Source organism: Passer domesticus, chromosome 13 (genome assembly GCF_036417665.1).
Source record: "Passer domesticus isolate bPasDom1 chromosome 13, bPasDom1.hap1, whole genome shotgun sequence".
Classification (NCBI taxonomy): Eukaryota; Metazoa; Chordata; class Aves; order Passeriformes; family Passeridae; genus Passer; species Passer domesticus.
Genome location: NC_087486.1, coordinates 5,291,876 through 5,432,902, shown reverse-complemented (window position 1 = coordinate 5,432,902; position 141,027 = coordinate 5,291,876). Strand labels below are relative to the sequence as shown.

The window sequence follows — 141,027 nt, the reverse complement described above, 5'->3', positions numbered from 1 at the left end:
GCTGCAGCAAAGGAGCTCTGGGAGAGGAGAGGAGAGGAGAGGAGAGGAGAGGAGAGGAGAGGAGAGGAGAGGAGAGGAGAGGAGAGGAGAGGAGAGGAGAGGAGAGGAGAGGAGAGGAGAGGAGAGGAGAGGAGAGGAGAGGAGAGGAGAGGAGAGGAGAGGAGAGGAGAGGAGAGGAGAGGAGAGGAGAGGAGAGGAGAGGAGAGGAGAGGAGAGGAGAGGAGAGGAGAGGAGAGGAGAGGAGAGGAGAGGAGAGGAACCTCATCAGGTTGCAATTCTAACACATCCACTGACTTACCTGCTCCTGACAGAGCATAACATGCTCAACACAGCTGATCACTATAGTGGATTCATAGGTGGAACACAGCCCTTTGTTCATGCACTCCCGAGCTACCTGGGAGCCAGGGAGGAGAAGGGCATATCAGTTGTTTATGTTTTTGAAGATTTTAGGGTTAACAACCGGGATTTATCCTGAGTCACAGGTGCTCTGCAGGGTCCTCTTGATACTCAACAGCCTTTGCTGCCTCACTGAACATGCAGGCAGCAAAGGGGACAGGGGAAGGCTCAGTGCTGGAGAAATAGTGCTTTGATTTCTTAAAAATGAGATGCTCAAGGGCTCAACTCACACTCGGGACTCTGGTACAAGAGCCTCACAGCAGGGGTGACAAGCACTTCTGCATGTACCAGGGAGCAAAGGGATGCCAAACACTGACAGGGACACCCAGTGAGATGAGGGGCTTGAGGTGAGCTGCCCAGAAAATACTGTGAGTTGCAATGTTGAGTGCACAAACCCATTGGTTGGAAAAGGGTTTCCTTCTGTCAGAGGAGCTGATGTGCCTCCAGATGACCTGCCTGAGGCATGAGAGAGAACGAGGGGCTGGCTCTGCTCCCTTTGGGACAATCACCCCTGTAATGCTGCTCCTGGCAGAGTTCACACCCAGCTCTGTGGCTGTTCCATCACCAGGAAAAACTGCTCTTGCCTCGAGCAGCTGCTCAGCTCTGGATACTGAACAAATACTCCAAGAAAGTAGAAATCTCTGTTGTGGGACACATGCTGATCAAGGGCTGCATGCACAGCCTCCTGTAGGTAATATTAATAATTTTTGCTGTAAGTAATTTTCATGAGCTGCAGACTCAGAAATGCCAGCCTCTTGCCTTTGTCAGGAACCAGAGCAGCTCTGCACATGCATTAAAACCCAGCACACGCCGTTTATCTTCAACCACCTGAACTTCTTGTTCTAGTGCAGTGTCTGCCAGCATCCATCCGCCCTGGGAGGTGTTACACAGCATTTCTCTGCTCAGAGCCCTGGTCCCTCAGGGCCTCAGTGGTTTAGATCATAATTCCTCAATAAGACACAAGCAGTTGGAAAAAAAAGAGTAAAGACACCACAGAAATGACAGGCAGCCTGTGAGCACATATGGAGGAAAGGCAAAGCAGGTTCTGGGTTTCCCACCCCTGCTCTTGAGTGTCAAGTTCAATTCCCAAACCCACTGCAGGCAAAGCCATCCAAAGCCCAGATGTTTTGCAGACGTTCAGTGGGAATTGTTCTTGTCCCCATGCTCCCATCACATCATTTTCATCTTTAGAGGCTCTTAATTAGCCACTCCATCTTTTGCCAAACCCTCCTCTGTTTCACAGCCTGCATGTTGGGATGGGGCCACCCTGGCTGCAGAATCCCAGCAGCCCTGTTCCCACAGGACCATTCCACTCCCCCTCTAACCTCTATGGAAATACACAGCAGCACATCCCCCAGCACCCCAATATGTTTTCCAAGTCAGTTATTTACAAGAGACTTAGCAGCAGGCTTAAAACTTTCCTTTTTGACTCCATAACTCCAAATGCTATAAAAAAATTGCAAAACTTCAAACTTCTGGGCCAGGCTGCTCCCCAGGGCTGAGGTGCTGCTCCCCCAAAAGAGACACCTGCAGAGCTCTGGAGGGCTCAGAAGGGTTTGCACAGCCTCTCTCAGCCCGTGCAAGAGAGGGGATGGGGATGTTCCCCTCCCACCAACGTCCAGCCAAGGAGGAAAGCGCAGGGATGAAGCAGGACCTGAAGCTTCACTGGGCTCCTAAGTGACTCAGAGGAGGAGCAGCCAAACAGAGCTTCCTTTATTGATTTATTTATAGAGAATGAGATATTAATGCAAGACCTGTTGTTTGAACAGGTTTCTCCTGGCTGTGCTGGGAGAGAAGCCCTGCAGTGAGGGGGGTGTGGGGAGGCGTGTGTGGAGTGCTAATCCCTGCCCGGTCCCCTGTCCCCTCCTCACTCCATCTGTTCCTTCAGATGATTCACTGTGACTTCTCAACTTCTTATTCCCCTTTCCCCACCCTGAGCAGGGAGTAGCTGGCAATTAAAATATTAGCAGGGGGGAAACGCTTCGTAATGCATATGATTATTTCTTAGTCTGAGGAATTTTAATTAGCTGAACACATGGAAGACCAGGCTAGGCCAGTCAGACCCCACAGCCTGATGCTGAAACCTCTGTGGCTGCCTTCTCCTGCCCACAACATGCCTGGATGCTCTGTTATTGCTGGGTCAGAGCTTGTGCCTCCAGATTTTCCTGCAGCTTTATTATTATTTTTATGTCTTGAGTTTTACAATACACAGGCTTTACTGCAGGGAACTTTTTGTGATGCTTTTTTACCTTGGCTTTGTTTTTTGCTCAGGAGCATAACAAGGTGATGGGATTTATGGGCAGCTCTGGGTTTTCTGTTACAGCATTTCTGAGCAAGATCATCACTTTTGCCACTATCCTTGCTGGCCTTTTCCTGTGGCTTTGGTCGTCCCCAAGAGTCACAGCCCACATTAATTTCCAGCTGTTGTTCAAGCAACCCAAGCAGAGATCACACAGGAGCTATTGCAACTAAATAAAAGTTTCAAGAGCAGCAGGGTTTTAAAAGTCTTCTGAGCTGTTTCTGCTGTCATCTGTTAACACCATTCTGAGCAAAGCCCTGCTTACTGGGGACAGTGGCAAAAAACATCCTTGGCTGGAGGGCTAAGGACTAATGCAGAGTCCTGGATGACCAGCTGGGGACTGAGAAAGCAGCCAAGAGCTGCACAAAGCCAGAAGCTATAAATTAGGGGGGGAAAACAAACATAAAAAGGACCAGGGTATTATTTCTTAATGATGCCAAACCCAGGATTCAGGTGGGGAAGGTGTGAGCCAGCTCCAGCCCAAGCTGCTCCAGGGGGAGCTGCCTCCTGGCAGGGGAAGCAAAGGCTCCCCCCAGACGTGGATTTGGGTCTGTGATTTTGGGGACAGCAGCCATGAAGGCTGAGGGATTCCCAGAGGCCACCAGGGATGAACCTTCCTGCAGTTTCCTTGTGAAGGGAAGCAAAGAGCATCCCTGAGCTGAGAGCAAGGTGAGAGTTTGGGGGTCCCTGCCAGGCAGCCAGCAGATCTGCAGGCTGAGTCTGATCCAGCCCCATCCCAAAACAGCCTCATCTGCATTTTACTGGAACTGGGCTAATGAGATTCACCCACCAGCCACAGCAGGAGGAAGAGGGCCCAGCAAAAATCTCTTCCTCCTCGGTTTTGTGGAGTTATCACTTGAGCTTTGTGGTTTTGTTTAGCTGGAGTCCCAGACTGGCACCCAAGAACAAAGGGATGCTGGCACTGCAGCCTTGCTCCTTCAGCATCCTCAGGAAGGACATGGGCCACAGCTCCCTCTGCACACCCTCATTTCCCACAAATGTGCTCATCTCCCTCGTTTCCCACAGCTTGCAGAGATGAGCACATTTCAGTGCTTTGCTGACACTTTGCAAATATTGCTCCACGTCTTTGACCAAATGCTGGACTTTTTCCCCTCAAGGGAATATCCCAGTTGCAATGTGCTCTGTGACAGCGCTGAGGCAGGGGCAGAGTCTGGGGGTGTCCCTTACAGGACTGCATTTCCTAGAGCTATTTTTTATTTTGTCAAGTGCAAGATCATTATCTTGCAAGTCCCTCCATGGAAAAGAGCAGGGAGGAGTGCCTGGGGGTTTTACAGGAGTGGCACAGCCACAGGCAGGGCTGACCCTGTTGGGATGGGGCAGCTTTGCTCAACCTCCTCATGGGCTTCCCCCAGCTCTGCTCCCCCCAGTGCCACTTGTCTCATCAACTACCCTCTCCTTACCACGAAATTATATATATATATATATAAAAATTAAAAAAAATTAAAAATAAAAAAATAAAAATAAAATATAAAATATAAAATATAATATATAAAATATAAAATATAAAATATAAAATATAACATAACATATAAAATAAAATAAAATAAAATAAAATAAAATAAAATAAAATAAAATAAAATAAAATAAAATAAAATAAAATAAAATAAAATAAAATAAAATAAAATAAAATAAAATAAAATAAAATAAAATAAAATAAAATAAAATAAAGAAAGGAGGAATATTTTAGATGATCCTATTGCAGAGGCATGGAAAGCCTTTCCCACAGCAGGAGCTCTCCTCCTCACAGCAGCCAGGGCATGGCAGGGCTGAGCCTGCCCTCTGGCAAGATGAGGAATTGTTCAGTGGGCAGTGTAAATATCTCAGCAGGGTTATCCCCGTGTCTAATGCCCTGCCCATTCCCTGCTAATTCCCAGGGGTCCTGTGCAGACGAAGGCTGCCAGGAGCCACTGCAGGGGCACAGCCCTGAGCGGGCTGGACACACATTCCCAGAGCCCCTCAGCCAGGACAAGGCTCACTTTGGGGCACAGGAGGTTTGGGGCAGATGCTGGGTGTTCATCCCAGCTCCAAGAGCAGGGCAAATGGGAGGGATTAAAAACAGGGGAGGCAGTATTGATCAGCACTGGCACTGGGAGAGCTGGCCCTGCCCCAGAGCTGAGGGGTGATCTCTGGAGTCCCTCCCTGAAATCTGCCTGTGGAAAATAAAAATAGTGACACCCACCTGAGATTCATGGCAGCACATAAACCTACTCCAGCAAGGTGTGACCACCACTCTGCAAAGCTTCCCTCCCCAGAACTGCAGCCAGCCAGGCCAGCAAGACATTACTCCTTTATAGATGGGAGCAAGATGAGAAATCTTGTATAGTTTCCCTGCAAAGAACAATGTAAGTAGGGCTGGTTTTTTGTTTGTTTTTTTTTTTGTTGTTGTTTTTTTTTTTTTTTCTGGCAGACCACAATAAATGGCAGAGGAGGAGGGGGCCAGCCTTTGCAGGCACTGGGCAATGTGAGGTGGAGCAAGGGATGCTGGTGGAGCTTGGCTGAGCCCAGCTCAGGTCTGCAGGGCTCAGCTGCTGCAGGACCAAAGCCAAGCTGGGCTGGTGCAGTGCCACTCAAAAATCATATCAGGAAAATGACAGCTCCAGCTTTAGCAGAGATTTCAAGGGAAATCTCAAAGGGGTGCTTGCTATCAACAATCAAATAAAAAAAAAGGGGAAGGATGTGGGATAGAAGCAGAGCTGTAGGTGCTCTGTAATTCCACTTGGTATTCTTCTTTCGGATGTGGGATAGAAGCAGAGCTGTAGGTGCTCTGTAATTCCACTTGGTATTCTTCTTTCCCAAACTGTTGGAGAACTCAGTCTGGGCTCAGCTGTCCTTCATCCCACAGGAGAGTCATAGCAGCCCCAGGAGGAACAGTGCCTCTACTCAGCAGCTTGTGGTCAAAGTAATAATTAAAAAAAAGAGGCAGAAAGCAATTGAAGCTCAGGTGAGTGAGGTGAATTTCATATCAGGTAGGAATTTCCCATGGTTACAGCTTGCTGGCTCTAATGCCACTCTCATAAAAATGAACATTTCTTCCTTGGGAATATTTCAAGATTGATGAAAAAATATGAGTTTCCTCTGGGAGAAAGGGTGGGAGAGCCAGAGACATTCACCTAGTCCCATTTCTGCCTTCAGGGAGAAAACAAAATTAATGGGCACCGGTTGAGCAGTCACATGTTGAGCTGAGAAACCCCACTGAGCTCTCCTAAAGCTGTGCTGAATATCTCCTCCCATGGAAAAAAAAGAAAAGAAAAGAAAAAAAAAAAAAGTGATATTGCATTTCACCCCACTTCAGGTACAAAAATCGCTTCAAAATCACATTCTTGAGTAGTGGGTGGGGTTTCATTTCCCAGCTGGCAGCAGATGCCTTCTGTCAGCAAGACCTCTGCTCTCTGCAGCGTGCCCTGCCCAGCCTGCCCCAGTGTCACCAGTTTAATTAGTTGCTGCTCCCAGTGCCTGTGGCTCAGCTTAACTCCATGTGAACAAACCCTGCTGTGCTCCACAAGCTGGACCCCTGCTTGCACCAGGGAGAAATCAGTGCCTTTGTCTCTGTTTTTTTTCCCTAGCCTGGCAGAAATTAAAACTCAGAAACTGGGCCCAGCTGGATTCATATGCTTGGTCACTCAATCCTGTCTTTTATCTAAGGAGGAAAATAGATAAAAAAGGGACCTCGGGGAAATGAATCCTCCACTGAACCTTGATGTGCAGCTTTCCAGATTGCTGGTGTGTGCCTGGGAGTGGGATTAATACCCATCAGAGGGAATGCACCCTCAGCAGATGCAGGAGGGGACAGAGAGGGTCCAGGAGGGCCACATGGAAGGAAAAACAGCTTCAGGCTCAGAAAGAGCAGGTTGCAATAAGGAGATAATGGGGAAAGTGGTGGCAAGAAAGGGAGGTGCCTGTTCTTCATCCTCTGCTGGGCAAGGAGGGATGGGCTGAAGCACAGCAAGGACATTGTGGGGTGGACATCAGGAAAACCCTCCCAGGACAGCAGTGAAAGCTGGGGCAGGCTGGCTGGGGAGAGCAGACACTGTCACTGTGGGCAGCAGCCCAGCTGCACTCTCTGCCTCCGGGCAGAGCAGAGGGAGCTGATCCTGCCTGGACACACAGCTCTGGACCGCACAAATTCCTGAGGTTTCAATGGCTCCATTTTCCACAGCCCAGGGCCAGCCCCTGCCCGACTCTCCTGGGGATGCATTTACAGCCACTTTTTGTCACTTGGCCACTTGATTTCCCAAGTAGCAGCAGCACCCACCCATGGCTGGGGCACCCAGTGGATTGGGCACCCAGGCACCCCTCCTGTGAAGGGAGCTGGATTTACCAGGCTGCAAGACAAACCTCTGCATCCCTGGCTGAGCCAAGGGGCTGCCAGTGTGCATGGCAGGGGGACAAGGACAACTGCCTGCAAATTTTTCATGGGCTCAGATAGATGAGGGGATGGGAAAAGTACCTCAGAAAGGTTTGCTGCAGTGGGATTGTTCTTGCTTGGCTCCATGAACTGGATCAGGAATCTCAGAGCATTAAAGTGATCTCTTTCCCTTTGGATACATGACCAGCGACTTCTCCAGAAAGGTAGAAGACAGGGGATATTCTTTTTCCAAAGAAGAAGTGCAGCACAAATGGGCTAGACTGCATCTCCCTGCCTGCCCCAGGCACGTCCTGCTCCTTCCCCAGGGCTCAGCCAGCAGCCAAACCTGCCCCAAGCAGAGCCAAGCCCCCTCCCCACGGCAATGAGCAGCAGTGACCTCAGGGACAGGGCTTCATCTCACTCTCAGGGTAGAGGAGGGGAGTGGCAGGGATGTGCAGGAGGGGGTAACCCTGCTGCTATGGAGTTTACCAGCTTTTTATGGTGTCTGATTTTTGTCATCTGCAAAGCTATCTGCTGAAAACGTCAAATTAGTGCTGTTAGTCCACTGCACAGCTCTTATCTGCGTCTCTCAGGATGGAAGACACTTCAAGATGATTATTGTTCCCCACTGCTCCTGAAATGAAATTGGCCCTCCCAGAGTGCTAAAAGGGAACCGAGAAATTGTTTGCCTGAATTTGCATGAAAAGCCCTGGAGACGTAATGAAAGCGGGTGACAAGCCCAGTGTCACCTTCTGCCAGCTAAATGACAGAGGGAAAACTTCCTTTGTGTTTCTGCTTCACTGCAGGGCCCTGATTCCCTCTCCTGCCCTTTCCCCTGGCCTGTCCCCGAGCCCCTGAGCCCCCTGCATTCTCCTGCCCCACGACTGACATGGGGCTGCCTGTTTTGGAGCCTGGAGGATATTCTGCCACCTGAGGAAGGCTGGTCTGTCCTGCAGGGAGATCTGGACCCTATTCCCAGCACAGCAGCAGTGTCTGTGTGCCCTGAGCACAGCTCTCCCACCTTCACCGCAGGCACAAAGCAGGTCCCCCCTGTCCTGGAGCATCCCATCCTGCTGGAGCTTTTCCCCACTTTAGGAAGTCCTTGCACACTGCAAAGAGGTGCAGTGACACAACTTTAAGTCCCAGCCATTGCAGCTTGATATTTTCCTTTTGATCCACCTATTTGGCAGTGAGTAAGCAAAGTGACATGGTCTCTCAGGACAGGCTGAGCGCTTCCAGAGCTCCTCCTGATTGCCACAGGACCATCAACCCAAACCTGCTGCACCCTGGATGGGGCAGGGGGGTAATGATGGGGCTTTGCTGGTAAAAAACCCACAGCATCAAGGAAGGTAGTGCTGGGGAGGGGCTCCTCGCTGGGCTCAGGGCAGTGTTTCAGCTGCCAGCTCCTGCAGTGCCCAGATGGAACTCCAGATCCAAGGTTGGCCCGAGCAAGCTGATATTTTGTGTGTGTGCTTGCCCAGGCTGGGCAGACAGCTGGCTCAGGGAGAGCTGCAGCCAGCTTCCAGCAGGGAATTTGCTCACAAGTCACAGTTTGTGAAATTGCTAATTCCCACCAGCCTTGTGGTGTCTGCTGCCTTCTCCCTCCAGGGCTGGTTGTTCCCTGCCTTGTGGCTTTCCTTTGTACCAGGAGCACCTTTTGAGATTTCATACTCCACGAGGAGGCCTGGAAATAATGATGCAAACAGGCATGAAAGCTCAGAAACCCAAAGGAGAATACTGAGATCACAGAAAATGTGAATAAATGTAGAAATTCACGGCGTGCTCAGTTTGGGTTTGCTTTGTCAGGGCAGGGCTGAGCCATCTCCACCCTGAGGACTGTGGAAGCTTTCTGCGAGTCCAGCTTCACTGGCTCCTCTGCTCCCAAATCTTCATCCCACATGGTTTCTCCTTCTTGTGCCTCCAGCCACAGGGCTGCTTGGGCACCAGCACAAGGATCTGTATGGGTGGAAATGCCTGGAGCTCCAGGGAAGAGCTGAGCTGCAGAGACCTTAATCCACTTTGTTTCTCGTTTTAATCCATACACAAGGAAATATCCTGGAGGCAGGACCAGCTTAGCTGGGACCTCCTCCTGAGTTTCTTTCCCTCCCATCAGCAGGGGAAGGCAGACAGAAGCCCCTGCTCGGCAGATGGGTGGAAACAACAGAGATGGAGAGTCCAGCAGTGACCCCCAAAACTGGTCCCAGGGCAAAGCTGGGACGGTCCCAGAGGATCTGACACAGGGCTGCCACCACGGGGACCGAGTGGGACATTGCCACATCCATCACTGTCACACAGCTGACACCACCAGCACCACCCCCTCTCCCAGGGGACACCTCCCAAGTGGAACTGCAGCAGACACCAAGTCCCACGGGGTGTTTCCTCCAGGGCTCTGTCTGCTCTGAGCCCTGCAGCAGCTTCTGCCTGTTTGTACATCCCTCCCTGCCCCAGGGCAAGGGCTGTGGGGCTCCTCACCCGGGGGAACACAGCCAGAACCACGGCGTGTCCTCCTGCTGTGCCTGCAGAAGCTGTGCCCGCACATTTTCCCTCTCCCCATCCTCCCACCTCCAGCCGTGGGAGTTTTCTCGCTGCCTCACCTCCCACAGCCCAGCGAAGGTGGATGTTGTGTAACAGGACTCCTCGGGAGGGGAAACTGAGTCACGGCAGGGCGGGCTGGGGGCGAGGGAGGGCGGTGAGCGAGCCCTGCTCTCCTGGGGGTGCGTGGCCAGAGGAGCCCCTCGGAATGGGGGCTCAGGCACAGCAGGAGCATCCCTGCTGCAGAACTCGTTGCCATGGCGGGGAATAAGCGTGCCCGGGGCGAGGCAGGAGGATCTGCAAACAGCCTGCACAGCCCTGGGAAGGCTCCTGTGCTCTGCCTGGCTGCGAGGGGAAATAATCACGCGGAAAAATACACAGCTGGGAATTAGGAGGGACCTTTCAGAGTCAACAAGGATGGTTACGGGGTCAGAGAAGGGAGCTTGTGGGTCAGTGGTGAAATGAAAGCAGCGATTGCAATGGGAAAATGTACGTATGTATATATGGCCATATGTATATCTTCCTTGTTATAGAAGATATGAGATGTTAAGAATTCAAAAAAAAATGAAAATGCCAAAGAAAAATCATACCCAGAAGGGCTGAGGGCAATAAGAACAGAGTTTTTAAAATTGTATTTGTATTGTTGCAGACAAATGCTTAATAGAGATGGCAAAATTGCTAATGATACATAACAGGCAGAAACAGGCAGCAAATATTTCTGTTTGGTACTTGGAAATGAGCAGGCAGCTATATTTGTCTCACGTCAAGCTGCTGAAGCACTTTCTAGTTCATTAATTATGTGGCCTTATTAAATATCATCTGCCAGGAATAAACACTGCAGAAGTGGCAGGCCAGGGTGCCTCAGCTCCATGCCCTGCCTGAGCCAGATCCTGGAGTGAAGCCCAGAGCCAGGGATGCTGCAGGAGGAAAGGTGAGTTGGCTCCTGGAGAGAAAACAGGGGATGACCCAGATCGGTGCTGCCTGCTCAGCCTGGCTTTAATCCTGTGCAAGTAAAAGACAAGCTGATGTAAGATTCAATTAATAAAGAATTAAAGGATAGAAATCTAATTAATGCCAGTCCACATGGTTTCTGGAAAACAATGTCTTGTCAAACAAAGCTGGCTCAATCTGTGGTGGGGTGATGTTGGGTGAACAGAGGTGACTGCAACGCTGCACCAACACACAATTCCTGGGGTCTGGCTCTCAGCTGGAGGTGCCTGGTCCCCAAAGCTGAGGCTGGCAGACTGTCAGGAAAGGGTGTGCAGTCGGGGTGAAATGTGGGGCTCACAGCTCGCAGCACTGCAGGAACACTCCCCTGCACAGGCTCACCCCAGCTCTGCTGGCAGACTGAGGCTGTGGGACAGGCACAGGGACCCTGCTGCCACCCCTCAGCAACTCATGGCTGGAGTTTCCCGTGTTAACTGGGGCAGAAGAAGGTCTTTGGTGGATGCCCCTCCTGCAGGAGGGACTCTGCCTGTCCCCCTTGACGATGTGTGAGGTGAAATGACCTCACCTCCACTCCTGCTCTTTGCACAGTCAGCCCACCAGCTAGTTTCACACTTCTTTTTTTTTTTTTTCAAGATTCCTTGTTGCTTTTGTGCTGATTTCTTTCTTCCCCTTTGTATAAGATTCTGGAGGCAAAATAGACCCACAAACAAGGCACAAGGAAGGGGACAGGCATCTGTGCCCTGCACATCTGCCACCCCCAGCACAGTGCCAAGGCACGCAGGGCTCTGATGGGCACTGGGCAGCATCCCCCACATGCTAGGACAGGGGTTTACCATTCATATTTCCCCCATGCTGCACAGAAGGAATTGTCCTCAGAAGAAATGCAAAGATGTCCTGCAAAGGCAGGTCCCCAAGTACCTGCCACATCACCTCGAGGTGCAGCACCAGAGGAGAGCTGCTTGCAGGGAGGGCTTGAAAATCTCTTTATCATTGGGAAGGAGATGGAAAGAACAGCTTCTGCTCCAGGCAGGTGAGCAGAGGGAAGAGGGAAACATCGTGGATATCCCAGCCACGAGCCTGGCTGGCCATGCTCCGCAGCGAGGCCACGTCCCCGTGCAGCTGTCCCCTTCCCGTGCAGCTGTCCCCTTCCCGTGCAGCTGTCCCCTCCCCGGGCTGTCCCCTCCCCGGGCACTGTCCCCTCCCCGGGCACTGTCCCCTCCCCGGGCACTGTCCCCTCCCCGGGCTGTCCCCTCCCCGGGCTGTCCCCTCCCCGGGCACTGTCCTCTCCCCGTGCAGCTGTCCCCTCCCCGGGCACTGTCCCCTCCCGAGCACTGTCCCCTCCCCGGGCACTGTCCCCTCCCCGGGCACTGTCCCCTCCCCGGGCACTGTCCCCAGGCAGGGAGCTCAGCGCTTCCCTTGCCCCGGTTTTTGTCAGCGCTCCGAGCTCAGCTCATTGCGATTCCGTGTCCTCGCGGCGTCTCCTGACACTGGATCATTTACAATGCCCAGGAGGCAAATACAATGACTCATTATTATTAGTTAATGAAGCATCCAAGCACTAAACCCACAGTCTGCCGAACGGATAAAGAGCTGCGGCTGGATCCCGTTTAGCACGCACCTCGGCGAGCCCCCGGCCCCTTCCCAGCCTGGATGTGGGCAGCAGGCAGAGCAGGGAGCAGGGAGCATCCATCCCCCTGCCAGAGGGGCTGATCCCGCTCTGAGGTCACCATAAAGGCACTGGGATCCTCCTCCTGCAGGGGAAAACCCCCGACACGGAGCTGGCTTCAAAGCCACCAGCCTCAGGGGACAAGGGACACCAGGGGACAGGGGATGGTGCCTGCATTTCCAGCCTGCACCGAGGGGTCAGGGTGAGGTGAGGGCAGGGGGAGGCATGAAGGACATGGCAGGTCCTTGGCTGGCAGCACAGATAATGCAGAATTTCTCAGGCTGCATCTCCCTTCCCAGAAGAATAAATATTTGATAACAAATTGCTTTGAAGATAATCCACTTAATCCTTTGCCATGTCTCCAGGTTTCAATATAATTAAAGTGTGATTAATGTTCTAAAGAAAAGCTAAAACCCCACGCCTCTTCTTGCCCCCTCTCCCCAGGCTGCAGGGGATGGGCTCAGCCCATGACAGGCATGATGGGGTCCTACCAAAATCACTGCTGGTGGCCAAGTAAAGTCCAAAACTGGACCTACACACATCCTGCATGGCTCAAAGCACCAGGCTTGGACAAGGACAGGCAAGCCAGATGTGCTTCTGGCTCTGGGAAGGGCTGACACGGGCATGCACTTCCCACTGCTCACACAGATGTATCCCTGGACTGGGAAGGGGCTTTCGACCCCATATCAGCTTCCTTCCAATTCTCCAGCAGCCTCTCACTTTCATTAGCCCTTGTTCCCCACTCAGGGCTGCTGATGTCCCTCTTTGGTATCCCAGTTTCAGGCTGTGGTCTGCAGAGCTGGTAGGATGTCCTTCTGTGTCTCCCAAGGGCTGATGCAGCTCCAAACCAGGACTTTCAGATCCTCAGCCCCTTAACCCCACCTCCATCGAGGCAAAAATGTATTATAGTGGTATCTTGGCAGGGATACACACGTGCCAGAGCAGAACTGTGTGGGCTGGGGAGCAGCACAGAGGGGAGATGTGTGGGCTGTGCCCTGATGATGGAGTGGGATCACCTTTCCACTACTCAAGCACTGAAACCAGGGTTGAGTCAGTTGATTAAAAATAGAGAGTGAGGGGAGGTGTGAAAGCCATGGGGAAAAAAAAGAAAACAGGAGAAAAATAAAGAAAAGCCAACCAACCTAAGACAATCTGCATTTGCCTCCCTGAAGGTCCTGGATCTGGGAGGTGGGGGCCTGGCACTAGGGTATTTCAGAGCTGAGATACCTCCAGGGAGCCGTGGTGACACCTCCGCAGGGCTCCCAGATGTGGCAGCACTGTCCCCACGGGGATGGTGGCAGCTCTGACTGGTCACACCTCACAGCACTCAGCCAGGGATCCGAGGGATGGGTGGGAGATACTGGCAGCAGGTGACACCACTGGAGCTGGAGGACAGGACCTTCCCTCTGCTCCTCACTTCCCAGCACAGCTATCAGGGACTCAGATATGCAGAAACACCACGAGGTGCATCCTTCGTTCCCAGCAGTGTCCCTTGTCCTGGAGCTGCTTGCAGCAAACCCAGGCTGGATTTTCTGCATTTTGCTGATCAGTGTTGAATGAAGCTCCCTACAGACCATCACCACAATGTGTCTGGGGCAGCACAGGCAGAGCTTGTCCCAGCCACGTGTGTGTCCCCTACCATCAGGGAGGAGCAGGAGAGGAGAGAGGCTGCTGACACTCATATATTCCACTTCCCTTGTGGCAAAGCAGCTCTCCCAGCCAGCACTGGGAGGATGGATGTTGCTGCATGCCGCTCTGCTCTTGGTCCTGCATGACTGGTGCCACCACCTTGTCATCCCCAGGGGACTCCCCAGTTCTGAGCCAGCTCCTTCCAAGGCTGGGTGCCCTGAGGAACTCCCAGCTCCAGCACAGGCTGAGGGCAGGCAGATGAGCAGCCACAGTGGTAGAGCTGGACTGGGCTCCTTGCAGGAGATGATCCTGCCTGTGGACATTGCAGCACATCACAGGCATGGAGCCTTGGTGCCAGGCAAGCTGAGCTGCCCGTGCCAGCCCAGGGAATGTCCCACTTTGCCTGCACCTAACGAGGATATGAGTCCTAAAATTAACACTGTGCTTTCACTGCTCCAGTCCTGGCAGGGCTTTCCTCATTGTGTGCCCTAGGATAGTTGTGTCTTCAGGTCAATCCTGTTAAGAGGAGCTTTGGAGCTCAGGACCATTCATCATGAAGTTAAAAAGCCCTTAGCTCAGGGAGCGTGGGAGAGCGGCACGGAGCTGCGCTTATCAGGCAGTTCAGCCCAATCAATGTGGGCTCTAAGGACACTGATAAAGCTGCAGGATTCAGAATATGAGGTCTAGCTATTGAATGTCAATAGCTGGCCAGTGCTTTTAAGCATCAAACACAGCAGGCATCTCGCTGCAAGTCAGGACGCTGCCCTGGAGCACGCGGGCAGGGACATGAAAATCTGCTGAAGAGAAGGAGCCAGTGGTCGAAGCCTGCCAAACTGTCAATGGAAAAAGAGTTACACTGCTGAAGGATCAGTTATTCAACAGAGATGGCAGTTTCATTGCTGGGATGAATCACGGAGCTGTGGCAGCCCTGGTGGGGGAACTCTGCCCGGCAGAGGCTGTGCAGCCATCAGGGTCCGTGCTGCTGGGAGCTCTCAGTGTGATGCTGGGCACCAAGAGCAGGGTGGGTTTCCAACACAATACCATCAGTTTTTGCATCACAAGCTGCAGGGTTGACATTAAATTATAATGACAATGATAAGGAATAAAACTCAGCATGTTCCAAGTTTTTCTCTCGCAGGTGCTCAGCAGAGTGCAGCCTGCAAGGCAAGAGAGCTCTGCTCCGTGTACTTTGCTTCTGCTGTACCCCGGGGTGGCCCTGAGGAAGGCAAGAAACAATTGCTTTCACAAGCCTTCCTCCCTGCCACTTTCCTCCTTCTATTTTCCTCATTGAATTCAGAATCCCAAACAAAACTAGGCAGAGGAACTCTCCTGGAGGTGTCTGACCGAGCTCTCTGCAGCAAGAAGAGGTATTTTAGGAGCATCCTGCTGGCCTTCCTCTCTCCCCTTACAGGACCTGGACAGCCATAGTGCTGAAGATCAGTGGTAAAGGGGTTGAAATCAGCCTCAAACAGCACCTCCAAAAAGCACTTGGCAGTGCAGGAACCCCAAAGTCCCTTCCCTGGCTGTCCCTTCCCACTGTCCCCTGAGCCCTGGGATGCTCCTGAGGGCTGTGCCTACACTGAGGCACGTAAGGGTTCACCTGGGGCAATGCCAGCAGGCAAGTTTTGTATTTATTTCCCTTGAAAATATGTCCTTAACAGGCAGTTAACATTATGCTTAAGTGACAAAGAATTACACATTTCATTTAAGAGCAGGCACAAGGAACAGTGTAATTCCCTATAGACTAATGGTGCATTTCTCCTCACAGACAGTCAATTAAATATTTAATCAGCACAATAGCCAGTTAAGTATTGTATATGGCCATAAATACAACCCAATACATTTCCATGCCACATTAAGCTGAAGCTTGTAGACACTTGTCTCCCCAGCATCAGGCACGACAGCTCGGTCAATGCATCCTTCGAAAGCAGATTCTATTTATTTTCTGTCATATTAAGCAGGCATCATTTCTGTCCTGTCCCAGCCAAATGTATTAACTCCTCAGCAGCACCATGTGAATAATCTGCATCAAATTGTGGACTAGGGGAAGACTCCTGCCTTCCTGCTCAGCAGTTGTTTGTGAGGTGACTGTAAATTTATTTGAATAATTTCTCTCCGGGTCACATCCTGGAGCTGCAGCAGTGGCTGGAGGGCCACTGCTCCCTGTGCTCTTCAGATGCTTTAGAAGAGATGAAAGATTCAGCAATTAAAAACACAAGCTACAAAAAGAAAGGGAAAGAAAAGAATTCTGCTTCTTCTCACTTAATAGAGAGGGCTGAGGTTGGAAAAGCATTAAAATTTAGGTTTGCAGACAGGGCACTGCCAGAAGGAGGGAGGGATGGGGCTGATGGAATCCTCCAGCAGAGCACTGGGTGTGGGCTCTTGGTGGCACAGCACAGGCTGTGGGCACAGTGTCCCCCATGGGAAGGGGAGCTGGCCCCAGAGGAGAGCAGTGCTGGATCTGGGCATGCAGGGCCATTCCAGGGCAGTGTCCAGAGAGAGAAACATTCATTCCTCTTTCCCACCATCTGGGAGATGTGTTCACTCCACCAGTGTCTTCTTTCAGGCTTGATTTCTGCTCTGCTTGCTTTCAGTCCCCACTTCCCAGGCTCTCATCGGCTCAATTATAACCGTAAGAATAAATCTATTTTTGGTGCCTTGTTGCAAAATGAATCAATACACCTGAAGCAAGCACAAGGCCAAATCCTCAACATCCTGAATGGTTTTGTGTCAGCTGCAGCAGGGGCTGCCTCCCACATCCCCCCTGAGTCTCTCAGGTGAGTGCTCTTTGCAAGCACGGGGGTCATTCCTAGGACAGAAATTTAAGCATATGGATTATTGACAGATGATTTTCTTTTCTGGCTTCTGAGCAACTTCAGATACAACTCAAAATCCTCTTTTTAGTTTTGGCAGCCACGGTGATCAGTGCTGATAACGCAACAAAAGGAATATGAACCTCCTCTTGTGCTTGGAAAAGGGGTCTTTGCCTGATTTCAAGATTTCAAGCACATATCAAGGGCACGACACCTGAATATGGCAGAGCTCCCAAAGATTTGGGACCATGTAACTGGAGGGCTGTACCACAGTAAATGCTACAAAATGCCACTGTAAAAGGCTTTTCAAGGGTTGTGAGCCACCCTTTGGTGGTGTGTAAGGAAAGGTCAAACTATGGGAGGGACACCAGATTTTGGTTCATTTTGCCTGTTTTAGAATAGTTTCTGGAGAAATCTGTCACATTACATAAAGCTTTGGGAAAGTAAAGACTGTGTAACTCACTGGAGGCCAATGCACAGACGAGGCACCCCAGGCTGAGGGGGTCACAGCTGTGGTGGCCAGCCAGGACTGTGACAAGTGACTTCATGACCTCCCAGAGCTCCATTCTGACACACAATTCCATCCTCAGACCAACTACCAGCATGCTTTTGCTGGCTGCATCCTCTTGGCTGAAGCACAGCAAGGCTTTAAGCCACACGAGTGCCCTCAGTTCTGTGCCCCTTGCCTTAATTACAGCCTGAATTTCATCAGAAGTCAGTTTGATCCTGGGCACGGGGAGAAATGGAGCTGGGAACCTGCCCACAGGTGCCCCCAGCCACCCCCACGGGCTTCCTCCTAATAAATCCCTTTCCATTAGGAAACAACAGGCGAGCACCAAGGGTGGTTTACACTCTTCTGTCTCTGTTGCTCTTTGTTCAACCTCTGCAACAGCTGCCAGGAGCCATAAATCACCCAGCACAGTCCTGGAGCTGGGGATCACTGTCTTGTAAAACAAACATCTTGCAGATTTTGTAGCACCTGACGCTGGTTACAAACTGTTGGTTGTCAAATTCTTCCTCTTCCATTTATTTCCCAGCCCCTCATCTCTGCTGCTCCTTGTCTGCTATATATCTTCTGTTTATTGTTATTTCTTTTCCCCCTTTGTTTTAATAACTCTTTTACTGTGGATTCTTGTAAAAACAGCTGCTCCAGCCAGTAAAAGAAAAAAAATAAAAAAGAATATCTGGAAACAGATGCCCTGGCATTGCTTCAGCTGTAATCTGTTAGATTTATAATTCCTCTTCAGTTCAATATTGATTCAGAATAAAGCAACTCAAAACACACTGGCAGCTCACATCTTTTTGTAGTCTTCTCCAGTCTTTCTTCTTCTCTGCCACAACATTTCTTTTCTTTTCATCCACACAACTAAAATATGTAGGGGAACAATCCAGTCCAAGCTGATGAGATATACCCAGGTGCCTGTAGAGCACAGGGTTTTTTTTTGTGGAAGCTCAGAGGAATGATGTCAGCTCATTTTTTATTGCTCACATTTCTTTCCTCTTGTCCAGCATCATCTGCCTCCTCCCAGCACCCTCTTTAAGTCAGTGCCCTGCATTTCAGGGACTCTGGCAGCCCCCAGAGCTCGCAGGGAGGCAGTGGCAGCCCTGAGCCAGAGCACAGCCCCTGCCAGAGGACACAGAGGGGCCATTCCCCTCGGGCTGTGGGTGCAGGAGCCCAGGGCACTGGGGCTCCTCTCTGCCTCTGAACAGCTCCACAGGGATTACTGAGTCCCCTGGCACCACATTGTGGAGGAAACCTAGAATTTCCCTTCCATAAACTGCCTTGAGAGCCCCCACAGGACAGGACAGGACAGGGCTGTTAGCAACATCTCAGGTCTGTGGAGAAAAAAAGCCCATTTAGGATGCATGTGTTGGAGATAAGGCAGCAGATGTCCCTGCAGCCTGGCTGAAAGTGGCTTGAGGGCCACCCACCCACCCACCAGCACACAGATGCCTTGTGGCTGACCCCACACCAGTGAGACTCTACCACAGTGCTGAGTGGAAGGGTTATCTGAAGCCTAAAAGAGGAATCTGCTCTTTTGAACATTTTCCCACACTTTAGACAAAGCCACCTGCCTCTTACAGCTCAGTTTCTCTCAGGACTATTTGCTTTGAGTGTTGGGACTATTTATAACTGGCCAAGTTCAGGGTTCCTGCTTCATTCCTGAGAAAGCTCTGCCAGCCCCATAGGCTGTGTCTTCCCAGTGGAGCTCTCATTTGGGTACTGTAAATGTTTTCATTTCTTCTTTAGGAGAGGTGGCCTGAGCTCTCATCAGATTGTAAAATCTCAGATGGTCTCCAGTCTCACATCGCACCCAGATATGGTACCACCCACATCCTCCAAGCCCAGCAGATCCCCTTGGGTTTCCCCTCAGATTCTCCCCCGTGTTCTCTTCTCCTCTGGCTTTTTTTTTTTTTCCTTTTCCCTCTGAGGAAATGGGCCCACCTCAAGGGCAACACACAAAGCTCAGCGTGCCTGTGCTTACCTAAAGCCAGGCTCTAAGAGGCAGAAATTTAGGCAGTATCAGTCCTATGATAAGGTGGAAAATGCCACTTCCAGCAAAGCCAAAGTGCTGCAGGGAATTTGGTTTGGGGGAACAACTCCCAGTCCTCCCAGCCCACAGCCAGGCTGTCTCAGCTGGGAAAGAAGTTCAGGGATTCCCCTGGCTGTGTCACAAGTCAGCCCAGAGCTGAGAAACCCTCCAGGAATCATTTGCATCCCTGTGCCAGGAATGGCAGAAACGCTTCTAGAAATGCTCCCAGAGGCTCTACATCAGCAGAAGAGCTGCTCTCCATGCTCTCTGTCTACAGCCTGGAGTGTCCTGCTCTCCCCAGCACGGAGCCTCATGTGGGGTGGGTGATTTCTCCAGGAGGGATGGGAAGGCACTTGTTTCCAGCAAGCTCAAAATCCACCTGCACCATATTGGCCCAACCTAAATGATGTGTAGCCAGGGAAAATGCCAGACAGGAGCAGCTTTCTGTGCTGAGAGTCCCTGTGGCCCCCAGCTGGATGTCAGGCACAGCCTGCTGTAACCAGACAATGTCCCCTGCACTCTGCCCCAGCAGGGCACACAGACAGTGCTGGAGAGTCACCAGGGAATGGCAACAGGGAAGTGACTGCATGCTTCCAGCACAACTTGGAATAATTGTGGGTGGTTGTGGGTCTGGGGGTGCACCAGAGTGTCAGCACATCTCGAGCAGGCTAGCAGGGTGACAGACACCAGGAACGCCTCCCTGCCTCTGTGTGCAGCTCTCAACAGCACTGGGGGGGTTGCAGCTCCAGTGTGTCACATTTTCTGTGCTGTCCCCTCCTTCCCATGGGAACAGCACCAGGACTGAGCCCTTATGTGAGCTCTCAGGTCTGTCAGCTGGAGAGCTGGGGCCTGTGACCTGTCTGAGGTTTGTCACAGCGTCCTTGAAGTCTGCTGGTGCAAAACAACTGGGATTTAACAAACTGGTAATCTCTGAGGGGGAAAAAGCCCTGTTCTGTTGAAGCATTTCCCAGCAGCTCTGTGGTCACTGTGTTTTTCTTTCAGGAACTGATGTGTTGGCAGAGATGCACCACCCACACAGTCCCCAGGGTGGCCTCTCCCTGCCTTGCACCTCCTGCCTCTCCAGCTCATTTCCAGCACATTCCCCACTGCTGTCCATCACCACTGGTAGTTCCTCTGCCACTCAGCATTCCCGGGAATGTGCAGGTGCACAGCCTTTCCCACTGGTGCCCAGGCAGGGACTGGTCCTGCCCTGTGCCAGGAGGGTCCCGTGGGCAGCAGGATGGTGTGGGGAGAGCTGGATTGCCCTGTGCCAGCAGCTGGCAGAGCCATGGCCAGCCAATCCAGGATTGTCCTAATTTGATTATTTGTTGGCTGCCTTCAGGGTGCTAGAGGACAATGCACACAGCCAGGACACGCCTGTGGGCTGGTGATGGAGATTCATTAGGCTTATTGCATACCCCATTACACAGTTATGAGACTCTCTGTGGCTCTGACGCAGCTCTCCAGAAGATTTGCAGTCACATTGCTCTTCCCTGGTCTGTCTGTATTTATTTCAGGGGAGAAAGGGGGAGCTAGGCATGGTGGTGGCTGGAGAAACAGTCCATGTGGAACTATTCCCATGGGAGAGTCCACACTTTTGCAATCTCTGTTCAAGGAGCAGGGAAATGTGATTTTCCAGATGAGAGCATCTCTTCTCCAGTGCTGGACACATTTACTGTGTTTTCCTTCCCTTCTCCCTTCCCAGCCAGCCCAGCAGCAGAGCAAGATGTTGCTCTCTCAACTCTGCTTCACCCGGTTCCTCCCTTGCTTGCTTTCCTGGGCAAATCTATGCGTCAGCTTCAGGCTGAAATCCAAGAGTCCCACAACTGACTTTCTCGCTCAGTTTCCAACAAATTAAGCAAGCAAACACCAGGACTGTACAGGAGTGTTCTGGGGCACAGAAGGACATGAATTCCTTCCCTTTGTCTCTGCCCTGGTAATAGGGGGATCCCCAATACCACCCCTATGACCTTCTGACCCCACAGCTCTGGCCAAGGCACTTTTCTGCCTGCTATTTCCCCTGTGTGATATGGTCAGGGTTCAGCCTGAGGTCTTCCTTGGGTGGATGAGTTTTCCTGTCTCCTCTGAAACTTTTTGATGTGTTTCGCAGGAGGGAAAGTCTGGGGGAATCCTGCGGGAAGTGCTTTGTCTTACAGTGCTGTGCCCTGCAAGCTGGTGGTTATTAGCACGCTCAAAGCAGCTGTCAGTTATCTTTCATCCTGCTGCATCCCCTGGGAATAAGGCAGAAAGCTCTGCACAGGGCTTTGCTCAGTAGGCTCAAGTCTTTAACAGAGGGCTGCTGAATTAACAACCCTCAGCAGCAGCGACAGCAATGGGATGTGACAGCCCCAGCCTGGGATGCCTCTGGTGCCTCCTGTGGGCCCTGCAGACTCACCTGCTAATATCACGGACGTGGGACGTGCAGGATTTTGCTTCCCAGGCTCCCTCCAAAGGCAGCAGCATCCCTCCTCTGCTGCTACCCCCAGCCCAGCTCCTCCCGTGGGGTTCTCCCTGCAGAAGGAGCCCGGGGAGCACTGAGAGCCTGTCACAGTGAGAGCTCCTGGTGGCCCCAGGTTAACCACTGCCTCTCACACACACAGACACCTGAGGCTGTTGTTTGCTGCCCCAGGAGACTCGTTGCTGGCTGCCTCACAGGGCAGGAGCAGAGGAAGGGAGGGATGAACTGCAGACTGCAGGGGGAGGAGAAGAAAGGACATTTGGGATTTTCAGGATGAAGGCAGCACTGAACTTCACCTCTCCAAGTGCAAACGTCTGGTCCAAGTAAGTCACTGTAGCATCTTCCCAGCCAAAGAAGGGGAAAATTCCTCCAAAGAAGAAGCTGCCTGTTAGAAATGCCTGTTGGGACAGGGCCTTCCAGGGAGAAAACTGCCTTTTCATTGACCTCCAGATAATCTCTGTGTACTTCTGTATATCAGAGTCAAAATGTAACAGAATTTTGGTTGAATTACAAGATTCAGCTGATGGGAGCTCTACAATTCCTTCCACAATGTCTTTGTGTGTCTCAGAGGCCAGAAGCTTTATCAGGCTCTGAAGAAACAGAAAGAACAAGAGCAACCCTGGGGATGTGAATAAGAAAACATGAGGTATCCAAACCTCTGATGCTAAGATACGAATTCATCTCTAAAAGATAAAAAACTGGCAAAATACACTGAGCAGCTGAGCAGCTCCATCCCTGGCTGATTTCTGGCTGCAGCCACAGGGCAGCCTGGAGCAGTGAGGCTCCCTGAAGGTGCAGAGGGCAGTGGCTTTGAGACACAGCTGAAGGTCTGAGCTGACCCAGTAGGGCCTGAGCAGAGAGCTCCTGGTGCCAGAGCTGCTGGCTCTCCCTGTTCATCACAAAAACCTTCCTAAACACCATAATTTTTTTTAAAATACATATTCCTAAATACAATCAAATTATAAACCCTTTCTACTTAATCACCCATAAAAAACCCACTTTCCACTAAAACCCTAAACAACAACAAACCTTTACCCAAATTAAACAAAAAAAAAAATCACTCACACAATAACCCTTAACCCAATCAAAACAAACCCAAATATAAAAATCCTACTCTACTCTACAACCAAAAACCATAATTTATCTTAAAACCTTTAACAAAAAATACCTTAAAAAACCTCAAAACCAACCACTAAAATTTTAAAATCAAAACTACAAAAAATATAAAACCAACTATACTCAAAAAAAAAAAAACCAAAAAACCAAAAGAAACAAACAAACAAAAAAAAACCCAAAAAACCCCAACCTATTAAAAAAAGGGATCAGCACCACGACTCCAAGGAGCACCTGACCTGCCAGTCTCATCCTCTCATCCCATCCCATCACCACGACTTCCTTCCTTCTCTGCTTCTCAAACTCAGCTTTTTCTGCCTTTCTTTGTAGAGACAGAATATGAAGGACAGAGGTCCTGGTTTCCTTCTAGCTCTTGAGCACAAGAGCCCTTGGAGAGGATCTATTTTAAGAGAGGAGAGCCTTCCCACTGCTGGCGAGGCGGCCCAGCAAGGGCAGGCTCAGTGCCGTGCCCTCGTCGGGCACTTGAGACACCTGCTAACAGCCACTCCAGCTGCCAGGGCTCCTCCAGCAGTGCCAGAAATCAGCGCCTCCACGGCAAGCCCTGGCAGGATCCAGGGGAAGAGTGGGAAGGCGAAGCCCCCACTGCACACCTTTTGCACTGGCTCATGGCACGGGTGCAGCAATGCCACCTTTGCCCTGGCGTGGGCAAAAGCACCTGCTGGGGGGCTCAGGACCCCTCCAAGGCTGAACATGTCATGCTTTTAATCCAGAGGGCTGGAGAATCACGAGACTCCCATGGGAAGAGCTGCTCAGGCTCCCCTTGGTGAGGGTAATCACTTTTTTCCTCAGTATGAAAAATCCTGAAGCTGATTTTATGTCAGATGCAGAAGGCAGGGCAAGATCCCACAGAAGCACATTTTGTTCTGTGCTTAGAATCATAGACTCATTTAGGTTGGAGGAGACCTTTAAGATGATGGAATCCAACTGTTAACCCAGCACTGCCAAGTCCACCACTAAAGCAGCCCCAGGCTTGTGCTCCAGGGTCACATCTCATCTTGGAAAGCCCCAGTGAGCCCACTCCAGCCTTGCCTGGTAGGTAATTCCCTGCTTTTTTGATTCTCCACTTGGGAAGGTTCTTCTTGACATCTGTTCTGAATTTGATTCTCCTCTATTTAGGTTTTATAGCCCTTTTCCCTCTCCCCTTGGTAATTCAGATGATATTATCTGTATCACTTAAGTTTTTAATCACTTCACCTAAATTTTCTTATAATCAGCTTTATTTTTCCCTTTCCATATTTTTTTTAGTGGTGGGTTAAGCACCTTTATCCTGATTTCCCCTTTCTACATGGTTATTTGTTAGTGGTGTAAACAGAGTTTATCACATTTAGCAAATAATCTGTTAAAAGAGAGCTTGAGCTTATAAGCATTCTGATCCACTGCAGACCCACCCTAAAGAAGACTTTGGACCCCAGTGATGTTCCTCTCACCAGAATGCATCCAGCAAGCTGGAAGAAGAGCAGACCTATCCTCCAGGCTCAGCTCAGTGATGTAGAAATGAATCCTGCTCACAGGAAAGCTGCAAACCTCCATTGAAACCAGCTCTTTGTTGCTCTCACATATGCATTGGAGAGCGTCTTTAAATTCCTCCTTGTCAAAACCATGCAAGCCCTTGGCGTGCCCATTTTAAGAGCTGGTACCTGTTCCAAGCACTAATGGCTGCTTCAGGGAACAGAAAAGCAAGGCTGAAGGCTACGACATTCAAAGCTGCCTTAATTATTAGAGCGTGAGCTTCCAAATCCCTTGAGAAGCACAGGGAGTGTTGGCCTCAAAATCCACAGCCTGCTCAGAGGAGCCAGGGATCCAGGGAGTTTTGGGGACATCTTGACTGCAGTCTGTCTGCCTGGCTCCACCGGCCTTGGAATGAGTCCGATTCATTGCAGCAGCTCTGAATTCAGAGCAGAGGGAGCAGACAAGGCTCATTGCCTATTCCAGCCAGAGAGACTGCAACAACATTTGTGGTTTGCGTTTTTTCTTTAAAATAAGGTTACTTGAGTAGACAGCCAGGAATAGACGCTCTGTCTCCTCGTTCCTATACTGAGCCCCACTGATAATTATGCACAAACTGTCAGGGCTGCTTTGGAAAAGCAGTTCTAGGACTGAAGCAGCCTGACATGCAAAGCTTTGCCTGGAGAAGTGGTGTCTTCAATGACCACCAAAGTCCAGCAGGGAGAGCTGGGACCATTCAGACCCTGCACAGTGCAGCAAGAACTTTTTCTCTTGGCCACTAATGTTCCTGAAGGTTGGGCAGCCTGGCCAAGAGGGGCGTGGAATTATGTTGCTCCCGAGGAAAAATATATTCCTGTGCAAAGGAAATCTCTGGATGTGTAGGTGCATCTGTTTGCAATGTGGAATGCGTGAGGCTCCCTCCTCGCTTCACACTCTGCTCTGGTATTTATCCTCCCAGCAAGCCATCACTGCCTCATCTTCCAGGACTGTGCTTCAACTTACACATCAGCAATTTCCCCTGCCACAGGCAATCAGTGAAATTACCTGATTTAAGGCCAGAGGAGTCAAAAATGTTACACTTTGGAAATTCTTTCCACAGCTCCATTGCTTTTGTACATCTCCAGGCTGCAGACGGACCCAGTCACTTCTTCCATTTTGCACCAGGCTGGAGGAGTGACCACTGGTGATGGCACCACTTTCCAAGCAGGACCCTGAGCATCCTCCACCAGCATCCAGATTCAGCCACCCTCTCCTGCCCTGCACTGCTGGGCTCTGTTTGTCCAAAGTAAATTCAGGCAGATTTCCCTGTTGACCATGGGGATTTTGCTTGCTCAAGTGGATCACCATTTTTATTTTATTTATTTTTCTGCTAAAAGTCTGTTCTATGTGGATAAAACCCCAGGTCAGTCACGCCACAGGTAACTCCCAGCCAGGGCACAAGGATTCATGGATGTTGGTGCTGCCTCTTCATTTCTTGGGAGGGATGGGGAGAGGGTTGGATGCTCTCCCGCAGTGACAAGGTTTGCAATTTCTTTTTAAAAGCCTGTAATCATCTCACTTCTGTGAGCTATTCAGGCATTTACATTGTTTTTCAGCATCTTGAGTGCTGGCTGGAAGCAGCTCCAGGGTTTGGGGGAGTGCAGCAGGATTGCTGTGGGGGGCTGTGCTGACAGGCACCCCCATACTGAGCAGAGGAGCGCTGTGCTCCTGCCCACAGGTGAGCAGGCTCCTCAGCATTGTCTTTTATCAGGAAAGAAAAAAGGGGGTAAAAAACCCCAACAAATCAATTCTGTTCACATGAAATATGAGCTGAACTTCAACTAATAAACACTGAAGGATAAAGAAATGCCACGAAAACAAAAGTCCTGTTGTGACACAGCCATGGCTGAGGTTCATTCATTTTTTAGAGATTGTTTTTCCTTTTCTCCTCCTGGCTAAAAATGAGATTTTCAGAAAAGAGAAAGCATCACCAGCATACAAACACATATCAAAAAAAGGAGCTGTTTTTCCCTGTGGGTGCAGCCATCTGACACAGGACACAGTGTGGACACAGAGACCTGGGTGGGAGCTCCCAGGCTCCAAACCCACAGTGGCAGCATCTGGGAACCAAGGGAAAAACCTAACAGGCTCTTGGGTGGTATTTCCCCCATTTTCCCCTGGCAGATATGCCATGCCTCTGGCAGTGTTTTCTCCCCCTAACCCATGCTGTGAGGCTGGCACAGCAGTGGGAGCATGGAAAGCCAGCTCTTGTCTCACTTATGACCACTCAGCAGCAGAGGGGGGATCCCATAACCATTCACCTCACTTAGAGGGATCCAAAGGAGTCTCTGCTTTCCTTTAGCCACCCCTGCAGAAGCTCCAAGGTCGGAATGCAGCCCTTCACAAGAGTCAGTCCCTGCCCTGAGGAGCTGCAGTTGGAGACAGAAGGCAGGAGAACACTGATTCCCTCAGCCTGTGCCATGTCGTCTCCATGCTGTCATGCCATCTGTGGGCTCTATCCCAGGAACTCCTGTCACATCCACTCCCATTTGCATTTTTCAGTGCTCTCCTGCCCTTTCCCAGCATCTGCTGACCAAGTCCCTCTGGTCAACCCTGCTCCTCATCCTTCATCAAGGCTTTTAATTTTGATGATGCTGTTACCCACTTTTGCTGCACTCTGCCCTGCAGCAGCTCAGCACACGAGCTGCAAACCAGGCAGCCCAGCTCGCTAGCAAAGAGAGCTTCCAGACAGGGATTGAGATGCTATTAATTTATCCTATATTTGTTTTGAAAAGATGCCTGGGGAAGGTACACCATTTCCCTTTCCAGTTAGAGGCTTAGCAGCCACAGGCTTTTTCCTTTCTCAGAAATGTAAATCCATGTTTATTTTGCATGTACTCGATCAATCCCCAAGGCATTGCATCCAACAGGCCAAAATCAGAGCTCTGACTCCACCAAAACACTTCAGGAGAAAGAGGGGAGGGAGACATGCTCTACCTTTACTAGAAGAAACATCTATTTATTTGGGACCAAGGCAGCTGCATGGAGTATAAATTACTTTAATCGGTAAGCCCAACAGGACTCACTCCCTCTTAAAGCAGAGAGAGAAGACCTGGAACAGCCATTTCCAGAGTGATCACTGAGAAGCAGCCAGACTTCAATTCCTACGAGGCTCTTCAGAGGGTTTGATCATTCAGGATGCTCTCACATATACAAAATACTAATCTACCTATAATACCTGCAGCACCAGCCATAATCTGCTCCCAGTTAGAACTTGTGCAACTCTGCTGAAGCCAATTTATGAAGCAAACATTTAATTTAGCGAGCAGGCTCACAATCCTAAATTCAAACATATGTCAAGCCAGCTAGTGGCTTTGTTTTAATTAACTCTCAAACTTTGTGGCTGTCATTTCTTTATAGAAATGAGGATGCTCTGCCAAGGGCAGCCCGTGTGCATCCCTAGGAAACCTCCTGCTATTTCACGGCCACTTTTCAGAGAGCTCTTGCCGAGGTAAGGGGATGTGGATGCTGTTATGAGGGTCCATATGGCAGTACACGGGCACTGCAGCATTAAATCAGGGGTATTGTAGCTCTCCAGCCCGGATTCTCACAGCGCCAGGTAATGCATACGTAGCTTTATTGTTGTACAATTTTAGCGGCCATGCATTATTCAGGAGCAGCCCGAGTCTCGGCGCTGCCGGAGGTGATTCAGCGATGATAAAGGGAATACGCTTTGCTCTAAAGGCAGGAGAAAAGGGATTTCACGGGTCGCTATCTTCTCCTCCCACGGAGAAACAATGGAAGCGTTAACACTTCTGCTAAAGAAATCAGCTGGCGACAAATTCTCATCGATAATTAAAATGAAAGCGCAAGCTGCCTTAACGTGTAGTTAGACTTAGGAACTCTAACCTGCGCTCTAAATTAAATGCTTTCCTTGATAATTTGCCTCTCGCAGCAGGCACTGAAATCTGCCAGAAGATGCCATCTAGTGGGTTATGGAAGTTTATTTAAGTTTAAATCCACTTGCTGATGTGGGGCGAGGGTGACAAGAGCCGCAATTGCTGGGGTGCATAATGGTTTCCCTAGATTTTTTTGTTCTTGCTCCAGGAAATCCGGTATTTCCCTGCGGGGTTTACATTGGAAGACAACTAATATTTATTTTACCAGTGCCCAGCAGGGCACCGGATTGTCACAGCCCTGCTGTTGACACAGCCGAGCCTCGCGGCTGCTGTGCTGGCAGAGCATCCTCCCGAGCGCCGGGAAACGGAGGAAACGGATCCGCTCCCTATTCCTGGGAAAGCTCTGCCGCCATTCCTTTTTTCCCTAAAAACACCCTTCAAACGCTATCCCCTGCCTCTGAATCATGTAGTTTCCATTATAGTTAAAGCCGCTTAATTGCCATCCGGCTAAACAGCGTTGTTCTTTAATGCGAACCAGGGATGGGGATGGATCTCCATCCCTGGACTGGCTTGTTGTCCCCCGGTTATTCCGAGCCCCTGGGGCGAACTCCAGCCCTTTGGGGAGCATTTGCAGCCCTCACCCTTCGGACCGCTCCGCTTCTCCCAGTCCCCGCTCCCACCTCAGGGCTCCCTCCCTAATTAAGGCGTTTTAAGCCAATTAACCACCGTGACTCCCCCCCCCACCGCCGGCCGGTTCGAATCCCGCTCCGCCCAGACACCCCGCCGTGCCGCCGCATCCTCGGAGCGCCGTTCTTAGAGAGTCATTAGCGGGGAGTCATTAGCGGAGGGTCATTAGCGCGGGGTAATGAGCGGGGAGCGGGGCGGGGCCTCCCGGGGCGGTGGGCGGGGTCTCGGTGGCCCCGCCCCCCGCGCGAGCGGAGCGGAAGTGCCGGAGTTGCCGCCCGGCGCCGCCGCCGAGCGCGGGCGAAAGTTGCGCTCCGGGAGCGCGGCGGGGGCGGCCGGACCGCGCTCCCTGCTCACCGCCTGGCTCCTCAGCCCCATCCCGCCGCTCGGCCCGCTCCCGCCAGCCGCTCCGATGCGGCGGAAGCAGAAGCGGCTGCTGCAGGCGGTGGGGCTGGCGCTGGCCGCCCTCGTCTTCTTGCCCAACGTGGGGCTCTGGTCCCTGTACCGCGAGCGGCAGCTGGAGGGCGGCGGCGCGGCCGGCGGGGACGGGGCGGCCGCCGCGGGGGCAGCGGCCGGCGAGGCGCCGGTGAGTGGCGGGGCTGGGGGGGCTGAGCGGCCCCGGGTGTGCCGGGGGTGGCGGTGAGAGCCACTGGGCGAGGTTCGGGGGGCTCCGGTGGGAGCCGCTGGGCGAGGATCGGGGGGGCTCCGGTGGGAGCCGCTGGGCGAGGATCGGGGGGGCTCCGGTGAGAACCGCTGGGCGAGGATCGGGGGGCTTCCTGTGAGAACCGCTGTGCGAGGGTCGGGAAGGTTCCTGTGGGAGCCGCTGGGTGAGGGTCGGGGGTTCCTGTGGGAGCCCCCGGGCGGGGGTCGGGGGCTCCCCAGGGGTCGGGGTCCCCGAGGGAGCCGCTGTTGGGCGGGGCTGGGCGCGACCCCTCCCAAGGCAGAGGGCAGCGAGGAGCGGCAGCCGCCCCCATACGAGGAGGGGGCAAGGGAGGGGAGCCGGGGTGGGCTGCTGTGCTCCCCGGGAAGGAGCTGGTTTATGTATCCTGTGTTGGAGGGGGAGCGCCAGTACTTTCTTGGCAATGTGCGCGGACGGGAGGGTCTCCTTGCCTTTGGCTGGCTGAGCGCGGTAAGGGAATAAAGCAAGGTCTCTGCTCCTTGCGCCAAGGAGCGAGGCAGGGGAGCTCGTCCCACCCGTGCACAGAAAAGAACGGCAGTCCCGTTTCCCAAGGGTGTGCCTCCGTGGCATTTCTGTTCCCCTGCCTCGGGAGGTGTGGGAAGCAAACATCACCTGTTACTCCGCGTCCCCGCAGAGCTCAGGGCGAGGGCTCGCCGAGAGTACCAGGTGGAGCTTGCGGATTATGTCAGTGCAGCGATGCTCCTTTGGGAAGAGAGAAGCGGATAACTCTTCCTGAGAGGCAGAGGATGCCCGCCGGATATGTGGCCTGAGGATGTTGCAACACATGGCTGCGTTCCTTTCTTGTCCCACTGGTGTAGTAGTACATTTAACAGCCAACCTGTCTGTGCAGGGTGTGAGTCAGGAAGGCTGGATCACCCAAATTAGACGTTTGGAAGCACAGTTTAGCTGCACGTACTTTCGGCTGTGTAATAGCTTTGTCCCCTTCTGGGTTTTAGCTTTGTGCCATTAAGAATGATTGGGACTTGAAAGCTTGAAATGTCATTGTGTAACTATCAGTTCAGCTGCCACTCTAAAAGGCTCCGCTTGTTCAAAACCACTTAAAACTCTTAGTCGTCTAAGTCTTTTCCTCCTTGGAGACTTCCTGCTGTAACGGCACCGTAAAGGTGGAGAAACCTGCTGTGACAATTTCTGCTCTGAGGGAGAGAAGGCTCTCAAAGAGCTGTACTCAAACTGGGACTGAGCTCTTCTTTCCCCCAAGAAATGCTTTTTCAAATTCAAGCTTTTCAGTGTAAGTCTGGATAAAACCATTCTTATGTCCCATGCTGTTGGGGAAAGGGATCAGCTGTTGCCTGTCGTAAAACATAAATTTGCAGCAGATCCTCAAATCTGCGCAGAAGTCCTTCTGACTTGATCACACAGTGATCATTACATGCCTGGAGTTCCTGATGTTGCTGCCTTATGCTTGTATTTCTGTGGGATGCAGGGAATCTATTTTGCATGACTGGTAAAAGCCAAGCCCTGCTCCACAGCTTCATGTGTTAGGGAGAAATGATCTTTGTAAAATCATGTGTCCTCCAGAGGTAACGAGGAGAAAGTTGGTAATTATTCTTAGGAGGCATCAAAGTGGCAAGTTGGCTTTTATGGTTTTAGTCTTCCAAAATTGTCCTTGTACTGTAGGTTTTGGGTAGATGCAAGCCAGGCAGCATCTCTGCTGATTTCTGTGTCCTTGCAGTGTTCTCGGCATTCAGCTCTCCTGAGCTGCCTGTGTTGTACACAATGCCTGCTCCATTTTTCTTTATGTCTCTGTAAAGTATGGCAGCTGTCAGTGATTTGAGATCTGCTTTTGTTTTGATGGTGTGTGGAGCTGGGCAGGAAACGCCTGTGCAGCTCGCAGGAAAATTCGCAGTAAAACCTCTCTGCACTTGTGTAAATCACAGTTGCTGGGTTTTAGGCTGAAGGCTTCATCTTCCACTCTAATTAACGTGGAGTTATGGGCTGCAGGGGGTCTGTGAGTGAAGATATGTTTGTGTTATGGGCTTATTTTTTGAATGATTTGGCTCTGCAATGATAGCTCCAGTTACACTGAGCAAGGGAAAACATAGCCTTAAGGACAACAGGCTGTCTTGGTAAAAATAATTTCAGATGAAGCAGAATAAAAACAACTCAAATGTGATTTTGTTCTTCTGTTTAGTTGTGTGGGTTTGTTTTACTGTTGTCATAGAGGTATCTGCTAGCTGACTGCAGAGAGTTTTTGGGCATCCTCACAATCAATGGTTTCAGCCTCCCTTCCTTGGTCCCGACAAGCATTCATGGGTTTTGTACTTAATAATCAACTTCCAGCTTGTAAATGAATATGCTGTTTGTCTGCTTGTTCTTGAAGCCTTTCGAAAGAGCTGACTTCTTAATACAAAAAACTCCAGATGATAGGAAGGAATATAATGAAAAAATATATTCAGAGCAGTCAGAAAAGATTTTCTTCTGTTTCTGGCTTTAATTTGCCTTTTTGTGCAGGCTAATCTTTGAATTGAGGACATTTCCTATGTACTTCAGAATTGAGCTTTTCAATGAAATCTCTGTCCAGGCTCATTCTTTCTCTTTAAATGGTGTCTGCTGTTTCAGTCAGTAGTTTTATCCCTCAGAGTAAAAGCAGAAGAGGGAAAAAGGTTTTAAGAAACAGCTGAATTAAAGCTATAAAGCAATTCCTAGAACCTTGTCGTATTGCTACAATTTTGAAGTTAGAAACCACCCAGGAGTTTTTGTTGTCTGTCTGTGCTGCATGTTACCTTCAGTAACATGGCAATATGCATCACTATAGGTGATTTGGCTTTATTTAATCTTTCTAGTGCCCAAAACAAATGTATCAGAAAATTAAGCAATCAGAAATGATGTAAATATATTCTAGGGAAGATTATTCTAAATGGTTTCTGCGGAAGTGCCTAGGCAGCTAATTGCTTCTGTATTTACATGTTCAGGGGAAACATTATGGTGGCTGAAAATAGTGTCTTGCTTTAATAAGGAGGGTGAGGTATCTGCTCTTTCCGCTGCCTTTGGGTTTGTTCTTTTGCAGCTCTGTGGGTGTTTCTCCCTCCACAGAGGGGAGATGGAGAGAAGTCATCAAGGTCTTGGCCTCAAGGTCGTGCTGCAGATCTCCTTAGAAGAGCTGAAGCTCTGAGTTAGTCCTCGCTTAACTGCTGTGTGCTCAGAAGTGGCCTCTGTCACTCTGTGCAGCGCTCAGCAGAGGAGATGATCTGGGAAGTCCTTTTTTCCTGGGCTGTGTAACAGGTCTGGCATTAAATGGGGCTGGTGGCATCGTGGTACTGAAGTGTTTCTGCTGACAGCTTAGAAGCTGCCTTGACTTCGTGACTGTGCTGTTTGCTCATCACTACGTGTGTCTCAGTGTGCTCACGGAATGCAGATTGACTTTTCTGTAGATTCATCTTTTTCTTTTTTTAACAACTATTCAATAAGTAAAAACATACGATCTGTGGGTGTGGGGGTAGGAAGAAGCAGAAGGAATGCACCTATTCCTTTTGTCTCTTGGATCTCTGCTGTCTGCCTCAGAGGCTGCTGAGCATCCTCAGCCCAAATGTTTAATTGATGTGGATGTAGCTTTGCAGTGTGTAAGCCCTGGATGAGTTAGGCTGTGGGCTGGTGGCTTATGTTTGGGCTAATGCAAGTGTTTATGTGGCTTTCAACGCTCTGCAGAGCTGCTGCTCTGCTCTTCTGTGGTTAGGCTGGAGATCTGCACTGTGTGAAACCTGCTGTTCTGGGAATGTGGCTTTTGAGCTCAGAGAGATACTAAGCTGGAAGGTTTTTCTTTGAATTGCTGGCTGAAAGCACTGTAGCAAATTAGCTGCCTTTCGTGGCAGTGCGTTTTTATCTGATATGATGAATGCTTTATGGAGTCGCCCTGTAGCTTGTTGTAGCAGTAATTTGTGCTCTATAAATTAACTTGGGAGCATGATGGAAGTGTATAAATCACATCGGTGATTGTGTGGTGCCCTCTGCTGCCGGCCGGCTGGAGTGATGTGGGGTACACCCTCCTGCTGCTTCCTTGGCAGTGAGAAACCAGCTGCAAACTTGGGATTGAAAAATACCTCGGGAGGGTGCTGCTCTTGGAAAGTTTGGGGTGATAAACTTCGGGTTTAGTGCTATTGAGCCTAAAGTTTCCAGCCAGCATGGCTGAAAATGCAGCCCTGGTGATGACGGAGTGGGGAGTGATGCTGCTCGTGTCCTCCTCTGCTGAGGAAGAGGATGGGATTTGCTGTTCTGACCTGGGGGCAGCTGTGAGCTTGTCAAGGTTTGTCAGCATTGTGGTGTGGTTGGCAAAAACTAATAAAGAAGGGGGAGCCTGTTAAACAACAGGCTGGGGAGGGAGGAGAAGGGTTTGGGAAAAATTAGAGGAACACCTGTTCTGCTCTCTGCCAGCCAGAAGGGAATTGGACAAGCAGCTTGCTGTACTTCACAGGTTCCTCTGGCAGACTGGCGTGTCCTAGACCTTGCTGCTGCTCCTGTCTGGGGCACTGCTGTGTTGGCAGCTGTGTTTGCCAGGCACTCATCAGCTGATGTAAAGGGAAACTTTGAAAAGCTTGTTTTTGTAAGTATAGTGGCATCTAAGGACTGGAGTGCAAGTGCTACAGCTGAGCAAGCCTGTTTTAATTGAGGAGTGAGTGATGGAATTTGGGCTACTCTGAAGTTTATCACTTCAGTGAGTGCACTTGTAAAATAAGCAGGGTTTCCTGAGCTTGGTAAGTGTGGCCTGCGCTTGGGATTGGCAAAGGGAGCTGAAGTGAAGTGACTAAACCATCTCACAGCTGTAAAGTTCAAAGTAAAATTTGGAAATATGCTTATAAAGAAACTGGACCTTTCAGTGGCCTTCACTCCAGGTCTCATTGTGGTGATCTTTGCTGTAATAGCAACACAGAGCTGAATGAACAAATGGGCTGTATTGTAGGTCTCCTATGCTGTGTGAAAATAAAAGGTTGATTATACTTTGTTCTTCATCATCAAGCAGGTCTTTGTGTTATTGGAAAAGTTTCACTGTTCAAACATGCTCCATATGCACTTAATTGCTGCAATGGTGACCTTTCTTCGTGGTAGGAAGAGTTCTACTGCAAAACTTTTTGGCTCCTGGCATCTGGACTGTGCTTTAGATCACTGGTGAAAACCACAATCATGTGGTGATCTCCAGAGCTGTGTGCTTTTGCTGAAAGAATATGAATCAAGTTGCAAGAGACAGCTGATTTAAGAGCAACCACAGTTGTAGATTTCCTGGCAGACAATTACAAGGTATTTGACTTAAGAGGACTGAAAAACTAACAGGAAGTTACTTATTACCAGTGAGGAGGGTTGGTGAAATTAGGCAGAAAAATGTTATCAACCAGACTTTGTTAAACAGTGCCACCTTCCACTCCCTGTTTGAATACAGGTAAAAGGTAAAGAGCTGCAGTTTCCCTTCCTGTCACTCTGTATTTGCTTCCTTGTGGAGCCAGCTGTAACCTTGTTTACACTGTGTAGGAACAGACCCTGTCTAAGTTTCAGGAAGTTGTATCCAGGTGTTAAAACAAATCTGCATGCTGCTCCTGTTTGTTTCAGCCTTTTCCAATGGCAGGTGAAGGCAGGCAGCCTGCAGCTTCCTTCTGGGAAGTGCAGAGCTGGTGGGGTGCATTCAGAGTGGGTAGGAAGGATTCTGCTGTGTGCTGGAAATATCAGTAGAAGAAAAATTGTGCTGCAGGAATTTGTTTTGATTGCCCATGAAAGCAGCCATTTCAACCTGCGAGCTTGTTATTGGGTAGGTTTTAGTGGAGCTGTCAGTGGTGGGTTTTTATGGAATGCACGTCAACCGGAGTGCAGTGTGCTGAGTTCCCTGGTGTTCAGCAGGGTGGAAGTGCTGTAAATGGTGTAAATGCTCGTGGAAACAAAGCTGCTGTGATATTTGCCATCAGAGGACACTCTCTTTCTCTGCTTCATGCTTCCATCCTGTTAACTCTGTAGAGTAACTGGAGTTAACAGTTCAGCTTCTGTTCAGTAGTAGCACAATTCTGTGTACACTCAGGGAGAGAGGTGGCTGCAGTGACTTTGTGAATATGAAATTTTTTACTAGTTACAAGTCCCCTCAGGTCAAGTGACCTGAGTGTGTGTGTAGATTTATTTTTTTTCCTGGATCACTGTGTATAGAAAACTGGAAAGGCTGAATGGATTAAAAACTGTCTGCTGTGATGGAAAGCAGACCTTAATAATTATTTTAACAGTCATTCATTTAAATATTATTTAAATGTTGCTTCAATCAGACTGAGCTAGATTGGGAATAGTTACTTTCTGTTAATTTAATTTGCTCTTTGTTCCTATTCTGAAATCAAATCAGGAATAGCCTTTCTGCCTGACATTTGCACTTTATCTTAACCTGATCTCCTGTCCCTGGACAGAAGGATTTTGGTCAGTCCTAGTGCAGTTTGGCCACTTGCATATTCCTTCTAGATACAGCTTGGCCTGGGATTCCTCTGCTTCTGGAGAGTTGTATAAATGACATTCTATCCTGCCTTCAGGCCCCAGATTGTTTGCAGAACCAAAAGCTGTCGGTGAGGATTTTTAGCAGTTCAGGGATAGTGTGAATTTGTTTATCATGTTTCACAGACTCCTGAGCAAATTCTGGTGCCTGAGTCATTTTCAAAAGTGTAACAGTGTGATGCTTAATTTCCAAACCAGGGATAATAGCCCCCTCTTTCTAATTTTAAAAATTCATGTTCTGCTTTCAGATTGCCTTTTGTCTTGGTGATGGTGAAAAAGCTTCCTTATTCTCTGTTATCTCTTGAAGAGTGTGCTTGTGGTTTTCCCTTCAGGTCATGACTTCTTACAGCTCAGGGAGCCAGTAAGTGCTGCTGGTGCTGCTTTATTCCACATGAAGCCTGGCCTCTCAGTGGCAATGGTATCTTTTTTATCAGTGTAACCAACACCCGTGGTGGCATTTCCTGCATTTGTGTTATCCTGCATGGGTGATGGATAGGCAACAAGGAGTAGAGTGTTTATCTACACAGCTTTGTTAAGAATATAAGTAGTAGTGGATATCAAATTATGGCTAACTTGTCAGACTCTGCCTCTTTTGTTAGATTTACAGGGTCTGGCAAACGATTGGAGAAAGCTACAGATCAGTAAATCAATACGAGCACAAAGAGTTGCCAGGCAGTCCTCCTTTTCAAATGCCTGGGTAGAAGAGTAACTTCTACTGTGTCTGAGATCTGCTGGCAGCTCTGCACCCCCTAAAATACAAGAAATGAGTTGTTTGACATGTCTCCTTATTGTTCTTTGTATAAACTTGATAAAGCTTTAACTTGCAGCTTCAAAGAAGGGAGGTCTTCCATTTTTTGGTCCTTAAGTTTGCTTTTCTTTCTAAATAATTACCTCTCTTCCCTTTTGCAGTTCCTCCATTTTCTCTAATCTTAGCTCTAGGTTATAAGAGAGCTCCCTAGAGCATATATCTATAATTAAGGCTTTTAAACCACAATTACAGTGGAGCATCAGTGGTGCTCTGGTGCAACCAATATCCAAGGGAGAAACTTGCTTCAGCAGAAAAGTTGTTGATTTTATTACAAACAAAATCTCTCCTGTCCCACTCACAGTTTCCTCTGATACTGCTTCATGCCTTCCCACTTTGCTAAGTTATCTTCCTAAAGCTGATGGCCATTAATGGCATGTCTTGTGTAGCTCACAAGAATAAAAAGGTTTTATTTAGTCCCTCTGTCATTTTCTGGAAACACAGGCTGCCAGCTCTACTGCAAATCGTGTCCCTCACGAGTACATTCAGAAAACTCGAGGGTTTAAAATGGAAACCCTGTTTTAAGCAAACTCACGTAACTCATGTGGATATTTTGATTCTTTCTTTGGCCAGAAATAGAAAGCAAAGGAAGGGAAGGAGGATGGTGTCTACGAAGGCTTGACTGTGTTTTGCTGCCCAGCTTGGTGGAGAAGCTCACTCTTAATGTCACCAAATAAGATGACTGTGTCTTCCAGTCTCAACTACTTATTAATTTCTCAGCTTTAATACCCTTTTCCTTTGCAATTAGCACAAGCAGCAGAAAGCAACTTCTAAAACCTGTCTTTGAAAACAGTGAATGCTGAAATCCTTCCCTTTTAGGCTGCAAATTGCTTCTGCCCAGAGGTAACTAATTTCTGATCAAAGCATCTCCCCTCACCACTAATGTGTATTTCTCATGTGTGTGCCATGTGTAGCTGATCTAACAGTGACCTGACACTTTTCCCTCATGTGGCTTTCAAAGAGAGAACTTGTCCTGTTCTTTGTGGTTGCAGATCACAAGGCAACTGCTGAAGTGAGGTTTCCAAAAGGCTCATTGGAATTTTTTTTTAAATACCCAGAAAATGCAGCTGTTTACTAAAATAATGACCTGCAAAGGGGTTAATTTCAAACAAAAAGGACTCGTGTCTTAAACTTGGATGCCTGTAAATGAAACCTGTCTTCCTGCTGCAGAACTATTTGGTCATAAATGTAAAAGATTCACAGAATAACAGTAAATCAGTCTGTCTCCTGCAAGAATTTTAATTTTCTGGATGCATGGAATTTCTTGTTTGAATACTCTCCCTTTCAAAAAATCTGGTTAGATTGGCATTTTGTCTTTGTTAGTCAAGGTCTTGTGATGTTTTGGGACTTCACCAGATCGTATCTGTAAACATGGTCAGCTGTCCCTCCTCCACACAGAGCTGCCTTGCTTCAGCCCTCCTGAACAACTGGGCCTTTTTTACAAGCTTAAGTTGCTATGAAAAGTTCTGCTCTGCTTGATCCCTAAAGCCTGAAATCCTTTGCTTGCAGCTATGTGTGCAAGCTAAGGTGACTTTTCAAAGCAAAGTCATTTCATTCTCTGTCTGCTTATGATTATTCAGAAGACCTAATATTTAAAATCCCCTAGTAGCCAGTCTTTTTTTTTTTCTCAGTGGAAGATCACATAGGCTTGTTTTTCTGTAATTTGCCTTTATTTGTGTTCATATTAATTTGGGAGGTTGCTTTTACCTAGTTCATCACACTAGCAAGAAAACAATTTTTCTCCATGATGGCAAAGAAGTAGTTTGGTTTTTTTTCCTTCTTGAGCTTCCCTAATGTTTCCCAGCCTTCAGATGGAGTCCAAAGAAGAAATGTTCACAGGGATTAGTAAGCATGAGGTGTTTCTTAATAAATAAAACAGGTGAAACAGAGTTTGAGTGTTCTTAACACTTAGACCAAAGTTTTCAAAGATGTCTTAGAGTATGATGTTCCTTTGAAAAATAAGAGTCTTAGTGACTTTGATCTAGGGTATGGTATAAAAATAACCACAACCAGGACTGGCATCCCATAAGATTTCTTTTTGTTTGTTTTCTGGGGTTTTTTATAATATTTTTAAAAGAGTAAGCAGCTCCTTCACTTCTGCTCAGACTGACTTTAATCTTCACTTTGCTTCCTTGGAAGTGGCTCTCTTTAGAGACTGTAATTTCAGCTCAGATAAATACAAGCAAAATATATTCCATCACTAAAGAAAATCAGAACCCCAAAAACTAGATAAATACAGACATAATGATGTTGTAAAAGGCTTTCATTGGGCAAGGAAGTAATTTTTTGTAACATTACAGAAGGTCACTTAAATTTAGCCTGTCAGTCCATGTTAGCCACTGTGTAACAGGCTTGTTCAGGATCTCAAAAAGAAGTGAACCCTGTGATTATCTTCTGTGTTCTCATTTATCTCCCTGGTGGCCTGTTGCCAGTGTTTTATGTGTGATAGCCAAGTAAGAAGGAATAACTCCTTTTTTCCACTCCTGTGCATGTTGGTTTTGCTGATCTACCAAATACACTCTGGGCTGTCACTTCCCTTTGATTCTCAGGCTGTGGCTTACTGTGTCAGAAATATTTAAAACTCCTATGGATATCTTGCTGCTGCATGCTGCCTATTTTTTTAATGTGTGTGGCTGTTTTGGAAACTGATTCAAGGTACTAATTTAGCCTAGGAAAAAATCTCCCTTCAGAAAACCAGCGTCTGCTCACAGGTCTTATTTGCAGCAGTGAAGAAGTTCTATTGGTACTGTTAAAGTGTTTGGAGTGAGATTTCTCAAGATTATTTTGCTTGCTTGGTACTGAGGGCATGGAAGTAAACTGCAAAAATATCTGCCAAGTATTGGAAGACCTGGAATTTCAGTGTAGAAACTGGCAGAATTGTATCTGATTATGTGTATGGAGACCAGAGAACTATTCCAGGTTATCATTGTTGCTGTTGCAGCTGATTTTTGGAAACGTGATTCTTGACCCATTGTGCCCCAGATTGTTTCTGATCTTCGGATATGAATTGTGTGCTGTGCTAATGGAAGATGGGAAAAGTCTTATCTGCAACATGTGAAGGTCCTACTTGCTGTCCTTGATTTTGACTGCTGCAGAGAATCTGTGTAAAATCTGTTAAATTAAAAACATAACAAGTTTTCATTCATTGTACTGTCATATTTTCTGCAAATAGGAACTTGGGCCTGCTGATTACAGAAAAAGGGTCCTTGGCAAAGCAATTGCAGACTAACAAGAAAGTGTTTTGAACCTCAATCTGTGCCAACATCCTTTTCTGTGCATTTTGGCCAGAGCTGTTATCAGCATAAATTTACACTGGTCATCTTGGGTGAAAGGCCTAAGCTGAGGAAACAACTGATGGTTTGTGGCTTTTCAAGTGCTGATATTTTTATAGTAAGTGGCTGCTCCTGGTAGAAATGCATCTGAGAAGGTATGAATTGTCATGAATATGTGAGCAGAGAGCACTGGCATTGCTGATAAATTAACTGGGAATTGTCAGTTGTGTAGCAGAACTCAAATATTGGCTTAACCTGAAGATGTGAAATTAAATAGAAAAGAACAGATTTTTCTCTCTGGATACTTGAAAACAATAACAAGTCATGTGAAAACTTGTTTTAGAAATTATTTCTAGAGGGTATGAGTTCTCAAGCCTAATGCAGTGAAGTCTATTTTTATAGTCCTTGAAAACAAAACCTGACAGACCATATTTGCCAGCACTTATATTGCTCTGGTGACAGTGCTTCTTTTTAGAGCATGCCAGAGGAAATACTCTGGGCTGGAGCATATGTCAGTGATTAGTGGGACCAGTGCTGCAGGATGAAGTGGAAGAAATATGGTTGTGTGAAGAAAAAGCTGAATGGACAGAACGTGAGAAATGTAGCGGTTTATGGGTCGGGTTTAGGGTAGGAATGGAAAAGAGTTATTTTTAGGGATGTCTGTATGTAGCTGACAGTCTGTCTTCCAAATCACTGAGGTTTAACTGAGAGGATGACTGCTGTCTTCCTCTCTGTGTTCCTCTTAATTTCTCCTTCGTGTAGAAAACTGTTTTCCCTTTGAATCGATCAGTGTTTGCATTATGCAGGTGTTAGATAATGCAGGTATTTGTATGCTCAGGGTGAACTGGAAACCTCAGGAAGTGAGAGACTTTGGCAGCCACCCCTTTCTGCGATTCTGTGGATTTAAGGGCTGAGGCAGAGGATGATCCTCAGAAACCAGCTGAGTCTCTCCAGACCTGACATCCTGGCTCCAGAATTCTTGCCAGTCAAGCCCATGAGGTGTGTGCTCATGTTTGGGTTTGGGATTTGTCAGCTCCTTCTCCCCCCAGAGCCATCCTTGGCATTGACCACCTTGTGGAGGATGCTGGGGTCAGAGCTCTCAGCCCCAAGTTCTGCACCAGCCACGTGGGACTCTGGGTGCTTTGTTCCAACTCCTGGGCTGGAGGGAAGAGGAGGAGGATGGAGCCCTGCTGCCCTTCTTCAGGATCACTGACAGCTTTCACTCAACAGCTGCAGTGCAGTCACTACAGCCTCCCTGCTTTGACCATCCAAAATAACAAATATCTGTGTTCTGTGCAGGCACCAAAGCGTGCAAACAGCTACAAGTGATTTGTGTGCAATATAGAGGCACCACTGTAAATAAATGTACACCTGGAGAAGCCAGGTGAAAAGCCTGGCATACCCAGATGTTTTAATGGGATGTGAAAGTGCCCACAGACCTCACTCAAGGACACAGACCCCAGTGTGGGAAACACAAAGCTGAAGTTGAGCTGCAAGATGCACAGCCTTGTGATTTTCAAGTTTCTTGTATATTTAGCCCTTGACATCATAGGTTAGTCATCAGTCAAGTGCTGTAAAAATGTTCTGCTGCCTCACCCTGTTTTTCATATCTTGTCACTTACGTTGGAGTGCTCCAAAATTTTTGCTATTCAACATAAATGGGAACAAAATGAAAATGCTCTGTTCCCTTTATCACAGTTGATGCCTGTACTTGAACTTTGCCAGTATTTGTTTATGAAAACTGCTTGTTTTCCCCTCTGAAATGTTTTTGTCAGAGCAGCTCAACACAACTTGTATTAGGGGAAGTCAGAATAGGTTAGAGAATCCCTGAAAACTGGAAAAAGAATATATTAGATTGCTACATAGAATTACCTGATATCAAAATTAGACTGCTGCTGCAAAATAGATGTTTGACTATTAATATTTAGAGAAATAATGCAAGAAGCCAAGCAATATTCAATTAAATGCAAGTCATAAAATAACTGTCTTCAGCTCACTACACCTGTGATTTACCTGATTTAGACTTTTTTTTGGCAGTTTTCCCTCATATTTAAGTGTTTTTAAAGCTACTTTAGATCTGTTTTTTTTTTGCTAAAAAACCTGTGAAATTCTTGCTTTTGAATAACTCTTGAGATAACTGGAAAAACAGAATTAAATTATTTGGGCCCTTTAGGGAAATGTGAAGGCTTCATGAGATTTGATATGTATTTCTGTAGCACACAGGAGGCCTAGTCAGAAGTCTGCAAGGAGAAAATAAAGCACCCAAAGGCAGACTGTTTCCCATAAAGTAACCCAAACTGAAAGTATATATTTATTTTCCTTTCCTAAATTTGCTCTGTAGAAAATATCTTAAAAATTGGAGTGTTTGCTGGTACTTGTACAAAAAAAAGAGAAAAGGAGCTTCTCAGCAGTGCAATAATTAGATTTTGTACTGTGTTGCCAGTACTGCATGGATATCTGAAAGGGACATCTGGATTTTCACTGGTGACTGAATCCAGTGTTTAAAGATCTTGGTGTTTTCAGTCTGATATGTGGTGTCTCCAAGTTCTCTAATTGTTTTGTACTTGAATCTGCTGGATCAGGCATGAGATTCATGGATCCAGTTTCCTCTTTCTTGGTTTTTCAGAGCTGTGAAAGGAACTGACTTTGAAACATTGATTATAGTTAATCTTTGTGCTTCCTTACAATTGTTAAAGGTCTAAACATTTAAGAGGAGCACCAGCTTACCTCATTTGGGAGTCACAGCCACACAATGGCACGATGTCTTCAGCAAAATGTTGTTCTTGTGGAAGTTGGATCCATTTGAAATGGACTCACATTGTGTCTGCAGATACAGTCTGGGTTTTTTTTTCTTTCTGCTGGAGGGGTGGTGAAAGCTGTGGCTCTTGGTGAAGTGTTGTGATGTTACTGTGGACTTGTTCATCATCTGCAGTGATCTCTGCTCAGGAGGTGGAAAAGGAAATTTCCTTCCATCCTGCTTAGGAACTTTGTCAGCTTAACATGAATGAGTTTGGGCTTGTGCTCAGTGCTGCTGGATTATGCAGTTAGGATTCTCTTCTGCCTTCCTAAACAGGAGCAGCCTGTAGCACATCACCATTCAGCGTGTGTGCAGCCTGCTGTGGCTCTGTGCAGTCAGCAAGAAGGGTCAGGATTTAAATAATGAGATCAGATCATGCACCTGGATCTTGTTTGAAATCGCAGGGTGAAAAGCTTCTAAAGCCTCTAAAACCTCTCAGCAGCTCCTCAGAAGAGGAGACTGGTTGGCAGACAAGACCCTGAAAACTGATGGGTTATGGTGTACTCTTAAAATTTAATGAAATGTAATCCGAGGTTTTAATTGCATGTCTGGGTTTATGCATTTAATGTTGACTTTAGCAATTCTGCTTAGTACCTAATGAGGCTGAACTCTTTGTGTAACAGTGAACCTCCTCCAAAAGATCTTAAGATTAAGAAATACTTGAAAAAGCAGGGAGGGAGAGACAGCAGTTGCAAAGATATCACCTATTTTCTTGAAGCTCCTTGAGTTTTAAGTGTCCTTTGTGGTTCAAAGTAATCTTGGCTTCAGTTTGTTATGAAAATTCCCTCCTTGCTGGTCTGCAGAATGGCTTGGGGATCCATGGCAAGTGTGTCAGAGATTTCTGTCATCTGCAGCCAGAACAGTGGAAGCATCAAACAGGCTCTTTAGCAAACATACTGCAGAACAGCTTTCCAGAGGGATTTAGAAATGTCCCTTTCTTCATCTGCTCCTCAGGCAGCATCCTAATCCCAAACCCAGCCAACAGAGTGGGCTGTGATGGGCAAACACTTGGCACTAACTCTAGGAAAGCTGATGGGCTGTGTGCTAGAAGCTGGCATCCTGTGGATCTGACACAGTGCTTGACATAACTCCTGATCTGTGTTAATGGAATTGCCTGAGTGGCTTTAGTTTTTTCACTGTGGAGTCAGCAAGGGGGATGTTTCAAGTCTGTGGGGTTGAGTATTAGCTCCCAAGGCTCCCACCCAGCTCCAGGATGGGATCTGGGTTCTGGCTCAGCAGATCGGTGTGCAGGTGATGGTGGCTGCACTAAAGCAGCACTCTGAGGTGATGGTTGTGTGTCCCCTCTCTTGCTTTCATGTGACAGAATTGCTCTGCAGGTCTGCAGCTTGAAAGGAAATGTCTGTCCTGTAAACATTTTTGTGTATGTATAGCAAACTGTAAACACTGAGGTGTTTTGGTCTCTTACAGTGTAAGGCACCTTCCAGAAACAGTGGCATGGGTTGGATGGGCAGCTTTCAGAAAGAGAAAGGTGTCTCTGCTGTAGCTTTGCTGCTCCATCTAATTCTATCAACATTTCTATTGCTAGAAGGGGGTTGGCTGTGCTTTGGAAAGGTTATAGTTGAAAGAAGTTACAAAACAGCATCCAGCAGGGTATAATCTCTTCTAAATAAGTACTTGATAAGTCAGTTCAAGACATAAGCCTTCTTTAAAGAGTAAATGAAAGTTCATTGGTGTCCAGACAAAGACCCTTTGGCCATCTGGACTTGACTTACTGTTGTCGGCTCTTGCTTGTGGGAGAGGAGGTGCTGTCTGAGCTGTGGATATAAGGTGCTGTGCAACACTTAAGCTCCCTTGACCTAATTCACTTGCTTTTTTGCTGGAGCATGGATTAGCAGTGGCTTGCTGGTGCAAAAGTAAGCAGCAGTTAATTCTTGTAAGTCAAGTCCTGTATGGCTGTGATTTGGGTAATGCCATCTTTGTGGAAAAAGCAGGGCAAATTCCTCAAATGAAGTGATAGAAGAGTGGCAGGGGGGATCCTGGAGGCAGATACCAACACAGCAGATAAACTGTGTGTTCAGGTTTGGATGATGCTGCCTTCTTCTGACTGCTGCTTTCCAAGTCATGACTGATCTCAGCTCAGGCAGAACAGGCTTCCTTGGAGGCCTTAACACATTCCACAGGATTCCAGATTGTTCTGAAAATGCTTTCTAAATGCTGTGTTAATTAAAGATTTCTCTAAGTCAGAATTAAGTTATTAAAATGTTCCAGGCGTTTTGTAGAAGTCTTTAGAAAGCTGACTGTACATTCCTTTCAGAGTTGATCTACTGCCTGTTATGAGTTACAAAGTAATATTGTGCTGCTTGTGGGTTGCAGATAAGTTCAAATAAACAAATGGTTAGGGCTTTTTGCAGTAGTTTGCCTTTTTGTGAACTGACACTGCTATTGAGTCACTCTTTAGGATTTTGCAATTGTGTAATTGTGGTTCTTCAGCAGTAATGGAAGCAAATAAATGTGCCTAGGAGGGCACTTGTAAAATCCCTGGGTATGTCAGGGCAGGTAGTGCTGCATAAGACAATGGACTAACAGCCATCTAAAATGCTTTTGTTTTGTTTTGCAGAACCTGTGTCTGCTTCTAAAAGACTGGGTGATCATAGATGATAGATTTTGTATCATACAGAAAAATTGCACTGTGTGGCAAGTTTGTTCCCTCAGCTGTGGTGCTGCAAGCCTTCAGTGTGCTGCTGAGGTGATCTGAAGGTGACGGTGCCAAACACAGAGAAGCTGTTCTGGGTCTGTCCCTGCCATTATCTGTGAGAAGAGCTGGTTCTCTGCCCCCAAAATAGCAGTTACAGCCTCAAAGCCAAACCCTGTCCTGACTTTGGATGTACGCACTGACATGGATTGAGTGCTGTTGTTCTGGGTTTTAATCAGGCTTTTAGTGTTTTAAAGACACACTGCAACCAGAAATATTCTGTGTATCAAACTGAAAAGGCTGTGCATTAGAGGGAAATGGATTTCTGTAGCAGTAAAGTGAAGTATTAAAATACATGTTTGTAAGAGAGCTCTGGTTCTGCTTCCTTTGCAAATCCAAGTTGTGCATAGATTATTTTGGAAGAGCTTTAGTGGAGTTGTCACCTCTTCCTGGCTAGTGTAGTTAACTTCTGCAGGAAGATGATAACCAGTGTCCCCTTGACTCAGCCAGTGTTGGGAAACCTTGACTGCTGGTTCCCAGATAAAGTCAGTGCACAGGTGCCTTCCTGAGCTTGCAGTTGGCTTTGGCATTTTGCTGCTCAGCTCTGTGAAGTTGCAAAAGGTTAAAAAAAAAATGAATGAGAACCTTGTCAGTCAATGTTGCTTTTGCCAGGACCCATGAGCAGCTGTGAAAGAGCTGATAAAGTTGATGTTCCAGTTCTGACTGGAATTTGGAAGAGCATTTCAGGTTAGAACTTGGCCTGAAAGCAAATGTGAGAGCACTGTTGTCATGTACATCATCCCAAAAATCTTTTACAATAAGTGAAATGTTAATTGTTTTCTGTTTGCTCTGCAGTCTCCTAGTGTACCAAAAGCTGTGCAATTATCTTTCCTTATTAAACGTTCAGCAGTGGGAATGGATGACTGTGTCCATGTTTGCTGTGCAATTACTGTGAAGTAATGAGAAAGCCTGCTGAGGGGTCAGTCAGCAAAAGCATTACTGGGAAACTGCATCTGTGGAGCACGTGGGAGCAGAAGACAAATCTTAAATGTCTTTTGTGTTCTGAAAGAGGGATGGGAGGCAGCTCTTACAAACTTTGCACTGAGATCAGAGTCTAGGCAGTGAGTGCATTAATCCGTGGCACTGAGAAAATGTTTCTTTTCCTAAGATAACAAAGTTTGACAGGGCTGTTTATCTCCCTTAAGTTTCACAGGAGGTATGAACTCAAATATGTTGTGCTCAGCCTCTTCTATCATTGTGCCAGATAATTCCTTTGTAAAACATCTTGCCCGGAGAGGTCAGGTTTTTAGCACAAGCCTTGCTCCTCTGTTCCTGCTCTGGTTTTCAGAGTGTTTTGCAGATGTGCCTGGTTTGTGAGAGGTGCTTTCTTCAGGGCAGCAGAGGCAAAATGAAGTTTAGAGCTGCTTGCATTTAAAAGACAAGGCAGCATCATGGCTGTGTGAACAGTTGGTGCTCTCTGACCCACAAAACAACAATTATTGGGAAGATGGAGTTTTTGGGGAAGGTTCACATAGTTTTTCGACCACCTCACTGCAATCTGGAGCACAAGTTGTATGTTTTGAGGATTTTCCATTTGCAGTACATCACTCTCCCAGTGCTCTTGGTCTGTATCTGGCTGGTGGAGTGTCCTTAGTGATGTCGAGGCCACAAAATTGTGCTGAACATTTGCTATTTAAATTGAACATTTTTGCCTATCTGTAGCACAAGTTGTTTAAGCTGGCTTTAACCTTTACATTCAGGAGTGCCTGTTTAGGGCCATGGGAGCAGCAGCTCAAGAACCTTGGCAGCAGGAAAATCCTATCACCTTGTTTGAATGGCTTTCATTCAGAGGGAATGGAAGACCTGGGTCAACACTGAGTTCCTGACTGATTTAAAATCCCTGCTCTCATGTACTTCTTTTGAAGCAGTTTATTTGAGATGAAGTTTAAATTTAAAACCCACAATGTAAATTACTTGGGAAGGGATGTCATTTTGTGCACCCATAATGGCGATAAGCTGAATAAAACAATTGCAGGAAACTTATTTCTGGGGGAGAAGCCAAAGGAGGTATTTTAGCCATGGCACTTTTATGATAACTTCTGGAGCTTACTCCTCTTACCAGAAAGATTATGGATGTTTGACTGGTACAATCAAAACCAGCTGGATTTGGGGAATTTTAAGGGGTTGTTTTTTAAAGCATTTTTATAAAAACCCAAGAAGTCCAATTAGTAGAATTCAATTCATAGGAGTTTAAAAATTAATGGTAACTTACCTTATGAAATATGGATCACTTGAGACCAAACTAAGAGCAGACATATGGTTTTGATTTTTTTTTCCCCTTTAAACACGGGCACGGTGCTAAGGCCAGACAACTTTATTTTCCTGATGCATTATAACCAGCTGCAGATGTTTTAGATGTTATCGCTTCTAAATGGGCTCTGACAAATGTCTCCTGGAAGCCAGCAGCTCTAAATATTACATACACTGTATGCTGAGGAAATGTTGAAAATAAAGTTTTAGGAATTAAATGTTCAGTGTCTGAATCAAGAAAATTTACTTTCTGCCTTTCTCAGGGGGATTTGCTAGCTGAAAACATTCTTTTGTGAGACAGGCACAGATGTTAGTCAAGACACACATGGAGACTGGAACAAATATTGCCACAGATGGTTTTGCATGGTGTTATTTACTGGCTCTCTACTGCTAATACTAGAAGGTGGACACTTGGAAAGGTACCTTAACATATAACTAAATGCTGACCTGGAATTTTTAACAGGTGTACAGCTATTCAGCATTAAGGCAAAAAAAAAAAAAGGAAGTATTTATTAAAGCATATGGAAATGTGTTTTGTGCATCAGTGAGCTGAGAATGGCCCTCTTATGAAAACTTGTGATATTTCACTTACTCTGTTCAAGATTAAATAGTTTTAACTAAAGTTTTTTTGTGCTTTTTGTCTTTTCTGCATAGCTTTGAATCCTTTGAATCACCCAGAAGGACATTTTCACATATATATGGGATACAAAATGTTGCTTCTGTATCAGATGTGTGGCTTTCTGGGGGAAAAGGGACCATATGAATATTGACATGGGAATTGCATATGATGTCCTTGACTTGCAAAATTCAGACAGCTTGATTCATCGCTGCATAAACCATCCACATTCATTTTTCCATACCCTGGGAGAGAGTGGGAAAATATCTGTGCTTTGCTGTAGACACCTCATTACCATGTGATTCCATATGCAGCTCTCAGAGTTCTCAGGCCAACAGGGGGGGAAGGAGGTGTCCTGAGGGGACAGGCTCAGTGACTGAAGGCTGAAAACTGGGCAGTAGAAATACCTCTTCTGGCAGGGATATGCTAAATAGGCACTACATCTGATAGGGCTTGTTCATATGTTAGCAGTTCACCAGGTAATGGTGGTCCTTGAAATTTTGTTGGAAGTCTTGCCAAAAATCTTTGTGGAGTTTTAAAGGAAAATGGGGATCGCTGAAGTGTTATCAATAACTTTTTCTTTTTTTGTGTAGGAGAGCCGTTTTGGTAAAAAGGTATTTCTGAACATGGTATGTACTTATTATGTGTATAAAAGGTTAATGATGCATTTAGTTTGTACCACACAGGGTGACCAAAGGGAATCTCCTTGCCTGTCTGTGTTACCCCCTAAAGAGCCTTGCTCCAGCTTTGGTCTGGTTTAAATATAAGCCAGCTTGTGCTCACTGGAATCCCTGGAGTCTGCCTGGCACTGGGGAGCAATTCCAAGAGCAGATTAGGGCTGGAAGCATCAATGGGTAAGTGCTGGAGCAGGGACCTGCATGCTTTGCTGGGAGGGACATGGCACCGTGCCCTGGGTGGGAGCAGAGCCCAGCAAATGCAGGTCTAATGATTTGGATTTTGCTATTTCACATTAGTGTTTAAAACTGCTTAGATATAATCCCCCCAGCAAATCTCTCCATGCTCTGGGATGGTGAACATTGGCTGCTGCACGCTGGTTTTTTAAGTATGAACTGGTTACACTGAATTCTTGTGCAGCTGAACAAAGGCTCTGTCTGGTGCCTGGCAAAAAGGAGAAGTTTTCATGTCTGATTCTGTTTGTACAGGAGCATAAAATGGGTCTTTGTATCAACATGCTATAACAAATGAAACATTCAGACAGAGGTTTGGTTTGATACTTGCCAGTTGTGTGGTGCCTCTGGAAAATCACAGAATGTATGTATAAAATCCTTGGCAAGGAGGAGAACTTGCACTGAGTTCAGAGTCCAGAGCTACTAGTTGCATGTGTTGAGTTGGACATTTTTCCTTGGCTTACAAATCATTACTAAGAAAGTTTATACATTAAAGGTTGATGTTCATAATATGAATATTTTCTTAGTGGTTGCTCACCTGAGCCACAAAGAAGTTTCTTCCTCCAATCACCCAGGATATTTCCACCATCTCTTGAGCTTGCTCTGGTGTCATGCCACAACTCCATCAGAAAAAGAATCTCAAAGCTAGTATGTGCCCCTCAGCTGCAGCTGTCTCAACATAATTATGCTGAGAGGTCCTTTTTCTCCACTGCGTGTGGAGCCTGAATCTCTCACATTCCAGATTAAAAGACAACCCACAGTTCATTTTCTGAAACATCAGTCAAAAGCACACAGTATTTTTGTGCAGCTCTCAGAAGATTGATCTGAATACTCTGAAATCCATAGAAGCTATGAACTTTGGCTTGCATCTTCTTAAGGAAAAGAAAATGATCCTACCTTTGATGGAATCTAGCAGAAAGTTGGCTTCCATTTAACTTGAAGGAATTTGGGGTGGTTTCTCCTCTCTGTGGTCTGAGTGGAATATCTTGGCTTGTTTGAAATAACTTGCTTCTGAAAAAATGCATTTAAAGGTATTTTGGAGGTTAAAGTATTTGATTTTCCCATGTCACTCATCATGTACTGTAGTTTCTTCAGACTTTCCCCCTCTTGGAGGAAATGTTCAGCTTACTGCAGTGAGAGCTGCTGCAGGAGTTCCAGACAGTCAGGAGGGTTCTACAGAGGATAGAGGATTAAGTGATGAAAGCTTTTATAACTACATGAGCATTGGGCTGGTTTTGGTGTTTTGGGTTTGTTTTTTGGGTTGGGTTGTGTTTTTGGTTTGTTTTTTTTTTTGTTTTGTTTTGGGTTTTTTTGTTGTTGTTTGTTTGTTTTGTTGGGTTTTTTTAATGCAAAGGTCTTTCTGAAGCTTGCAAAGAAGATTAAAGAGAACACTGTTACTGTGGAGTTGTTGTTTAATCAGGCTCTTCTTTGACTGTCACTGAGATTAAAAATGTTAACACAGGCTTGATGCAGTTCTAGAAACTAAAGCAAGTGCCTGTTTAGAGTTCCATATAGGGAAGGTGGCTTAAATTGCAGCAACTAATTAGATTCAACTGTTTAGAGATGTTAAAATAGGTGTACTAAGCAGACAAAAGTGTGGAATTTCTCACCTACTAATAATTATTTATTGATTCCTTTAAGGCTGGCACTGAGGTTTCCCTTCTCATTTGACAGAAACAACTTTCTGCTTGAAAAGGTTTTTAACCTCTTTGGTTTGATAAGCCTAAAAGTTAGAGGGAGGTGGAGACTATACATGTTCCTGTATAAGGAAGTCTGAAAGAGTTTTGCTTTTTTGATGTGGGTAGAGATAGCAGGAAGAACAGTAAATTAATTGCCTGAATGTGCTCAGCTGCCTGAAAAATAAGTGTCCAGTATCCAGGGCCTGTTAAGGAGGACTTTGACAGGCTTGTCTCAGTAATAGAGGCAATTTGATGATCTTGCCCCCATCTTCCAGTTTGCTTTCCCCTCCACTGTGCTGGTACGGCCCTGGATGGGGACTTACTGCAGCCAGATCGATGAGAAAAGCTGGATTTGAGACAAGAAAAAAGCCTTTAAACTGAGCTCTGCTTCCGAAGATGATGAGTGTAGAACAGCAGTGTAATTCAGCAAACTGGTTTTGCTCAGCTTTGTAGAGTGAAAAGTCTGTTGGTCTCACCCCTTCAAGGCATTTGCAAGGATTTACTTCAGACCATGGACAAAAGTGTCAGGATTTATCAATCTAAGATTAGCTTTACTTGAAAGTACAGAGCAGGCTTGAATTTTGTTTTGTTATGCAAATTGGACACTAATTCCACTGAATTGCATTAATCTTTCTTTTTACTTTTTGGCAAGATTGACATCTCATCATTACAGTAATGTTATGGTCCTCCCTCCTGTTAATGTAATTTGTGAAAATCCAGTCCTATTTAGGCTCTTCTGAGCAGCTGTCCTAAATGGGATTACTGAAACATAGACATTTATCTGAGCTTTTTGCTTTTATAATTCATAATAGTCAACTGCTCTGGCTTAGGCTTTTTGGGATGGTGAACTTGTCTTGCCTCTTTGCACAGTGGTAAATTTATGGAAATACATAAATATTTCCCAATCTGGAAGCATCATGTAGACACTTAAATCTCGATGTCTCTTTGCTTACTTCAAGTTTCAGAAGCTGTTCTTGGAAATAAAAAAGACTAGTTCACTTTATGTGTGGCCTCTGGAGTGTTTTGTAACATGAGGCATGGGAAAGTAGGTCTGGTTGAAGTCATCTGTGAAGAAATACTGAGAGAGAAGTGGCACTTCTCTCTGAGGTAGATACTGAGGAGGGGTGAAAGTGTTTCCTTGCTCTGTCTGCGTGGTGGAGTGAATTTAGATGCGTCTGAAGACCACTCTGGTTGGCATCTTGCTGTGAAATGCCAAGGCTGACTTTTAGTATGTGTTAGATATGAATTATGAAGTGATCTGGGTCCATATTCAGTGTGCATCTCTTAATAGCATAAAATTATTCAAAGTTGACTTGTTTCCATGCATTAAATGTCTGGCATATTTATGATTCTCTTGCCTTTCTATGAAAGGTAGCAACTTCCACATCTAACATTTCACTTGTGTTTTGGGAAGGCAGTTGCTTTTCTTTTAATTTTTTATTTCTTTTTTATATTACCTTAAAATATGTAGCTTGTCTCCTAGTGATCTTGCATGTGCTGACACCCAAAACTGGCACTGTTATGTAATGAATTTGGGATTCAGAGTAATGTTCCTGGGCAAAACACTTGCCATTTAGCATCAGGTTTCATGATCTCATGGGGAGAGACTGCTCACAGGATTAGGTGTGGCTGCCTGTGGTTTGGGCTAAATAATCTGCCTGCTGACTAGTGCTAGTTTTGGTAACCAGTGTGGTGCTTTTTTCCCCTGAAGCTTGACGAGCACCTGTACTGCTGCAGTCCCACCTTCACTTAAAGCCATCTTTCTTACCACAGCCTGTCTCATCCATGAATCCGTACCCTGAGAGCAGCACTGCACAGGGGATGTTTTCCACAAGAGGTTAGTTGATTAAATGCTATGACAAATTATTACAGCTACTTGAAAGCTTCTGTCTTCAATTTTACAGTGTCAAGTTACTCTTACTTAAGTGCCAGCACTCTCCAGCTGCCTTTTGTCAAGGTCACTGTACATGGCTCACCTGTAAACATGTTCTCCTCTCTGGGAGGGGAGAACAGATGTTTCTGCCTCCAAGAGATGCTCCAGGCACTTACTGCAGGACATGGTCAGCAGGCTGTCAGAAGCAATCTTTATGGGCAGGCTGGTTTTTCACAAGGAGATGTGTTTACAGAGCATGAAATGAACATTTTTGCACAGAAGCAAATAATTGCTTACAACGGAGACTTTAGTAGCAGATTTGAAGCTTGAATGATCATTAGTAAGGTCAGCTGGAGCACACATGATGTCCATCTCCTGAGCAAAGTCATTCAGGACTTTTTAGTTGTTCTTTTGTGCTGAAAGGTTTTAAGACATTGTAATATTCATGCCATAAGCTTGTCACTTTTGATAAAAACTTATGATAGGCTGTGTTGCTACATGTGTATATGTAGTATAGTTTCTTCAAAATCATTCTTGAATGGAAAACTATTTTTTGACTTGCAAGAAGAGAGGAATGAAGCCCATGCCCATTATCTCAGTCTTAAATTAATATTTAATAGTATTCCAGCATTGGCAGGGTTTTTAAGATTCTCTGCATGAAGTGTGTGTGAAACAGGCTGTTGTCACAAGCAAAAGGGATCTCTGTGGAAGCTTTCTGTGGTCAGGAGATGGGTCTGAAGGGCAGCAGCTCTCAGGCAGTGTTGGCTGCCCCAAAATGCTCTGGTTAATGCTCTCACTCCTCAGGTCAGAGCTCTTTCTTGGGCAGTAATGAAAAATGGTTTCCGAAGAATGGCTATTGGCAAAATTAACCAGATTGATTCTTCACTGATGACACAGATCAAGACTTGAACTTCAGTCTTCTATGGTAATAAGACCAGTTCATCATCAGTAATTGCATCTCTTTGTTCCCAGCAGCTTCTTCAGCCTCCTTGCTCTCCTCCAAGGTCACTTCCTCACTCAACAGATGTGCAAGTCTGGCAGAGCATTTAAAAACCACAGAGCTTGAAGGAGATGAAGTTTTTGTTAAAGCAGTTCAGTTTGATTGCAGCTCACCACGTCACAGAATTGAGGAAGTCTGACTGAGGTTAACTGTGAGTGCAGACAAACGTCAGAGCAGAGGGAGCCTCTCCTCTCTGCACACCACAGTTGGAATTGCTTAAGGCTTGCAGGGCTCCATTTTCAAGACATCTGTGCTGCTTCAGGGAGGGAAAAAATTGCCAGTGTCACAAAGGCTGTTCTGAAAATGTCTTTAAAATGCTGTGTGTTACACCCATGATCTTCCCATTGCTTTTCTGTAGGACATCATTCTCCAGAGGGCAGTGGCCCTTCTTCCTTCCTTCACATTGTGCAGAGCAGCATTAACCATAACCCCTTTCAGCAGAGTTATCCTTGTCTGTGCTGAAAGCCAATGAATGTGGCTCTTAAAAGGAACATCTGAGCACTGCCTGAATACTCCCAGAACAACTGTCCTTGAGTCCAGGGAACACACAAAATCTAGGATACAAGTTGTGTCTCACTCCCTGTCCCCATTAAAAGGAGGCTTTAAAACAGTTTATGCTGCTCTGTACAAGGCTGAACAGACATTCACCTTCAGAGTTCCTCCAAAGAGCTGAAGTGGAGCTCCCTATGTGAGCTGAGCAGCCCGCATTGTTTTGCCAGTGCTGTTTTTGCCATGAGGTGTTACACCATAAATTTTCAGAGGACTCCAGAGAGATGAACACACAATGAATTAGTCAGGCCCTCTGTAACACGACCTGCTAATAGCCTGCCCTCTCTGAAACAGTCCCAGCAGTGGGAACTTAATTCTTTTTTCCTGTTTAATGAGACTTGGTAGAACAAACACCTAAGCAAATCTGAGGGGTTTGTAGCTGTCATTCTTTGCTGCATCTCATGTATAATCATGCATTTTATTTCTTTATTGATTTTTCCCCCTTTTTGTCAATGCTTTAGCATTATTCTTTCAATATGGAGCAAGACTCATAAAAATACCAGATATAACACATTCTAGTCAAATTGGGTGCTTCTTTATTCTGGTATGAGAAGCTACAAAAACTGTATTTCAGAGAATGTCCTGCTGTATAGCAATTTTTCTCAGTCCCATGGAGCTTCATTACAGCGAGGTCAGACTATGCCGTAGAGAAGAAAATTTATATTTTATCATAGGGCTAACTTCTATGCTCTTGTAATGACCCTGAAGGACAGTAAATGCTCTAAATAATTCAGCTTCTCTGGAATTCAGTTCTGCTGTGCTATAGGAGCTAGAATAGATCTAGGAAAATAGAAAATATTGTGGTATATTTTAATGTGATGCCTAAAGGGTGCTTATGAGGATATTTGCTGCTATAACTCTATCCAGGAAGTGGACATGTAAAATTTCAGGAATTCAGTGTATTCTCAAGGGAAAGAGCTCCTTTAAGATCCTTGTGGTGAAATGAACCTCCTCAAAGTCGAATTGCCTCTTGGCCCAGGATGGAATATATTAATTTCTCTCTCTTCCATAATTCCATGTGTGGTACTTCTAATTTCATGTCTTGGCCTTTTCTTTGCAGCTGTGTGGAAAAGTGTGAGGGCTATTTGTAATGCGTGCCTTTCCTTTTCTGCCCAGTCATCTCTGCCCTCATCAGCATCCATTATTTTGCATTTTTCTGCGTGTGATGTTTTTGTAAATATCTCAGGATGAAATTAGCTTTTTTCAAACAGCAGGACAGAGTTCCATACAGTCATGATGATAGAACAGCTGCTGAACAGCTGCATTAAAAAAATCATTGAAGTCTCACATTTGTGCAGCTGATGTCTTCTTTACCCTTTGAATTGTATCCTAAATTTTTGATGCTTTTTTCTGCGGCCAGGACTGCTTTTGAATTTTAATCCCATTCTCCAGTTAGCGACATCAGCAGATTTAACAAGCCTGTTTTCCATTCCAGTATTGAAATCGATAGATAATTTTACAGGGTCTAGAAAGATCCTGGCAAAGATTGTTTTGACACATGACCTGAATGTTTGCATCAGAATGTGTAAGTTTTGATTAGATTTAAGTGAATTCCAGTTTGGATATTAACAATAACAAGACTCAGCATGGTCAGTTTTAAAGACTGAGTGACACCTCTCTTTTCTCTCCTGTCTGCCTGGTCTGCTTGTTTCTTCCCTTTTAATCCTGACACTGCTGTAGTTAGCAGCAGTTTGTCACTTTTAAGATGACATCCAAAAGTGATTTGTCACCTTTTAGACATATACAATGTTTTGGTGTCTGCATCCCCAGCCCTGCTCTTCCTCAATTCCCCAGAAGTGTTCAGCATCTTTCAGTTATTGGAAATACTATCTGCCTTCCACAGGCAGCCTAACACTGTCAACCAGCTTCTTCCCAGACCAAATTAATTTGTTTTTCCACCCAAACCAGGCTCAGTGGTCACTACTGGAGGGCATCTCTAGAAGGGACTTGATCCTTTCCTGGCCTTGGCTCAGCTTCACCTCGCCCCAGGGTGCAGACGTGGACAGTTCAGTCTTGGGCTGGCATAAAGATTTGTGATATTCCCAATTCCCTGCAGTGTTTGAAAGGGATGGAGTGAAGCCTCGTGAGCAGCTTGCTTGGGAGAGGAGTATGAAACTCGGGAAGTGTGAGGAGATGATGCACACATGGTGCCCAGAACAGGAGTGCTGCAGGGAGCTCTGCCAGCTTTCCCTGGGGAGAGGGTGCCAGACGCTCTCCCTCGCTGGGTACGTGTGCTTGGCACCTCAGCTTTTAACTGCCGAGAGGCCCCTGAACATTTCTCTAAATGCAAGTTATTTTTAAGGTGCTGAGCACTTGTCCATGTGATAACCTACCCTGAGTGGTTCCTGGTGGGTTTTTTAGTCCAGAATTGTGTGATATGTGTGTTCCCTCCATCATTTTTGCCACCCATCAGTGGTGACCTGGTCTCCTAGAAGAGGTTGATGACTGAATTTGGGATTTTTGTGCAATAACTCTGATTTTTGAGAATTTGGGAATTTTGTGCATTTGCTGAGTGAGCAACAGTTAAATAACTCCTTGGGAAGAAGAGCCCTGTTTAATGTTTCTTTTCAGTGCTGATGTTTTCAGTTTAACATTTAACATAACACTGTCAAGAAGCATCAAGTTTGCCAGGAAGGTGGTAAGGGATTCACTTTAAAATCTTTAAATAGCTAAAAGGGAAATAGGAGTATTCTGTTGATGAAAGCCAGAAAATTGTGGTTTTGCTGCATTGCTGCTAAGAAAAAGCTGTGCTGAGAGTGATGCTGTTGGTGGGAATCAGGCAGCAAACCTGTTTTGGAGCACCACCTGAAGTAATAGTAAAAAGTTTATTGAAAAAAAAGATTTTTTTTTTCCCTGAACTAAAGCTGTCAAAGTGGTTGTTGATTTCCCCATGTCTGCAAGGCAAGTGAGCAGTGTCAGCTCTGAAGGTACTGCCTGAAGAGTGGAGAATCAAACAGAAAAATGTTTGTGGTTCTTTTTGCTTTATTGGCATTAGCAGGAACTATTTGGTTCAAGATATGTGGTTATGTAGGCAGGCTAATTGTTCCTAGAGATAAATGGGGGAGGAGTTCACTCTGAAAATATCCGTAGGCCTCTTGATGCCTTAAGTTCTCCCTAAAATCCTTTTGGCTGAGTATTTATTGTGCCAGCTGCCTGCATTTCCAGGGACAGTTTAGGGTTAAGCTGCAGTCGTGCTCTGCTGAGCGAGGTGAGCTGGCAGAGCAGGTCTGGGGATCGTTCCTGTGTTGGTGGATGCTGTTCATGGATGTTCTGCCATCCTCTGGTTTTGGGTCTGACTCTTCCACAGTCAGATTGTGCCTCCTCTCAAATATCTGGCTAGAGATACTTCATTAATTTTATGTGTAACTCCTAATGATGGGTCAAGGCTCAACGGAAAAACCTAAAATACAGATTTTTTTTTTTTCCTAGTAGCTTTCAAAATTCAGGGAAGAAACAGTTTCTAAGCATGATATGCAGCTTGCTGTGGGAAGCACTGTGCTGACATAAAACACATTCTCAGTACCTGGCACACAACAACGTGGCAGCTACAGTTCCTATTCCAGTTTTTGAGTCATATCTGTCACGTAGGTTTTGTATGGCTTGAATATATTTTTCCATAGCGCTGAACATTGGGTCTTTTTTTTTACCTTTTTGGAGATTTCAGAAGAGCAGTATTAACCTTTCTGAAGCCAGTGTACTGTGCTTGCTGACAAATCTTTGCCCCTCACCAGGCATCAAACCTTCCATAACGTGCCCTTGAATTTTGTTTGTGTAAGTTTGGCAGCAGCCCATTTTCCATGAGGAAAGGTAAATATCTGATCTACACTGTCAGCTGTTGCAGACTGCAGCAGCTCTCTCAGGCTTATGGATGCCTTATGGTGCTCTGCCTGCTTTTTTGGGCAAAATCCTGAGCGTTTCTGTTTACTATTATGAACTATAACTGTTGGCAAGCTTTCAAACTGCCTCGCTCATCTTACCTCAGAAAACATGTTCTAGTGCAGTCTCGCTTGTGCCTTTATCACAAAGTGCAGACTGTCCTGGTAGTATACTTTGCACATTGGTAAGTGCCCAAAATTTAAGTGTTTTTCTCTTGAAATGTCCCTCTCTGTGGAAAGTACTTAGAGCTCTTTTGAATGTCTAGCAGCTAAATTTTGTCCTGTCCTTGATTCAAAGATTACTGGAGCATAAGCACCCTTATCTTCTTTTTTTTTCTTTTTCTTTTTTTTTTAATAATTTGATTTCTGTTTTCATACCAATTGTGCCAGTTTATACCAGGACTTATAGCAGGGTTTCCCAAGGACACAATCAGGTGGATTCTACTGAATGCAAGGCGCAATTTACCACGTTTTATCATTCAAAGAGTTATAAATGCTGTATATTTTTTCCTGTAAACTGAACAAGTCAAATTTGCAGTCACACATTTGTCAGGTCCACCTATGTGCAGCACCACCTGACTTGTCATCTTGTATTGGTTGAGTGCTGGGAATTTCACCTCTGTGTAGTATTTGTGTTAAGGGTATTCTGGATGCTCATTTTGATGTATTTTTTATGAGATTCCTGCTAATATTATACACAGTGTGCTTCTATGCTCGTGTATAAAATATTTGGAAGTTGTGTTCATCTGAGCAGTCCTTGATTGGCTTAACATTCCTCTAATCTGATCTGGAGTTTATAGCTCGAGTACAGGGAATTCACCAAAATGATGGAATTAATAGGTTTTCTGTCCTGCATTTTTACTAAATCTTAATAATGATTATTTGCCTATTTTTGCATATGCAGCATAATCTGTAAGTCTTACTGGAAAGTCAGATTTCAGAAACAGTGCTCCAGAGTTTGCCCTTGTTGGAAGCCACTACACCTTGTGGGCTGTTCAGCTGAGTTAAATGTGGGTATCTGCAGACATGTGCCACGTTCTGCTTCCAGTGGTCACTTCTCAAACTGATCTCCACACCAGCTTGCTCCCTCCTTCTGTGAACGTAAGGCTGTGTTTAAGACAGCTCCAGCTAGCACTAGATTCTGTGCAAAGTGCTTCTCTCTGGATTTTATGCCCGAAGCTTCTGCCAGGAGTTGCAGTCCAAAACCAGCTCTTGGACTTGTGATAAAACACTAAATGTGCCCTGGTTCCTTGGGAGAGCTCATCTAGTTTTATGTTTCCAGCAGAAAGGGAAGGTGGAGGGGTGGGAGCTCTGATCTTATTTGGAATGGCAGTTGAGAGGTTACTTTTGTCTGCATTTTCATTTTGTGTGTTTGTTGTCCGAGCCCCTCCTGCTGTTGTACCTCAGGCAAGGTGAGGAGGGGATTGTCTCCATCAACCAGAGGCTAGCCAGGGCATGAGATACTCTTTGGGAATTTTATAGGGTGTTGCTGTATCTTACAGCAAGGTGAAAGAAATGTCCCTATTGCTTGTGGGGAAAACAAGGTGGTTTAGCCCAGCTAAATGCCTGCAGGAGCTTATTCCACAGTGTTCAGCAGATTCCTGAGACAGGCTCAGAGTGGGAGGTGGAGCAGTTCTGTAGATGGAAAGGGCTGTAAACGTTCTGGTGAGCAGAAAAGATGAAAAAAGCTGTTGTGGGCAAATGAATTCTAAAACTAGGCCAGCTGGGGTTTTGACAGCTGAAAGCAAAGTCTGAGACTGAAACTGCTGTGCTATACAAGATGTGCTTAAATTCAGCAAGGGGAATGCTGCTTGGTGCTCCGTGCTGACCTTAGAAGGTGCTGTGCCTCTGCAGGCCTGGGCTGAATTAGTCAAACAGTGAGTTCAGAACAGCAGACATCACAAAACTATAATATTATATCTAAAGGTAAGCAAAGAACAAAGTGTGAGGTGTTTGGCAGAGATGGATGACTAAGCTGGATGTTGTGTCACTGTCCTCAGCTGATGTCTGCAGACTTTAATCCACTGATGATCCAGGACTTTTTGCAAGATGAATTTTTTTAAGGGATTTTCAGCAGTTGATGTTGAATAAAACTTGTTAACTGAAGGAATTTAAAGGGAGGGGGGAGTTTAATTTCAAACAAGTACTGTTCTAGCACTTGATCCAAAAAAACTTACTGCATTAAAAAGCAGAGTCAGCTGAAAGCAGCAGGCTGTCCCATCCACTGAGGAGCTGGTGTTCTGCAAGGAATGTATTCTTTAATAGCTCTACAACTCCCAAATGTCCCTGCACAAAAGGCTCTGCTTTGTGCCTTTCTGCACTGATCCCTTCAGCTGGTTCTGGTCCAGCTGTGGTTTCATTCTCTGACATGGGGTAAGGACTGATCCAGGAGTGCCCACAGTGATCTGGGGCTCTACTGCTGAAGGAATCAGGATATTTCCATGTTCCAAAGCTTGGCCTCCTCAAAAGCAAAGCAGAAATATGAATTTCAGTATTACTGATGTTACAGGTGGGAAAGAAAACGATGGCCAAGGTATAGCATTCTGCAGGAAAAATTCAAGTCTGGTTCAAACCTGTTGCTTGGATGTGAGTCCCAACAAGCTGTGAAGATGAACTTGGCTTTTTTGTCTTTGAAAGCACTTAAAAATTCTGCATGATGGGGTACCATTTAGTCCTGTGTTGCCTTATAATAGTTCCTGAAATGTTGAAGGTATGAATTATGTTAATGTACCTTTTAAATTTTTTATGGACTGAAATAGTTTCAAAAATTAACCTTTTGAAAACACTTGGGTAGATCACACAACGGGCTTTTAGCAGCCTTTTTTTTTCCAGTAGTGTGCTGCCTCCTGTTCCAGTAAATGAGGAGCTGTGATTGACTGAGGTTATGCTCAGCTTCCTGACCCAGGAGCAGCCTCCAGCTGATGTTGGTGATATTTTTATTTTTCATTAGCTCATCTGAAAGTCTCAGCTGTTTTCCTGCCAGTAAAAAGGATGGAGTCTGTGCTGTGAGTGCTGTACCAGTTTGTTGTTCAACACTTGCTGATGGAGCTCTGACAAACCAAAAAGAGAATTTACTTTCTTCATGGTGCAATAACACTTGCTATCTGTTTATTTATTAAAGGGTTACTTACATTTGGCATGGATGGCCCCATGATCATGAAAACCTGAGTTTGCTGCAGTGAGAGGGAGGATTCCTCCTGGATCTGGCTTCCCTCTCATTTTGCTTCCTGAAACACCTCAGGTACTGCAGGTTTTGGAAGAATGGAAAGAATCTGTCTGTACATGTTTTCTCTTTCTGCTCTGCCATGTCACAGAATGTGACAACTGGGTTGTTCCCAGGTGTGTGCTGTTGAGTGCTCCACCGAGTTCACCTCAGGCTGCAAGTTCCTTTAATAAATAGAGGAATGGCTCTTATTTGCTGTTTTCCCTTTCCCTCTTATTTTTCTTGAATTATTTTGGCATCTTCTACATCTTCTTGGAGGATATAAGTGCAAGACAGACTTGCTGAGGTGCTGGGATAAATGAAGAGGTCTGGAGCAGATGCCCTGTTTGACACTGTCCCCAAAAATCATGGGTCTGATTATAGCTCTTTGGTCTGAAAGAAAATAATAAATCAGCAAAACAAATGTTGGAAGAGGGTTTGAGATCTGTACAGCATTATGGTTAACAGAAATGCTTCAGCAAATCTCTTTTCCTCATGTGTAGAAAACTCTTGGCTCATGTCTCGATCCACACTTCTTTTCTTTTTTTATTTTGGCTGCAGCCAGGCGCACTAAATAGTGATTAAACAAAAAATTAAAATTCTGTTTTTGTGCATTTGGCGTTTGAACGCTGATCAATTGCTTTGGCTGCGTGTTAAGTAACAGTGTGGTAGACAACAGAAGGGGCTTATTTACAGCAATCTGTCTAAATCCGTTTTCAATGTATTGCTTAATATGCCGTTCTACTTTAGTTCATTTTCAGTTTTTAAAAAATGAAAGCTGGAAACAGGCAGGAGAACAGTTTAAGATATTGCTGGAGAAGTAATCACTCCTTAGTGGTAAACAACTTTCAGTTCTTAAGGGAAGGAAAATGTGCTTGAGCTGAAACAGAACTTATGGGCTTGTTGGAGGAGTGACTGGATGGAATTCAATTGTTGGTGCACTTATATAGCCTGACTAGATGATCATAATGAAACCTTCACGCTTTAAAATCTGCTTTTTACATGATGTTTACAATTGACTATTTAAAAAAACAGCAATATTTTTGCAAAATGGGAAACTGACACAGAAGTGAAGTGAAAATTGCTGACCTCTTTTATAGGGATAGAAATCCACATCCATAATGTGAATTTACCCTGACCATTCAGAATTGACAGCTCCAATGTTCAAACAATGGTCACTGCATTCCACAGATAAAATGCACATAAGAGGGGATGTGGTGGAGGGTTTGGACAAAAATGTTCTACCTCCTGCTATGCAGTTAGAGTTGATGAGAAATTAGGATGAGAGTGTAAATGGAGATGAAATACAGCATTACATGTATGACATAACTCCCATAAATGAGATGCTTGTTTAAGAGTTAAAGCAAAAATCAGTCCTAGGAAAGTTGCTGTGTTTTGCAGATTGCTCTGATATCACAGTCTAGAGCATTTCTTGAAGGAGTATCATCAAGTTATGTAATTTGCATAATTGAGTCAAATCCCATGCAGCATCCCTGAAGGAAACCACTAAAAAAAGCAACATTCTGGTCCCTGTATGCTGTGTCTGGATTTCTAGAGCCTCAGACATCTTTTACAAAGAGGGTGGTGGGGCGGGAAGCAAGAAAGAATGAAAAGAACTTCCAAAATCACATCAGTGTCAGCAACCTGCCCATCTTCCCCGTGACGGGGACTTTGAGGACATTTGTGCACATCCTCCCTCTGCCCGTGGTGGCATCGTGCCTGCAACCTTAAACACAGCTCTGCTAAGAGTGATGGCATGAGATGACTGCAGTCGAGGAAGGGGAAGGCAAATGTTTTATAGTTCACACTGACTTTTTTTGGTGGTCTGCTGAAATGAAGTTGGTGTTGAAGGTGGGTTTTTTAACCAGAAAGAGGATGCTGATCTGGCTGCTGCAGCTGCACCTTCCCTCCAGGGCTGTGTGGATGGTGAGGGCTGGCAAGGTCACCGAGGCAAAGACACTGATACTCCTTTTCTAGCACTGCAAGTCACTTCAAAATTAATGTTTAGACACTGTTGACACAACTTGTCAGTGACTCACAGCAGACTTTTCAGTTATGGTGTTTTAACAGTGACCTGCAAAACCAGTGTAAGCATTGTATGTTTGCTTGCAAGGGATACACTAAGGAATATTGTAACCTCTTAACATTTACCCAAGCTGACTTAAATGTAATGGAGGACTCCAGTGTTGGATGAACGAAGGTAACTTCTCTGCCCAAGACCAAAAAAAGCTGCAGAATGCAGCATGTCTGCCATGACCTGGAACTGTGTCTGCCCTTCAGGATTCTAAAAGCCACTTGGAGTTTATGCTGATCCAGCAGAGGTTCATGTTGTGTTTGTCCTGTGTGAATAGGACAGTTTGGTGCCAGCTGTACAGGGCAGAAGCATCATGAGCTGTGCAGGCAGAGGAGCTGATAATGACTCACCCTGCACAGTCCTCATTTCATTTTGTCGGTGCCAACATGAAGAAGTGTTGATCTTTGTAAGTCTCCAGAGTGAGAGCTGTGCAGAGCCTGTTCCCAGCACTTCAGGATCAATAAGTCTCACTCTGTGCACCTCTGAAGTCCCACACTGCAGTTCAGAGAGGTCTGAATAACTGATGTGTGTGCTTCATAGTTTTCCCTCATGCTAAAAGGGTACAAATTACTGACATGTGTGGCCCTGACAGGGTTAGCTTAACCTAGCACACAGATGCTTTTGTGTGTAAATTTTTCTGTGAGTGAGAGAAATAAATCTGTGTGCTTGACTTTCTACTGTCCATCTGCCTGGTTGGTGCAGTGGGTAATGCAGTGGCAGTCTCTGTGATTTTTTTTTTTTTTTTCTGTTTTTGTTTTTCTTTATTTTAACAGCCCTGGAGGATGGTGTGCTGCTGCCTGCTTTCCCTCTATCTCAGGGTTTAAATTGCTTGCATTAGGTTGTTGCTTGCTCTGAGGATGTTTACATGCACATTGCTGACCCCTCTGAAGAATGGCTTGAAGCTGTGCAGAAGATTTACTTCCCTGTACACATTATCCTACACTGAGCACACAAACACAAGGATCAGTCCAGCCCGGAGCCTGGGGCTGCGCACGCTGAGCAGGGATGGCTGCAAAGCTTTTTAATGGCTTTTAGGCTGCTGCTGTGGTGGGACAGCTCTGTAATGGTGAGAGATGCTCCTCCTCACCCAGCCCAGTGCTGTGGCCTCCCTCAGAGGGTTCTGGAGACGTTGGTGTGAATCCTTTGGGGTGTATTTCAAACCTCTCTCCCGGGGGCTGTTGTGGAGGACAGCTCCAGATCCACCCCATGTGCATTTCAGCGTGTTTCAGAAGGAATGTGTTGTGGTTGTGTCCCAGCTGGCAGCTCACCCCCGCCGTGGGGTGGGGATGAGAACTGGCAGAGTTACAAGTGAGAAAACTCATGGGTTGAAATAAAGAGTTGAAAAAGTAAAGCAAAAACCCCACAAAGCAAAACAAACCAGGGAATCCATTCCCCACTTACCACGGGCAGGCAGGTGTTCAGCCTTCCCCAGGAAAGCAGGGAAGATAAATGTCATCCCTCAACAAACCCTGCTTCCCCCCTTCTTCCCCCAGCTTTATGTGAAGGTGACACCACATGGTCTGGGATGTCCCTGGGGTCAGCTGTCCTGGCTGTGTCCCCTCCCAACTTCCCATGCACTGCCACCTTCCTCTCTGAGGGCAAAGCAAAAAAGCCTTGACTCTGGGTAAGCCCTGCCCAGCAGCAACAAAAGCATCCCTGTTTTATCAGCACTTTCCAGCACAAAGCCAAGTCACAGCCCCACACCATATCATGTGGAGAAAATTAACTCTACCCAGCCAAAAGCAGCACACAGAGCCATCCCCATGGGTACCTGCAGCAGTGGACAGGTGTTTTCCATGGATGTGTTCAGAGGGAAGGGAGGTGCCTCTGCAGTTCTAGTTTAAGATGCCCAGGTCCCAGAAAGAGATGGGATTTAGCAATGCTCTGTTAGACAGATTGGATGTCTGTTTGCTGGTGGGTCTGAGTTTTCCTCTTTTTCTCCAGGTTGCCTCAATTCCCTGCTCGCCTTGTTTGTGTTTGCCTTGGGGTGCTGGGCTCCCACAAGCACAGTGGGTGTTGTGAGGTTCAGAGTTGCACTGTGTGTTCTTCCTTCTGGATGCAGTCCCTGGACACTCTGGCCATGCTCTCCTCTGCAGTGCTGGGTGGGGTTTCCACAGCAACTGCTTTGAAGGGATTTTCACATATTTAATCCCAGGAAATGGCAGGAGGGACAGTGGCATTGTCAGTGATTCTCCTGGTGTGTGCATTCAGTCCAGAACACTATAAACAAGAGACAAGAGACCTAAAGTACAGAGATTTCAGACCTGCCAGTTGTTCCTGTGCCCATTATGATACTTGTGCAGAAGGCTAGTGCTCAGAAAGTTGGCAAAACTCTCCTGGCAAGGAGATGCTCTGGCCTGAGAGAGCTTTCCAGGACTTTTCCTGGCAGAGGAGGAGACTGGTCAGTGAGCTGGCCTGGCAAAGAATTGTTCCTTGTAAAACAGAGGCAAAATTTTACAGGATGGCAGTGTGCTGTAGTGTGGGTTGTTTAGTGGGAATGATTCAAAGTGGTGGCATTATCACCAGGCAGGAATCCACAGGAGAACCGTGGTGTTTCATGGGACAGCTGGAAAACCACAAGGCAGGTTAAGCAAATTAGTTTGATATTTATGTTTGGTGAGTCGAGGTGAGCCCTTGCATGACAGGAGTGTGTGGTTTTTCACCAGCTCAGCTGCTCTGGGGCTGCACTTGCCTTCCCCTGCATGATGTGAATCAATAAGGCTTTTGCAGTGCCTCTCATGACTCCTCTTCCTTCAGCAAATGTGAGTCTCCATCCTGTGCAGTCAGAGGTGAGCTGGAGATGTTGGATTACTGGGGATCTTCATTTGCTCACTTGTTTTCAAAGCACCCGTGGCTTGAATTTCGGGAAGAACATAATGAAATAGAATCTCTAATTGGGTTCAGCAGCAAGAGTCTTAATAAATGACCTTTTAAATCTTATTTTGATTTTATTCAGGTGTGGTAGCGTCTCATTAATAATGATCCTGCAATAGGTCTCCCATTACATCCTATTTAATTAACAAAAAGGCTGTAAGATGTATTGGATGTTTTCAAAATGAAAATGGGAGTTTTTAATAGATTCTCTGATTAAGAAATAATGTTCTGCATATGTGATGGTGCCTGGAAAAATATCACTTAACAGACACAGATAAAGTTCTGAGACAAGCAAAACTCACTTCCTCCCTCACCCCTTTCAGGCTAAAAGCCACTTGCTTGTGATGATCTTACCTTAAGGGAGATGTTTAATTTCCTCTTACAGGAAGGGGAGGCTGCTGAGGAAGGGTTTCATTTGTTGTGTATTTATTATATATCCAATTTTTTGTTTAAAAGGCACCATACGTGAGGCAAAAGAAAGACCTTTACTTTGCTGATGGACAAAGGAAAAAGGACTGGCATAACAAAGAAGCCATAAGGAGGGACTCTGAGCGTGTAGGTATGTAAGATTGCTATAAAAATGTTTTAATATGGATTGTAGCTTTGATTTTATTTGGTAGGCTGAGTGTAGAACAACATGTTCAACTTTAGGGCCAAGGTGATGTTCTTGACGTGATGCAGCATTAAAGCCAATTCATCTGTTAATCTTTTAACTGTGTTAATCCCAATTAAATTCCTTTTTCCTCAACTCCACAATAACTATTTTGAGGTGCAAATGTAACACTTAAATCTTGGTGGTTTTATGACAGGTGGAAAATTGATTTTTAAAAAACCTAGCCCCCTCTCCCAAAAATGGGAAATCGAGAAAGGAAGAATAAGAAGAATGTTCTGTAACATTCATGCAAGTCCATTCCATAATCTGGGGTTTGTCTTGCATTGCAAATAAGGCCTATTTTGAATGCCACAGCTTTACACTGATGTGTTTGCAAGGGCTCTGCCCCTCAGTGCAGGAGCACAAATCCATCTGTGCTGAGAATTCCAACAGTGCTGAGATATTCAAACCACATGGATTCTTCCCACTGTGAAACAAAAGGCATTCTGTAGGTCTTCCACAGCATTGCCAAAACCCTTCATCTGTTTCTGGTGTTAGGAGGAAGACTTTTACCTTGGATTTGCACAGCTGAGTGGTTTGTAGCAAAACTGCTTATCAGATAAAATTGTTAAATTGACGTGGTTGACCTGGTGCTAAATGACACAGAGCACAAAACTCATAAAGTAATGTTCAAAGGACTATAAGATGATCTTTTTTTCTGCTATATGGATTAGTTTCTGGCCCGTTAAGCACTAATTAGCAGCAATGATCTGTATTTACTTTCTGTCTATCCACAGGAAATGGAGAACAGGGAAAACCTTACCCAATGACTGATGCAGAGCGAGTGGACCAGGCATACAGGGAAAATGGCTTTAATATCTTTGTGAGTGATAAAATTTCTCTGAATCGTTCCCTTCCAGACATCAGGCATCCAAAGTGAGTATACAGTTTGCATTTCTAGGAGTGAAGCTTTGCAAGCCCTAAATTACCACCTCTACAGGAATGTGTTCTTTTTTATTATGGTCTCTTGTACCTTTGTTCATAAAATCCAATCTTTGTACAGCTGGCTCCTGGTATTTCCTTAATAAAGGACAGTGTAAAGTAATTTTAGTGGGAAATAGAAGAGATCAAATCTGGGGGAAAAATAGTTTTTTGATTTCAAAAGACTTTAAATTACCACAGACTTACAACCCTGCTCAGAAGAAATCTTTAATGTAACCCAGAGATTCCACTTATGTTGGCCACTAGCTAGAAATGACCATTGAATACTCAGGAGCAGAAAAAGATGTGAGTAGCTTCACTCAACTATGTATGAAGAGTTTTACCAGGTTTATGGATTATTTTTGTGGACATCTTCCTCATAAAAGCAGCCTCGTCAGGGTTTACAAGTAGAAATGAGTTCCAATTGAATACTGACTTTAGGGGTCATCTAGTTTTGGACAATATGCTGTAGGATGGTGTTGAACTGGATTTTGGTTAAGCCAGAAGTTTTTCTCTTGTAAAAGTGCATCAGTTAGGACATAGACCTTGTCTATACAAAGCTGAGAGGTTTTTAAATACTGTTGGTGAGGTTCTTAATCTGAAAGCATTGTTAGATATATGAATCTAACATTCTTTTGTGTAAAGCTGTATTTATCACATTTTAGTAAATCTGAATTCAACATCTACTTTATTCACAAGATACAAGTTCCAGAAGTCAGGTTTTATAATTTGTTAACTGCACAATTGATATATTGCCTCTTCAGCTGTCACACCAAACTAATCAAATATACTGGCTTGACACCCTTCTCAATATAAACACATAAAAAAGTAGTGAGTGTAGCTCCATAAATATTTTAGGCTTGCAGCTGAAATGTTTAAACATAGAGATAAATCAGGTAACTGAAGATGTGTGTGGATCAGCCCATGCTCAAGTTTTAGGAAATACAGTTTGAGTTTGCTAATCTAAATTCCACCTGGCCTCCATTCACAGGGTCTGCCTTGGGCTCTGGGAACTTAACAAAATACTGGCATTATCTGATGTTTATCTGAGGGTTTAATGTGTTACCTCACATGCTCCAATGTTTCTTGAAATTGCCAACTCAGTGTTGCTAATTTTGCTATTTGTGAAATGTGAAATATCTAACTCCAGCTCCAGATAAAATTAATAAGTGAAGTGTAATAAGTGAAGGGACACCAATGACTTTAAGCTGTGATTAATGGTGCTGCTGCAGTGGTTTGGTTGTTGCTTGACAAATCCTTTCCTCCAGCAGAGCAAACTGTGACTGTGGGGCCCTTGAGGAGTGGATAAACAGCATGTGCCTAATGGGTGCTGGGATTAGCTGGGCAGGGAGCAGGGTTACCCATAGTGGGGTGTGCAGAGAAGGAATTCATGACTGGAAGGATCTGCTGTGCATTCTCTGTGCCCATTAAAAATATGTACATTAAATGGTATGGTTTGTGTTACTGGAGAGGTTGAAAAGGGCAGTTTATAACAAAGTTAGGCTGAGACCAAGCCATAAAGTTACAAGTCCATAAAGAGTATTCCAGAAAGAAGGCAGCTGTGTTTTAGAGCCTGTTATATGCAGTGAGGAGTGTGAGATGTGCTGGGGAAAAATGCATCATCTGCCTTGCCATGAGCTTTGGGGCCAAAGCTGGTTTTCTCCCCAACAGCTGATGAGTGAGATGGTTTGTGTGGACTTTAATACACCACACAGTGTGTCACCTCTGCTTTCTGTTAATTGTGGGACTCGGGGAGCTGGGGCACAGCATGTATTGGATCTGCCTGGTGCACACATACAATTGTTTGTTTCAACAGTCATGTCTTCCCCTGATAACAGTTCCTTTAAGCTCCTCTAGGGTTTTTAATATTAAATACTAATTTTGCAGGTCTTGTAAAGCAATTGTAGATACAGTAGCTGGAGGGAAGCAATTTCTCTCCACGCTTAATGGTTAAACTTAATAGCTAAAGTTTTCCACTTGTTAAAGTGAGTCAGAAAATGAGGATTCCAGTTTAAGAAGAGTTAGAAACAATTCAAGGGCTCTTGGTTCATATTGGAGCAGAACTGTAGCTAGTAGCTGTTGGAAGAAGGTTAGGGTGGCAGTGGCAGGGGCTGGATGAAAGCAGTCCCTGCAGCTTTAGTTTGCATCTTGCATCTGTGCATTGCAGCCACAGCCTGCAGGCTCTTGGCAGCACCCCAGGACAATTCATCACACCCAGAATACGTCACTGTCCTCTCACACAGGCACCAGAGTAACTTCCTGTAGGCACAGATGTATTGAGCTTGTATAACATAGGTACATCCTTCTCTGTGCCCTGGGAAAGGTACCAGGAAAAAGCTGCCACTGCCAGAGCTGCTTTCATTCCTGTCTGCCCTTCCGGGGGCCAGGGCAGGGAATTACTCCTGTGTGCATGGAATTGTGCACAGAGTGACAGCCTCCCAGGGAACTGGCAGGGCACAGCCTGCACAGCAGCCTGGGGGCTGTGCAAGGGACAGGGAGCAGCGTGGGACCTCCCTGCCCTGCTCCTGGGGCAGCTTGTCCTGCTGGCACTGTCCTGGCACCCTCCACACACCTCCATTCACACAGCACACGCTGGTTTGTTCTGGACACAGGGGGCTCCAGGGATGGATAGATTCTTGACCCCTACTGAATGTGATTTAACTACATTGGGTCACTGTGTGGCTTTAGAGGTTACCTGTTTAACCAGATGTAAAGTCCAATTATGGCCACGCCTGCAGGAAAGTAAACACTGCACTTCATACTGCAGAATTTTATTTATGAAACTGCCTTGAAACCAACCCTACGAGGTAACAGTTTGCCTATTTCAAAATCAAGAAAATTAGTGCCCTCTGCATCATTTTGAGGAGTAAAGAAGTTTACTAAATTTACTTTACTAAGTTGCTTGCTGGTAATTAATACAGAAGTGCTGGTGTGTTTTGAGTGTTTTTTGGTGTGGCTGGTGTGCTCTGGCAGCACCTTTTGACTTGCTCTGTCTGTGTCCAGCTGCAAGAACAAGCTGTACCTGGAGAAGCTGCCGAACACCAGCGTGATCATCCCTTTCCACAACGAGGGCTGGTCCTCGCTGCTGCGGACGGTGCACAGCGTCCTGAACCGCTCCCCGCCCGAGCTGGTGGCAGAGATCGTGCTGGTGGACGACTTCAGCGACAGAGGTAGCATGGTTTCTGTGTGACACCCCCACCAGCCTGCCCTACCTAAGGCATCACTGCACTTGCAGATACGTGTATGATGACCTGTGGTTTTTTATTTGCCAGCAGCAGAGCTCATGGCGATCTTGCCCCGGTGCGTTTGAAAGCAGAAAATTCATGTTCCGTATTCAGGGTGTGCTGGTTTAGCTGCTGCTGACATGGACTGTCCTGTGTTCTGGGCAATAAGAAAAGCCAGGAAAGCTGGTTTTAATATTCAGCTAAGGGCCTGTGTAGCCCTTAATGTAAAATGTTAAATGTTGACTCTTGAAATAACAAAAAAAAAGCCAAGAAATGGGAATAGCTCACTCCTTACATTCTACTTTTTTTTTTTTTTTTCTTTCTTGATGCAGGACATGTAAAAGAATTCTTGATAAAAGGTTACCATCTGGGACTGCCTATTATTTGGCTTGTCTTTCTCATGAATTTTATGCATCCAAACCTTTTCTCTCCCTTACTGGGACCTTCCATCAATATTCTGTACTGCACTGCCTGGAGTAGTCACTTTGGGCTGGGTTGAAGTGCTGTCTGCAGAGGTGTGGAGTCACTGGCACCACACACCACCACGAATGGAACAGCCACTTGTCATTGCAGCAGCAATGTGTGCATGTAGTTGCTGAGATCTTTTTCTCTGAGCCATTTAAATGGTGCCCGATGCAAATTAAGCTGCACTTTGCCTTGTGTGTTGCACCCTTGCTGTGGTGGAAAAGGCAAGTGAAGGAGGAATCAATGCCTCTGTCATGTAGGCATTGCATAGGTGGACAAATCCCATGGGAAGTCCTCTGACTGGTGTTGAAGAGGGCACAGTGGCTTTGAGGGGTTATGGTCAGATCTAGAAACTCTGTTTTCTCCTTTAAAGTTACTATTTAGCTTTATGAACTGCAGAGTTCAAGCCACTGATATTACTCAAGTGAGGCAAAAGGGCTTTCTGTACAGATCCTAAAGGATGCATCTCCAGAAACCTGACATCTAGGAAGCTCCTAAATGAGCTTGCAAACAAGCTTGTGAATATTTAGTGTTCTGATCTATACTGCCTTCCAAATAGGCATTACCCAACAGCTGTAGTACTTGATCTGAAATTCTTCTCTCATTAGTTTGCAAGCAAGGCATGCTGCATTGAACAAATCAATGTTACATAAAATAAGTGTTTCTTTAGAGAATTTTCAGGCTAAGGTGAGGAGAAGGAAAACCCACCTTCCTGACAAGGTCTTTTTATTGCTACTCAGTCTAGAAGCAAATTAGACAAGCTCATGCTGTAGCCACAAGTGAGTTGCACAAATGGGTTTGTTTTCAGAGAAGTGGAAGTAATGAAATCTAGTTTTCTGTGGGTCTGTTTTCCTTGTTCTTTAGATGTGCCCTGACCAGGTGAAAGAGAACCCTCCTGGCTCCACCCCTGCTCCTCAGTCTGTACCTGTGCTGTTTGTCCAGCTCACTCTTCTCTGTTCCACCTGCCTCTGATAAGACAAAAACTCTTCTCCCTTGGTCATCCATCTTTCATACAAAGGTTTCAAGAAGTAGCTGGGATTCATTTGTGTGCAGCATCTGTTTATAAATAGATATGAAAGATTCCAGGTGCTGGACAGTAAGCTAAATTCTCAAGGGAAGAGAATAACACTCATGCAAAGAATGTGTTAATAAAAACTGGTGTGGGGATTCTCTTTGAGGTGGATTTTTCTTGGTTTTTTTGTTTGGTTTTTTTTTTTTTTTTTAACCAGTATTTTCCTGCTAGCACAGTTGATTTCTGCACACTGGGACAATTGCTGGTTAGGATGAAACATCTTTTCTTCAGTGCTGTCACTTCTGCGTCTGCACTTTTATTCCTTACCCACACTGGGGTTGGCTTGCACATCTCTCAATGGCCTTAAATAGATCCTTAGTCTTAGGGGGCTCTTAAATCCTAATCACATGATCTTGACTTGAAAGGCTGATGGTTACAAATTTCTGATTGTAACTTATCCATTGTTTAAAAAAAAAGGGGGGGGGGAACAAAACAAAAAAATCCCCCAAAACAAAACCTACATAGCAAACACTTCAACGCACTAACTGAGAAGTGACAGTTTAATGCATCAAACTGAAATGCATGAAGGAGCAGAAGTTCCAGGAAAGCTTTTACTTGTAAGTTGTATGTTTGAAAAGAGCACATCCTTGGATTTGGACTGTTTGACAACTGCTCTGGTTATCTGTTTCTTATTATTAAATTGGGCAGATAATAAGAACTCCACGTCCAAGCTGATGATCATCACAGCTGTGCCACAGAACTGGAGAGCAGTGAAAAGAATGAGAAGAAATTTCTTGATTTTTTTTTTGCAAATCATAAATTATTGGTCCTCTGCATTGTCTGCAAAGCATTCTGTATTGTCCTTAAGATTTCTGTGCTTCTGTTTGAAGTAACAGTCCCTAAATTTGTAGCAGCATCTTTCAGAGTTGCAGAATCTGTTGGATGTGCTGACAGTAGAGGCCATGGCTGAGGTCAGAGGGGCATAGTAGGAACAGTAAATGTCATCTCCTTCCCTGAAGAGATCAGTAAATAGTCCCCATAAACTCCAGTGAAAAGCCAAGGATGGGAAGGATAATCACTCAATAAAAATCTATTATTAATTTTTTTATGGAGATGTTACTCTGACAGGATAAAACATTGGATATCTCTGCTGTACCTCATGCTGGCCTTTCACTCAAGGGTTGTCTAAACAGACCTCCAGAACTTTAATAACTCTTTAAAGAATTTTCTTCAATAGCTTGACCTTTCCTGGCAAGGAGATTCTCTCTCTCTCTCTCTCCCGCCAGCATTTCTTGTATGCTGACCTGTGCTGGGGTTAAATGTGCTGGGGCTTGCCAGCTGCCCTTGAGGTGCTGGAATATTTCTCTCTTGTTCTCTGTTTCACTGCTTTCTGGGAGTGGTGATATTGGTGCTGATCCATCAGCCTCTTTCATCCCTGTATCTCTCACATGGAGAATCTTTGCTGCACGTGAAGAAAAGAGGACTTTGGTAATAATAGAAATAGTAAGTGTGGAAACCTGGCTACTGCAAAGAGTATTTTTCCTGACAGATGTTATTTTCATCTGTTTTTCATCTGGTTTTAAGCTTGAATGCAAGGAATTTTTGGTGTGTCTATGAAGAAGGCTGAGAAGTTGGCTAACAGAGTGACAGGAGAGTGAGGACAGATTTCTGGGTTAGTTGGTGGCTGCTGTGGTCTGCAGCAAACCTGAGGGGCAGCTGTGGCTGTGCATTGTTGGAGCTCCTGGACAGATGAATCATCATCTGGAAGTGTCAGCAGCCATTTATTTCTTAATTTGTTTGAAAGAGACAACTCTGTGACCTTTAGCAATAAACATTTTTCATCCAAAAAATGCTGTCCTGATGACAGCAAATCTTAACAGGGAGCAGCAAAAGCTTTACGAGTCATGTTTTTTAAATGTTTCCTTTGCTTTGTACTTGGAAAGTCAAAAGGTGCTGGAAGAACTTGCTGTCTGGAATGCTTTGGGGTTTATTGCATGCCTGCAGTATAATGCAAATGGTCCAAATCTAAAAAAAGGCTAGAGCCTCACCTCACCCAAATTTTGTGCAGGATTCCACATCAAAATGCTGTGGGAAAGGCACTGTCAGTGGGGTCAGTGGGTCTGGTGGCTCCATCCCCTTTGCCTTGAGCTGCAGTTATTGTCACCTCCAGCAGCTCCTTCCTGACACTTAAATCTTCCTCTGTGGGGATTCCCTTGGTAGGTTGGGTTGATTTAAAAGGAGCTGCTTTCCATCATGTGCCATTGGTCACAGCAGAGTGAATATTGCAGGGCTGGTTTTTACTTTCTCTGCTGGTACTCTGCTGTCTGTGTAGCCTTGCATTAAGACTGCTATAATGCTTTTTTTTCCCCCACAAATTTGATTGAGAGTGATGTAAGAACTTTTCCCCAGTTCAGAACACTTGTAGGGATTTTCTGTGCAGAAGAAAATAGGTTATATTGGAGAGGAAGACACCAAATCAGCAAACTGTTGTTGGAGAGGAAGAATTAACCTGGCTGGCATTGGCTGCTTCTTCCTGCATGGTACAGAGAACTGCCAGAGAGCCACAGTCTGACCTCCAGGGTTTGATGAACCTCAGCTATTGCAGGGTGGTCCAAAATAATGCCTCCCCTTCTGAATAAGCAGAATTCTGGATGTAACACATGTGAATTACCACTCTAGAATTCCTGATCATAAAAACTCCTAGCTGTGGCAGTCCTGTGTGGATTTGTGGCTTCACTTTTAATTTCTATAGCTGTTCTTTAGGTCTGATAGTGTAATTTAAACCTTTTCATATGCTGGCTTGCAGGATACTAATTGCATCCCTCCAAGCCTGTTGTTACCAGAATGGCCCTAAGTGAACTAAAATGTTTTTTCCATGTATATCAGTTTTCTCCTGGGGTCTGTCATGTGAAATTTGTTTGCTTTTTGAATATCTAATTACTATGCTGCTGAGGGGGAATTTGGTTCTATTCTGTCATAGAAATGGGAGGAGGAGAACTGAAGCGGAATTGCAGGTCAGCTTGTAACACTGCAGGTTTTTCTGTCAGCTCTGATGGCATTTTGTTATTGATAGCTGGCCACAAGTCACAGGCAGGCAGTTCATGGTTCTTCAGGGTCTGCTTCAGTCCCTGGGCCTGCAGCAGAATTGCTGTGGTGAGAAATGGAGCTGTTCAGCTCTAGTGTCTGTCTTGTACTAAATGAATTGTTGGTCTCCACCTCATTCTTGTACCTTGTGGACACCCCTGCTGTAAAAGCTGTCTCTGTAAAAGCTGTCTGTGCATGAACAGATGTAAAGCTGTCCTCTGTCTCAGTAATAAATGATCAGCCCTGAGCTGGAGGAGCAGGGGATGGCACATCCCTTTGCAGGATGCTTGTCACCTGGTACATATTTGGTAGCACAGCAGTGGAGCATCAAACACTCCTGGTGAAAGGCAGAAGGCAAACTCCTTTGTTTTGGAGGAGAGGTCTCTTACTGGAACAGATGCAGAATCACAAATAGTTGAGTTTGGAAAGGAAAGGCTACAGCAGGTTTCTCCAGATCTTATTATTCACTCAAATTTTGAAAATCTCCAAGGATGGAGACTCCCTAATGTCTCTGTTCTGCTGTTCAGTCAGTCTGTCAGTGACCTAGTTTGAAAAATGCCTTGTGCTTAACCAGCATTTCCTGTGCTTCAGTTTGTGCCCAAGGACTCCCAGGTCCTTTTCTGCAGAGCTCCTATAACTTATCTAGGAAACACCTGTAAAAGAATACCTCTAAAACAAACTAATTGTTTGCATTTGCATGCTTCTGGACCAAACTGATATCATGGATTTTTCAGCCTTTCCCTTAAAGTCAGACATGGTAGGATTGTTACCTTTTCACCCTTTGCAGCAATGGAAATTTAAAAATTATTCTAGACATTTGAAGCTTACTGTGTGCAGGAGGCTGTGACTTAATTGCTGGATGTCATTAAAAGAAACATCTTGTGGTGTGCTTGGGGCTGGCTGTGTGCTCAGAGGAAAGGGTACACACCACACAGGGTTTATCTTATTTTATGGCTGAGCTTGACAGAAATCAGTGATTGTGGCTAAGTGCTTGAATTTCACATAAAACTCACGTTTCAGCATTCAATTATTTGCATATTGAATGACAGCCTGTTCTTACTTGTTTTTGAGATTACTTTGGTATAAATGACAGTGTTTTAGAACAAATGTTGTCCCTTGTTGAAGATGAGAACTGCAGCATCAGTCATCTCCAAAGCACGAGTTACATGCAAAGCACTCTGTTGGTACAATAATAAAGCTGGCTGTGGCAGCACTGAAAATACTGCAGTCTCCAAACATCAGGATTGTTCTGGAAGTGTTAACCCAGCTGGGCCCTCTGCCCATGCTGTTGCATGTCTGTGCAAGATGTGAAATCTGAGCATCCTTCTCAGAGCAGCCAGGCAAAATCTGCACCTGGCACTGGGGGGCAACAAAGCTCTCAGCCCAAGTATTGGAATGTATTTGACCCAAGATGACATCTGTAAAGTGCACCCTTTGACCTTTACATTAAACACAGCCAGGTTTAGGGAGTGGCTGTCCAGGAGGCTCTGTAAATACACCCTTGGCTGCAGTGGATTTCAAGGAGAATTTTGTTCTGAAGAATGTGTATGGGAACTCATTTTCCCTTAGGTGGTCATCATGGAGATTTTGGATTTCAGCTTCATCTTCCAAGACTACTCCATTACCTTGAACCTCATCTTAATTTGTGAAAACTTTTTTTAGGAGTCTATTCTACTAATATGTTCAACCATTTTAATTTTTTTTTAATTCCTTCCCTATCAGAGAGGAGACACAACCAAATCCTTCTTTTTCCCTTGACAGATAAATCCCTGTGACATTTTAAACCTCTCTTTATATTGCAGTACAGGTAATTCTGGAGGTATGGGATAATCTGAGTGGAAAACCAAATGTGAGTGAGGTAACTTGGCTGAACCATGAGCAGCATAATTTGGTCTGGAGGGCAGAAGTCACTGAGCAGTGCAGTGAGGGAGAAGGCCAGGGGTGATTAATGTGTCATTTGGTGCAGCAGCAGGTATATAGCAAATACAGCTCTGTTCCATTAACCACATCTGCCAGGCCTTAATTGAAAGAAATCATGTTCTTAGTATCTGAAATAGAAAAAGGTTTAATACTTGAGTCCTTTTTGATCTTTAAATGGAACAGTAACAGATTTATGCAGCTAAAGAGATTATCTTTTCATCTTCAGGCACATGCACTGTAAAAGTAATTTTTTTTCTCTTAAATGCACTGAAGTGCATCTGGTTAGTACATCTCAGAATATGGAGTGACTGTGCTTAGGATGAAGTGATGACAGCCTTTCTTGCTGAATTATCAATATTTTCATCTTAAAGCTTCTTATCAGAAAGTATGGAGAAAAGAAGAAAAAGCCAGCTCTTTTGGGCCAACTGTGTTTTTCCACAACTTTTTTGAAGTGTTGCTTTCAAGGTCTCTCATAAAAGTTGTGTCCATAAAAGTATTGCCCCAAACAACTGATAGAAAGATTATTTTTGTAAATTAAGTTACAGAATAAAGAGGATTTTTTTCCTTGTTAGAATTCATTGCAGACCATTTCAGGTCTGTTTAGATTCAGGAAAAATGTCTTTGATGTAAAAGATCTCCCTTTGGGTGAGTGGGAGAAGGTTGGTTCTTCTTGGGTGGAGAGATGTGAAATTTCTGCCCCCAACTGCAGCATGGCTCCCAGGGAGCACAGCAGAGCAGGGACATGAGTGTGGGAGTGAATTTGTGAACTCACCAGCACTCCTTTCCATAGTGAGCACCAAAGGGATAAAATAAAAGCTGGTGCAGACATCCCATTTTTGTTCATGAGAAGAGAGTAATTTGTTATTCTCCATTTTTGGCACTGTCTTGTGGGATACTTTAGATAACAGTGACAAAGTCTGCTTTGGATCAGAGTGAGATGTGGATGAAATTCAATTTTATGTTTCCACTTTTTTGAGTATTCATTTTTAATGTGTTTTTAATGTCTGTACTTGTGTATTCCCTTCATAAAGGGATGTCTAAAACCTGCACTGTTCATTAGGCAATGGCTGGGGAGCATTAAAAGTTTATTCTCTGGTGTTTTAAAAGTGTGAGGGCCTATTGTAGTTGTTTACTACAGCTTTGTTTGTGACAGCCTAAATTAACTAAGCAGTTTACTTTTCATCATCTTGTGTTTATTTCTCTAAGAAATAGAGAAATAAATTCACTTGCTGTGGCTGAAAGATTTTTCTAGAAAGAAATGAGGTGGCTCTAAAAGGTCGAGTATACTGTGACCTCTTTCTCAGCTAATTATTGTGTAGTGAAGGATGTCTGGCAGTCTAAAGTTTTAAAAAAATAAATAATTGAGGAGCAGAGTTTCCATTACAGCTCATTAAGGAAATCTCTGCATTGCTTGCTACTAAGAAACCCTACACATGTAGCTTCTGTTAGAGGAGCTTTGCAGGAAAACAGCTTTAATTTCATTCTCCTCACCTTGAAGTACATGTTCTCATCTGCTTGGAGTCAAAAATCTAGATATCTGCCAGCTGCAGTGCAAATCAGCATTTTAATGCTTTACAGCTGCTTCTCTATAGAAGTTAATTAGAAATGTGATTCAAACACCCTCTGCCCATATAGGATATCTATTACTGGTAATCATAGTTTCTGCTATTTAAACCTGCATTTGGAGTGGCATTAACAAAGCAGCTGTTCCACACAGGGACGTTGATAAAGGTGGAAACTTCTTTGAGAAGATTGGAAGCTAAATGCTGCTTCAACTGAAAAATAATAATGGATAAACCAAACCACATTCCTTTTCTAGTTTTAATTGCAGTTCTGTTTTCTTAGTAGGGAAATGGCACACAGTTGTGTCAGTGTAGCATCAATTCCTGTTGCCTGTTACCCACAACAGGGATGCACTGATGGAGCACAGTAGTTTAACTCTGCTGAGCAGGGGGAAGCCAGAGCTCCAGATTTAAAAGCAGGGACCTTCGGCTATCAGTCCTGCCCTGTCCTCTGTCATCCAGATAAAATTAATCTGTTACTTGAGAATGATTTTGCCCACAAGATGGTTTAGTTTTGGTATCAGTACACCTGTGAACAGGCCTGGATTTTTGCTTCAGGATTTAATGGATTTATTGACCTTTCTAGCAGATGTCACTGACTTGCTGTGATAGCTGCATTTCTTGCGAGTAAAGTAAACCAGAGTGTTGGGAACAGATGGTGAAGAGGTCTAGAAGAAGAGTAAAGTGTGAGTTTGTAAATTATACTTCTGGCATGGCAGAGTTTGTTACTGCAAGTCACTTGTGTGTGTTCTCCCTGCAGCTGGATTGCTATTTTCTTCATTTGCCAAATACATTGTTTTCTTTTCTCTGACACACAGTCTACAGGACAGACCTCCTTCTGCTTTGTCATTCATGGTTATTAATGTTCAAGCATCACTGTAGGACTAAAGGATTATCAGTTACTTTTCCAGAATTCCAATTTGGCTGCAACCCCAAAGCAAAAACTTTGTAGTTCTCTGCCATTAATTTTAGGCTTCATAGTTGTTCTTCCTCACTTAGACACTTGAGATCAGAGCCTGTGGGACCCGAAGGGGTGCATTCCTACCAAATCAAAGCCACTTTCAAGTGAGTTACATCTCGGGCCTAATGGACTGTTCTCTAACAAGACAAAAGTCTGGAGCAGATTGCTCTGTCAATCCTTGTGCTCTTTCTGGAATATTTCCTTTTCTGATGATTTGTACAGAGCAAATACTTTCAAGCCAAGAAGTTCTTTGCCTCTATCAGCAATATTCATGTACAAAGCCAACTCTCCAAGGACTGGTTTGTTTTGGCATCTTCTTTTCTTTTCTTTTTTTCCCCAGCAAAACTCAGTGACTTTTAAGGCTTTAATCTTGCAACTTTGATATGTTCCAAAATGTTTCAGTAAGAACTATCTTAACACTTCATCTGCCTGCATCTCTTCAAATGATAGCCAGTTTTGCTTTGCTGTTGGTCACAGATTTTAGGTTCCTGACATGATTCACTGTGCAGAACATCACTGGCAGCAGTGGCTGTGTCCTGACACACTCCCTGGGCACAGAGGAGGCTTTGGAACAAACTTCTGAGATGCTTTTGCACCCCTGCTTGTCTCTCCAGTGCCCAGAAAGCAGCTGATGGTGTAGGTTCAAGGCAATTGAAGATTTTGAGAGTGCAGGCATTCCTTTGGTTAAACAACTGGGCAGTGAAAGCTCCTGATGTGGCCTTAAGATGAGCGCAGAGATTGCTCGGGTTGAAGGCAGTAATTTGGGACAGTAATGCCCTTCCTTGCCAGTCACCATGGCTACCTCAAACTTGAGCTGAATATTAAGTGTACTGCAAGGAATTCACCCCTGTTTTGTAGCTACAAAGGCTGTGTAGGCCAAAACCTGCATCTCTCCAGTGTGTGTGTGCCAGCACAGCAGCTCTGAGGTTAAAAGCAATCAACAGGAAATCACTGAGAGTCACAAAATACCCTCTCTAGATGAAATGTAGTCAACAGAAGAGGGAAAAACCTAAGTGGGTGCTTTAATCTTGATACATATTTAATGAAATGGGAAGGGAGAAGAGTAAACTAACCAGAATGACTTGACTGTTTCCCCTGGGAGAGATGGGTTCTGGCAGAGGGGGAAAAACTGATCTTGGGGGGTGGCCAGGAGGTCAGTGTGCAGGAATTAAGAGGTGATGCATACACCACAGGTTGGCTGCATTGCTCCCAAGGAACAGCAGGTTTAAACCTTTACAGCGTGAAGGAAAGATAACTAAATGGATTTTTCTGGATTCCCTCAGAAAGCAGCAGTTGGAACAGACTCTTTTACAAATTAAACTTTCCTGGGGGATTGAAAGGTTGTGCTGTCACTAAGATGATTACTCCCTGTGTATTTCCCTGCTTGGAAATGCAGCCTACTAAACTTTCCTTGGGGTCTGGGTGTATTTATATATTGATGCCAGTAAGTATAAATTTTCCCATTTTAAAATTACACCTTTGTCTCTGTATTCATTGCTATTATCTCCTGAAGGATACCCTGAGCAGGGTTGGGATGTCTGCTGTAGGGTGGAGGAAGAACTGAGAAAGTTCCCTTTGCAGACTGAAGGGTGAATTGATGGCACAGGCAGGACAGCAGAAGTTTAGGCACCTGACTTTATCACAGTCCAGGCTCACACCAGTGGTCTTTTCCCCACTAACTCTCAATCTGGCTTATTTTTTTGGGCACATTCTTCCACTTCTATGCAGTTTATTGTGCCTGAAGTGGAAGGTTGGTTTGAAACCATTTAGAGAGAGAACAAAACCAGTAAGTTTTTCAGCAAACCCTTTTAATCTTTGTTGAAGTCCAGACCATGCTGTATTATCATGTGGGGTGCTACACATTCAGCTGTTGTCCCATGCACAGAAACCCTTTCCCCCCTCAGTTTCTGTTTTTAAAGTTGTGCTGAGACCCAGCACTGATGCAGAATGGGCAGTGGAAACTGGGCCCCCTCCCCTTTTGGAGTCCACCCCAGAACTGTAATCAGTGAAGCAACAAATATTAATTCTCTCCCCTCTCAAGCCTTTTCCTCTTTGTAAGAAGATTCAGCTTGGAAAGCTGTGATCAGCCTAATCAGTTTTCTATTACTGAGACTGGTGCTCATAGTACAATTTGTTAAATCAATTTATTATCCTCCCAACCAACTTCAGTGATCAGAGCGTGAAAACATTGAAAGAAAATTAAAACTAGTGGAAGTGCTGCCTGTTTGGATAACAGCACATTTTGCTGTTTCAAAGGATTACTCATCTGCACCAAAACAGGGAGAGAAGTTAATTTCAATGATTTAGAATCTTCTATTTCAGGGAGGCCTGGCTTGCACATTATGATGGATTCAGGAAGAAGTATAATTCGTTCTTAAATTGTTAAACAGCACGCTGGGGCCAAGTGGCCAAGTAAAAATGAATGGATTCATTTGTAATCTTCAACAAGCGTGTCTGTGTGTGGGAGGTGGGGATGGCAGGCTGGGGTAACCTGTAAACAAATGCCAGATGCATGCTGGCACTTCAGGCTTTGGTGCTGGAAAGCAGCCAAAATAACCTGCAGAGAAGGGAAATGGTCCTTTTCTGCCTAAAATGGAATTCTGCAGATCCTCCAGTCCTGTCCTCCTGTGCCCTTCAGTGGGAAGGGGAGGTTCCCTGGATTTTCAGAGGGCAGTGGCTCTCCCATCTTCACACCTTCAAGCTTCTGAGTGTGAACTAAAGCAAAGCACCTCAGCAGGATCCTGTAGGGCAGGGGGACCTTCGGTGTTACCAATGGCATCTGAGTAACGTGGGAAAGTGTCTGGGAATGTTTCCTTTTCCTGCAGTGCTGCTCCTTCTGGGCTGGGTTGATGATACACGTCTGGAAAAGGCACTGGAGCTGCAGATGTGCTGCACAGTGTAAAATTCAGAAACCAAAGCTGATGGTATCACATGAACCATGAAATGTTGCACTGGCAGGACAGAAGAAGTGTTTCACTCAGTTCTTTCACAGGACATAAATCACTTTAATATTTTCAAGTCATGGCTGGTATTTTTTTTTCTAGGGCAAATATTGGTACTCCCTTCCCTGCCAAACACTGCAGTGCTGTTACAAGGACTATAAACTATTAAAAAAAAAACAAAACCTCCTTGGACTCTTCTGTCTTCCTCCAGCTTCTGCATATGCTTGTTTTTGAATTTCTTAGGTGCCTCTTCAGGTGGCAGAGTACAGTGTTGGAATGAAAAGTCAGCTGGATATGAGGTATTCCAATCTTGGAAAGTCCTTGCCATGGTCACCAGACTAGAGGGATCTGAAGGCAGCTCTGCTTGGGTGAGGCCAGTGGGAAGAAGTACAGTAAGACCACCACAGAAATTTGACCTAATGGGGAAAAAAATGCCTTATTTTGGAAAGTTTAGGGCTGCCTCTAAAGCTTCTCTGCTGTCTTCACTCAGCTTTATTTACAGCTCAAAGTAAAGAAAGCAGTTCTTGACTAGTACTCTTAATGTATACACTGTACATCAACTTTATTGCAAAGTGTGTTAGCAAACCACCAGAATAGTTTTTAATCTGCAGATAATCTTGCTCTCATTTATTTTTTTGGGCTGTGTTACTTTGCCCAGCATAGGCAAAGCCATTGGAATCTGTCCAGTTCACCTAACAACTTTCATTAAAGAAAATTGCCCTTGTAATAAAAATTACTCAGTGTGACAAGATTCCATAATATATTTCTTTTAAAGCTTCATTAAATTTTGTAGCAGTTAACAGCACTTGTTTGGATTTTTAACTTTTCTTTTAAAAGCAAAATTTGGCTTAATTGGGACAATATTTGAAATAGAATGAAATAACTATTTTCTGTCTGGGAGCATAGAAGCCAGGCTGTGTGGCAGGAATAGCACAAGGATAAGGAAATAAAAAAATCTCTTTGAAAACCACATTTTACTGAGTTTTGTATATTGTGAGGTTGCTCAGATGTCTGTGACTCTTCAGTTAGGCAAAGCAGATGCAATAAACTCTGCCCACTTGCAGTTCATGATAGAGAAGTCTTCATCTTACAAAATGCAGTGACCAAACACGGATTTTTCTGCAGCACTTGGGAGGAGCAGCTTAGCTGAGCATGATCCTGCAGGACAGCCCTCAGCAGGTGTGTCCCCTGCAGCAGTGTGAGCACAGGTGCTGCTGGAGCACCTGCAGCTTTTCCTTTTTCTCCAAACCAGCAGGGACACGATTCCTGAGGTGTGAGGCACTCAGCAGTGCAGCAAACAGCAGGCTCCTCACTGCAAGCATGGAATGCTTTGGTGTTTTCTTACTATGGAAGTGTAGTAAAGTGCTGAAGAAGCAAACCCAGCTTTTGGCAATGCAGTGAGAAGTCTGTGGATTAGACTTTTTGCTGTCTCTTTGCAGAGTACTTGCCTGAGACAACTCCATGGCTCCAATGCCTTCCTTTCCCCATTACTCTATAAAAATGGGGAAATCTCCATTTTTAGCTGTTTGTTCTTCAGTAGATACAAATCACCCTGACCTCAGTCAGTGTAGCAGAGCAGCCATCATCATCCTCACAACTGATGTGGCCAAGGCCAGTGACTGTGTTCAGCTTGTGGGGTGTGTCAGACCAGATCCCAGGACATTCCTGTGTTTGGTAGCAGGCTGAGTGTGCTGTGCTTGTGCCCCTGGAGGAGTCACTTCAGCTGCTCCAGGTGTCACCTCAGATGAAATTGCACCACAAACCAGAACATGTCAGAAAGGCAGGTGATGCTAAAATGGAAATGATGAACACACATGTGGTAGACAAACCTCTGGGATCGTTCATAGTCTCATTTTAATCAAAATAAAGAGCTGAAGAAAGGCTCTTCATATTTTCCATTGGTTTGGAGCTGTGGATTTTTTAAGACATCCCAGTGCTTTATAGATTTGGCTTGAATAATGTAAGTATTATGTAGTCTGATCTTCCAAGTGTCTTCTGCTATTATCAATCTCTGGCTGTTGTTAGGGAAATCAGACTGAGAGTATCTGTGTGATGGTTCCCTCCTTTATTATAACGAGCACCAGCAGCCACTCTCGTGTTTATCTTGTCTTGGGTACATTAAGTAAAGTCTGCATCCTGGTTTGGGCTTAGCTGATTTATGCTTGAAGTGAGGATTGTTTGTTCTCTGTGATGAAACAATCTTTTGTGACAGACTAACAATGGCAAGGGATGAGCTCTGATGTTAAACAGTGGTAGCTTTTCTTTTCTTTTTTTTTTTAAATTCCTCTCGTTTTAAGTCTGCCCACTGCCTCAGGAGGAAGGCAGCTGCACTAATAATATGTCTAGTCTCTGTGGAAGGCCCTTATTTGAAAAATCTGTAATTGAGTGGACAAAATTTCTGGTTGCTTGAGAGGATCTATTCAGAAGAGACCTGGAAAGGATGAGGGAAAAGCACACTAGACATCAAGAAGTCCTAAGGGCTCTGTTGAGAGGGAAACCTATGTAGATATTGTGAGACAATTGCACTTGTCAGGCAAAACACTAAAGTGAATCAGTGAAATAAAATCCTGGGGAATGTTAAACAAAGCTTTGAACAGGGCAGAGAGCTTGCTGGGAATACCTCAAAAGCATGGAGGTGTATTTGGGTGATGTTTGAAGGAAGGCACATGATGGCTGCTTCAAAGAGCAGGCACAGAATGTGTCAGGAGCCACAGGGCTCCTGACCATCCTCACAGCTGCCAGCTCAGCACAAGGGGGAGAACTCATAACTGGGTTAAATTTATTTGCTCCTTTGCTCTTTTCAGTGAGCTGTTCCAATGCCCAGCCTCCCTGGTGCCCTGATCAGGGACACTTTCCTGCTGTTGGCCTTTCCAGCCCCTGCCTTTCATGCTTCCTTTGGAAGCTGAGGAAGATGTGCCGTACAGAGTGGAGAGGATGTGTTCCTACAGAAGGCAAATACCATCACAGGGTTATTTGTATTTCAGTGATTGCCTCTAGTCGAGTTTTGTTGTGTGAGATTTTAAGAGTTACTTGCTTAGATGTAAGATATGAAGTTTTGTCTGGTGAGGCTTCTTTCCTGCATGGGTTGCTGACTGCAGTGGGTGGTGTGGGGCATTAATGAACAATCTCTGGCACCCTCTGAATGGGCTTTGCTGTCAAAACTTCAGATGCCTGAAAGATCAACCCATTAGTGATGAGGCCAGCGTCAGCTCAGCCTATTTTTAGGTTTTTCTTTGCTGCTTCACTCTTTGATGTAAAGGCAGCTGTGTTCCCCTCTCTCGTTATGCAGACCAAACTTTTTATCTCCACTTTGGAACAAGCTGTCCATTGTTTTGATCACTCAGTGATCTTTCTCTGCAGCTCTCCTGTTTGAATTCTTGTTAATCATGGTGACTGCCACTGTGTTAATTCAGATGTGGCTCCAGTCCATGTTCAGTTGTGTAAATATTTCCATATTTAAATGCAAATCTCCTCTGATAAGCATTTAAGGAAGCCATCCCCATACACACTGTGGCTGTGCCTGCCTTGCAGCATGGAAGGGTGTCTGACTAGGCTTTTTCCTGGTTTTTATTTATGCATGAGTACATTGTTATGTTGTGTGTTTTGAAGAAACCACACAGCACTTAAATGCCCTGAGTGTGGTTTACTTCTGAAAACGAATTCCTTTGTGTCTTTTCTAAATTACAGTGGTTTTCCACGTGTCCAAGAATCCTGGCTCATGGTCTGCCAGCTGTTTCTTTATTCCTTTTCCTTTTCCTCTGCTGCGTTCTTTCTCATCCCATACTTTTTGTTCCTTTTTTTTTTCCCCTCCTCTGTTTAATTGCTTCTAAAGTTTTGGAACACCTTCAAAAGTCTTGCTTAGGCAGTTAAAAAAGCGAGTAACTTTTATTTCCTTTTTCCTGTTGCTGCATTTGTTACCTATTGAGGCCACACTTCCAAAGCCATCCCCCTCTGGTATAGACAGAGCAGCATTCTCAATAAATTGTCTGTTTCAGCGTCCCAATGTCTCCTTCCCACGCAGAGCACCTGAAGAAACGCCTGGAGGATTACATGGCGCAGTTCCCGAGCGTGCGGATCCTGCGCACCAAGAGGAGGGAGGGGCTGATCAGGACCCGCATGCTGGGGGCCTCGGTGGCCATCGGGGACGTCATCACCTTCCTGGACTCCCACTGCGAGGCCAACGTCAACTGGCTGCCACCTCTGCTAGGTGAGTGGGGGCATCTGAAATTATTCCCACCTGCTGCTTTCCCCCCGTGCTGGAAGTGGGTAAAAATGAGGTGGAATGTCGTAAAAGAGAGAGCAAACCAACCACAAGACTCAAGTGAATGGTTGGCAATTTGTTGTGTTTAGTATGAGGGGTTTTTTGTGTTCTGGAGTTCTGCACTGCGCAGTGACCTTGTCATATGCTTTTGTTAATTAAAGAGCAGAAATCATATTCTTCTGTTTCCTCATTAAATGAAGGCTGAAATAATTTACAGCTTGGGTAAACTATTAAACTAACTAATTAGAGCAAGAATAAACTATCACATGGTCATTCAATAGCTTGCAGAAGGAATGGCTTTATGATACAGAAAAAATCTTTACATACAATTTTTGAGTAGTTTTAAGGTTTTTATCGCCTATATATATCTATATTTAACTTCATAGTCTGCAAGGCTGTGAAAAATCCTTCTTGTGAATGAGAGCTGCTGGTGTATTAAGTTTTGTTTCGTCGGGCCAGGGTTTTATGAGCCTTTAAAAGAAAACTTAATACACACAAAGGATAGCTCAGCTATTACCTTTGGAGGCAAATAATGAGCAGGATGGCTTCTGCTGCAGTGTTGGAAACCAAACTGTTTAATAAAAGGAAAAACAATAAACAGAAAATCCGATCCAGGTACAGAGGTCTGCTCCTGGTAAAACACCTTCACAAAAGCCTCGCAGTTTTTTTGTCTTCTCTTTTTCTACCTGATGGCCCAGGCGGGATCTTTTGGCTCTCATCCAATTAGGTGACCCTAAGGTTTTAGTGAAGTCTCTGGGGTCCTATAAGGTGGCTTTTCACCTGATCGTTGGGAGAAACTTCTGGGCTTTCTTCCTTTTTTGGGGGACAAAGGCTAGTTTGTCCCTCTCTCATTGGGGGCATCCCCCTACACTCCTTCATCTCACCCTTTACTATACATTTAGAAAGAAAGAGGAGAAAGGAGTATAGATTAGAATGCCAATAATTTTTGCTGCCAATTCTCTATCTTAACTTTGGTGAAGTGTTTTTCCAGGTAGGCTTCAAATTTCTGGCTATATGTGTGACTTTTACATAGAGGTAGGTTTAACAACTTTTTTATCACAACAATAACTACAAAACTTTTTTCAGTGCAAAACTTTCTTGTAAACAATTTTAACTAATGCAAACTTAGAAAACAGTCTTTGCTTCTATCCGTGGCTCAGTTGTTTGTGCATTCTTCTTCTGGTGCCGTCTGCTGCTCTCGGATCGGCTGCACTTGTGGCTTGACATTCTTTGCAGGGATCCATCGAAGACCTGTGTTTGTAGAAATGCATGCAAACCCCCGGCCCCATGTTACAAGAGGATGGGGTCCTGAAATCTGTCCTGTCTCTGGATCCTTGATGAAGACTGGTGGTCTTTCCTTGAGCTTTGCCTGACTGGTATTGCTGAAATGCCTGAAAATTGGTGGTACCTGCTCCATAAAGGAATTGTTTAAGAAGTTAAAAACATATACAGCTTTATTCAGCCTCTCTATTGTAGAAAGCACTTCTGTCCCCCCTTTCTGTCTTTCTAGTATCATTTTCAATGACCTGTGTGCTCTTTCTACAATAGACTGGCCTGTGGAAGAATGTGGAATACCTGTGGTATGTTTGATACCCCAAGTTTTGAAAAACTCTTGCAATTTATTAGAAATGTAGGCTGGTCCGTTGTCAGTTTTGACTTCTTGAGGAATACCTAGGGATGCAAATGCTTGTAAGAAATGTTTAATCACATCTCTACTTTTTTCTCCTTGATGTGCAGAAGCAAAAATTGCTCCTGAGAAGGTATCTATTGATACATGTATATGTTTGAACCTTGCAAATGACTGATATTGAGTGATGTCCGTTTGCCATATCTGCAGGCTATTTAAGCCTCGAGGGTTAACTCCTGTTGCTATTGCTGGTATAGCTAATTTCTGGCAATTTGGACATGACTGAACAATTGCTTTTGCCTGATTCTGAGAGATGTTAAACATTCTTACTAAAGCAGGTGCATTTTGGTGATAGAAAGCATGGCTCATTCTTGCTTGTTCAATAACATTAGGAAGTGTGTGCTGGATTGGCATGGCTAACAAATCAGCCATGGCATTTCCCTCTGCTAAGAAACCTGGAAGAGAAGAATGTGAGCGAATGTGCATTACAAAGTAAGGTTCTTGTCGAATGGAAAGAAGTAAGATTAACTGTTTGAGCAAACTATATAACTGATCATTAGCAACTTCTTTTAGCAGAGATCCTTCTGCTCTTTCCACCACACCTGCAACGTAAATTGAATCTGTTACTAAATTAAAAGGAAATGTGAATTTTGAAAAGACCCGTACAACTGCTGCCAACTCTGTAATCTGTGCAGAACCATCTACTTCCTCAATATCTGATTCCCATTTTTTTGTCTCTGAATTTTGCCAAGCAATCACAGATTTTTTAGACTTCCCAGAACCGTCTGTAAAAAATGTGATTGCCTCAAGGGGTACATTACTTCTTAAAGGCTTATGAATTAATTTTAAAGATGAACTTAATAGCTCATGTTTGGGACAATTGACTGAAATTTTTCCTGCAAAATTTTCTAAAGCAAATTGCATAACTTCTGAATTTTGAATTAACCATTCTAAGTAGATGGTTGTGACAGGCAGAAAGATTTCTGCAAAATCTCTTCCTGCAAGGGAAAGCATTCGAGATCTAGCCTTGATAATCAATTGTGAAATAATTTCAGGGCAAGTTGTTATAGTTTTACCCAATTGACGCGATAGGAAAACCCACTCTAAGATTATCAGATGGTCCTTCTTCTCTAGATCCCACTGGAATATCAAATCATGAAGTTGTGGACTCTCCCCTAAAACTGCAAACAAAAAAGACAGGTTAGGATTATACCGATGAGCCTGACGTGACTGGATGGCTCTCATCACTTTCTCTAAAGCATTTTGAGCTTCTTTGTTGAATTCTCGCGGTGAGTTTAAGGCTGTGTCTCCTCTTAACAAATCTGCCAGAGGAGCCAAGTCCTGATTTGAAAGGCCTAGTAGTGGACGAAGCCAGTTCAGAGTGCCTACAAGCTGCTGCACTTCATTCAAGGTCTTTGGATTTGTCCTTAGCTGGAGTGGCTGCGGAGTTACCGTTTGTTCTGTGATCCTGTATCCTAAATATTTCCAGGGAGGAAGTGTCTGTATTTTTTCTTTTGCTACAGTGAGTCCTGCTTTCTCTACTGCTGAGATGACCTGATCTGTTGTCTCCTGCATTGATGCTTGGTCCTTTGCTGCTACTAAGATATCTTGTTAAAATCCAGTTTCTAACCTGAGATGCCATTGTGATAAAATGTCCCGTCCCCAAAGAACTATATCAGCTCCTACAATGAATGGTCTTGTGGTGGCAACACGACCTTCAGGCCCCTCAAATGTGACTGCGTGCGAGCTTCGAAAGCTCTCACAGTGACCACCAATACCTGCCAGCTGATCCAGCGTAGGCACGATGGTCCAGTCCTGTGGCCATTTCGATCTCGATATCAGAGTGACGTCTGCTCCGGTATCTATCAGGCCAGTGAGGGTGATGGCTTGCCCGAGGTGCTTCAGGACACAGGTGAGCTGAGGCCGCCCGCGGCTGATGTGCCTGGTCCAAGCGATGACAGCTGTGTTGTTCTGTGACTCTGGTAGGAGGAAAGCTTGCGCTATGGTTAGTCCTTTGGGTAAAAAACATGGAGGGTCTGGACACAAAGCTAAGACTGTAATTTCCTGTGAACAGGTGACAGACAGCACAGTTGGAATGACATAAAAACCTTCTGCATGGGATCTGCTCACTCCCACTATTAAGAACTGACGTGGTTGTGGTTCAGGTCCCAGCTGTCCTGTAGACACTGTGTAAGCAACAGCATTGGTTAGCATCACTGGCTGGGCTGTAGACAGCTCCAGTCTGGTACCTGGGGACATTGTGGTCGGAAGTCCTGCAAGGATGTGTTGCAGTTCTGAACTTGGTGGCCTGTGGTGGTCTCTGGCCTCTGGTGCAGTGGTTTTTGTATCATTGCACGCCACTGCTCCGTGCTGGGCTGCACGTTTCCCGGCAGATGGTACGAAAAACCCTGTGCTGGGTAAAAGCTGTTAGTATTGTGACAGAAACCTCTGCATCCACTGTTTCTTGGCAATGGCCTTCTGCGGGTCCTAGGACATCCCCTTTTAAAATGACCTCTCTGACCACACGAATGGCACGAGTCCCTTGGAATTTGTTGGTTCTCAATTGCACCTTTGAATGCTATTAAAGCTTCTGCTAGGGTTTGTGTTTGCTTTTCTACTGCTTTTTCCTGCTGCTTTAGGGTGTTTTCTTGAGCTGTTGTGATGGCACTGGCCAATACTTCTGCCTGCATGGCTGCTGCATGCTCAGGGGTGCTCAGGCGGTTGCAAGCATCTACTAGCTGTGTCAGGGTGGGCTCAGGATCCTGTGGTAATGTACGTAATGCCTTTTTACAGGTTGGGTTTGCATTAGAAATTGCAAGCCGTTTTAATAACTCTTGTCTGGCTCGGTCTATTGGAATCTGCTTTTCTAATGCCATTTTTAAACGGTCCAAAAACTTAATATAAGGCTCATCTGTGCCCTGTTTTATTTCTGTGAAATCTAGTTCTGGCTTGTTGCCATCAGGGACCTGTAACAAAGCTGTTTTTGCTGCTTCTTTGACATCCTGCAATACTTGTCTACTAAGAGTTCGGGCTTGTATTTGAGGATCTGTATGAGCTCCTTCACCTGAGAGCTGATCTATAGTCAAATTTGCAGTAGCTGGAGTTCCTGCATAACCTCTTAAAAGGTCGTTTAACAAACGTTTCCATGCTAGTTCCCACAGAGAAAATTCTGTTGGAGATAGCAGGGATGTGCAAAGCTGTTTTAGATCATGTGGAGTGAATATGTTTGCTGTGAAGGTGGCCTGTAATAGGCTTCTGAAATAGGCAGAATCTCTACCATACAGACGAGAGGCTTTGCAAATCTCTTTTAACTCAGCAAAGTTAATTTGTTGCCATGTTTCCCTGGGTCCCGGACCTGCAGTGTATTTCACAGGAAAAACCTTCAATTTCGATGCAATTTCCCACTCTCCTTCCTGAACTGCATCCTTTCTTATCCTCTGCCAGGTATCTGTGACTCCCTGTGTGTTAAACTCTTCCTTAGATTGTTTGAAATTACATTGTGGAGCATAGGAATAGTTTGTTTTTTGTTCCGGTAAGTTATCGGACATGGGCGCCGCCATTTTGGACAGGGTCAGTTCCGGCGCATCACTTCCGGTTCCCACGCTCGGCAGAGAGGGGGTGTGCTGTCCCGGGCTGTGGGCGGGGAGCAGGGGCAGGGACACCGACCGGGCACCGCCTACAAAAGGGGTGCGTCCCTGCTCTGATGGACAGGAGCTCAGAGACGAGCCACCCAGGGACTCCTGGGAGTCTGAGGAGCCACGCCCACGAAGGACAGAGCTGGGCTCGGGGCTATAATGGCGATTGCCACGTGCTCTATTGTTCTCAGACTGGATTCTATCGGCTCGGCTTTTTCCAGTTTTACTGTCAAAATTCACCGATTTTGAACGCCAAAGCAAGGTTTTGAGAGGAGATATAGAGGACTTTGCTCTGGTAGGGTTTTTGGAAGACGGGTTTTGCAGACAAGCCTGGCCAGGGCTGGTCTGCTCCCCCCTGTCTCGGGATGGGGTCGGTGAGGCAGGCGGGGGGGCAGCTGGCCTGGCTGCCTCCCGGCCTCTCCACCGGGGTTTCTCGGCTGGGATAAAGGAAGGTTTTTGGGTCCCCTCAGAACTTCGCTTTCTCCTGTCTTCTCTGTCCTGCCTGCATTCTGCCCTCTCCCTGGTCTTTGCTTGCTTTTCATTTTCCATTATTACAAATTTCAATACCGTCCTGAATATTGGACGCAGCTTTAAGTTGGACTTCTTGTTCTTTTCTGTGTTATATAATTTCAGTCCAACTGAATCCCAGAAGTCTGGATCGAGTTTCTGAGACATGTCTGAGTTTGGGAATTCTTTTAAGACCCATTTTACAAGCTTTTTAAGCTGTTTTTTGTCAAACTGAATATCTTGGATTTCCAACTTATAGTTAAAATACGAAAAAAATTCCTGCTCAGCTACTGACAACCGATTTCCCATGGTGAAACTCACCGAGTCTTCTGGTCGTCCTTCTTGGTATAGACTTTTTCCCGGGTCCTGGGTGCAACAGTTTCAGCTTAGCCGATTCACAGTATCCTCTGAGGGTGTGCCGTTTGCTCCCGTCCCGTCTGAATTATAGCCTCTTCTTCACCGGTATGAGGCTTCGATTTGGGATTCCCTCTAAACCCCAAATCTCTTCTTCTGAGTTTTCTTTTTTAACGCGACAAAAAACTCAGGTGCAGGCCTGCTTCCCCAAAAACGCAAATACCAAGGAAAATTGTCCTATTTTGATTGAGGTAATCAAAAATTCCTAGACCATCTTCCTCAATATGAGAAATTCTGTCCAGGTGCCACGTATTAAGTTTTGTTTCGTCGGGCCAGGGTTTTATGAGCCTTTAAAAGAAAACTTAATACACACAAAGGATAGCTCAGCTATTACCTTTGGAGGCAAATAATGAGCAGGATGGCTTCTGCTGCAGTGTTGGAAACCAAACTGTTTAATAAAAGGAAAAACAATAAACAGAAAATCCGATCCAGGTACAGAGGTCTGCTCCTGGTAAAACACCTTCACAAAAGCCTCGCAGTTTTTTTGTCTTCTCTTTTTCTACCTGATGGCCCAGGCGGGATCTTTTGGCTCTCATCCAATTAGGTGACCCTAAGGTTTTAGTGAAGTCTCTGGGGTCCTATAAGGTGGCTTTTCACCTGATCGTTGGGAGAAACTTCTGGGCTTTCTTCCTTTTTTGGGGGACAAAGGCTAGTTTGTCCCTCTCTCATTGGGGGCATCCCCCTACACTCCTTCACTGGTGTGTATTTGTAGAACATGGGCACCCCTTTCCAAGGCAGCTCTCCATCTTTGAGGAGGTGTCAGTTCCTTTCAGGGATGACTAATTGAAGGGACAGTGTCTGTTTCTGGTACCTGCCTGCCTCCAGCCAGTACCGAACTCCTTCCCAGCCCTGCTGCCCGTGACCTGTCAGAGCTCTCTGAGGTGTGACTTTCTCAAATAGGCTGTGGCAACAATAGTCAAGCAGAGGTTTAAGAGAGAGTTGGATTTTCCTGCAGGGTTGATGGATGGTTGTGCTGTTGCTTTCACTACAGTTTATATTTGGCAATAGTTTGAAACATTTGCAGCTTTATGAACCCCAGGGAGGGAGGACAGAATTAGCTCCAATGCTGTTTAAATGAGAACACGAAGTGGATGCTTTGATTTGTAAAGCACAGGAAGGATTTCTGTGAGGTGTGTTTTGGAAGCTGAAACATCATTTTATCACCTCTGCTCTAAGAGCTAACTTCCAACAAGAGACCCTCTCAGTAACAAAGTATTTAAGAAATTCCAGATGTTTGTGCAGGAATTTATCCTATGTTGCATTATTTGATTGGAAGAAAAGGTTGGAGGGGAGGAGGTAACACTTGCATTTCTGCTGAGAGTACTTATGCCATTAGTCTGAAATGCTTCCTGCCAGATTCTGGTCTGGCAATTAGGGCTGGGTGGTGCAGAGGGTTATTCCCTGGATCTGCACAGGAGGGGTTCAGTTCACATCCTGGTCACTTGTGGAAATGAGGATTGCTCACCGAGTACAAGTCTGGTTTGAGCCTGGCAGTCAGTTCTCTGTGGTAGTGTGGCTGTGTCTTCCCACTCTGCTTCTGGGTGATGGGTGCCTGGTGTTTTTCTCTCAGTGATTGCAGAAGTAGCAGGTAAATTGATATAAATTGGAGCATCTGCTCACGAGAGAAGGAACAGGAAGAAAGCTGTGTCATTCTTGGACAGCTTCATATTTTGATGCTCCTTTTTTGTAATTTTGTAATTTCATGGTGAAAGCTGGTGCAGGTTTTCTAACGTGTTTCTCCAACCTTCAGATCGCATTGCCCGAAACCGCAAGACTATCGTTTGTCCAATGATTGATGTTATTGATCACGACCACTTTGGATATGAGACCCAGGCTGGAGACGCAATGCGAGGGGCATTTGACTGGGAGATGTACTACAAGAGAATCCCTATTCCTCCTGAGCTACAGAAACCTGATCCCAGCGATCCCTTTGAGTAAGTTCCTGAAACTGCTAAGAGCCAGCTAATGAAATAACACCCTGCTGCAGGGTTGGTTTACACCTCAGCACAGCAAAAGCCAGAAGCTGGTGTTAAGCTACTTGCTTTTTTGGCAGCTGTTTGCTTTGCTGGTTTAAAAGAAATGCATTGTATAGTAGCTGTGAACACTCTCCTTTTCATTGCTGTTTTTTGCCACTTTAATTCCTGCAGAAGTTAACATTTCATTGAAAAGCTCTAATGTGTAACAATTAATGCGGTCATTTATTACTGAGATCTTTCAAACATAACTTAGTATCCCTAATGCTCTGCCAAAAACAACAAATCAATGGTGGGTTATGTGTCATTCCCAGGTGGGGGAAGAAGAAAACTTAGCAGAATAATTACAGCAATTTTGATTATTACAGTGCACTGCAGAAGCAAATCTGTGATCAAGTTTGCTCTGCTGTTGCTTTGCTTGCCAACATTGAGACAGTTCTGCTGTCCTTTATACTCTGCAGTGTTTAAAAAAAAAACAAACCAACAAAACACTTTTTGAGGTCAAACTCAAAGACTCAATCCTACAACAGAAGCAGAGCACCATGCGTGGAGCATACAGGTCCCTTGGGCTGAGGTGGTGTCCTGTCACTTAAGGTCACCTCCCTGCTTGGAGGAGAGGCATTGGCAGGTTCTGAAGGGAGCCTGGTCTGGTCCTCCTTGTTTGCAAGTGGGAAATCAGTAGATAACCCCAGAACAACTGTTTGATGCACTGACAGGGCTGTAAAGGCACTGGGAAGACTGGGTAGTGAAAAGAATATTTTTCAAATCTTTCTTTGTTTTTTAAATGTTTAGCTAGAGATCTGTGTCTTTGTAATGTGTTTGTAATATGGAGTCTGGTTTTTCCTTAAGGTCTCCTGTAATGGCTGGAGGACTGTTTGCAGTCGATAGAAAGTGGTTCTGGGAGCTGGGAGGGTATGATGCAGGTCTGGAGATATGGGGAGGAGAGCAGTATGAAATATCCTTTAAGGTGAGCCATGTTCTCTGGAAATTACTTTTATTTTGAAAAGTAAGAATTTGTTCTGAGGCGCAGAATGTGAATGATCTGTCTTGTCCTTACTTTTGCTTGTGACTAAAGGTGAAAGAGCTGGGAGTAGTAAGATAGTGCACAGAAGAATCAGCACTGATGTGAGCAGTGACTTGTGAGGGTGAGTTTTGGAGCAGGATTAGCTGGGGTGTCCCTGTTCTGGGCTCACAGCTCGGATGCATGCACTCTTCCCAGCAAGGGTAAGTCAGCTGGTGTGGAGCTCTCTGCCTCTGGGGCTGCTTAGTGCTCACCCTGGCAAGATGGTGAAATATTCTTCTCCTCAAGGGAAGGAGGATTCCAGTTCCAGGAGGACCTCAGTGCTCAGCTTGAGTTCTCAGAGAGAGCAGCTTTGTCTGTAGTCAGTCCAGCTGACCCCTGGCTGTGAGGAACTCAAGCTGTTACTTACCCGGGAAGAAATCTTCAACAACTGGAGTCATTATGGCAATGACTTTGGGTCATTGTCTGCCTGGCCTGGGGACAGCTGTGCCACTAACTGATTGACTGAGCTGGTCAGTGGAGGGCTCTAAGAGTTAGCCAGCTGATGAAAAATGCATACAAAGAGTAACAAGTCACTGTAACCCACCAAGACTGCTGGTACCTGTGCTAGGTTGGAATATGGCACTCTGAAATCCAGTTTGGGAAACCAACCAGGATGTCCCAAACCCCTGAAGGCAGGTGCCCAGTCCATAGCCTGGACCAAACTGAGTAAAGATGTCTACATTAAACTCTCTTTGATGTTTCTTTCAGAGGTAGAATATTTGATTTTACAGGTGTCTGCATGCCACTGATCTAAACTAGCTGACCTTAGCACGAGGCTAGGGGATAGCAGGGATGTACTGCACAGTTTGGCTTCAGCAGCTAAAATTCTGCCTGTCTCCCCTGACAAGTCCTGGCTGGTGTCTTACAAAACAGATTCCAGAATCTCCATGCCTCTGTGCAATTCAGAGCATATCAATCCTCAGCAAGCCACACTGCATACACACACCCCATGTGCTACTGGGCAGAACACAGTGGGAGAAAAGACCCTGATTTTGAGACAGCCTTTTCTTCCATCATTTCCTCACCAGAATCCAAGTCACCTTGGATGTCCCTTGTCCTCTGTGACAGTGGCAGGAAGGGAGGGCTTAGGGCACCCTCTCTGGGGGTGTCAGTGTGGTTAGAGCCATTTCACCTTTGTGTTGCGTGTAATGAAATTGTGTAAGGCACTCATTCTCTGCAGGAGAGCAGCATTCAGGCTCTTCCTCTCTGAAAATGCTGGTTTCCAAGAGTGATGACAGTGGCTGGGCAAGCCCTTTGTCTCCAGTGCCACAGCAGACAGTCACACTGCTTGATCTGCAGGAAATAAGACTGCTTCATTCATCTGTTTGCTTATCCCCTCTGAAACATGCTGTGTTTTATTTCAGTCCAGAGATGGTAATTTATGGAGGGATACATTTGCTTTAATTAATCTCTGCAAAGACCCCCTTTCTTCTTTCATTGTGTGACAGAAAAATGAAGTTTTCACTGAAAGAGGCTCAGTGTATTTTCAGAAATTAAGATAAATTGATACATTCATCTGTGGCTGATAGATTTAATAATTTTGCTGCAATTGCAAGAATAGAAGGTTTGTTCATAGAATTTATGAAGCTATGACGTTTCCTGGTGTGCTTAGAGCTACGTCTTTACCTTTAGAAGCAGACTGAGATTTTGTAGTTAAAGGTGCACTGTCAAACAATTTAAAGCTCTGGCTTTAGGCGTGGGGTACCCACTTTCACATTATTTATTATCTCAGGGGGATTCAGATTCTAAGCATGCCAGATTTACAGCCCAGCTTTAACAAAGAATCTGTTCCTGTCCCTGGGTGTTGTGGGTGCAGGTACTCTTCTGAACTGCTCATCCATTGCATTGGATTTGGCCTTCTTGAGCCTCACCAGGAGTACAAGACTTCTGGGGGAGGTTTTTTATGTTTTGGATTTTTTTTTTCCCTTAAGCATATTCTTTTTTTGGCCATTCATGGACTGTGCTTTGCTGGTTTTGCCTTTATTTTAAAATACAGGGCTCTGTTGCCAAGAGAGTGGAAATAAACAAGTTTATTTAGGAGTCTCTTGCCTTTCTTTTTGGAAATCGTACATATTTCTGTTATCAGCTGGCTCTGCTTCCTTCTAAACAGAAATTTTCAAGCAAGCCAACAGAGAAAGCATCAGTGTTTAACACCTCAGAAAACATTTTGCTAGAGGGTAGATCAAACTCTAGAAGCCTTGCACTTTGTATGAAACATGTGCATCAAACATCATTAGAAAACATTGCATGTAGGAGTGACAAAAAATTGAGGTGAACTTTCTAACCTTAACTGCTTGTTGTTTTCTTGGTCTTGGCAATCCCATAAAACAGAAGTTTCTAGTTCAGAAAGGAAGGAGTTGATCTATCCATTCCATATTCAAGCACAAACAGGCACTGCTTCCTTCTCTTGCATCCCGAGCAGCTCAGTGAGGCAGCACTGCTGCAGGTCCCGGTGTTCCTGGTCAGGTCACCCCAAACACAGCAGGCAGATCACAGTCTCCACTGGTAGTTACAGGTGAATTCCCAGGTGCTGACCTTGAAGTGCGTTCCTGTGTTTTGGAGAAAGGGTGAACAAGCATTCACAGCTGTCTCTGTGGGGTGTTTGTCACCTTTCCTTTCTGCTGCCTCCTGGTTCCTCTGTTCAGCACGCTTCATTCAGGTGGGGTTCTTTGCTTTTTTGGAGCCACTTCCTCACCTCTCCTCTCTTGCAGTCAATCTTCCTGATTGAGGAAACAAAACTCAATTCTTTACCCAAAGTTATAATGGACCCTTCCTCTTCTAAACACAATTTAGCAGCTGCCTACGTAAGCGTTTTGTTGGTTTTTTTTTACATAAGTGCATTTAATTTGGAGCAGTATGTGTGAAGCATTTAAACTGTTCCCTTCTGCAAGTGCTACATTGTACAGCACTTAGCTACGCTCAGTTTTATTTGAGATGGTGTTGCCTCTTTTCCAGTGTTTTTGTGGCTTCTATTCTGTTTGGTTTACATAAATCTTCACTAAACTGCTTCACGGCTCTCTTCCATAAATACATAGTCTCTGATTTTTTTTGGTTATGGGGAAACAGAAGAGTAAAAAGGGATATGTCTGACTTGTGTAGGCATAAATATAAATGTACTTTGTTTCTCAGACCTGAGTGGTGTGGTTCTAAGTCCTTTAATTGCACACTGTACTTGAAGAGCAAAGGGGAATCCGGAATGTCCATCTCTAGGTGATAAATCATTTCAGTTTTAGAAATGTTTGCCTTGTAATTTGGAGATTGTAAAGCCTTCATAAAATGCAAAGGGCTCGGTGCAAACAAGCCAAATTGACAGTTTCCCTGAAAAGAACAATTAAAAGGGAGACAAAAGAGCTGGTTAGTACTTGTGGTCTTCAATTCTTGCTTCAGCAATAGGAAAAGAGCCATTGCACTTATTCTGGTCATTGTAGATCATTGCATTTTTCCAGATTCTCTTCCCAAACCATCAACGTGGATTGCTCCTGATTTCCACAGCATAAAACATGTTACATGTTTTCCAACAAATCCCAGTGCTGCACAGCTTCTGTTCACATGTCTCATGCCTGCCTCTCCTGTGCCCCATGCCAGCAGCACGTTTCTGATTCCCATTTTGCCACTGGGCTCTGGCAGGTGTGTAGTTCGGGTGCAGCTGCCAAGGGATCCCTTCTGACAGCATTTCTTCTTGTGTTGCTGAAGTTAGTGCTGATTGTGAGCCTGCACTGCTTATTCCAGGCACATCCTCACTCCACTTTCCAGCAGCTCACGTTTGCCCACACTGGAACAGGCCGGGCATTCTGCTGCTTTTTTTGTGGTTTTTATTTTTTTAGCCAGCACATGCTGCTTAATTCTAAGGCCCTCAGCTGCAGTACAGGGTGGCTTCTTTCTCCCTTCCTATCTGGTGATGCACAGTTCAGTTTCAGACCATTGCCTTGAATTTTTTACCTCTGTGCAGCCTTTTCTTGGTTCAGGTTCCTGAGCAGCCTCCCACCAAGCAGCAGCAGGGAAGAGCTCCCCTCCACTCCCAGAGATGTGATCATTAGAAAGTGCTGTCATTACTCTGAAATGCTGCAGATGGTGAGGATGGGCTCTACTGGTGTGTGGTGTGTGAGAAGGTGCTGTGCAAACACACAGATCCCAGTGCCTCACAGGCTGCCTTAATCTCTCAGAGAGCACCAAGTCCCAGCAGCAGGAGCAGCTGATGCTTCCAGTATAGAGGATTACAATTTTCCTGAGTTACTGCCCTTACTTTCATCCTCTCACCTACTCTGTTACAAAGAGAACCCCCTTGACTTATCCTCTGTGCCCTTTTCTTCCCACCTTTCAGTGTGTGCTCACACAGCCAGCCAGCTGCTCTCTGTTGGTCCATCCCATGGTCTTCATTTCTGTTGTCTCTTGCAGAAGCAGCTTTATTTTCAAGGCTTAACTATCCTTTGTGTTTTTTCCCTCTTGGGAAGCATTGGCACATCATGGTGCAGTCTTTGGAAACCATAAACCTTGTATACCCAGATAATTTGTGTTCACACACCAACTGCAGCATTGTATTGTGTGTTTGAGAGGAGAGGTTCAGCTGTCTTACCTGACATTGTTTTCTGAAATTGCAGAAAGGGAATTGGATCAGCATAACATTCCCATGTAGAGAATAGGTGGCATATTATCTGCTGCTTTCACAGCATACTGACTGAATCAAAGGCTCTGGAGTCGCTTTATGAATATGGAGTTACAGCTCTCCAGGCTGCTGGGAAGATGGAAGCAATATCACCAGTGCTAGTTTATTTCCCTTGTGTAGTTTTTATTATTAGGGTGAGATTGTGGCCTTAGCTAAATCTGCTCAGTGTGCCCGTTGACCTCAGTGTAGCCAGGTTTTCTCTTAATTCTAGCAGATCTGTCAGCTGCTGGATTCCAAGCCCAAAATGAAGATTGGCAAAATTGTGCCTGAGGAGGAAGAGAAATTTCCTGTTCTCTCTTGATGAGATCTGATTAGATTATTGTAAGAAGCACTGTCTGCCTGACCGGCTTTAATTCTTGTTCTTACGGCGTAAATGGCTGTTTGAAATCAGGTGCAAGGTCAGGCTCTGACGTTTTCTGTCATGTCAGCTGAGGAGTGAGGCAGGATGTGTAAAACACCTAGAAAACAGGTCTAGAGAAGGCAGTAAGTGGCAGTCAGTGTTGTGGGGAAGGCATGAGGTGCTGCCCCACAGCCCAGCACCATTTCAGCTGTCTGACAGCACAGTATTTTTAGCAGTGTACATTCTGGTGTGTCGTGCCTGGGAACTGTACTCTTGTTTAAAAACAACCAAATATCAGTAGCTGAGCAGAAGCATTCCCTCAGCTAGCACACAGCTATTTTGGGTTTGCTTCTCTTGCATTTACTCTTTGACAGACCCCTGGATGCGATTCTCTGACCTTTAGCTCTGGCTTTCTAATGCTTTTGTTAGCTGTGTTTTACCAATGCATATCACGCTCTTTCCCTCTCCCCTTTCTTCCAGTTGTATAGATAAGGACTGGTAATTGTCTTTATGGAGGTTGTAATGAGTTCTGTCACCACACAAAGCAGCTCACTAATAAAATAAATCAAAGCAGCAACGAATGAATGGAAAGCATGCCTTTAAAATTAGATTTGTACTGCGGGTGCCATACTGTCACTTGCAGTGTGAGGCAACGTTAAAAAGGCACAGAGGTGGCAAAGTACCTTGAAAGGGTCACTGAGCTCTGCTTGTAGGGATTAGGAAGCCTTCCATTGCCTCCATTGCAGCGTTGTTTGCAATATTTGAAAGCATGAGTAAGAAAAGGGGATATTTTAAGCAACTCGGTTAAGTAGCTTTTCTGATCACATTGCATGTGTTCATGTGATGTTGTCATCTATGCCTGGAGTCTCGTACCAGCTTGGAGCTCCTGGCCCATCAGTTCTGTCCAGCTTCCCACTCCTGCTGCCTCTCCAGCTGTGCAGCACAAGGACAGCTCTCTCCTCTCCAGCTGTACCATGCAGGGCTCAGCTGCTCAGCTTACACAGGGACATCATATTCCAGAGAAGTGGATTCGTGGTGGCCTGGCTGAAAGCCTTTCCTTAGAGACAGGGCAGGTGAGGCATCCTGTGGGCAGGCAGCAAAGAGAGCAGTCTGGTGTTTGCAGGCAGGCTTGTGTTACACCCAAATGCAGCTGCTGTGACCCCCTCAGGCTTCTTGCTGCAGGGTGCTGAGGAGTGTGTGTGTCTGTGCAGCTGAGCTCTGGGCTTCTGCTGCTGCTCCTGGAGGTTTTACGGTTCCCAGGTCTGTTGCAGCTCTTACAGCCTTGCACAAACCATTTCTGTCCTAGAAACACAAACCATGTCCAAATTCTTGTTTTCTCAGCCTGTTAATTTCCCAGCAGTGAAATCACGCTCTGGCCCCTTTGCAGCCAAAAGCACAGTCACTGCAGAATAAAAAGCATTTCTAATTCCATAAGAAACTTCACAGAAGCTGAGTGCTAGTTTCTTTTTCATCTCTTCTGCATCAGCCTCTCAGGACACAGCAGGGACAAAAGGAATGAAATTCTGGAGGAGTGTTTGTCAACTTTCTTCTTGTCTCTCTCACCGTAACGACATGTAATTAAGTACCTTGAACTTTAGAAGTTGCCCGTGAAAAATATTTCTCTAACTGAGAGCAACCAACCTCCATTAGGTTATAAGCAGTCAGCAAATGACTGTAATTATTAGGGCCAGCAGACAGAGCTGAAACTCCAGAGGACTTTAGTGTCAGAGCTAATAATTATGCAGCAGCCTTGGCCAAATATTTCTCTTCCGAGCTAAGTATTTAATATTGTCGCTGTAGAATATTAATGGAATTGCCTGCTCTGTGTGAAGCTGTTGACTAAGCTCATTGTACAGTGAACTGTGGTGGCTCAAATTAGCCCCAGTGAGCAAGGAAACCAAGAGCACTGCACCAGCCTGCCCAAAATCCACAGCCTTTGGGGCTCTCCCATGGGATCTGGGGACAAACAGAAAGGCAAAGGCAGTGCCTCACTTCAGGAATTCAGAAAGTCATTTCTTTGGCATTCTAGAGGGTACTTTTTCTTTAAGTATTGATTGGATATTTCTGAGAAACACAGAAATATTTCTTAAACCTAATGAGGTAGATTGGCTGGTTTAGAAAACATCTCCTTTTGTTTCACTTGGACAAAATTACTATGTCCATGCTATAAAGAAAGAATAAAAGAAAGTTGGTGTAGAGTGCTGGCACAAAGTGAAATCTTCCCAGATGGGGAGGGAAGCTTTTGGGTTCACTCTAGACATTAGCCAAGCATCAAGGTAGTCATCTCCAACTTAGCAGTGAGTTCTAGTGACTTCCTGAGGGCTTTTTTAAAGCTATTTATGTGTTCACCAGGCAGAGATTTCCACTTAATTGTAAGGCTGCAAAAGCAATGAATGAATGTCAGCAATGAAACCATAAAAGAGCAGTGATAACCACAGGAAAAAGCAGCAGTTTCTTCTGATTTCTGGCACTTGAACAGGCTCATGAATTCGCTGGAGCCTTTTGCATAACACATGACCACCTGTACTAGGGAGATGGCCTCCCTTTTACAGCCTTGTTACACAACCTACACCCAGGTTTTTTTATGGCAGCCCAGTTTAACTATTGTGGTTACTATTGCTGTAATAACATATATCAGTTTATAGCGAGGTGTGTGCTGTTTTCTCATTGCTTGGATTTTTCTCCCTGTTCTTTTCTGTATAGAAGGCTTGAGAGCACTTTTGCTAAATCAAAGCTTGCTGAATGGCTCTAAGCAGGTTGTTATAGGATTTGGGACTAAGGCAGGGAGGGGAGGGGATTTGGGAAGAGTGTACTTTAATGTAAAAATCTGGGTTACGTTTTTTTATTACTTGGAAGACTTTTCTTTTTCATTTTCCTCCATAAAGCCAAGACTGAATGTGTTTCTCCACTGTTCCACAGGTCTGGATGTGTGGAGGTCGCATGGAGGACATCCCTTGCTCTAGAGTTGGTCATATCTACAGGAAATATGTTCCATACAAGGTTCCCACAGGAGTCAGCCTGGCAAGAGTAAGTGGCAGTGGCATTGCCCACAGCAGGAGTCTGACTGCAGCGTGGCTGTGCTGCTGTCTGCTCTCACCCTGCAATGGGAGGTAAATGTAGGGGATTTTGTCTGTAATTTGCACTTTGTGCAGTGCAAGCTGAGCAGTTTTGCAGTGGTGGGTGTGTGCATAAAGGGAGCTGCAGATGTGTATGTGAACAGCTGCCATGTTCCAGACATCAGCCGCTGCTGGGTGCTGGGCAGGGACTCTGTGATCAGGCACTGGCTATAAAAACAAGATATGGCTTTATTTGTATAATAACTTCAGTCATTTTATAGCTGTGCTCTCTAAGAGCAGCAGGCTTCAGTGTGGTGATTAGATTTGGTGATTGAAAGACCTCTCAACTTCAAGCATCACAGACCACTGAATGGGCAAGCTGTAATTTTCCACAGTGGAATGTTCCCTGCCATCTTATTTCTTAATCTAGTGTAGCCCAAAGAAGAAAGAGCTTTCGTCTATCCTGCACTGGGTTTCTCTAGCTAATTTTCAAATTGAGGAGGGATTGCATTGCCCTCTGGTGGGAGAAAAACATCCTAGGAGCAGGAAGGCTGCAAAACTAAAAACCTCAGAGAGGTGCCCTGCTGTTCTGAAATCTTAAGGCTTGCACAGTGTTAAAATGCTTTAATGGCATCACCCAGTTATAGATTTGGATTTATTCCTTAGCCCAGCAATGACCTGTCAGAACAGCAGAGCACTCTCCTGTCTGTGCCATCTCTTCAGGAGGGAGCTGTACTTCTTTTGATTCATAGTGTTTTGATTTCAAGTATGTGGCTCTTGTGTACTCCCACAGTACTGGAAGGAGACAGCAGAGAGGTAGGAAAGGCTGTTTCTTGGCATCTTAACAGACACCTTGAGGTAAACACCTGCTCCTGTTGTGTGCAGGTTGCATTTGGGGCAGGATCAGCACACTGCTCACTCTTAGCTTCCTAACTTTTTTGGTAGTAAATGATCCCTGCTGGACTGAGCAGCTTCAGGTGGGGAGTCACAACTGCACATGGCACATCACCAAGGGGCACCAAGAATGTGCCTGATGTTGCCAGAGAACAGCCCAAGCTCCAGCACTCTCAAGGGCACTGTGACAAGCAGGTTGTCTTCAGTGGGTGGTTATTGCTGTCTTGGAAGTGCACAGGGGATTAAGCTTTACAGTAATACATTAAATGTGCTGCTGCCACAAGGTAAAACCCTTTGCTTCTGTTCTGAAGGGTCATCGCCTGAAAGCTCCATATTCCTGAGGTATCTCAGAGTTTTACCCAAGAAAATGGAAAAATAGTGCTAAGAAAGAGTATTGTGAACTAGAGCTTTTCAGAAGGGAGTACTTCAAATCCCATTCCTAGATGGATATAAAAGATGCAATAAGAAGGATTTAAGAAAGCAGCTTTTTGTCAGAGACCTTTGAATGTCCTGTGGTATTTACCAGCATCATGCTCTGACTAGTTTCCTTACAGAAAAAATGGGAAAAAAAACCCTTTTGATTAATTTTGTTTTTCTTAGCCACAAGGAACTAGATATAATGGCCAAGTGCCAGGATTCTGTTTTGACCTCAACTGAAAATATCTTTCTAAAAGTCCCTTGGAACTACAGAGTAATAAAAATAATCTTTGTCCTGAAGCTGGAGAGAAAGAGTGGATGTGAATGAAAATCCTTTCTGAGCAAAAACATGCGAGCTGCTCTGAATGCTAATGGTGGTTTGTGCAGCACTCTCAGGTGGTTTCCCCTCTCGCTCTCCCCCACAGAACCTGAAGAGGGTGGCTGAGGTGTGGATGGATGAATATGCAGAGTACATTTACCAGCGCAGACCCGAGTACCGGCACCTCTCGGCGGGCGACGTCGCCGCTCAGAAGGAGCTTCGCAACAACCTCAACTGCAAAAGCTTCAAGTGGTTCATGAACGAGGTCGCCTGGGACTTGCCCAAGTTCTACCCACCAGTGGAGCCTCCAGCAGCTGCCTGGGGAGAGGCAAGTTTGTGCTCTGACATCTGCAGTGGGCAGTCAGGCTGCAGTTTGTTTTTTTAAGGCTGCCCGTGTGCCTCGGTTGCTGTGAGTAAGGTGCGAGCGAGTGTTTAAAGATCTGCTTGATGCTTCAGAACCCAAAACTCCTTTGCCATTGCACTGGCCTGATCAAAGCAGGCAGTTGGGCAGGCAGCTGCTTCTGTTAGTGCACAGCTCCAACGAGAATAGAGACTTGGCTTGTTCTGCATGTTTGTATTTAGGAGAAAGATGCCAGAGGGAGGATTAGGGAGAGGCAGCAGCTGAGCAATAGTGAAATCTTGTATTTCCAAAGGGCTTCACAACTGTGTTGAGCTACACTTGTCCTTAGCCTTCTCATGTGAAAGGCAGGAAAACCAATTGTATTTCTGAAAGTCATCTGTGTTCTGGGAGTAGAATCACCCCAGGAGTGAGGCTGTGAATTGCTACACACAACTCTCGTGGCTGAGTGTTTTGGGTTGCTCAGAGAATCACTGGCAAAGATGTTGGCAAAAGCAGGTGTAATATAAAAGTGAAAGCATGACAAAATCTGTTGGTAAGGTTCACTCTACTACTTTCTAGAGGGTTAAAGCACACAAAGAAGCAAACTGAAGTCTAAAATCAATTAATCTAAAATTGAAATAAACCAAAAATTACCTGTGTGAAGACTGGGGATGGAAAAGTGTAAGGATAAAAAAGAATAAGGGAGATCCTCCCTTGGAGTCACAAGGTTCAGAATGGACCCCCTTACTAAACTTAGCTCTGAATCAACCAACAGTTTAAGCTTAATGGTTTAACAGCACTTAAACTTAACAACGCTTAATCTATAGCTTAAGTTAAATAATTCAACAAAATATTAATGTGGAATTACTATAGCATAAGAGTAACTCACAAATATAAAGTACTTAAGAATCCAGAAGAGCAACATTCATTGTACTTTTGCTATAGCATATTCACACTGGCACAGACTTAAGGGAGGAGGTACAAGGTACAGACCTGTGGAAAATGGCACCACCAGACAACCCAGCCCACAGTGGGCTCTGCAACCCTGTCACTGCTAGGCTTTGCTGTGTGCTGGGGTACAACTGGCTTCTGTGCTTGCTTCCAGCTGTTACTGGCCAGCTCAGACTCACAGTTAAGAGAGGAATCTTAAAAACTATCTTCATACAAATACTGCTGCAATTTGAGACTATTTGAGCTTTCTTTCCTGGTAGGAGTAGGAGACTCAGTGATTAATTCACTATTTCAGATACGCAATGTGGGAGCTGGACTGTGTGTGGACACCAAGCATGGAGCCCTGGGATCCCCACTGAGGCTGGAGAACTGTGTGAAGGACAGAGGAGAGGCAGCATGGAACAACGTGCAGGTAACAACCTGAGAAATCATCAGCCCCTGAATGTGGGCAGGGAGAGGTTCCAAGGACCAGTGCTGAAGGAAGCCATTCAGAGCTGTCAGGTGCACCCCAAGGCTCACATGCTGATTGTACTTTGGGACAGGATGTGGCTTGTGCTTGTGGCACAAGGGGATCTGGAGCCTGGCAGACTGTGCTGAGCTTTTACCTCTGCTTTGAAGTTCTCGGAGTGAACAAAAGAAATGACAAGAAAACAGTATGCCAAAACAATAAACCAGTAACAAGGCAGCTGTAATATGTAACAAAGTGAATATTAACTTCAAAGGTTGTGCTGAAAGAAGTGATAGAGGAGCATCATGCATATTAATGAACCTGCAGGAGCATTCAATAACTGTTCACTATCATCCTCCTGACAGGAGGCAAATGCATTATAAACACCCAACCATTGCTGGAGAGATGAAGCCAGCCAGGTTATAGATTCACCCTCTCAACATATGAGGTGCCAGAAACGACAGCTTTATTGTAACAGAAGGGAGGAAAATATTAGTTTGTCTAAACTGTAGCAGCTGAGCTGAGAAAGAATCAAGAAAACAATGCCTTTATTACAGAGCCATGCATAACTCTTCAGGGAATGGCTTCAGTAGTAGGAGACAGAGGGTTGTTGCATATCAATTTGATGCGTGAAAAATAGAAACAAAACCAATTTACTCAGGCACAGTCCAAAACTAAGCCTCTGTTGTGTCAGGAGGATCTTGAAAATTAGTTTTGGCTTATGTTTAGGAAGAGAATGCGGCTTGAACTTCTGAGTAGCGTTGAGCCTAAATGATAGTGGTAATTTCTGTCTCAAGAGGGATTTAAAACACAGCTAAGAACTAAGTAGTTTCTTTGTGCAAAAGTTTTTGGCCACACTGCTTCAAATAGCAGCACCCTGATCATTACTTGCCTTTCTGAGTCCCCATGGGAGATCTCTGAGGAGAACTATTCCTCCAGCTGACTCCAAAGGAACCTCCAGAACAGCTTTTTCCTTAGGGACTGGAAGGGAGGCGTGCTGGCTGGCAGCCCTGCAGAAGCACATGGGTAGTGCTGCCCTTCCATCAGGGCACTGCATTGCCAGGCATAGGTGGTGCTCAGTTACTGGAGTTAAAATTTCCTCTGCTCTGTAGAGTCCCTCCCTCATTTCACCTGAGTGCTGAGAGTTCATTGCAGGGTCAGTAGAAGGGAGCATCAGGAAGCAACGCCCAAGTGTTTGCCCTTCCTGCACTCCTGTGGGTGGGGTGGGAAGCTGTGGCTCCTGCTCTCTTGTCCCAGGAGTGTGGGACAGTTTCTCAAGGTGACTGCAGGCTGCCTGTGCAGACTCTGGTGTTCACTGCCAGCGTTAACTCCGAGCTGCTGGAGCTCTCTGGCTTTTTTGCTGGCTGGGAAGGGCTGTAATTGGTCAGCTGCTCACTTAATCCTTGATGTATGTCTGCATTGCAGAGACATCCAGGGCTGCTCTAGTACCCAGGCTGACCAGCATGGCTGGCTGCAGCAGCACAATCTCGTTTCACATTCTATGTGATGGCTGGTACAGAGTCCCCTGGTCAGCAGTCCCTGTCCCCAGAGGCAGGAGGAGTTTTTCCTCTAGAAGATACTGTCCTTCCCTTGAAGCCATCCTGTGGGCACAGGGAACAGCATTGTGCCAGTGACAGTATCACACCCAGTACCAGCCATTGTGAGGCTCCTGTTTGTCCTGACAGGTATTCACCTTCAGCTGGAGAGAGGACATCCGTCCAGGGGATCCTCAGCACACCAAGAAGTTTTGTTTTGATGCCATTTCCCACAGCAGCCCTGTGACCCTCTATGACTGCCATGGAATGAAGGGGAACCAGCTCTGGAGATACCGAAAAGTGAGTCTGTGTGTGTGGGTGTATTCCCATCTAAGGTGTCAAACTGCCTGAGGCGCTTACGTTTCCTCAAAATGTCACCACAATGTTTTATTCCTTCTCTTCGTGTAGCTGTAATGAGAGAATCTGCAGACAACCTGTTGTCATTGTGCCATTGATTAAAAAGAGGTGACTGCCCTGTTTCACTGGTTAGAAAGGTGAGGACCCCAGGGCTCCTGAGCAGAGGACACTCTCAGTGCAGTGTCCCCACAGCTGACAGTGAGGTGGTGCAATGCCCTGGTGTTTGCAAAGAGGTGTTCTGAGAGTTGGTTTGTTCTGAGCACTGCAACGTCCTGCCAAGAGGAGATGAGGATTTATTCATCCTCCTGCTAAGCAATGCTGTTGTAGGCCACAGGTAAGTAAATTGTTGTCTAAGTGCCCTGTCCTGGTCCTTGCAATCTGCTGGCATGGTGCCCAAGAGGGATGCAGCAGGATTCCAGCCAGAGCCCCTGGGAAGCTTCAGAGGGTCCCAGTGCAGGTGAGGGATTGGGCTGCATTCTGTTGGAAGGGGTGGGATGAACCCAGACACTTGTCAACCACTTAAGTGTGGAACAACTTCAGATACACCCAAGTGACATGACTGGTTTTTAAGACTTCTTTCTGTTGATTTTAAAACAACTTTCCTTCTTCACTTAAGCAACCTCACATGAAATTTCTCTCCTCCAGGACAAGACCCTCTACCACCCAGTCAGCAGCAGCTGTATGGACTGCAGTGAGAGTGATCGAAAGATCTTTATGAATAGCTGCAATCCTTCATCTCCAACACAGCAGTGGATATTTGAACACACAAACTCAACCATCTTGGAAAAATTTAACAGAAACCTTGATCTTTAAAAGACTGAAAGAAAAAATATATATATTTTACAATTATAGTTTTTACTGGGGAGGATTACAAAAAAAATTTTTTAATACTTTTTTTTAAACACTTAATGAAGGTAAAAGGGAGAATCTCAGGAGAAGGTTAACTAGCAGGCCAGTCTTTATTGTGAAGATGCTGCATCCTTCTCTTCTGGGGATGGTGGAATTTTAAAGGCTTTGCCAGAGCCACTTCTGTGCTGAGACTGAACAGAAACTCTGTTTTTAGAGGAGTCTGAATGTGTTTCAAATGGCGCTTTTTATTTTTCACCTTTTTTGTTTTGTTGTATTTCCCACTGGGGTCTGGTGTTAAATGATTTTCTTGTCCAGGACCCTACAGGACTTTTTGTAGCTGCTATACCACCCACTGAAGCATTCCCACATAGGTGCTTTATCTTCCAAACCCCATATAAGTAAAATATTGAAGACAAGATTTAAGTCTCCAATCAAAAAAAAAAAAAAAAGCCCATTATTGTAAAATGAAATGTGTATTTTTTTACCCTGAACCAAATGTATTTCAAACAGGTTGAGTATTATTACTTTCCAAATCATAGCTCTGATGAAGGAATGAGCTCTAGTGGAAGTGCAGCCAAGTGTTGGGAATATGGCTGTTGTTATTAGCCATGAGGAATCTGAGTTTCTGGTCCATTCACTTTGCAGTCAGTTTGTCACTCACTGTTGAATCTTCAAGGTGAAAGATTAGCAGAGGGTTTTAAATAATCACAGGTCTTGTAGGGAAAGACTTTATGCTAAGAGCCTTTGGATATCAGGTTCCAAATTTGCCTCTTATAACCTTTTTAGCACAGACATCTCTAGGATTTCTGAGTTAAATCTACTGCGTGAAGACAATTTCCATTCTTCCTTTAGAGGTTTGAAGGCTGAGTTAATTTACACTTGGTGTGAGCAGATTAATTCAGGATAATAAAGTCAGGGCTGAGATTAGCCATTGGTCTTTATCCATTTCTTCATCAGTCTGTAGTTTGTGGTCAGTGGTGTTCTAGCCTTGTGGAAATGTGCTGTTAATCTCTCCTCATTTCCCAGCACCCACAGCACTGTACAGTTTACTGTGACTGGAAATCTGTTTGCTTTACCAGAGATGTGGGACTGATGGACCCATTTTCCTGGTACCCTCTCCTTTGTGCAGTGCAAGGTGTGTTAGCCCTTCTGGTTTGGCTGTGGGATGTACCAGACAATGAACCAGAATTGTCTCCAGGAGCTGGAATGTACTGACACTAAAGAATGAATGGAGGATCATTGGTTCAAGTGTATCTGAAGCAAGTATTTTTTAAAAATCTGATTTGAAATGAAGTTGTTGCAAAAACACATTTACTAGTTCCCCTGCCTTAGTCTTGTACTGAAGGGAGTGGTGGCATTTTCTGGTAAAAGCTGGGAATGGTGATGCAGTGAACAGATGCTGTGTAAATTAGTAAACAGGATTCCTTTGCTAGGAATGGCCCAGCTCCTTGGTTTGTCTAGCTGCCCATGCAGGGGTGTTGCAAAAGTAGCAGGCACCCAGCTCTGGGGTGATGGGGATGGGACCCTTGTGGGATGCTTGGTCAGCATGGTTCATACATTGCCTCTCCTCAGAGGCACAGGGAGGCTCTGCTCTGGGATGTCTTTTGTGTGAAGGCAAGGAGATGCTTCCCTGGTGTCCCAAAGTAGGCAGGGGAGCTCCCTCTGCAGAGCTCCAGAAGCAAGAAGCCCTTTTGTTGCCAGTTGTAGGGTTGTGTCCCATGTTTCAGATGTGCTGGAGGCCATGTAGTGGTGTGCCTGGCAGCTGGGAGCAAACAAGGACAGAGCTGTCTGTCCCCAGAGTCTGCAGTCTGGTGTATTGAGTAGGAGGCTCAGAATCATTTCCCCCTCTCTCATCCACCCAGCTGAGGCCATGTCTGACCTTTCCTGCCACCTTAGCTGGTCCATGAAGTCATGGAGAACAGGAAACATGGGCACTGCATTGCAGCTGGGACCAGGCTTTCAAAATTTTGGTGTCTAAGATTTTGGGAGTGAAGAAAGAAAAAACAGCCCTAGATTTCCCTTACGACAGTTCTGCAGCAGTATTGGATGGAAGTGAGACCAGCTTCAAGCAGAATTGACATCTTACGTTCTCAGTTACTCCAGTATGTCTGTCATTACATCCCTTTGCATTTCTGTGGGAGCCTGAGTCACCTTCCAGCGCTTTGTGTCTGACTGCTGCTTTCCTAAGTTATTAATGCTCTCATTAGCAGAGTAGTGCTGACTGTGGAGCCACTAGATGGCCTGACTAGATGTCTTTATGAATGTTTTAATGCCTGTGGAACAAGAAGCTGTTTGTCCATGAGCAGTGCTAGTTTTTTATAACTGGGACACAATCAGCATATTCTATAAATGGACTGTAGGTTGTTCTGCTTGCAGGTTGCAGCTTTGTGTGTCTTAGTTTTCTAATGAGAGGATTAGCTTCTGTTTCTAAACTGCATGGCTTGCTTTGTACTTGGGCTCACCTTGTGAAGGGAGCCCTCGCTTGGCTCACTGGATTCTTGCTTCAGAGAGAGCTGCAGCAATGAACAGGTCTTTTACCACTTGGTAATCTTAATTTGGAGAGAAAGGTCAGCTCTTAGCAGCTTGGACCAACAGATTAGGCAATAGTTGAGGCAATTCCTGTTTGACAACCACCACCAGTACACAGAAACCAGAGATTTAGTGTCAGTGTTTGTACCAGGTCCGTGTCAGTGTGGTTGATCTCTTTTCTGAAGGTTTGGGATCTGAGTGTGGCAAGAGCCTCACAAATTCTGTATGCTTCTGACCAGCTCACTGGGCTTTGAGCTATTAATTATTTGCATCAGTTACACTTTTCAGTACCCTAGAGGCTTTGTTGACTAATGCAAAGGCTTAATATTAGCCAACCATCCACTGATTGAGAAATATAAGCTGTATTTTATCATCTGCATCTTTAACTGAGCCTTTGCAGGGCAATCTCGTTAATTATTCCAATTACTTTTGGTTATTTGTAAGCAAAATCACTAAAGCATGAGTACATAATCAAATCTTCACATCTGCATGCAAGTCAAGACTGGAGATTAAATAGTGGTGATTATCTAATGCCAAATACATGTTTTCATGTTTTCCCCCCAAAGGTATTGAAATACCCCTCTCTTCATGGCTGCATAAGTTTGCTGCTTTTAAGTATCAGAATCCCAGATAAGAGGGTGTCTGTTATGTTGCATAAAAATACTTTGATTTGCTCTTGAAGCTGTTGTTGATCTATACTGGTGCTAATCTCTAAGGCCTACAGACAGTAAATAGGTTTGGGGCTCTCATGTGTGCAAGGTGTCTTTTCTCATACCTAGGAAATTAATTATCTTTTTCAAACCACAATAGAAGAACGTGTGAGCCGTCCTGAAAGGGGAATACAGCATCATTAAAATAAAGATGTGCCTTTTTAAATGTAAATGTACAGCAAATGCTTAAACTTGAACCATTTCCTAGTGCCTTGCTGGACCAGAGAGGAGAGGGGAAGGGGTTGGGGGATAAGGATGTAAGAGAAAGCTTGACTCCTGCAGGGTTTGTGTGTGGGATTTTTTTTTAATGTCTGATTTTCAGTGCAAAATCTGTGTGAACGACAGTAATTCAGAAGCTCCTGGGTTCCCTCTGTTAAATCGATATGGTTAATGACTCTGGGGAGCTTTGTCACTCCTAATAGGAAGACTTGGAAAGGCTGGCAGCTTCCTCTGGGTGTGCTGTAGCAGCTGAAGCTGTACTGGAAGATGTCTTGGTTAGCTGCGGGATGTTTCACCTCATGGTGAAGGCTCATGATTTCACTAGCATGCAGCATCCTGCATTTTATTTTCTAAGTATGCAAATCACAAATAGTCCCAAAAGCATAGAAAATCTGTAGCAGAAGTCTTTCAGAAGAAATTGATGCTTTCCATCACTGGGAAACTTTTTCAAGAGTGTATTAAAATCTCTAATACAGAAGTAGCAAGAAAGCAATTTCTCAGCCTAACTTTCCTCGTGGTTGGTTTTACAGCAGTCTGTGCACAGGGCTTTGCTTTCCTTTACTACTGGAGTGTTCCAGTCAGCAAACTTTCCTTCTCCCTGCTGCAGTGAGATCAGTGACCTGAGAGTGCAGCAGGCACCAGCAGCATTGCAGGAGCACAGTGCTCTGGGGCTGCTGCAGGGCTGTGACAGCAGCTCTGCTGGCTCACACCACCCAGGGGACACATCTGATAGTCAGATTGGGCAATCATGGAACTGCCAGGTGAAAAGGGAGAAGATTTTATTCTAAATTGTCTTTCAGGATACAGACAGGGACTTAGAATTGATTGGAGAGAAGAGCCAGGCCCTGGCAGTCCGCCTGTCAGGCTTGCAGTCAGAGGAGCCCTGGTAAAGCCTTGTGTGAAACAGCCCAGGTGATGCAGGTGTGCCCTGCATCCCACAGCCACTTCCAGCTGCTGGGTTCATGGATTCTGGGTGCTTTCACAGGTTACACAGCAAAGGGGAGCTGGCTTGTGAGTCAGGAGCACTGGGTGCTGCTCCCAGCTGCCATGGCCAGTTACTTAACTTCAGCAAGGAAAGTCTGTGTGCTGCAATTTCCCAGCTTGTGTAGGATTCACCTTTAAGTGATTTATTTTCTGACCTAATGAGTGTTGAGTCCAGATTTTAAAACAAGCTGGAAATCCTCACCTGGTTCAAGTGGAGGGAGATGCAGTGGGTGGAGAATGGGAAATGAGATCTGAAATTGCCATCAGCATTCAACACAGACTCATCAATTCATTTCACATTCCTCATTAACCAGTCAGATTGATTTATTCACATTATAAATTTGAAGTGTAACCAAAATAAGCTCACTTCCTGCTCTGATTTCTACTTTGTAGTGCCATGTTTTAGCTTGGAGAATCTGTATGGAACTAGGCAATGACACATCATGGAAACCCTAATAAAAAGTCTGTATCTGTTTTTGACTCTGCCTCTGCTAGCTGAGTGCACTCCTTAATTGGCTGCATTTGAGCTTTCTTGATGCTTCTGTATGACCCAAAAGGCTTCAATGATTCCAGCAGTTGTGAGTGATTTGGGAGTTTTATGTAAAGCCATTGGATCAATGTGGTTTTAAATATACTAGTTCAACTCGTGGAGAAAAGTCTTAATCCCTGGTAGTGAGCAAACAAATGTGAACTTCAGCCACAAAACAAGATAAAAACTGATCAAGCTAACAGGCTGAAACCTTAGCCCTTACGATAACAGCAACAAATAGCTTTAGCCTCTAGGGTGAAGAGAATTGGTTTCAAAATGCATTCTCTAGGATCTCGGTGATTAGGTCTAAGTTTGTCTGTACCTTGTACTGCATGCATTTTCTCTGTAAAACTGGATGGTGCCTCTTGAATCAGTGTGTATTTATTTTGTGCGTATTAGGACCAACAGCCTAATATCTGGGGGTGGTAAAGGACTTGTAGCACTTTAATGTAGTAGCTTTCATAAATTGGGAATCATTGATAGAATGCCTAGTGTTTTTAAAGTTGAATGGACTTCCTTTTATAATATATTTAAAATAAATTTTTAATGTGTTTTCTGAAAACGGTGTACGCAGCCATCACTGTCCCTGCCTCTTTTGCTCCAATGATTGATTTCTCTTCTACTTGTGAGAATAAACCCAGCTGCCCTGGTGTGGTGTTCCCCCAGCACAGGTTTCCTGTCACTCCATGCCCAGTGGAACCACGGCTCTAGTGGACAACTTGTGCCCACCCCTGGGGTGGACTGGCCGTGGTAGGGCACACTGGGGAGCACAGAGGAACGGAGAAAACCCGACTGTGACTCTTCTTTCTCTGCCTGTTGGCCTGGGGAGTGACTGCTGGGAGATCCATCCCCATGCCTTGGTTTGCAGGGGAGGGCTTGAACAGCTCATGGCCTTGTTTGTGTTCTGATCTCCACATGGGGAGAGCAGGCTCAGCCCAAGGCAAGAGAAGTATCAGCATGCTCCTGTTCCCTCTAGGACCCTCAGTGCTTCCTGCTGTCACCACTTCATTTCTCAGTGGCCTTCTCAATACTCCTTTTTACCCAGCTCCATTGGGTGAAAAACATTTGAGGGGGGGAAATGGATGGGAGACAAAGAATGAAATGTGTGAAAATCTGTGTGTGGGAAAAGGAGCCTTTCTGGGGAGACCAGCAAGGCATGATCCCCAGGGAAGGCTGTGCTGTGATTCTTGGCCACGGGAACATTGCCCAGGGTAAGTATGTGCCAAAAGCTGTGACAGTTTAAGCATTTTAGCAGGTTCAATATGTGCAACCCCAGGAAAGTGCTGAGGAGAGTGGGAGTCTGGGGGAAGGTGCCACAGCAGTGTTTTCATTGGCCTCCCCAAGGTACTGCGGAAGGAAATGGTCTGATTTCTGATGATGAAAAGTTTAAAAAAACCCTTCTTCCCAGGACATCTCAAGCAGCACAGACCGTTGGAAGAGAAGTTTCTGTCCTGACCCCCCCTGAATGGCTCCATTAAAACACTCAGTTCCCGATGACAGGTACACCACTGACTTCTCTTCAGAGGGGAGTGCTGCTCCAGGTGAGATTTACAGGCCTGCACAGGCTGCCCTAATTTGATTAGAGGCTGACTGGGATGGCCAGGCTATTACTGCTTTAGTGGTACTAAAGCTGCCTGGGTACTGATGGGTTTATGAAACATTGTTTCTCACTTCATTGCAGCTCCCACAAAGAATTATTGGATCAGGTTAGTGATAGATTCCTAATAAAGAATGTCTCTATGAGGCAGTTTATTTTGCAGAAAGCTTGTTCCAGACTAGCAGACTGTGAAATCTGGAGGTTCCCATGAGGATAAATATGCTGAAATAAACTGCAATTATAAAAACACCTCCATGCATTTTTTTTTTAATTTTGTAAGACTGAAAAAAAGGTGTCATCGTGTTAGCCTGAGCAGGAGGTAATTAGCATCGAATTAGCAAACAGACAGTGACAAAAGCTGGGGTTTTTTCGTTCTAGTAAGCATTCCAAAAGGACTTAAAACCTTTTTATCTGCAGGGATGAGAGGTTGCAGCCCCAGATTAAATACAATCTGATGGTCAATACCAGCCTGTTCTGACACTTAGGGTGCCCGTTTCTTCCCAAAATATAGTCAGGGAGCACCTGCACAATCTCCTCCTCAAGGGGACAGGAAGAAGTTCTGCTTATTCCCCTTTATCTCCTTGCTTGCTGTTATTATTATCTGTCCCTACAGTCTGTGGGGTTTGGCTTCCTGAGTGTCAAGATAATCCTTCTGCAAGATTTCCTCAGCCAGTCATTTGATTTTTATTGGTAATGTTAAGATAAAGCCAGAAAGCTTGTTATCAGCAGCTCCGAGATCTCTGTCAGCCTCTTGGTGTTTTCCCTTTCCCCAATACAGGGGAATATCTGTACGGCTTTGCCAGGAGGATATTACTTCAGGCGGGCAGATTCCAATCAGTTTGGTCTGGGGCTTTTATAAGCCGTAGTGTTTCACTGTTTTAGATGTCTTTGCTCTTTGCTAACTGCTTGTTTGCTCCGTGGGTAAAAGCATTTATTTCCACCAGCTTCCCGTGAGAGCGTGTCCCCAGGAGGGTGCACTGTGCTTCTGCGCTGCTCACATGCACAAACAGAAATTACCGATTGCCCGAGGGCACCCGCAGGAAAAGCCAAGACAAGAGGCGGAGCTGTTGAGGAGAATGAAGTCCCTGCCCTCCAGATCTATTCTGAGGCTTGTTTGGTATTCTGAGGAGTGCTTGGAAAATACAGATTTTGGCTTTGCTCAGTTGTCTTGGGCAGAGCTGGTTGCTGCGTGGAGCAGCCTGAGCTGATGGCCAAGGGCTTTGAGGAGTCTCTTTCTTGCGAAGGTATTTTGTGTGATTGAGCGCAGCTCACCCAGCGCTCGCATTGTTCCGTGTGCAGGATTGCAGGCTTTGAAGTCATTTTGGTCTACAGAACCTTTCTTCTGTCAGAGCAGAAAGTCCTTTCTTCAGGAAGATGAAATCCTTTTGCTTTCAGAGCTGCTCAGGAACCTCTGACAACAGCATTTGCTGTCTGGTATTACAGAAGTCACAGCATTTCCAGAAGTTGCATCTGCTCTTCACAAATCAGCAGGAATTTCATTCTTTCCCTGCCATCCCCCACTTTGCCTTCCCCTTTTTTCATTTTTGGGGAGGTTTGGGGGTTGGGGTGAGTGGGTTTTGTTGGGTTTTTTTTCGGGGGGGGGGGGGTTCTTTTTGGTTTAGTTTTTTGGTTGTTTTTTTTTTTTTTTTCCCTTAAGATGAAAAATTCAAAGTTTAAAGTCATTGCTTTGAGAAACACTTCTCCAGGTCCCATCTTTTCACTATCCCTGCTTTTGTGACCGGGGGGAAAAAAAAGAAAAAAAAAAAATAAATATTGTATTTCTTATAACATAAAAAATTACATTTCAGCCAGACACTCCAGCCTAGGCGATGACCCAAGAACAGGCATTTGTGGCTGTGCCGCCCCGAGTTCGGTGCGAGGCCGGGTGGGAGCCGCAGCTCCCGGCCTGTTACGGTTCAGCGCCGGCACAGGAGCGGTGCCGGTGCGGCTGCAGGAGCCCGCGGTCCCGCGGCTGCATGCGGGCGTCCCGTGCGCGTCTGGGCAGCAGGGGAAGCCCAAAGGCCGGCGGGGCCGGAACGCCTGCCGCCTCCTCCGGGCGGGAGCAGCCCGGCACCTGCGGAGCAGCGCGGGGAGCGCCCGGCTCCCCTCAGCTCCGGCCGGGCCGAGCCGCCGCTCCCTCCGCGCGCCCCTCACGGCGACCTTCCGGCTGCGGGGGCCGGGCGGCGGCGGCGGACGGACAGCTCCTGCTACCAATCGGCGCTCGGAGCGGCGCGGGGCGCCCCGCCCCTCCAGCCGCGCGGACCAATCAGAGCCGCGCCTGCGGGCCCGGGGCGGGACTTCCGCGGCCGGGGAGGCGGTTTTGTGTGTGCGAGCGCTGCGCGGTCCCGGCTCCCCGCGGGCGGCGGCGCTTGGGGGGCCCGGCCCGGCCCGACCCCGCGGGCAGCGCTGAGCGGCGGCGGCGGAGGGGGGGTCCCCTCCCCTGCCGTAGTGGGGGGCCCCCGCGGAGGCGGCGGGGTCCCCCCGAGGGCGCGGTAGTGACGGCGGCTCGTCCCCCGGTTGGTCCCCCGGTTGTCGGCTCCCCGCGCGGGGTGAGGGGCGGGCAGGTGGGCGATGAATGGGTTCAGCACCGAGGAGGACAGCCGGGATGGGCCGCCCGCCGCCCCCTTTTACGGCCAGAGCTGCTGCCTCATCGACGACGGGGACCGCTGCGTGCGCCCCGCCGGCAACGCGTCCTTCAGCAAGAGGATCCAGAAGAGCATCTCGCAGAAGAAGCTGAAGCTGGACATCGACAAAAGTGTGAGTGCGGCCTCGGCCGGGGCTGCCGGGCGCTGCCGAGCCCCGCGGAGCGGCGGCCGGGCCGGCCCCAGCCGCCACCGCACTGCGGTGCCTCCGGGGAGCTGCGGATCCGCCCGGCGAGCCGAGCTCCCGGGGGCCGGGGGGGTTCGCCTGGCCCTGAGGGCTGCGGCCGGGCTGCGTGAGGCGCTGCCGCTGCCTCCGCACCGCCGCTGCCCCTCCTCAGCCTCGCAGCGCTCGGGAAGGGGAAGGACGTGCCTGGGTGGACCCGGCTGCTCCGCGGGCGCACAGCCGGCTTTTCCCCGCGGCGCTGCCCGGCTGCTGAAGCACAGCGTAGCTAAAGCGCTGAGCAGGAGGCGGGTGGTGTGCGGGGAAGCTGGCGGTGCTTCGCAGGCACGGGTGCCGTTCCCACTGCGGTCTCGGGTTGGAAAGGCTGGTGCTGGCAGGTGAAAGCAGCGCTGTGGTTGCCGCTTCGGTCAGGCGGCACTGACGTGACTTATTAAATTGGTTAAGAATTGGTGTTGTGGTGAGGCAGGTTGAAGAGCGAGCCGGCAGCGAGGTGTGCTGCCTCTCCGGCGGGGTTTGTTCGCGCACGGAGCAGCCCGGTTTGCTGCCTGATGACATTGACAGCTGTCAGCTCCAGATACAAGCGGGTTATTTGCCCAGCGGAGGAACAGGCAGAGCGGAGCAGATCACAGAAGGAATTTCTCAGAAGTGGCTTCGTTAACGGAATTCAGCTCTGCACGCTTTTTTTCGCCTGATCTGTAAAGATCAAAACCGCTGAAAACAAAGCAGAAGCAAAAAAAAAAAAAAAAAAAAAGGTGAAGTTTTGAGTCAGTCTGTTTGGCAGCTCCCCCAGTTGGTTGGGTCCCTTCTGCACAGCCAAAATGCATCGTGTCACGGGAAAAGTGACTCAGTTTGAAACATATTCTTGAAAAATAGAGCATTTCTCCCAGTTGTAGTTCTCAGCAGATTTGTCTAGTGGCGTAGTAATTTCTTGCATTTTAGAAATGAGTCTTTGTTGACAGATGCCAGGCTTTAGAAACAAAAAGGGGAAGTGAGACTAATGCAGTCAGAACAAAGGGAAAGTGTAAAGCAGGCTGCATAGAGTGATTTTGGATGTAGAGTGCCTGTGTTATCTGAAGATATTTTGCCTTATAGATACCAAATAATTTTGATCTTTTTAAGTCCTTTGTTTTGCTAACTCTAGTGAGATAATATTTGTTAAAAGGGAGGTTCCATTGCTGAACAAGCAATAGGAAGGAGGCTATTCTGCATTTGATCTGTTTGTTTTAATTGAGGTGATCAGCCCAAGTTTTATTTGTCAAGGTTATGAAACACTTGCCTGAATAATTCTGTGTACTATTCAAGCCAGAAACTTCACAAGAATGGAATAGAATAACACGTTTTTTTTGGTATTTGGTAGTTACCTGCTAGTAAGTCCTGAAATAAATGCACTTCCTCCAGACAAGCACCCATTTTTTTCCTTGACGTATGATTGCAGCCATAAAAAAGGAATTTATTATCTGCAGAGGTTCAATTCAGCTGTAGCTTGGGTTCTTTGTTTTCTTTGCCTTTAGTCTTTGTAAGGTGAGTTATCTCTGAATAAAGAGTGTGATATCAGGGCTGGGATTTGAGATTAGAAATTCCTTGATGTCAGTCGGTCATGCCAACTTGAGAGATGCACCTGACACTGGTGTTGAAGAGGCTGCTGTTGGATGCTCTTTCACACTATCTTTTTTGATTGCCTTTTTACCACTTCTGGTTCTCAGGTGAGACATCTGTACATTTGTGATTTTCACAAGAACTTCATTCAAAGTGTGCGGAACAAAAGGAAGAGGAAGACGAGCGATGATGGAGGCGACTCTCCTGAGCACGACACGGATGTTCCGGAGGTTCGTGGGCTGCTGTACCCCTTCTTAGCATGCTGAGCTTCCACTTGGATGTTCTCATAGATCAGAAAATATTTCTATTTTAAATTGCAAGGCCATTGAAGCTGCTGTGGAGTTTCTTTTACTTTCCAGGAGGAGTTTTTTCTAACGTGTGGTGTCCTGATTTTCTTCATTCCCCTATGAGTTCTTTGCCCATGTAAAGTTTTCTATAAAAAGAGGTGTGATAAGGTAACTCCACAGCTTCATGTATGTACAGTTAAAATTGTATTTGATGCTATTTTTTTAAGGCTAAAAATAAGTTCTTTTTGGTGGTGTCTGATGCCCCAGCATAATTCCTTATTACTTAGTATGCATCATTTTGCAAATACACTGCAGAATTCAATAGGTCACTGCCTTTGATTGGGTATTTGATACCCGTGGATATTGAGCTGCTCCAGAGATTTGCATATATGGTATTTTTAGCATTATTTAAAACTACCTTTAAATAGTTTGTGACACATTTTTATTTTCAGGAGATAGGCCTGGGGGAAGTTTTCTGTGATACGAGAACTCTAGAATAATCCTTTCTCTGTGCCACTGCATGCTGCACTTGCTTCAGTGATGTTTCTGGTACTGTTGACATGGCAAAAGTTGTGCAGAGGTGATGTTCAGAGAAGCAGAGCGTGGTCACAGTCAGCAGAGCCCTCTGCTGGAAATGCCAACCCTATTGGCAAAAAGCTGTTTATTTCTGAAAGGAAAAAAAAAAAAAGCCACCAAGAGTAATTTTGCCAGCAAAGCTGTGTCTTGGTGCAAAGCTGGTGCACACACCTCCTGTGTGGAGGTGTTGAAAGAGTAGCAAGTTTTTGGTATGGGGTGTTTTTTTGAGATAACCTGACCTTTTTTTATCACTGTTCATGTTTCCATTCTACAAGCTTCTCCATGAAAACTTTCCTGTTCAAGCTTTGCAGTAGTTGCCAGGGTGATTGCTGAAGACCCAGTTGGCATCTAAAAATGCTCTGGTAGAGCACAGAGTATTTGGTGACTGAAACCTGATGGATGCACGTCACCCAGCTGAACTGGGAACTCTGCACCGTGTCAGTTTTAATGTCATTTCCCTCTCAGTTTTCAGCAGAGATTCCTTTTGTCTTTGAAACTTGGCATTTCCCACATGATCTTCATTTTCCCTGCTGTAACCTCGCCACCACCCCCTTTGCTTCTAAACTCTGCACTTCCTATTTAAGTATTTGAATTTCATTTCATCTCTGCACTCTGTTTTATGTCACAAGCCGTTTGTTCAGTGCCTGCTAAATTGTTATTTCATGTGTGAGCTTTTTAAACCTTGTGGGAACAAAAGGTTCCCCTTTGCTTGGAGGTTGCAGAGGTGTAATTGAGAGCAGAAATTGGCCAGCAATTCTGTTGACAGCATGTGAACCAGAACAAAAATTTCTATTTCCCTGAGGCTATTTTGGTCCTTTAGCATTAACAAATACAAAATATACTTAGGTTTGTCAGTAAGACAAGCCAGTGTGGTTCTGAATGCAAGCAAGGAGAAGCCCTGTTGAGGAAGAAGTAGTTCTTTTTAGATATTTTTAGATAAAATAACCACTCATAGAAGCTAAAGGTAGTGCTCATGCCCTCTTCTCTTTGTCACTTCCAGGTTGACTTGTTCCAGCTCCAAGTGAACACCCTGCGACGTTACAAGAGACATTATAAGTTGCAGACTAGGCCTGGACTCAACAAGGCTCAGCTTGCAGAAGTAAGTGAGGACAGCAGTGGTGTTATCTCTGTTACAGGAAAACTTTTTATCTCCTCTGTTCAAGGGCACATTTTGTGGGCACTCACACTTGTGGGACTCCCTGGTATGGACCAAGTGCCCACTGGAAGGTTTCAGGGAATGATGCCAGCAGAAAGCTGCCTGCTTCCTTTCACCTGGTTCAGGCTTAGAAGCCACAGACACTGGCTGTTGAAAGCCTGTTTTAGTAACTTACTTGTCTCTGCTTCCTTTCCCACCTTTTTCCTAGTCCCAGTTGGTGCCCTTTCGGGAGCAGAAACAGGACCCAGTTTTTGGGTGTTATGTGGGGATGGCTGCTCAGCTGAAAGTCAGACTTAACCCACTAATCATCTCCCTCTATGCTCCTGTTAGTTTTTCTTTCCTTACAGGCACTTGAACTTGTTGGAATTGCTTATTATTGAAGGCAGCATCACTGTCCATGGATTCAAATTCTTCATTTCCCTCCTTTGTCCTAACGATTCTGTGTTATAAAAGGCTTTTTTCTTAAGGGCCTCTGCTGCTTTCTCACCATATGGGCTGTTTGTTCAGAAAGAACTCTCTGTATCTCTCTGGTATTTGGGCAAGTTGTGCTTGCTGTGCTTCTGCTCTCTTTCTTTCCTTGATCTGAAGCCATGCTGTGGGAAAAATCTTCTCTAAACTTGTAAAAACTGTAGTAGTTACTGATTAGTACTGAGGTTGATTTTGTAAGTTGTGGCTTTCACAACTGTCTGCCTAAAACTGGCTGGTTTGCTTTTACTTTTGCTTTAAAGAACAAAAGCCTGACAGACCAAAAAGTCAGCAAGACACTGTCTTCCTCTCTTTCAAAGTCATCCAGGGAGTGAATATTTAGAGTATAGAGAATGTGCAGTGTAGGGCATGTAGGAGTAAGTTGAATGAAGTAGGGTGGGGTTGTTCCTTATTAGCAGTCCTGATTTGTCATATTTTAACCAACCAATTCATGTCTGTCAGCTGCCTCCTGCCATGAAGGACTGCCTGCTTAAGGAATTTACCATGAATGTACCCAAGAGGAAAGAAAAGATCAATTACTGTGCAGGTGGAAAATAAAGGGAGCCTAACTTAAAGCTGTCACATAGTTCCCAGATTTCCTGTGAAGCCTGAGCAGCTCTGACTCTATGCTGGATCCTGATCCACCTCCCATACTTCAATCACTGCTGCCTGAGGCTATTTCACTTCTCATGCTATCCCACTGTAAGGGAAACTCCAGGTTCCATAAATCTCCTTGGAGTGACCTATTGCTCAACCTGCATCAGAATTCTGTTCTAGAGCTGTGTTGGGTACCAAAAAAAGAGTTTCTTCTGTGTGAGGAGCAGGTCTTGTCCAGCTCCAGCATGTTTTCTATATTCATTTCCTAAGGAAAAAGCAGCTAATGTTTCAGGGCTTATGCTACTGTCAGAGAGGGGTAGCCCTAACCCAACCCTAACCCTCCCATTGCAAATTCCCTGCTGTTCCTTTCAGTGAAAACTTAAGAGGAAATCTTTTTTGATAAAACTTTGCTACACCTGGTTCACACAGCAAAGTGCTGCAGTGTTTCTGACACTCTGCTTCAAAACACGGGGAGGTGCAGGGAAAACTCGCTCGCCAAATAATCTCAGCACAAAATGTCGCTGAGTGGAAGCTGTGCTGCTTTGGCAGGAGGACATTCTGGCTTCCAAATTCCTCTTGTAGGTTGGCTGCAAATCCTGCTGACATAGCAAGGCTATGCTGTGTTCATACACACATTCCAGCTGTAAAGAGAGAGGGAGGTAAATGAGGACTGACAGTTGGAATTGGTGCATGTTTCACTCAAAGGATAATGCGCTCAGTGGCCATAAAATCGTTTCTGGAAAGTGAAGAGAAACCCTGTTCTGATGATTTCTAGTTTTTAATTCCAGCATTTCTGTCTCTTTACCTGTTGTTCTTCTAGACTGTCAGTCGTCATTTCAGGAATATTCCAGTGAATGAGAAGGAGACACTTGCATATTTCATCTACATGGTGAAGAACAACAAGAGCAGGCTGGACCAGAAATCGGAAGGCAGCAAGCAACTTGACTGAAGATTAACAAGACTTGGAATAAGAGAGACCTTGAAGGAACATGTGGTATTGTGCATTTTAGGTTTATAAAAACTGTTAAAGTATATTGTAAATTTTTTTTAAATGCAGTGTCTGAATGACAGAAAAAAATATAGACATTCTTATGAGGAGTATTTGAAAACATGTGCCCAGCATGTTTCCGAAGACTTCTTCCCCTCATTTCAAAGTCATATTGGAATAAAGAAATGAGGATAATGGGGAAACCAAATAAATCTGTAGAACTGTGGAGTTTGTCAACTTGGTGTTTTAAACCATTTCTGGAAATCTACATCTCAGTGCAATTCAAATGCCAGATGGATTTTTTTTCACTGAATTCAGGCTGCATCACAAACCACCATGCAGTTTGTCTTGGTACAGGACTGGAAGAGCAGCAGAGATAAAATTCATGATCAAGGTGCATGGGTCAGAAGTTTGTCTGAAGCTTGCTGCTCACCTACACATGCTCTGTCTTGCCTTGAGTCAGTGCTTCAAGTCCCAAACTTCTACAAATGCTCCAGTTCACCAGATCTACTCCAGTGAACACTACTTGACCAGTCTGAAATTGATGGGGTTTTTTTGCCATTTTTTTCCTTCCGACCCCATCCGACACAGATGCCAACCAACTCTCTGCAGTCTCTTTTCTAATTTCTTTTAAGAACTCATTAATTAAATTTTCTGTAAGCATTTAAAAATTTCTGCATTCCTCTGAATGTGGTATTAAGGCAAACACAACCTATGTGCTGTGTCTGATCATGTTGGTAGAAGTGCTTATTTAATTGATTTATGCATACTTCAGTGATGGTAGGTGAAACAATGGCTTGAGACATCAGTCTCTTAATTTCTGTGTCAGGTCAGTATCGGTCACAAGTGATGTGCATTTTATACTGAAGCTTTAGCAGGTGTGACAGAACTGCTGTGTGCATTCAGGGGCTCTGTTTAGTATAAATCAGATTTATGGGTGAGGAACCATAACCAGGGCAGTGATCTGACTGGAGCATTTCATGATACATTTCATTTCCCTTTGCAATGGGCAAGAAGCAGCAAAGCATTTGCCTTTCATGAACATTACATGTGCTTTCATGAGAGCTGTGTGAGTGAGGGTGGCACACTGGTGCTCCCTGACAGGGCACTGTAGGAGGAGATCACCCTGATTTTATTTAAAGCCGAGGTGTCCTTACAGATAATAGTGATTATTTTGGCAAAAGGAGATTTTAAAAGTGTTGGTTGTGACTGACTGTTCTCCAGTGACCTCAAATTCTCTTCAGGGGAACTCATGATTTAAAGCACTGCTCTGTTTCTTTGCTGTCCTGACCAGTGTCTCCATTCTGGTACAAGATGCCAAGACTCCACATTGAGAGGATATTCTTAACAAGCCTTAAGCAACAGAATGAACAGTAGAAAACTTCAGCTAGCATTTTGTAAAGGACAGGTTTTCTTATTTCAAAACTGGATGAAGTTTTGTTTAAGAGCTAAACACACTGGTCATGGTCCCAGCTTAGTACTGCATTGTGTTTTGTAAGGCATGAAGGGTTCACTTAGTGAAGCTCTTGTTAAAGCTCTCCCAGGGTCTCTTTAAAATTGAAATCACAGTTTAAAGCAAGTTGTTCACATCACTCTGAATTGTTTGCTAATACTCCAAAAAACATGTTCAACAAACTTCAACATGTCTTAAGTCCTGTGTCACAGGCAGAAATACTCTGTTATGGTACATGTCCCATTTGTGACATCTGCGGAGTGTGATTATTTCAGCATTTCCTTGTTCAATTCTGTGTGGATTTTTAGAACATCATACAAGAGAGAGGTTCAGGGAATGAGGAGAGAATGTCTTGTGTCAGTATTTCATGAATGTTTAAAAATTTCCTATTTGTGCTGGTCCTTTCCTTATTGAAAGGGTGGAGTAGTTCCCACATCAGTCAACATGATCTGGCTTCTCTCATTCAGGACAGATGGTGAGAAGGGTACATTCTCTGACTGCATGTTAACCTCCAAAGTGCTCATGTAATCAGAGGATGTTACCAGGGGAAAATGAGTTTCTGAGTTGAGAGGATCATGCCTCATAGTGATTCTTCCCCTGCACTGGGCACTGGTGAGGGCACACCTCGAGTGCTGTGTTCAGTTCTGGTCCCCTCAGTTCAGGAAGGACATTGAGGTGCTGGAGCAGGTCCAGAGAAGGGAAGCAAAGCTGGTGAAGGATCTGGAGCACAGGTCCTGTGAGGAATAGCTGAGGGAGCTGGGGCTGCTCAGCCTGGAGAAGAGGAGGTTCAGGGGACACCTTCTCATTCTCTGCAGCTCCCTGACAGGAGGGTGGAGCCAGGGGGGGGTTGGCCTCTTCTCCCCGGCAACCAGGGACAGGACAAGGGGGAATTGCCTCACGCTACACCAGGAAAGTTGAGGTTGGACATTAGGAGGAATTTCTTCACAGAAAGGGTGATTAAATATGGGAATGGGCTGCCCAGGGAGGTGGTGGAGTCACTGTCCCTGGAGGTGCTTATGGAAAGACTGGCACTTGGTGCCATGGTCTGATGGACGCGGTGGTGTTTGGTCATAGGTTGGACTCGATGATCTCAGAGGTCTTTTCCAACCTAATTGATTCTGTGATTCTGTGATTCTAGACCAAAACTGTAAAAATGTAGTTTGTTTGGGATTTACTTTTTTTTGTGGTTGTATTTTATTTTTGTTTTATTTTTAAGAGTAAATAAATCTGTTGGGGTGTTTTAGTAGCCAGCAGCAAAATGATTCTTTTCAAGGAAATACAGTGGCAGGTTCCATCTGTTCAGGTGTATTCACTGGAATGCTTTTGCGCCGAGGTGGTATCCAGGAAACTTTTCTTTTCTTTTTTTCCTGAAGTAGTCAATTGATGTTAAACGTGATCCTTGTTGGTTTCACTGCTAAAGCAATTATACTTTTTTGAAAAAAAAAAATTCTTAGTGAAGTGTGATGATGAAGAGATGTTTACCAGCCATTAGCAGTTGTTTATAAGGTGGAAAGCTTGGAGGCAAGACACCAAAGAAGCAGAAGAATCTTTGGCTGTCAGACCCCATGGCCTTATAAACCCCTTGCAAATGCCTTATTACCTTGTTCTCAACTTAGCTAGAGCAAAACACCTTGAGCAACAGAAAGCTGATGGTCTTGTTGGAAGGGACAGCCACTTGCTGGCTCCCGTGCTATGAACTGAAACCACATGTCAATTCAGTAGCAATATCCATGTTCAGGGTGCCTGTGATTCTTGAAAAGCATTTAGTGTCTAATAACCAGAAAACGCAACAATGCAATTGTCGTTGTGTACGATACCGTGCTGTGTGTTCGATTCCTTATGCTGCATGCCAAGTAAAAAAAGGAAAAAAAAGACTTTCCAACTTTTTATTTTAAATGTCAAATTAAATGTGTTTGAACCTCACACTTGTGAAGCCATGAGGTGGGACATTTTCTCAGCACTTTTAGATGGGACTTGTTGGAAAGGTGTAAGACCCAAATCGCTTTGGCTGGTATGATAAGATTTTTTTTTTGCATTTTGCTTTTCACAGATGGGCCTTAAATTCTGTCTAGCTTTGAACCATGGAGCACAAGCCTTGGGGGCATGGAGGATGACCAGATGTCATCTTCTATTTATAATAGTGGAAGTTTATTTCTTACAAGCCTGCATAGGTGACATTCACCCTGGGGCAGAGAAATTGTCTCTGAAGGTCTCCAGCCATTATATAGCCTAATGCAATTCCATAGCCTAGCTCAATTCTCATTGCAGAGTTCCATTAACTTAATTAGAGTTCTGAATAGATCCAAAGCCATTAGTATGCAATCCAAATAATGCAGAAACATCTCTTCTGGGGTTAATTTCATCCTGTATGCTGACCCTCTGCTCACTTCAAGGGAAGAAGAAGAAATCATTGCTGGTAGTTATTGGCTTGAGCTCAACTCAGGGGAGTTGGAAGCATGCAAAGACTCGAGTCAGTAGCAGCCTGATGGCTGAAAAGTGCAAACACATCCAAGGAGGCTCTGTTAGAATGCAGTTTTCAAAATTTCATAATCTGAAAGATTATTGTATATCAACCTGAAGTAAACTATTGCAGTAAAAATTAATGTTTCTTTTGCCAGGCACTTTAGATGCTCAGCCTGAGAAAAGCAGAGCTTTGTACCACTTCTCTCCAGTATTCTGGTGTCCCAGTTTTCCTTGGAAATGTGGCTGTAAACCACAGATACCCCAGGGTGCAAGAATTGACCAGAACATGTCAAGCCTAGCATTTCAAGTGAGTCTAAAGTGCAAGCTGGGTTCAGAGAGGCTTTGAACACAAGAGCTGAAATAATCTACAGTAAATGGGAGTTTTCATGTGGGTCATGATGGCACAGGGAGGGTGAAGCAGGACATGGCCCACAGGGAGACTGAACAAAACACATTTCCACAGCAGCAGCAGCGTGGAGGGAGATTTGTTCTGTGTCAGCTCTTGTGATGGATGTTTTATGAGAGGGGGAGGAGGGTGAGCTGTGCACTTTACATCTTTTGGTTGAGCCAAATGTAAATACCAATGGGAGATCTTCAGCAGGAACTGCAGTTGCAGGGGAGAGGAGGGGTCTGCTGAGGGACTCTGTTTAAGTTCACAGATTGCTGGACTGCCTGGAGCACTAGAGTCACTTTGTGTCTACAGTTTAGAAACGTGGGTAATACAAGGTGGCCTCCCTTCCAAAAGGAGTCCTTGTGCTGCCCAGAGTAAGGACAGAAGAGTCCCAAAGGTGAAGGAATGTTATTGATGCCTCACTCCTCGTGTCACTGATGCCCTTTAACCATCTCTAGCTTATCAAGTTAGGGAGTTCCCATTTTCCACTTTCAAAGTGTAAATGAACTGTTAGGATGTAAGATACTCCTTGCACTTTTCACAGCTATCCCTGATCTCCTGTTTTTGACTTGCTTGTGAACACAGCTGTTTGGGATGAACTAAATGCTTGAACAAAGTGTGGGGAGAGGGGGAGGCTCCTGCTTTAAACCTGAACTTCCCTTGCAAGCAGCTCTGCAGGCCATCCTGTGCATCAGCAGGCTCCAGGAGCCTCTGGCTCACCTGAGCCTTACCAGGGCTGGGTTTACTCCTGTCTGCTCCACAGCTGCTGCAGGGGAGGTGGGTGGCAGGTAACTTGCAGAATGGTTTGGAGTCTTCTGGCAGGCTTACTGGGAGAGAAAACTGTGTTCCCTCTTCTGTTTCTGGCCTCCATGTGTTGTGCTGATCTTATGCCAAATGTTTTGGACACCTTGTATTTTTAACTGTGTAATATAGCTGTGTATTGTTAAAGCAACTTAGTAACTTATAGCAAAAACTGTAGAACTCATTTCTCTGAGGTGTAGGAAATGTCCTGCTTCCACTGTGTATGAGACTTTAACTCTGTACTGTCTGACAAAGATAAAATTCTGAATTTCACTTTAATAAATGATCTATCTAGCAACCAGGCCCACATTCCCTTGTTTGCCTTTCTGCCCTCAGCACTGATGGTTCCAGAGCCAAGGGAGTCCTGCTTTGTGTGGATGTTTTGTGCCAGGCTCTCAGATTCACTGCCTTTTCCCACCCACCTCCCAGGGCTGAAAACACTGCAGACATGGAGCAGAGAGTGGCACTGCTCAGTGGGAATGCCAAACTGCAGTGGGAATCTCAGCTGATGGGATATTTTCTGACAAACCCAGGTGGGTTGCAATTCATGGAATGCAACATGAATTGAATGCAACAAAAATACAGCTTGCAAGAAAGATGGAGGCTGTTGAAGAGTCACATGCCCTTGCATTTTGGGGAGTGTTTCTGTGATGGGAATTCCTCCCCTCCTGTATCATGAAGAGTGTGTCAAGTGCAGCTTCTCATTTGATTCATGTTTCCTATTGAATCTTCATGTCTAGTTCAGCCCTGTGCTTCTGCTCCTTTCTCAGGCACATCCTTGGCTTCGTTTCATGCATGATTTATGGTTCCTGTTGTCCAGAGTCAAACCTGCATGCCCAGCTGACAGGGTGGGCACTGCTCCAGAACAGTAATGACATGGACCATCCCAACATTCAAGATCCTTTGCCATGAAATGCTTTGTTTCATTTCTTTTTGTGATATTGCTCCTGACCATCAGCCTTACAAGCAAAGGTGCCTCACTTTTTTGCTGCACTGAGGAAGCAAGTGAAAAAAAATGGGATTTGAGTATTTGTTTGTCTGAACTCTGTCCTGGTGTTTTTAAAGGTTCTGCTGGCACTGTTTAATTTGTGCTTTTAGCCTTGATTTTTAGCCAGGAAAGAGGCTGTAGTGTAGCTTTTCACACACTTGGGTTCTCACAGAGGAGGATGATCAGATGTCAAAAGCTTTACACCCAAAACAGATCCTGGTGTCCCCAGTGCCTGCCTCTGTGGGTGTGTGTGGAGGCCTTCATGAGCCAGGATAATTTTGGAACATGCTGCTGTGCTACAGGAGGCTGTCCCTGCCCCGGGGAGCTCTCAGTTGAGGAAGGCAAAACCAGGGGTGCCACAGGTGGGCACCAGGGGTGGAGCACGTCACGCAGCCCCTGTGCTGTCACGGGTTTTTAGGAGGCGTCAGGAGAGAGTCTTCAGGGCAGCATACCCCAGTGGAAGGGGAAAACTGTGTCATTTGCATTCCCAAATTGATGAGTGGGGGCCCTTCTGCCAGCACAGGGAGGAGAGGCAGCAGGGCTCAAGGAGGACAGCTGTAAGCAGCAACCTGTCGTGCAGGTGCTGACTTTAGTACAAGGGGGTATAATGGAAACTTGTGACAGAAATAAAACTGCCAGTTAATCTGCTATTTGTACAGAGCAATGAACAATGCTACTTAATCTCATGTTTGCTCCCCGCCAAGAAACCCACAGAAGATTTCAAGCTCGAGACCAAGGCGGAATCTGCTCAGTCTTTTTGACACATTCACAGTGACAAACGAAGGAGCCAGCAGATTGATCTGGTGGCCGAGAAGTGCACATCGCTCCCTGCACTGCCGGCTGCCGTGCGAGGGCAGTGCGAGCTCTCGGATCGCTGCCCTCCGCGCCCGGGGCAGCGCGGCCGTGTCCCCATCCCGAAGATGCTTCCTTGGCAGAGCTGGCTGTGCCTGTCAGAGACCGGAAGCGGGATTATGCTGTGCTGGGATGTGGAGATCATAAAAACGGTTTGTTTGGGTTTGGAGGGGGTTTTTTTCGTGGTTGGACATTGAAATTGAACACGTCCGATCCTCTGCGTGAGCCGTCCCGCGGCCTCCTTGCAGCCTTGATGGAAACCAGGCATTGCTTCCCTGCTCCCCAGCAGAAAGGGCAGCACAGAGGACCAGGGAAAAATGTGAATGTGGATTTAATGGTTTTGTGTCTTAGAGATGTGGCTGTGCAGGAGGAGTGTGGGGGGAGAAACTCAGGGCTTGCTCTTTTTTTTCCTGCTTTTAAAAAAAATTCTCCTCTATCCAATATGGAATAACTACACAGCTCCACCAGCACTCAGTCTCACTTTGCCATGAGCTGGAGTCCATTTTACATCTCTTGTCCTTGCAGGCAGTGCTGGCTTCTTCCCTAAGTACCAGAAAATCCTCCAGTGTGCTTTTACTTAATTGCCTTTTGCACTTTCTCCAAGATCTGTTCCCTTTACATGTTGCAGCACTCACGGCAGCACCTTCAGCAGGAACACCTTGGTGCTGTCAGGTAGCTGAGGTGGCTCTGCTGCTTCTCCTGCCACAGACATGGCCTGCCAGAGGACACAGTGATGGGCACCCCATAAACCCTGTGTCTCTTCTTGGCCTTGACACCTGTGTGGGCAAAGCCTGTTGTATCCAGCTCCTTTGCACCTCGCTTTGGTGTCTGGGTTCTCAGCAGCTCCTGCACCCAGCCCAGCAGCTGTGGCTGGGAGGAAGCCCAGGTGAGCAGAGGAGGGAGTTTCAGGGTTCCTAACTCAAACTCAGAACTCCTTCCCACATCTCAGCTTGAGAAGGAGCTCCTGGACATGCAGTTATACCAGCCCTGCTTTCCCCTCAGCTGCTCCTGGAGGTCAGTCACAGGCCATGACAATTTTGTCAAGGTAGCTGCAGTTTGAGGGGAGAAAAAAAAAATGTTTTTCCTCTCAATCCCTCAGCCTTCAGCTGCTGGTGATGCCATAAATTCCCTTCTCTGGTTACTGTAAAGTCTTTCAGGGTGGTCAGGACCTGAATTCCTCACACAAAGGAAGAATCGGGGGGAAGGAAACAGCAAGAAGGGCCTTCCCTGCCTTGGGGATCTGTCAAAAGGGCTCAGCGAGGCTCCAAGCATGTGCTATAGCTCTGCAATCCTGCTCCAAGGTAAGTACCTCCCACTCCCCTCTCACCAGTGCACATCCTCCTCCCAGCCTGTGCTCCCCACTCGTGTTCCAGCAGCTCCATCTGGCTCCTTGGCCCTTCTGATCAGCTCCAGGGCTCCTGGAGCTGCAGCACCCCCAGGTTTGTTATTGCACTTCAGCTTTGGAGTAACCAGGAGAGACAGAGCTTGTCCAGCACCACAGGGCTGTGGCAGAGTGCTGCTGAGCAAAGTGCCTGGGTGGTTCCACCCCTGCCCCGAGCTGTACAGCACTGGAACTCTGCCAGCCCTTCCATCCTGGGCCTTAAATGCAGCTGCTGCATGAGACACAGGTGGGCTGCTGTGCCCCCCACACCCCCCACCCTCACCTGAGGCTGTGCTGTCGTGGGAGATCACTGAGAAACTGGCAGCAAAGTGTCAGCACTGCCAGAGAAGGTGTTTGCTGTGGGGATTGCTCCACACTGAGCAGGACAGGAACAGGTAATTCTGCAGCAATCTGTACATCTCCCAGTCCTCTGCACTGGAGAAGGAGGCTTCATGGAGTGAAGGAGCAATGCAGGTTGGCTTTGGAGAGGGAGGGATGTGGGATGGATGATGAGTTTGTCCATTGTTTAAAGATGATCTTGGGAAGGCTGGCCCAAGGTGTAGGGCTCTTGGTCTTTTCCCAACAAAGGCAGCTGCATGGAATAATTTACCCTGGGCAGAGCTCAGTGCAAGCAGAGCCACGCAGGAACTGCCACAGTGGTTAAAACCCAGAGAGTTTGGATTCAGTTTAGAAAATAAAATAAAAGCAAGAAAGTAAAAAAAAAAAAAGTCAGTGCTCATCTACCTTTGGCTGCAGAGTCTTCCCGTGCTTGGACATCATTCCTACAGGTGAGGATTAGAAATGCATCATCTCTTCAGATGGGTCTGGGCATCATGTGACTCCAGGAGCAGGGAGATTTGAGGAAGAACTGTTGAATGTCATGAACTTTGCAGCAGGGCGGGGCCTCGGCTGGCAGAAAACCTTCCCACCTGAGCAGGGCTCCCAGGAGACAGCCTGACTTAGGAGCCAGCAACTGGCCCGAGAGGCTCCAAGTGTTGGGAGAGGATCAAAAAGCTCCCCTGGCAGTAAATCTTTCACCTGCCATGTGACTCACTGGGGCTTGTGGCCATTCCTCCGAGGTCGGCCCCGGGTCAGGATTTCTCCTGTCTCTTTAGCCCCCAAACCTGGAGATTTTTGTCTTATCTTTGACGCCATCTTGACACCGAAAACAAATTATGGCCCAATTACCCTTACTCAGAGGGGCTGGGGCTACCTTAAATGGCCACAACTTCCAGGCGCTTCCTTAAGAGCGGTAATTAGGGGGGCGTGGGGTGGGGAGGGGGCAAGGACTGGGGGTACCCCTGGCATGAGGCTGCCCTTGCTCCCCTGTTTGCCAAGGCAGGAGGGACATCCCATCCCATCTCATCCCCTTCTATCCCTGCTGCACTCCGGGCTCCCCGGAGGCCCAGCAGAGGTGGGGCTCCCCGGTGTCCGGGCTGGGGGCTGCCCTGCCCCCTGCCTCCCCCAGCCCCGTGTCACCGCCTGGGCCAGCCCAGAGGGGCCCCGTGACGGGAGGCAGCAGCCCTGGCCCTGGCCGTGACCTTCGGGACGACCTCGAGTGAGTCCCTGCCAGGGCTGGGGACCGGCTGTGCCTCTCATTCCGAGCTGGGACATTCCCGTGCTCACCCCGAGAAACACGGGACAGCAGCATCACGGCTGAACCGCCAGAACAACCGATCTGAAACTTCTAAAAATTATTTTTCTTCCCATCTTTCAGTCTTATTACCCTGTCCTCTCCTCTGCTCTGTCCCTGGGCATTTTTTGCCCAGGGTTGTGCTGTCTGCCCGAACCCAGCAGCTGGTTTGGGAGCTGGCAAATCCAGCCTGCAGCCTGGGCAGTGCTCACGGGTGATCGGGTGGCTGGGCCTGGGTGTTTCTTCCCCCCCTCCTTTTTTTTTTTGTCAGATTGGTATTTTATTTGGCTCCATCCTGTCTACCGAGCTGTCCAGTGTAACCCTTCCCTTGCTGCTTCTGAGATAAGAATAGGCTCCCCCGAGATCAGATAAACAGGCCCATAAATACCTACAACAACAAGACGCGGGGTCTGGGCTTGGCAGGAAAGGAGGAAAAAAAAAAAAGTCAGAAAAGGAGCCATTCTCTTCCATGCCAAACCAGGGGTGCAGAGAGAGGGGAGGCCCGACACCCCGACAGCATTGCCCCCTTGGCCAGACAGGGAGCCAGGGGCCAAGCAGCGCTGGCAGCAGCGTCCCCTGCAGTGTCCCTCGTGGCTGGATTCCAGCGGCAGGGACCTGGCACGTAAGATGCTGCCCCGGGGCCAGGCGATGCCGGCGAGCGCCTTCCCCTGCCCGGGCAGCGCCGGCCCCGCCTGCGAGCCCCGGGCCAGCTGCTCGCAGCCGCACCAAGTTCACGGCAGGGTCGGGCCGCAGGTATGCGCAGGGCCATCCCCCCTGAGCCATGAGCTAGGCACTTCGGTAGCCAAAACCCCAAAGCCGGTGGCCACACCGCTCTTCCAGGGAGTTGCGGTGCCGGCGGCCCCGGAGCTCTGCGCTCCCAGCCGGGGCTCGCAGCCCGAGGAAGGAAGGGAGGCTGTCCCTGTGCGGGGCTCCCTGCAGCCCCTCTCCCTCTGGGGGTGAAGGGGTGACCCCATCCTAGGCTGGGCTGCAATCTCGAGTCCCAGGCCCGGCCCCCGGAGCTGGGGAGGAGCTCGCTGCTGGCAAACTCAGCTCTTCCAAAGCGCTTTGGGCAGCGGGGAAGCCCGAGGCTACAGGAAATGTTTAGTGGGTTTTTTCCCCTCTCTGCCCCCAAACGCTGAGCCACTACCTCACAGGAAAACCCCTTTGCTGGGCAGGGAAATCCTCTGCAGCCGTGGAAACAGAGAGCGATTTCCTTGCAAAATCCCGAGGAGCAGGGGAGGCTGGCGCTGGGGACACCTTCCCCAGCAGGTACCACCACCAGAAACCTGTGGTAAGAAAAGAAAAATTCCTGCGAATGCAGGCAGAACACGGCCCTTGGCTGTGCAGGGCGCTCCTTCCCAGAAGCAAAATTGGAAACACACAAGGTAAAAACCAGCGGAGGTTTCTGGCGGGGTGAAAGCCCAGGCTGAGAGGGATGTACCGCGGTGTGCCGGCACCGGGGACACGATTCCCGGGCACTGTCACCTTTGCCTCACAGCAGAGCGAGTCCCGAGTCCCCGTTTAATCCTTTCCCTCATCGCTACAGATGGGCAGCCCCGGTTGGAGCTGTATGGATACACGGATACCGGCTGGCACATGTGAACAGGACTGCGGACACATTTATGGGGCGCTGGGCTGTAGTGTTAGTGACAGCTTGGGAGCTTTCCCATAAGAACCCAGCCTTTAGGAGACACTGAAACTTAGACATAAAATAGGATCTTTGAGGCTGACTTTCTGTACGTTTCCCTTTTTTTTTTTTTCTTTTTTTTTTTTCCCTTGAATGCATTCGTGTTTAGGAGTGCCCTACTCTACTTCACTCATGGAAGTGTTACCATGCTAAACCTCTTATAGCTCAAACAAAAAGTTCCACCGCGGGCGGGCATTGCTCTTCTCTGGCAGTCAATTTTCATCTCAGCCTCGCTCAAAGGGATCAGAAAATAGATGAGGGGCAGGGAAGGCAGCCGTGCAGCGGCTCCGGAGCGAGGGAAGGCTGATTTACGCAGCCAGATTCTTCTTCGTCGAGAGTTAATTACACTGGTACCCCACAATGTTTGTGTGTTCCTCCATCTCTATTTGTACACAAAGTGGCTATAAAACCCAAGCCGCTCCCCGATGGGTGAGCTGGGGTATTTTTGGTGTGTGCGGATTAATCGATGTGCCAGTATTTTACAGAAGTTGCATCATTATTTCTATACCTTTAGTCGCAATCAAAAGCTTGGTTTCAAACAGAAAATGTAAAAATCTCTGCTGTGAGCCCTCGGATTAGCCCTAGAATAAATAATGTGCACGTTTTCCCGTGCTGTTTTTCTTTGCCCCAAGCAGCCTCCCGAGGGTCAGGGTTTATCCCGGTGTCTCTGGGAGCGGCGGCGTGGCCAGGCTGGGAAGGCAGGATCAGGCTCTGAGCCGTGCGCGCACGTCTTGGACTCTTTGGTGAGAGCACCGTGTGTGCCCAGTGGTGAGGATTTGGCTTTAATTATTAAGGATTTACGCCTGAGTGGTGGCAGAATTTGTGCTGCGTGAGCGTTGCTGTGTCTGAGGCTGGCGGCATCCATCGCGTTCGGATGGCGAGGAGGGGACGCTGCTCCTTCCAAAAGTGGCCGGGGCAGCGCCCAACAGGGGATCCCTGTCAGAAAGCGCTGCCGGTGCCAGGGCCGGGCGGGCTGCCCCGGCAGGACAGGGGAGCCGAGCCCCGGCTCTCCGCTCTCAGCAACGAAACCCGGGGCTCCGCCGCTCTGTGGTGCCATCCAGGCGCTGGAAAGGCCTGATCCTGCCATCCTTCCCCAAGCCAAACACGAGTCCAGTCCCTCTAGATGGGCTCCTGGGAGGGAAGGAAGGGGTGGAAGGGCAGGGCAGAGTCCGTGCCCCGGAGGAGGTCGCGGGTACACGTTTGCGGAGCTCCACCAGCTCCTGCCGTGAGCAAGGACGGCATAAACGAGTCTGAAAGGATCCCGAGCTCCCCAAGGAGGAAGTCCCTGACATGGATCGGCCCCGCATCAGAATAGTGACTTCAGGGATGTCTTTAATCCCGCAGCATCCCTGTGGGCAGCACAGGGGACCCGGCCAGACCAGCGCGACTGCCGGAGCAGGGGAAAGCAGAGGGCTCGGACCCGAGGCCGTTTGCATAAAGTTTAAATTTTATTTTATTAATTTTTTTTAGCTATTCAGTTTTAAATACGTGGTGTGGCGCGCTCGGTCCCTCGGGAAGTGGTCATGCAGATCTGAGGTAGAAAACCCGGCACAGGAGTGTTCCCAAATGCACCTCTAGGTAGTTTCACCGCAGCCGCACGTCGGTCAGGCAGCGGACGGGGAGAGGGGATGGGGGGCTCGTATTTACAACAGCGAACGAATCGAACCGTTCCAGTCCGGCCCGGCAGGGCAGGAGCCGCGGGAGGGAGCAACGATTACTGCAAATGCGGGAAGGGGACGGGGGAAAGGGCCCGGCTGGTCCCGCTGCCGGCGAGGCGGGCAGCACCGAGCCCGCGAAGCGCTCTCGCCGCTCCCGCGGAGCATCCCCCGGGCCGGGGGCAGCCGGGCCGGCTCCCCGTGTCCTGCGCCTGGACGGGCTCCGGGGCCGGGCTGGGCTCTCTCCGGCATTGCACATGGAGGGGCGGGCGGGGCAGCTCTCAGGGGTTCAGTTCCAGAGCCCAGACCTGCTGGGGCCAGCCCGTCCGGCCCTTCAGCTTCTTCTCGCCGTGACCCAGAGGCTGCGAATAGACCTCGGGCTGCTGCGGGAGAGGAGATGGGGAGAGGAGGGAGAAAGGAGCGGTCAGGAACGGAGCGGGGTCCCGGGCCGCCCGCCCGCCCCTTGCAGGAGCTGCAGCTCCGAGCGGCTTCGCCAGCCCGGGGACAAAGAGGGGCTTTGGAGGTCCCCAGCCCGCCACCCGCCCGCCGCAGCACGGGGAGAAGCGGCCGCCCTGGCTCCGCATCGCTCGTCCTGGGAGAGCGATTCACCGGGGAGGTGAAGGACAGACCGGGGCAGTCCCGGACCCGCGGGCTGACCCCTCGCGGAAAGAGCTCGGCAACCCACCCGGCCCGTCGGAAGGGCTATTTTTCGACGAGTTTTCCCTTCACAGATTTGTTATTACTATTATTATAATTGTTGTTGTTGATGTAATTACGCTGGGGAAAAAGGCTTCAGCGAGGCCGGGAGATTTTAGAGGATTTTTCCCCCCAGCCCCGGGGTTTTTCCCGCCCGCTCCTAGCCCACGGCGAGCAGGGACGCGGGTCCCGATCCGCCTCTTACCGTCTCCCTTTTCCTCTTGTTCTCCCTGCCGTCCGCCTTCTTGAGTTCGGCTTTGAAGCCCTCGGTGTCCCCGGGCTGGCTGTCCTTGGCCAGCACCTCCATCAGGTAGGCGATGTAGCTGGTGGCCAGGCGCAGGGTCTTGATCTTGGACAGCTTGGTGTCGGCGGGCACGTTGGGGATGCACTCGCGGAGCTCGGCGAAGGCGCTGTTGATGCTCTCCGTCCTCCGCCGCTCCTTCTTGGGTCCCCCGACTCCTTTTCGCCGTCCCAGGCGGCCGCTGAGCGCCTCCAGCCGCCCCGGGCCGGCCGGGCCGTACTCGGCGGGGCCGTAGCTCGGGCTCTGCCCGGCGAGCTCGGGGGCGGCCTCGGCCGGGTTCAGCACCCAGCCGGGGAAGTAGGCGCGCTCCTGGTGGCACCGCGCCGCCGGCCCGAAGAGGAAAGGGTCGTGCAGCATGTGGTGGTGATGGTGGTGGTGGTGGTGATGCTGGTAGCCCCCCACCAGGTTCATGATCCGCTCCGCTGGCCCGGGGGCCGCTCAGCAGCGCTCCATGGCCGGGCGGGAGGCGCTCCCCGCCGGGCGGGCGCGGCGGGCTGCGGGGAGCGCGGCTCCGGTGGCGGCTGCGGGCTTTGGGGTTTCGGGTTTGTTGTTTGGGGGTTTTTTTAACCCCTTCTGGAGCCTCCCGACCCTGCCTTTATATAGGGCCGCGGCCCCCCCGCCGCGGAGCCAATGGGCAGGGGAGGATGCGCGGAGGCCCCGGGGGGAGCGGAGCGGCGGAGGGGGCGTGCGCCGGGCTCGGGGCTTTGGGCTCACACCTCCCCGCTGGCCCTGGCTCCCGCCCGCTCCTCGCTCTCAGGAGAAGGGGATGAGGAAGAACCGAGAGGCACCGCACCCCGGTCCCGGAGCGCTCCGGTTCCCGCTGGGGCGGGGGTGTCCGAGCCCCCCGAGAGCCGGCCCGGG

The 141,027-nt window shown here is 46.2% G+C and overlaps 3 protein-coding genes and 1 long non-coding RNA gene across 5 annotated transcripts; 2 read left to right on the top strand and 2 right to left on the bottom strand.

Annotated features, from left to right (window-relative positions):
- The first annotated feature begins 29,045 nt into the window (after positions 1 to 29,045).
- GALNT10 (polypeptide N-acetylgalactosaminyltransferase 10) lies at positions 29,046 to 116,342 on the top strand. 2 transcript variants are annotated; one of them, XM_064388124.1, is made up of 12 exons: positions 29,046 to 29,369; positions 66,874 to 66,976; positions 67,807 to 67,945; positions 70,994 to 71,160; positions 87,182 to 87,367; positions 95,355 to 95,538; positions 96,427 to 96,544; positions 104,563 to 104,670; positions 106,436 to 106,657; positions 107,916 to 108,032; positions 109,754 to 109,903; positions 110,606 to 116,342. In XM_064388124.1, the coding sequence occupies exons 1-12, from the start codon at positions 29,196 to 29,198 to the stop codon at positions 110,771 to 110,773; spliced, it is 1,836 nt and encodes a 611-aa protein (XP_064244194.1). In that variant the 5' UTR covers positions 29,046 to 29,195; the 3' UTR covers positions 110,774 to 116,342. The 2 variants fall into 2 exon arrangements, with proteins under 2 accessions (XP_064244194.1, XP_064244195.1); XM_064388125.1 differs by lacking the exon at positions 29,046 to 29,369 and adding an exon at positions 66,267 to 66,332.
- LOC135280315 (uncharacterized) lies at positions 87,974 to 94,305 on the bottom strand. Its single transcript, XR_010347321.1, has 2 exons — positions 93,512 to 94,305; positions 87,974 to 91,027 (listed from the first exon to the last, which is right to left on the bottom strand). It is a non-coding gene; the product is annotated as an uncharacterized LOC135280315 (long non-coding RNA).
- Positions 116,343 to 119,801: 3,459 nt separating the features above from the next.
- SAP30L (SAP30 like) lies at positions 119,802 to 126,091 on the top strand. Its single transcript, XM_064387525.1, has 4 exons — positions 119,802 to 120,134; positions 121,904 to 122,026; positions 123,660 to 123,758; positions 125,698 to 126,091. The coding sequence occupies exons 1-4, from the start codon at positions 119,949 to 119,951 to the stop codon at positions 125,824 to 125,826; spliced, it is 537 nt and encodes a 178-aa protein (XP_064243595.1). The 5' UTR covers positions 119,802 to 119,948; the 3' UTR covers positions 125,827 to 126,091.
- Positions 126,092 to 139,415: 13,324 nt separating this feature from the next.
- Positions 139,416 to 140,701, bottom strand: HAND1 (heart and neural crest derivatives expressed 1). The gene is made up of 2 exons (XM_064388129.1): positions 140,071 to 140,701; positions 139,416 to 139,552 (listed from the first exon to the last, which is right to left on the bottom strand). Exons 1-2 carry the CDS (start codon positions 140,575 to 140,577, stop codon positions 139,451 to 139,453), a joined length of 609 nt encoding a protein of 202 aa, XP_064244199.1. The 5' UTR covers positions 140,578 to 140,701; the 3' UTR covers positions 139,416 to 139,450.
- Between the last annotated feature and the right edge of the window lie 326 nt (positions 140,702 to 141,027).

Bases quoted from the DNA above. Each gene is read 5' to 3' on its own strand.
- GALNT10 (XM_064388124.1), top strand. From the start codon at position 29,196: ATGCGGCGGAAGCAGAAGCGGCTGCTGCAGGCGGTGGGGCTGGCGCTG. The intron at 29,370-66,873 runs GTGAGTGGCGGG...TTTGTTTAAAAG, and splicing joins CAGCGGCCGGCGAGGCGCCG to GCACCATACGTGAGGCAAAA. The intron at 71,161-87,181 runs GTAGCATGGTTT...CTTCCCACGCAG, and splicing joins GGACGACTTCAGCGACAGAG to AGCACCTGAAGAAACGCCTG.
- SAP30L (XM_064387525.1), top strand. From the start codon at position 119,949: ATGAATGGGTTCAGCACCGAGGAGGACAGCCGGGATGGGCCGCCCGCC. The intron at 120,135-121,903 runs GTGAGTGCGGCC...TCTGGTTCTCAG, and splicing joins AGCTGGACATCGACAAAAGT to GTGAGACATCTGTACATTTG. The intron at 122,027-123,659 runs GTTCGTGGGCTG...TGTCACTTCCAG, and splicing joins ACGACACGGATGTTCCGGAG to GTTGACTTGTTCCAGCTCCA.
- HAND1 (XM_064388129.1), bottom strand. From the start codon at position 140,577: ATGAACCTGGTGGGGGGCTACCAGCATCACCACCACCACCACCATCAC. The intron at 139,553-140,070 runs GTAAGAGGCGGA...CCTCTCCCGCAG, and splicing joins ACAAGAGGAAAAGGGAGACG to CAGCCCGAGGTCTATTCGCA.